The sequence below is a fragment of the Sminthopsis crassicaudata genome, chromosome 3, assembly GCF_048593235.1.
Source record: "Sminthopsis crassicaudata isolate SCR6 chromosome 3, ASM4859323v1, whole genome shotgun sequence".
Lineage (NCBI taxonomy): Eukaryota > Metazoa > Chordata > Mammalia > Dasyuromorphia > Dasyuridae > Sminthopsis > Sminthopsis crassicaudata.
In genome coordinates this window covers 415404235-415548413 of record NC_133619.1, presented here as the reverse complement: position 1 = coordinate 415548413, position 144179 = coordinate 415404235, and the positions used below count along the sequence as shown (strand labels likewise).

At 35.1% G+C, this 144179-nt stretch overlaps 1 long non-coding RNA gene across 1 annotated transcript; it reads left to right on the top strand.

The window, feature by feature from the left end:
* Window positions 1-49381: 49381 nt before the first annotated feature.
* Window positions 49382-120387, top strand: LOC141559626 (uncharacterized). The gene is made up of 5 exons (XR_012487508.1): window positions 49382-49528; window positions 66738-66801; window positions 108958-109040; window positions 111030-111081; window positions 119619-120387. It is a non-coding gene; the product is annotated as an uncharacterized LOC141559626 (long non-coding RNA).
* Window positions 120388-144179: the final 23792 nt, after the last annotated feature.

The window sequence follows — 144179 nt, the reverse complement described above, 5'->3', positions numbered from 1 at the left end:
AATGTAATCAGAATTATCTATTTTATTCCCCATGATCCTCTTTAGCTTTTGTTTGGTCATAAACTCTTGTCTTGTCCATACATTTGACAGCTACATTATGTCATTTTCCTCTAATTTATTTATTATATAACCCTTTATGTCTTAATTATTTATTCCATTTTGACCTTGTACATGATATGAAGTATTGTTCTATGACTAGTTTCTGCCAAATTCTTTTCCAGTTTTCCCAGAACTTTTTATCAAATGGTGAGTTCTTATCCCAAAAGCTTAGATTTTTGGATTTATCAAATATCAAAATATCAAATACTCGCTCTACTGACTCCCATACCTAGAAAGCTTTTTCTCCTTGCTTACTTCTTCTGATATCCCTGACTTCCTTTAAGACTCAAATCTTTCAACAAAAATCCTTTCCGAGCATATCTTTCCTCTCCCCCTACACCATCATCCCAGTGCCTTTCCTTCTGAGATTACATTTTTCTTATATGTGTATTTTATGAATACTTTATTTATTTATTTATAAATACTTTATTTAAGGCTCCCCTACCTTAGAATGTTTGCTTCTTAAGGATGGGGACTATGAGGCTTTTGCCTTTTTTTTTGTATCTATAGTGCTTAGCATATAATTCCTGCATAAAATAAGCACTTGACAAATGCCTGTTGATGTTGAGGAGGATGATGATGATAATGACATACAAAGTAAATAAAAATACAAAATATTTGAGGGGAGAGAAGCACTAGCAAGTATTGGGGATCAGGAAAGGCTTCATGTAGGTGGTGGTACTTGAGTAAAGTTTTGAAAGAAGATAGGAATTCTAAGAAATAAAGGTGAAGGAGCATATTGCAGATATTGGGAACGGACACTACAAAGATATGGAAATAAGAGTTGGAATGTTTTTGATAAAGAGCCATAAGTAGGTCAGTTAGGCTGAACTACAGAAAGAGAGCCATGTGTTATAAGCTAGATCAGCTCTTTATTTATTATGTGAATAATTTTATCTTGTCCTTTTCAGGGAACTAGTTTTGACAAAAATCAGTTAATAAATCCAGTTCTTGATTTTAAAAATAGTGGTAGGAGATATGGAAGAAGAGTAAGAAGATTCTGGGAGACTCCTTATTTTATAGAAGGCCATCAGAGTGGGGTGCGTTTGGGGTACCAGTGATACATGGGGGCTATTTCATGGTTTTTCCTGAATGTGTCCTGAACTTCATTTTGAAACCTTGCTCTCCTGCTCACAATATGTGTGACATAGGACAAGTCGCTTACCTATTTTCTCTTAGCCTGTTTCTTTATAATGAATGTAAAAATATCTGTATCATCAACTTCATAGAACTGTTGTCAGGTTTGTGAAAATAACATAGGCAAAGTGCTTTATAATACTTAAAAGTCTGAATACATGTTAACTAATACATCTATCGAAAAATGATCCAAAGTATCACTTTCAGAAAGAATACTCATATTGAGTTGGAAAATAAACAAATCAGTTGCTGAATCCTGCCATGATTAATCCTTCAGCAGAAAATGTAAATTTGCTCAGTCAACTTAGAGACCAGGTTTCTATAGAATGCAGACCTCGAAGTGCCCGTTACTGTCACCAGGTGGCAGCAGTTGCTTAATCTGCAGTCTAGCTGGAGAAGTATTCCATATGACTATTTTGTTTAATTACTTAGATTTGAGCCCTGGATGGACTTCTTAGATTATTCCCAACAAAATTTGTTGTTAAAGTAGAAAGGTAGAAAAAGAAATAGCAAATGAGGTGCTTTAGATGGCAGTTCTAGGCTTCCCTTTGAAACTACTGCTTAATTAGCTGAATCATGATTCTCCCTTCGTCAGTGACAGAGGTAGATCATGAGAAGATTTAGATAAGTTGAAAGAATAATGGAAAAAAACATCATATGTGTTCTTTCTTTTACACTAATGTTTTTCAGGGACCATGATGTCAGATCTCAGGCAGTCAACTAGGTCCTCTTTCTCAATTTAGATCATTTAAATAATGTATTTGGAACTTCTTTGCACAGGGGCAGCTAAGTGGTTGGACCTGAAATCAGGGAGACTTGAGTTCCAATGAAATCTTGTGAATTACCAGCTGTATGAGTGTGGAGAAGTCAGATTTTTTTTTTAATTTTTGCTTCAGTTTTCTCATCTATTAAACAAGGATAATAATATCACCAGCCTCTCAGGGTTGTTGTGATGATCAAATGAGACAATTACAAAGTTCTTAGCACAATGCCTGGCACATAGTAAGCATTACATAAATGTTAGAGAAATAATATTGATCTAGGGCAATGATTTTCAAACTTTTTTGATCATATACCCTGTTGCAAACATGTTTTTGAGCTGTTATTCTAACATATTGTATTTATTTATTAATTTCATAATACACAAATTATTTGCACTATAAAGAACACACATATGGAAAGATGAAGTATATATGAAGCAATATTTAATCCCAATGTCAATAAGAGATAGATCAATAAGGAGCCATGAGAGTTTACTGAGTTGAGGTATAACACGATTAGACCTGAACTTTAGGAAAATCATTTTAGCAACAGTGGAGACAATGAATTGGAATGGGAAGAGATTTGAGTCAGGAAGATGAATTACATTGCAATAATCATTGCAATAGTCTAGCTAAGAAGTGATGGGCCCTGAATTAGATTGGTAGTTATGTATATAAAGAGGTATTAGGTGAGAAATGGAGAGATAAAAATTATGAGATTTGGCAATTGATTGGATATACGGGATGAGTAATGAGGAATTTTAGAAGAGGAGTAGATCTGGGCAAGAGGTAATGTAATGATGTCTGCAATGCAGATCACAATCCATCCTTGCCTGTTCATCCTGTTTGACCCATTCTATTCTACCCAAAATGAAAAAGGAATGAGGCAGGTCTCTTACTAATTACAGGATGTAGAGCCCAGACTCAGAAAGGGATATTTGGAGACTTGTACAGAGGAGAGAGTATGAGGAGTGGGGACTGTTTGGAAATAAGGGCAGAACCATACAGTTATGATGATTTCAAGTCCCATGATTGGGGGTAGGGATGTGACTCATTTTCCCACTCTATGATTGATGATATTCACCTTTGGGTACAGCCATGGTCTACCAGGAGGTCTCAGCCCCTATTTTAGAGAACCAAGCTAGAGGATATCATAGAACTATTTAAACAGCACACAGGGACAGAATATATTTGTTTGGACAGAGTGAGCTTGAATAGAGTGACAGATTTATTTTTGTCATTGTCAAGTCTCTTCTCTCTCTGGATTTTTCCACACATTAGCTAAAGCATTTGGTGATGAGAGTTTACAAACAGAGAAAAGATAGCATTAGCTTAATAACAGCCGGCTGGCTCATCCCAAGACCATTGTTTATTTTACTGACCAAATATAGAGTAAGTAATGAGTCTCACAGTCTCCATATTTCACCTCTACTGTGTCCCGTTTACCTGGGTTAGATGAACAGGGGGTAAAATCCAAGGCTAAATGAGATATTTAAAATTTTTTAAGTATAGCTATTTGGGAGAAATGACTTCTAAATTTCCCTCAACAATTTTTTATGCTTTCCTCTTTTATCCGCTAATGGACTGCTGGGAAAAGCTATAAGGTGTCTCTTCTGTTGAGACTGTTTCAGCCCTATATTAAAATCATTTTTGAACAAAAGAGATTAAATAAGTAAATTATAGTTTTAATAGAAAATCTTTTGCTATATTTCTAATTATAGTTTCCAATAAAGAAATGCTTCCATTCATTCTGCACACCTTTAGAAGCAGTATAAACCAGGGCTTTTTTCTCTCCTTTTGTAGGATTATAAAACCATAAAAATCATTTTGTTCAAGCTACTCATTATACAGATGGGGAAAGTCCCAGAGACTCTGAGAGGGTAAGTGACTAGCCTAAAGTTACACAGACAGTAAATAATGGAGTAAAAATTCCCACCCATGTCCTCTGGCTACAAAATCCAGTGTCGGTGTCTGTATCTTTCTTCTATGCAAACTGCCCTCAGCCTCCCTCCCTCCTAAATTTCTATTTTATTACATTCAGAAGTGCTGGAGATGTTTTAAAACTTGGAGTAACAAGCTGGGTTTCTGTAATCATTTCTGCAGTACTATCTCCACAGTTTGCCTGGAAGCAAAATATTTTGTGAGAATGCCATTATTCTGATGAAGGTAGAAAAACTGCAAAACACTTAGTACCAGGGCAAGATTGAGGGAATGAAGGTGCCTAGTAGATAAAAAAAAGTTCATCTGTCTATAATGAGGACCCCTAAATCATAAAGAAAAGGTCTATAGACTGCAAAAAGTCTCTTTTTCATTTCTGCTTCCAGTAGAGAAAGATAATGATACCATTTTCCTTATTGGCCAATCTGACCCTTTTTGTGCTCGTAACTTCCTGTTAATAAAACTCAGACTGATTCTATACAACTAAAGAAATCAAAATCAGACCAAAACATTGGCTATTATTCCTCCACTCCACTCCAACCCCTGTTGAGAGCTCTTGGGAGAACACAGTGATAGCAGTATTTTTGCTGGCTGTCTCATGGTACTAGCATTGGGATTGACTCTATTATTATGCCTGTACTCATGAGGTGATGACTGATTGCTGTTGATACTTTCCAGGTGGCTCTGGAAATACATAAACAATCACTAAAAATTCCATTGTCCCCTCCTCCCACCCTCCCATGCCAAAGACACTTCTAGGGAAGATAAACTGGATAAGGGCTCTTTGTAGTTTTGCTTGGATGCACAACTTTTTATGCAAACCTTTGACTAATAGTCTTAAAATGGAGTGAAATAAGAGGCTGGAAAAAATATAGATAGCCCAGGGATACTCAGGGATAAGCAGTCCAACCAAATTATTGGGCATGGATTCAGGAGGCCGTGAAAGAGCCAAGTGGTTACAAATATGAACATCGTCCTTTCTGTTTTCACTATTCCTGTCAATGCTGCTACCATCATTCATTGAGGCTCCAATGATCAATCTCCACGATTGTTTGTACATTTGTCTCTTTTCTATTCAATCTATTACCAGGTTACTTGTTTGTTATCTAAAAGCAGCTTGGGGTTTGTAGTCAGGAAGAGCTGAATTCAAAACAGTCCCATATATCTATCTATCAGCCATGTGTCACTGGCTAAGTCTTAACCTCTGTCTCAGTTTTATTTTCTGAAAAAAAAAAAAAAAAAAAAAAAAAGGACTCGCATGTGCAATAATAATGTTTGTAATATAGCTCTTTTTATAGTGGCAAAAAAAATGGAAACTGAGTGGTTGCCTATCAGCAGGGGAATTACAGAATAAGTTATGGTACATGAATGTAATGCAATATTATTGTCCTATAAGAAATGATGAGCAGGCTGATTTCAGAAAAAGCCTGGAAAGACTTACATGAACTGATACTGAGAGAAGTGGAACCCCCAGAACATTGTCATAGCAACAAGATTATGTGATGGTCAACTGTGATGGATGTGGCTCTTTTTAATAGTGAGATGATTCAGAGTAATTCCAATAGTCTTGTGATGGAAAGAGCCAGTTGCATCCAGAGACAGGACTATGGGGACTGAATGTGGATCACAACATAGTATTTTCACCTTTTTGTTGTTATTGTTGTTTGCTTGCCTGTTTTTTCTCATTTCCTCCCCTTTTGATCTGATTTTTCTTGTGCAGCATGATAAATGTGAAACTATGCTAAGAAGATTTGCATTATGTTTAACCTATTTTGGATTACTTGCTGTCTAGGGGAGAAGGGGAGAGAGGAAGAAAAATTTGGAACACAAGATTTTGCAAGGTTGAATGCTGAAAACTACCTTTACATGTATTTTGACAAATAAAAAGCTATTATTATAAAAATGCTTTTATATGGATCCAGACTCCACCAGTTCTTTTTCAGGGGGTGGATGGCATTCTTCATCATAACTCCTCCAAAATTGTCCAGGATCATTTTATTGCTGAGAATGGCTAAGTCATTCACAGTTAAATGACAATTTGTCTTATCATGTACAGTTTTCTCTTAGTTCTACCCATTTCATTTTGCATCAGTTCATATAAGTCTTTCTAGGTTTTTCTAAGAGCATCTAACATTTTTTATAACACAATAGTATTTCATCACAATCATATGTCATAACTTCTCCAGCCATTACTCAAATTGATGGGAATCCCCTGAATTTCTAATTCGTTACCTCCAGAGAAGTGTTACTAAAAGTATAAATCTTTCTTCTTTTTGTTTTTTTAATCTCTTTTGGGATATAGACCTAGTATTGAGTATTGTTAGGTCAAAAGATATAAATGGTTTTATAGCTTTTGGGGAGTCGTTTCCAATTGCAGTACATAGTAGTTGAATCAGTTCACATCTCTACCAACAGTGCATTAGTGCTTCAGTTCTCCCACATCCTCTCAAAAATTTGTCATTTCCCTTTGCTATCCTATTAGCCAATCTAATAAGTGAAAGATAGTAAAAAATTATTTTATTTGGTTCATTTTTTTTCACTTGCTAGGGAGTATTTCCCTCCATCCTATTTTTTCTCTGTTTATTCTTTTCTCTTCCTTTTCACCCTGTCTCTCCTCAAACGTGTTTTGCTTCTGATTTCTAGCTCTCTTAGTCTTCCTTCCCTTCTAAGAGCACACCTCTCTCTGCCCCATCCTTTCTCTTATGTCCTTTCTCTCCTGTTTTCTTGTAGGATAAGATAGATTTTTATACCCAATTGAGTGTGTATGTTATTCCCTATTTGAGCCAATTCTGATGAGAAGGCTCAAGCATTCCCTGCTACCTCCTCTAATCTTCCCCTCCACAGTAAGAGCTCTTTTGTGCCTTTCATGTCAGATAATTTACCCCTCATTCGACTTCTCCTTTTCCCTTTCTCCCAATGCATTCCTCTTTCTTGCTTCTTAATTTTTTAAGATATTACCTCATCATGTTTAATTCAAACCTGTGCCCTACATATATGTTCCTTCTAACTGCAAAAATAATGAGAAAGTTCTTATGAATTAGAAGTATCTTCCCATGTAGGAATGTAAACAACTTAACCAACTTAACCCTATTAAATCCCTTGTTATTTTCCTTTCCTCTTTATCTTTTTATGCTTCCCTTGAGTCTTGTATTCGAAAGTTTAATTTCTATTCAGCTGTCTTTTTATCAAAAATGCATGAAAGTCTTCTGTTTCTTTGAATATCCATGTTTATACTGAAAGATTAGACTTAGTTTTGCTGGTTGTAATCCTAGATCCTTTGCCCTTCAAAATATCATATTCTAAGCCTTTTCATTCTTTAATGTAGAAGCAGCTAAATCTTGGGTTACCCTGATCTGACTACATGATACTTGAATTTTTTCTTTCTGGTTGCTTGTAATATTTTTTCCTTAACCTGGGAGCTCTAGATTTTGGCTGTAATATTCCTGGGATTTTTTATTTTGGCATCTCATTCAGGAAGTGATTGGTAAATTCTTTCAATTTCTATCTTACTCTCTGTTTTAGAATATAAGGGAATTTTCCTTGATAATTTTTTGAAAGATGATATCTAGTTGTGATGGAGAGAGCCATCTGCACCCAGAGAGAGGAGTGTGAAGATTGAATGTGGATCACAACATGATATTTTCACATTTATTGTTGTTTGCTTTTTGTTTTCTTTCTCATTTTTTCCCTTTTTGATCTGATTTTTCTTGTGCAGCATGATAATTGTGGAAATATGTACAAAAGAATTGTACATATTTAACATACATTGGATTACTTGCTGTCTAGGGGACGAGGTGAGGGGAAAGTAGGAAAAAATTTGGAATAGAAGGTTTTGCAAGGCTGAATGTTGAAAACTATCTGCATATATTTTGAAAACTAAGCTATTTTTTGTTTTTTAAAGAAAAATGTCTAGTTTCTTTTTTTGATAATGGTTTTCAGAAAATCTAATAATTTTAATACTATTTCTACTGGATCTGTTTTCTAGGACAGTTGTTTTTTCAATTAGATATTTCATATTATCTTCTATTTTTCATTCTTTTATTTTATTTTATTATTATATTGTTTCTTATAAAGTCATTAGCTTCCACTTGCTTGATTCTAATTTTTTAAGGAATTATTTTCTTCAATGAACTTTTGTATATCCTTTTCTATTTGCCCAATTCTACTTTTTAAGGAGTTCTTCTCTTCAGTGAATTTTCTCATTTGACCAATTCTACTTTTCAAGGCATTCTTCATCTCACTGAATTTTTGTTCTTTTTACTATTTGACCTATTATATTTTTAAAGGATATTTTCTGCAAAATTTTTTGTACCTCCTTTACCATACTATTGACTTTTTTCATTATTTTCTTGCATCACTTTTTGCATCATTTTTTTTCTCCAAGTTTTCCTCTAACTCTCTTAGTTATTCTCAAAATTCTTTTAGAGATCTTCCATGTCCTGAAACTAATTCATATTTTTTTCTTTGAGGCTTTGGATGTAGGAGTTTTGACTATGTGAACTTCTGAGTTTTGATCTTCCTTGTCACCATAACTTGCTATAGTGAGAATTGTTTTCTGTTGCTTGCGCATATTTCTAGCCTATTTCTTGACTTTTCTATTTTTTCCTTCCTTCCTTCCTTCCTTCCTTCCTTCCTTCCTTCCTTCCTTCCTTCCTTCCTTCCTTCCTTCCTTCCTTCCTTCCTTCCTTCCTTCCTTCCTTCCTTCCTTCCTTCCTTCCTTCCTTCCTTCCTTCCTTCCTTCCTTCCTTCTTTCCTTCCTTCCTTCCCTTCTTCCTTCCCTCCCTCCCTCCCTCCCTGTTTCCTTCCTTCTTTTCATTTTTCTTTCCTTCTTCTTTTTCCTTTCTCCCTTTCTCCTTTCCTTCCTTCTTTCTAATCTCCCCCTCTCCTTGAGTTACAGACAAATGATAAGACTTGGTTCCTTAGACTCTACAGCCAAGGCAGTAAAAATCACTGCGTTGACAGTAATTAGTCTGTTTCAAGTCATTATGGTCATTCTCTCAGAAAGTCAGTAGAAATTGTGGAAGACAGGGTGGAAAAAGTCAAGAAGGAAACCATAGCTTGTATTTTAAAAAAGGTATGTTCTAAATGAGCTGAGTTATTTGAGCAAAATTCCATAGTGAGAAGTAGGGTAGCTTAGTCATCCTAATGGAAGGAGGAAGAGGACTGGAGATGCAGTTGAAGGGCTCTAGGGTTTGTTTTGTACATTCTTGCTGCCAATCATATTGTGGAAAATGATTCTTTATCTGCTGTACTATGAACAGGAAGCATAAGCATAAGAAGCCCTAAGTAAGCAGAACTGGAAAAACAGCGTACACAATGACTACAACAATGTACTTGAAAGCATTAATAAAAAAGAAATGGAATGTTTTGTAATGATACGAACCAAACTTGACTATCCCAAATAGATACAATCCAATTTGATTTCTTTACAGAGGTGATATGAGTGAGAAACATTTTGCATATGCTGTTAGTGTCAGTTGATGTGTTGGTAAGTTTTGTTGGTCTGCCCTTTTTCTTTTTAGCTGTCTCTCTCTGTCTTTTCTTATTTGTTTGCAAGGCTTGGAGGGAATTTTACTTGTAAATGAGGATGATATAAAAACAAAGAATACAGATATAAAAACAAGGTGTACAGATTTTTTAAAAGAAAGAATCAATCATGTATAAGTCCCAGAGGCTCATGAGTGGGCTCTTGTTACAGACACAGCAAACTGCTTATTGAACATTGTTGAAAGGGATGTACAGGTATGAGCAGAGAAACAAAAATTCACTGCAGTGGGTTCCCTGGTTTGTGGATCGCACATCTGCTTGAAAGGCACAAAGTTGGGTCTGAGAAGGCTAGTACGTGAAGTCCAAAAAGTCTGGTTAAGGGTAAGAGGCTGCAGAATTTATGGTCTATAAAGAGGCAACTGAGATGATTGATCTAGTGGGTATCCGAGTTGAAGCTTCTCTGACAGTATAGGTGCCAGTAAAGTTCAGGAATATAAGTGATGGTGAAACTGATATGGAAAAGTGATGCCTAATGGATCTGGTATTGATTGCAATTAGGATGAGGGAGATTTTGGAATAAGACCTGACATTTATGTAGCACTTTAAGCATGTGAATTCATTTGATCCTCCTCCCAATGACCTTATAAAGAATGTCCTAAAGGTATTGTTGTTTCCCCATATAACAGCTAAGGAAACAGATTCAAAAGAGGATTGATTTCATTCCTAATTCACATAGTTAATAAACATCACTGATAGGATTTTAATCCAGTATTCTGATAATTGCAAAACTAGAATTTTTTCCCACCACATGTCAATGCTTTTCAACCAGAGTCCCCCTGAATTTTGAACTTGTTACTTTTATGCAATTGTATTGAAACAGCATTGCTCTTTTGTTCAGTTGTTTTAGGGTGCGTGATTCTTCATGACCCCATTTTTTTTTTGTTTGTTTGGTTTTTTGGCAAAGCTTCTGGAATGGTTTGCTATTTCCTACTCTAGCTCATTTTATAGATGAGGAAATTGAAACAAACAGGGTTAAGTGACTTATCCAGAGTCACACAACTAGTAAGTGTCTGAGCCCTGATTTGAACTCAAGAAGATGATCCTTCCTGATTCCAGGCCCAGCACTCTATGCACTGCATCACGAAGCTAGCATAGAAATGCAATGTTAGAGTTCAATGGGAAATTGCCTATTACTATATTTTGCTCTGCCCTTTTTAGTAATACAACTTAACCTCAGTTGTCTGTTCTAAAACTGTAGAATTTTGAGAGACTTTGAACTATAGTGGCTAGAGTTGGAATGAAGAATACCTAGGCTTAAAGCCCAAATCCGACAAATATGAGTTACTGTCTATCAAAATGTTCTCCTTGGCATTTAAAGTTATTCATAACCTAATCCCCTCCTACCTTTTCAGTCTTCTTATACATTAATCTGTTGACAAATACTCTGATACAGTGACACCGGTCTCATGGCTGTTCCAAGAACAAGACACTGTCTCTCAGATACTCAGATACTCAGATGTCCCCATGTATAGGATACTCTCTCCTCTGTTCCCACTACTGCTCTCACTGGTTTCCTTTAAGTCCCATCTAAGAACTTCTAGAGGAAGTTTTCCCTAACCCCTTTTAATTTCAGTTCTTTCCTTCTGTTAATTATTTGCTATTTGTCCTGTATATAGCTTGTTGTGTGTGTATATACATATGTATATGTATATATATATATATATATTCACATATTTATTATATTTGTCCCCTTAGATTATAAGCTCCTTAAAGACAGGGACTGTATTTGGCCTCTTTTTGTATTTCCTGGGCTTAGCATAGTTTCTGGCTTAGAGGGTTAGTAATAAATGTTTATCAAATTGAATTTGTATAATCCTGAACAAGTCATATACTTTCTTAGAGTAAGGGTTCTTAACCTGGGATCCATGAATTTGTTTTTAAAAAAAATTCATTAACTGTATTTCAATATAATTGACTTCCTTTATTATCTTATATTTACTCGCACACATGCATATATCTATACATACATGTGTGTGCATGTATGTATATATGTGTACACATATATGTGCATATGAACACATGAGTGTATATGTGTATGTCTATATGTGTGTGTGTGCGCATTTACAAACATTATCCTAAGAAGAAAAACTGTAGGCCAAAAGAATCCATGGCACAAAAATTCTTAAAGCCTTAGTTTCATGGAAGTAAAATACCTGTAATATTTGCCTCATGGGGCTATAAGAAAGTGAAATGAAGTATTTAAGCTACAGTATAAATGTCATGGATTTGGTCCATGAATGTAATGGCATATTACCATGCTACAAGAAATAGTTAAGAAAAAGTCAGATTTATAAGATGACTTATAGGCTCTGATACAGAGTGAAATGAGAACAAGGGAAACTTACAATTACTATACTAACAATGTAAAATGAAAGAAGGAACTAAAAGTGAAACAATGCTATGTAATTATAATGATCAAGTTTGCATTGAATGAAAAAAATTCGAAAAATTCCTTCTTTGTAGAAGTCTGAGAGCTAAAAAGGTGTCAAACTTACAACCTGGGCCTCCAGAGACAGCCTCCAAAACTCCTGAGTGTAACCTGAATAAGATTAAAATGTAATTGGGAAATATTTAATAAAATGAGTAAAATACAATCTAGATAAGCCAATTTGTGTTTTTTAAAGTAAATATGTAATACCAAGGGACTCCTGCTTTTTGAGTTTGACACTACTGGGCAAAATATTGTTAGACTCAATTGATATGCTGATTAATTTTGCTAATTTTCTTTTATCTCTATCTTTTTAGTTTTTTTTTTTTTTAAACAATAATACTGATGATGATGGCTTACATTTGTAAAACTCTTAAAAACTTACAAAGAACCTCTAAATATTATCTCATTTAGCAACATTGGGATGTAAGTGCTATTATTATCTCTTTTATAAATGAGAAAACTGAGGTAAGACAGAAATGACTTGATGAAGATCACACAACTAATAAGTGTCTGAGGCAGGATACAAATTGATCTTCTGGATCTCAAGTCCTGTGATGTTTTATTCACTGTACCCTCTTATTGCCTCAAGAGAAGTTAACCTATGTTGGGAAATGAAAGTAGTATAAAGAAAAAAATTAACTAGAATTAAAATTGAAAAAAAATTAAATTCAAAAAGCATTCAACCTATTATTTCAAAATCTATCTCATTTTCTAATAATAATCTGAAAATGTGGTAGTAAAAATCAGATGAGCCAATGTTAGTTTTGTGCTTTGGAAAATTTTATAATGCTATATGTCCCCAGAAAAATGGGAGATTCTTGAGGGTAAAAATTCTTTTATCTTTGTCTTTTGTGCTTCCAGAGTCTGTTCTAGTGTCTGTAGCATAACAGGTTCTTATAAAAGCTTGTAGAATATGTTAACCATTGTTCTTAACCTGTGGTCCATGAATTTGTCTTTGAACCTCCTAATAGTGATGTTACTTATTATGGGTATACTTAATACAAAGTATCCTTAACTTGTTGGTGCTACTAAGATTATTTAATTGTTTTATATAAGAATAATATCAGCTAGTCAAGTTACTTAAAAAATCTAAAGAGAGTGTATTGTTTATTGAATTTCTTTTTGCTAGTTCTCTCCCAAGTTAAACATTTCACGTAGAATCTCAGTATTTCTCAATATTTCTGAATATTGAAATTTTGAGGGAGCTCAGCTGATACAGCCCTAATTATATTAGGGAAATGGGAAAAACAAGAAGAGTAAGAAAGATATTTTTCCCTGAAAGAAAATATGTATTGCTGGGTAAAGGAAATCAGAAATTATCTCTATTTCTGTTTAAGTTAAATTGGCCTGAGAGCAGGGTGATCTAGCTCAGCAGCTGCTGTCTCTTGAACATGATAAATTAGTCCAGTTCTACATCTCAAGCAAAAAAAAATACATACATATATATATATATATATATATATATATATATATAGCTGAACATTACTTAAATCTCATTCCTCAGGGTTTATTGGTAAAATGCAAAGCATGGATGGTCCACACTGAAAAGGAAACAAGAAGACATGTGTCAGTCAGCATTGCCAGCCATTCACTTTCTTAGCTATTTATTTTGGTTCCTGAAAAAGAGAGCAATTCATGGGTGGTTCCAGGGAAACATATTTCTGTCCAGAGTTACAGGTTAGATCTGAGCCAGCAGCATTGTTTTACACTCTGGAAAGCAAAGGCAGCTGGGGTCTTTCTGAAAGATACCAACAGATTTCAAAATCTGTTGTTTTGAAACAGATTTTTTTTCTTTTTCTGTATTGTGCCTTTTACATATACCAACCAAGAATAAGCTGGATAAAGATACATCCAGAGGTTTGGAATGGAGAACTTCCTGCTTGCTACTGATAAAACATGATGTTTTAGAATGGTAAAACCCTGTATATTCCTGGTCCTCCACTGCTTCTATTATAAGAATGAATCCTGCCTTAGCCTTTTTTGTTGTGACTCTCCAGGAGGCATTATTCCAATGAGGAATAGGGAAGGTGCTTCTCTCTTATAATAGCTTGGTGACTCTTCTGTTGCTCCCCACATGTAGTATGGCCTGAAACAAATGAGTCTGTGCCAGAGCCTCTGGCTGCCTTTTTCTCTTATGACTAATTTTTACTGATCTTAGGTATTTGAATATCCCAGAATTCTAATAATACGAATGTTCCATCAGTGTAACTGAAAAGGAGCATTTTTAGAGAGGACAATCATGGACAAGAAGATTGAGTCAAGCCTGAAAATGTTATCAGCAGAGATGTTTAGAGAGTACCTTGCTGAGGTGAAATGTAAAATGCTTAGCTAACAGACTTGCAAAGTTCTTTATGTCCCAATGAAGTTTAAGTATCAGGATTTCAGTGGGATAAAATCAGTAATTTTGAGTTGATATTCAATACTTTTCTGTTAATCTGTTCTTGTGGTTTTTTTTTTTAATTTAATGTTTATTCTTTCTTTGTATGTGGAGAAATGATAATTATCTGTCCCATAGCTGAATAATACTTTATACTGAGTACCTTTTTGCTATCTCATTTTTAGGGAACCTCCTAGATTTATGAGCCATAATCTAATTGACTATAATCAAAATTTCTCCCAGTTGGAGAAGCTAATGAGTCAATAAATGGGAGAAAAAAAGAGTCTCTTCTTACAAGAGGTCAGGTTTCCAAGGACTAAACTTAGTCTAACTACATGACTATATAGGAGGCACAGAGCAGTGAAATCTAGCTGTTTCTGTCTACCTCTTCCCTTTTGGGGAAAGAAACACAGTTTGACCATGTTGTTCAAAAAGAACAGAACAGAGAAAAGAACAGAAAAGAACAGAAAGTACAGAATTCAAAGAATTTATATGTTCTTGTATAGGAACATATGATAAATAGTTTTAGAGAATTATTAGAATCTCAGAGAGATCTCTTGGAGAGTGTCAGAGGATTGTCCATGATCACACAACTATTATGTTAAAAGCAGAATTTGAACTCAGGTCTTCTAGGCTCCAAATCCAGAGAGCCTATCCATTATGCTAAGCTATCTGCCTTGACAAAATGTTATATCCTTCCCTTCTTTGCAGTTAAATATAATAAATTCTATTTATCTGAAATTCAGTAAACTCAAATTACAGATTTTTTCCCCAATGTATCTTACCTTTAAGAGAAAGGACAAGTGATTGTTAAACAAGCTATTAGTGGATATTACTGTAATTTGGTATGATGTGGGGTTGCCAAGGCCAAAAAAGAAGTCAGCTAATCAGTCAACAAGCATTTATTAAGTACTTACTATGTACCAGGCAATATGCTAAGCATTGAAGATAAAAAGGAAGTTCATATTTTATTGAAGGAGACAGTATAAAAACAACTAGGAATAATATATACAAAGTGGATCAAAGATAATCCTAGAGGATAAGGCATTAGCAGTTGGAGGAGACTTAGACAGTACTCCTTTTGCAAGTGGAATTTGAACTGAGCCCTGAAGAAAACCATAGCACCTAATAGGTAAGGGTGAGGGAAAAAAATTCCAAATGGGGGTTGGAGACAGTATGAAATCATGAAGTCATGTATATGAGGAAGAATAGAGTGGTACAGTAGATGGTAGAATATGTGGAAGAAACTAATGAACAAAGGGATTGGAAAAATAGTGACAAGCTTAGAATGTCAAAAATAGGATTTTATAGTTGATCTTGAAGATAATAGGAAGTCACTGGGGTTTATTGAGGGGTGGAAGTGACATGAGCACATAGTACAATTTAGAGAAATCATATTGTCAGTTGAACACAGGATGGTTTGAATTGGGAAGATACTTTATCTTTCTGAGCCTCAATTTTTTCATCCATAAAAGAGCTTTCCAGTTCTAAAAGTCTATGCATTACACACACACACACACACACACACACACACACACACACACACACACATTAATAAATGGAATAAACAAAAATTATAACAAATAAAACAATAGTTAGCCATCAAGTCAAGTAAAACTAATGTATCAAGGGTTTTTGAATAAAAAAGTAACTTGCTTTTTGGTAGTAGTGGCTATATTTGATTTTTTTTTTTTTGCAAGAGATATAGTAATGGGTTTTATAGTCTGAAAGGAGAATATTCTCAAGGGAGAGAGAGAATGTGATGGATTCACTTCCCAGTTGAAGTTTATAATATATGGCAGTTTTAGTGCGAGCTGGTATTTGGTCTATAAACTTTTGGAGTAGAGCAATAGGAGTCGCTTGTTTCCAAATGAAGAAGAATGTGGCCTCTCCACATCACTACCTGTTATTAGTCCTTCTGGGGATAAACAGGAAGATTAAGTGTTTTCTTGATGTTTGTATTTGCCTGTCACGGTAATGTGCACAAACTCCATTCCTAGCAACTTTGCGGAGCCCCAACAGCCCAGCTATTGTTTGTTGTATTAGCCTTTAGATTGCCAGACCTAGATTTCATTCTTCCTTTGAATGGAGCCCTAGTTATTTCCTTCTCTTGGTAAAGTGCTTTCTTCACAATTAGATACTTTACAATTGACTGCTTCACAATTAGTGGGTCTCTTACCAGTCTCTTATTTTGTGAAGATGTGATTTCCTGGCCTCTAAAGGGCCCTTTCATCTTTTCTCTTTCCCCAAAGCTTATCAAGATCAGGGGCATAGGATTGTGACCCACTGGAATGAAATTTATTTTTGAACCATGAAGCAATTTTAGCAAAGATTTTTACACTTTAGAGCAATGTTGGAAATCAAATGGAAATCTTTAAAAATCATCATATCCATTCCTCTGATTCCAAAGAGAGCTTCCCTCCCTCCTTCACTTCTTTCCATCCTTCCCTCTTTCCCTCCTTCCTTTTCTCCTTCCCTCCCTTCTTCACTTCTTTCCTTCCTTCTCTCTTTCCTTTCCTCCTTTCCTTCCTCCTTTTTCTCCCCTTCTCCTCTTCCTCTCTCTCTCTCTCTCTCTCTCTCTCTCTCTCTCTCTCTCTCTCTCTCTCTCTCTCTCTCTCTCTCATGTCTTATCATATAAGTGAGCCTGAGATCATTGAAGGCTAATGATAATAGAAACAAAAAAGTTTTAAAGGGTTCTAATAAGATGCAAAAGCTCCTTTGAATAGAGCTCAGTGACAGACTCTGTGCCTATCATCAGAGGACCAGCATAGCTGAGTTCAGAGAGGCTTATCACCAGTTTGACTATAGGTTGATGAATTTTTCATTCTCAGTATCTTCGCAAAAGCCTCTAACTAAGGAACCTCCAGAGGGGTGAGATCTGCACCTTTAGAATTAGTATCCACACTGTGAAACTGTGTATCCTTGGAGTACTGAAGTGAGTATATTTATCTGCATCTATGTTTCCTCTCTCTATTAGATCAGAAGCTCTGTGGTAAAAGAGACTAAATTTATCTAAGCTTTATATTTCTCTTAATATTAAGCACAGGGCTGTGTACATTTAATAAATCTTAGTTGAATTGAATTGAAGGGACTGTAAACCAGGAAATTTGCTTTAAAAGACTTTGTGAAGGATAAACCACTTGATTATCTTTCTAGGGGAGACAATTCTAGGCTTCACAGGGACTCAGACAAAAATTAGAAGACACAGAATAATCTATCTGTTCTATTCTTACTGACCTATGCTGGTGATCTTACTAAAGAAAGCTAAATTTCCTTGTAATCTTTGGGAGGGGGTAGTGATGGAGAGGAATGATACTATGTTATGATTTGACTTCATGTAGCCTGCATTTGCCGATTTCTTTTTCCATCTAAAGTGCCCTAGAATCTTGTAAAAGATGACAAGACATAAAGGAAGACTGATTTTGAACAGGAAGTAGAAGTGGAACAGGAAAGGAGGTGGGTCCGTGGAGAATTAAAGATAAATAATAGTATGATTGCAGTCTACTCTGGATATATATCACCTTTGCTTGCAAATGAATCCTCATGCAGTTTATGGCAGTACTAAGTGTATGGAGCAATAAATCTCTAGAGCACATCAGGTAGTAAAGTACGTGTTTTCTGTTAAGATCTGGACTCAGCTCCTTAGGCACCAAGGTAGGTGGTGTTCACTCAGCTGCTTACCATTTACAGTACCTTGTAAAACACTATCTTTAAAAACAAAAACAAAACTAACCAACTTCCTCCCCAACCCTAACATCCATTTAGCTTCCCTCATGCTGGGAGCTGCACAAAGCAGTCCTTTCATTTTCTTTCTAGCCCAGATAAGATCACAACCCCAGACTTCATTTATAGAAGAACTCTGATCTGCTGCCTTTTCTGGAAGATGATGCTGTCTGAAGGAAAGAGGAAAAAATAGTAGTCATAAAGTTGGAAAAAGGTATAGGTTGGTCGTTCTTACCATTAAAAATACTGAATTACTATGGGACTAAAAGATAAAATATGTTGATATTATACAATTATATGTATACACACATATATACACATACATGCATTTCTGAAGTTCTAAACCTTTTCTGTTAATTTTTTAAGCTGACTCGGTGTATCAAAAGCTCGATGGGGAAAGTTTCAATGAGGGAAAGGATAACATATATACAAAATAAAACCAAGTGGAATAAGCCTCACTCTGGGGACCTGACTCATCAGTGTGAAAAAACTTGTATAATCCATACATGAGGCTCATTGGACAAAGTTTCACGTAGAAAAATGGTATTTTAGTTGAATTTTGAAGGAAACAAGAGATTCTAATGAGTTCAAGAAAGGAAGGATTATGTTACAAACATATCAGACAGTCAGTACAAATGCCTTTAGGGTCAATTCAGTGCCAGATATATGATTTTGTGTATGGCATTTGGTTTGTCAGAATGTGCCATTCATTGTAGGTTTCTAGAAATTTGTATATTAAAGGAAAGCAAACTATAAAATCTTATATAATATTTTATAGTGCCAAAGCAAAGATGTTGGGATGCATCAGAGAAAAGAACATGGGTTAATCATGTAGGAATAAAGTATCACTGATGGGCAGCCCAAGTGCTCCATTGGGACCTTGCCAAATCAAGAGAACTAAAGTTAGAATTCTTTACAATTGGTTTCCTTTGTAATTCTACTGTTTTGTTTTAAACATTTAAAAATATGTTCTGAAAAAGGTTCTAGAGATTTTAGCAGGCTATACAAAAAAAAAAAAGGGACAAAGGATTATATTTTTGTATGGAAGGAAGAAAAGAAGGAAGAAAGGGAAGAAGTAGGGAGACAAGGAGGGAGAGAGGGAGGAAGGAAGGAGATAAGGAAGGAAGAGAGAAAGGAAGGGAGAAAGAAGGAAAGATAAAAAGAAGGAAGGAAGGAAGGAGGGAAAGAAGGAAAGAAGGTAGAAAGAGAGGGGGAGGGAGGGAGGAGGGAAGAAAGGAAAGGAGAGAAAGAAGGGGAAGGAAGGAGAGAAAGAAGGGGAAGGAAGGATAGAAAGAAGGGGAAGGAAGGAAGAAAGAAAGGAAAAAAGAAAGAAAGAAAGAAAAAAAGAAAGAAAGAAAGAAAGAAAGAAAGAAAGAAAGAAAGAAAGAAAGAAAGAAAGAAAGAAAGAAAGAAAGAAAGAAAGAAAGAAAAGAGAAAAAAGGAAGAAAGAAAAGAGAAAAAAGGAAGAAAGAAGAAAGAAGGAAAGAAAGAAGGAAAGAAGGGAGAAAGAAAGAAGGAAAGAAGGGAGAAAAGAAAGGAGGAAGAAGGAAAGATGAAAAGAAGGAAGGAGGGAAGGAAGGAAGAAAGGAAAGAAGGCAGACAGAGAGGGAGAGGGTGGCGGGAGGGAGGAAGGAGGAAAGGAAGGAAAGAAAGAGGGAAAGAAGTTTTCCCACTGACCATCTCTACTCACAGAGGTTGTTGTTTGCTCTTCATTCTCAAAGAGAACCATGATATCAGGGAGGTGATGCCATGACATGCAAGTGAATTGGATTTCAGGAAGAGAGATGTGTGCAAAGTCACCTGCCTCACTTTCCCCTCCAGCGCCATCTGGGTCCAGTGGCCAGATATAAAGATCAGGATGACTGGAGGTAGACCCAAAGCATTCTGATTCTCATTCATTGGCCACCAATAAGTTCCAGGCCAAACCCCATTTGGTCATTGTTTGGGTCCTGATCAACTCAGATTGAATGTAAATAGCAATTATTTCTCCTTTGGCCAGAGGGTCTTCCCCTCCCAGATTTATTAATTTAGATTTTTTAACTGGGGTTGAAAAAGGACATTCTTTGCTGCAATTGCTATCTAGCCTTAATCACTGAACGGGTGCTGCCTCAGACTGAGACCTGTTGAAGATCTTAGCTTAAAAAGGCTGAGGTCTCCCACTGCATCCAGGGTCATCCTGATCTGTCTCTCATCACTGAACTCAGATGGCTCTGGAGGGAAAAGGGAGGCAGGTGACCTTGCATAGCCCTCCCTCACTTAAATCCAACTCATTTTGGGTGTTATGGCATCACTTCCCTGACATCATGGTCCTCATCGAAAATGAAGGATAAACACCGACAGCTGTGCTAAAACATGAAGAAAGGCAAAAATAGATCCTCTTCATTGAGGACCTGTATTCTTATGGAAACTATATTCCTATAAATGGGTATATATAAGAATGCATGACAGCTAGGTGGTACAGTTGATAGAGCACTAGGCTTGGAATCAGGAAGATTCATCTTCATGAGTTCAAATCTGTCCTTATACACTTACCAGCTGTGTGACTCTGGGAAACTCCCTTAACCCTGTTTGCCTCAGTTTCCTCATCTGTAAAATGAATTGGAGAAAGGAAATGGCAAATTACTTCAGTATTTTTGCCCCCCAAGTTCCCCCAAATCTAAAATAGGATTACAGAGATTTAGACAACAACAAAACTGAGAGGAGAAAGGATTGAAATCTGGAAAAGACTTTCTGCAGGGTGTGAACTGAGTCTGAAGCCAGGGCCGTTGGAAGGGTAAGTGAGGAAGGAGAGTATTCTCAGGGATAAGGGTAGGGATATAGGGATGAATCAGTGCAAAATCATGGAGGTGGGAAATGAGCAAATAATAAATAGGTCAGTTAAAGCCCAAGTCATATAGCTAGTTATAAACTTGAACCCATACTCACATGTGCAAAAATGTTTGTGGCAGCCCTTTTTGTAATGGCAAACTGGAAACTGAGTGGATGCCCATCAGTTGGAGCATGGCTGAATAAGTTATGGTATATGAATGTTATGGAATATTATAGTTGTGTAAGAAACGATCAGGAGGATGATTTTAGATAGGCCTGGAGAGACTTACATGAACTGATGCTAAGTGAAGTGAGCAGAACCAGGAGATCATTATACACAGCAACAAGAAGACTATATGATGATCAATTCTGATGGACATGGCTCTTTTCAACAATGAGATGATTCAGACCAGTTCCAATAATTTTGTGATGAAGAAAGCCATCTATACCCAGAGAGAGGACTGTGGCAACTGAGTGTGGACCACAACACAACATTTTCACTCTTTCTGTTGATGTTTGCTTGCATTTTGTTTTTATTTATCACTTTGTTTTTCCTTCTTGATCTAATTTTTCTTGCACAGCAGGATAACTATATAAATATGTAGGCACATATTGGATTTAATACATATTTTAACATATTTAACATGTATTGGATTACCTGCCATCTAGGAGGGGGGGTGGGGGAAGGAGGGGAAAATTTGGAATACAAAGTTTTACAAGGGTCAGTGTTGAAAAATTACCCCTGCATATGTTTTGTAAATAAAAAGCTTTAATAAAAAAAGAATAAAAATATAGTTGAACCCATATCTTCCAGCACATTTTTAGTGCTCTTCCTATTATATATGATAATACATGGGCAACTCAACTTTGTGCTGGCATCACAGAAAGCAGAGGTGATAATTGACATTTCCAGAAAATGAATTGCAAATATCTTTCTTTTCTCCACAGCCCAGCTTTTAGGGTAGGCAACCACAAGTGTGATGGGCATATTTTGCACTCATTTTTTAATAACTCTTTTTGCGTTGGTTTGTGAAAAGATTCTCAGCTGAGATTCTCCCCTACCCCCACCCCCACTCCAAGCCCTTTTTGTCTGTTTAAGTGTTCATTACGAGAAGATTCCTCTTTCAGAGCTCTGAAGAAAATTCTTTCTTGGGGAAGGCTAGAGGTTAAAGAAAATGGAACTAAAATTAGATTTTTCTTCTGGCTTGGCAAGTGGGCGAGAAGCTCAAGCAATAGTCAGAAGCGAGAACTTAACAAATGATTTTAGAAATGAGCTCTTTGTAATGATTTGAGCAGGCTCCTCATGCTTGATATTTTCTAATTACTGGCTGGTTCTTGTGGGGATTCTTTAAAACTTGGATGAGTATATAAAAGTTTGGTGCACATTTGGGTTAACTGCATGCATTTTCTTGTATTGCAGTGATCTTTTGCTCCAGAGTTTATTTACTAATCACTGTTTAATAACTTCAGAAGGCCTTTATAAAGCTCAACAGTTGAGAGTTCTAATATCATCTTTAATTACTTTGCTCAGATATCTTTCATTTAAAGAAATCAAAGTATTTTTTATTCATGCTCATAATATCTTCAAGATAATTTTTTTGTATTGTATCCAACTCTTTGTGACCCCATTTGGGATATTTTTGGCAAAGATACTGGAGAGGTTTGCAATTTCCTTCTCCAGCTCAGATTTTTGCAGATGAGGAAACTATAGCAAATAGAATTAAGTGACTTGTCCAGGGACATATAGCTAGGAAGAATCTGAGTCCAGATTTGAACTCAGAAGAATTGAACTCCTTCCTTCAAGCCTGCCACCGCTTATTGTATCATCTAGCTGCCTTTTGAAGTAATAGCTAAAGCATTTATATGGCACTTTAAGGTTTGCAAAATGTTTTGTTGGATCATTACAATAACCTTGGGAAGTAGATCCATGATTATGACTTTTATGTCAGTGTAGGTTGATAATAATTGATGGGTTAAAACAAGACATTAATAACCCACACAGACACACTTTACCAAAACAAAGGTATTGGGAAACATCAGAGGAAAGAATTTGAGATAATTAAATGGCAAGAGCAAGTTATGACTGATGGGCAACCCCTGTTTTACAGATGAGGAAACTGAGACTGAAAAAGATTAAATTACTTTCCTGAACTCACGGAGCAAGTAAGTGTCTAAAGTAGGTTTTGAATGTTAGTACTCGATACTGAACCCAGCATTTTATTCACTATATCACCTGGCTGCCCTAAACATCAATAATGTTAGTAAAAATATAGTAGTTCAGGTCCCAGGAGGATGGAGGCCATCAATATATGCTATCATTCAGAAATCCTATCTGGGAAATCAGTACCTAGAAGGCTAGGGGCCCCTACCTCCAGCTCTAATCCTACCCCAATCAATAACTCTTTAAAAGGATTGGGATTGGAAGTCTTCCCAACAGACATTACCTCCCTGGTCCTGATACTGTTTTGGAAAATAAGAGAAGAGTAAAAAGACTTTTTCATGGGAGTAGCACTAGAGCTAAGCATTTAATAAGAGAAAATAACTCTTCAATAGGAGCAACTAGATGGTGTAGTGGATAGAGTGCTAGGCTCGGAATCAGGAAGATCCCTTCAGTTCAAGTCCTGCCTCAGACACTTCCTAGTTATGTGATCTTTGTCTATCACAGTTTCCTCAAACTCTAAGAAGGGAATAACAAAAGCACTTATTTCCTGGTGTTGTGAAGAAAAGAAAAATAAGATAATATTTGTAAAACGCTTGGCACAATATCTAGTACTACAAATATAGTATTATATACTATATATATATATATGTGTTATATATAATACTATATATATGGTATACATAAAAAAACCAAAATTCTTCTCTTCTCTTACCACATACACTATGAACAACAGGAATCTTAGAAAGCCTCAGCCTCAAGAATTCTCTTATTTGGGGTTGTCACTTGCAACCTGGTTGGTTTTTTTTTTGGAGATTTTTATTGGGAATATTTGGGATTGATGTTTACTCCAAAATGTCTGTTGTGTTCTCCTTTCAACAAAACATTATTGGTGACAATAGAGTGTTGGTATGTAACTACAGAGATTTCTGAAGATTTCTTGTGTTGAGACTTCCAAGCTAAGGGAAGTTAGAAAATCCCTCAAAAGATACCCTATGTGTCAATAAAACTTACATTTCATGACATTCTGTGTATTAAAGGATATTTGTGTATATCATCTATCTCTCCATATGCTTATATCTATAACTATCAATATCTAGTTATCTCTCTATATTATCTTTTTATCCTGATTATTATATTTCTTTCAAATGCTTAGTCATTTTGTGTCATATTTATTGCCATCTACATCTAATTTTACAGTTTTATAAATTAAAAGTTTTTATTTATTTATTCAATTATTCTTATGAGCTTAAGAATATCCTGACGGGCATATATAAAAAAAGCAAACAATCCCTAATTTCGAGGAATTTACATTCTAATAGGGAAGATAGCATGCACAGCGAAGTGGTGGTCAGGGAGAAATATTTTGGGATGTCATAGTGGAGCAGAGTGACACACTCTTTCCAATAGTAATGATAGTATTGATTTAATTATGGTTCCAGGCCTGGAAAGGGGGTGAGGTAGAAGAGAGAATATGGGAGCTGTAGCAATGTGACTGGTGGATGAGAAGTAAAATGAAGTGTGTATAGAGGTGGCTTAAATGTTGAAGGTCATGTCAGGTGCTCACTCATCAGGATAGTGGCCCTTGAATGGGGCAACTAGGTGACATGGCAGATAGAGTACTAGACCTGGAATAGGGAAGACTCATCTTTCTGAGTTCAAATCTGTCCTCAGACACTTAATTATGTGATCCTGGACAAATAATTTAACTCTGTTTGTCTCAGTTTCCTCATTTGTAAAATGAGCTGGAGAACAAAATGGCAAACCACTAGTATCTTTACTAAGAAAACTTCAAATGGGGTCACAAATAATTGGCTGTGACAGAAAACAATTAAACAATAAACCCTAGTTTAAATACAGCATCAATTATTCATATGTTAGATTATGTATAATCTATTACATGCTACATGCACATGTTTTATATATTGCAGGGCATATATATTATATATGCATGCATCATATATTATTTAACATATGCATATGTAAATATATATATATAATCTATTATATATACATGGTATATATATATATATATATACCATATTTATGCATATATTGTCTCCTCACATTAAAATTTGCAATATATATGTGTGTGCACACATATAATCTATCAAATGTACCATATACACATTGTATTTATGTACATATTGACTCTCCTCATTAAAATGGAAATTTAAGGTGAAGATAATTTTTTGGTTTTTCTTTGTCTCCCTAACAACCTGTCTGGCACATTATAAGCACTTAGTAAATGCTTATAAATTGATTGATTGAAGCCCTCTCAATCAGGTTGTCACGTTTCTGACAAAGATATTCTTCCCATTTTCCAGGAGATGTCAAGAGCCCATCATTCTGTTTTCCAGAGCTTTGATCTAGGAAAAAAGCAAATCTTGATCTCATAGAGTCCCTCTTGGCCTTTAAAACATAGCTCAAACACCAAATTCTGCAAAAGCCTTTCCTGATCTCCTCCCCCATCTCAAACTGCCTTGTATTTAGAATATTTTTGTATTTGTCCACATTCATTTGAATACATTTGCATTTATTCACTTTATATATGTTTATTTAGGTTTTTATATATACTTTTCTTTTTCTTTTTTTTTTTCCCGTGAGGCAATTAGGATTAAGTAACTTCCCCAGGGTCACACAAGACCTGGTTTCAAGAGCTACCTCTACTACATACTATACATATACATGTCATAAAACACTGGGCATTTACTCTCAATGCCCTCGTTGACTTAAGTGTCTGAGGTCAGATTTGAACTCAGGTCCTCCTGACTTCAGGGCCAGCACTCTATCCACTGCACCATCATCTAACTGCCTTTCTCTATATATACTTTTCTCCTCCACTAGAATGCAAGTTCTCTGAGTCTGAGCTGTTTCATTCTTTGTACTTACATCTGCTACACATAGCACAATATTGATACTGATATGATTAGTAAATAGTTGATTCATATTGCTCAGAGGAGACACTTCTCACATTTTCTTATTTCTTCTCACATTTTAACCTTCATGTAAAAGAGGAGCTGAAAACTCTGCGCTCAAACTCCCTTTTCTGGATAGAAGAGGGTCATTTTGGCAGAGTCAGGAAATAAGATTTGGGGATGAAGTAGAAGGGAGAATAGAAACTTTATGGGAGAAACACAGGTAGGATGGGAGACCTTGGCTATTCATGAAACGGAATGAGCATGTGAGCATGAGGAGAGAAAAGGCAGTAAATGAAAAGTAGATTTAGAGAGGGAGCTGGAAAGATTCCAAAGACAACTTTGTCTACTTTGAATTTTGACTAGAACCCTGATGGCAGCAAATAGGCCATACAAATTGCTGCCTTCAGTGGCTGATGAAGATATCAGGACTAGTTTGGAAGGCTCCCAACTTCAGCCTGTGCTTGCCAATCCAGGCTATTCTGGTCTAGTCTTTCCTGTTCAGTAATGTTTCCACTGCTGATTTCTGCCCCTTCTCTGATAGGAGGAGGACATAAAAATGAAAAGAAAGAAAGAGAGGGAGGTAATACTGGCCATAGGACTTGAATGTGTCTGCACTGCTAATTTTTAGTTGTGTCATCCTGCGCAATTCTCTCTTTTTATTCTATTTCAGAGATGGAATGGTCTCTTGTAAGAGCCTGTATATTGTACAGATGTAATTGTAATTGGCCCAGGGAGAAATTGATTGATTTATCCAAGGCCTTAATTATTGATAGAGCTGGCTCCTTTATGGGTGAGCCTCCTTGCTGTTTCTTACCCATGCTGCTCCAGCTTCCTATACAAGATTTTTTCACTAGTTGTCCCTGGAACACTTATCTCTGTCTCCTGACTTCTCTGGCTTCCTTGAAATCCCAGCTAAACTCCTATCTTCTGCTAGAAGATTTTCCCAATCCTTCTTCAGTGCCTTCCCTATTGTATCATGTTTATAGCTTATTTATACATAGTTGTTTACATATTGCCTTCTATTACCCTGGGTGATTTTTGAGGGTAGGAACTATTTTCTCTCACCCCCTCTTTCTTTGTATCTCCTGTACTTAGCTTAGTGCCTAACTGTAGGTGATTAAAAATGCTAATTGTCTGACTAATTGACAAACTCCAAGGACCTTAGTTTCTTTTCTAAGATGGTCTCTGAGGTACTTTCCTTTTCTAAATCTATTTTCTTCATACTTAAAATATAAATAATACTTATACTATTCACTTCCCAATATTGTTATAAAGAAATATATAAATGTATTTTTATTATTATTTCCATTCCTCCCATCTCCTCTTCTCTGCCTTTTTATTACCATAATAATTTTCATGGGATTTTTATTTGAGCCTGTATTATTTCCCCAAAATGCTAACACTCTGCCGTTTTAACTTTAATTGGTTTGTTTTAGTCAGATATCACTGCTGGGGGTGTGGGTGATAACTGGAAGTGGATGGCCTGCTATTTATTCTTGGTACTCTTGGACTGAGCTATGCCAAAGGACCTGTTGCCTATGTTGAGAGACCAGAATAGCCAGGTCATCGATAGAACAATCTCCCGGGGAAAAGAGGGCTTCTTTGATTGTATTATATTAATTGGTCAGTTAGCCACCAATCACTTAAAGGTCTATTGAGTGTAGACACTGAAGTTCGGAATACAGAAGAGGCAAAAAAAAAAAAAAAATAGTTCCTGCTTTCAAGGAGCTCACTTTCCTTTGACCTATAGCAGTTCCCCAAACCCAGTTGAACTTGAAATGGGGCTAGATCTGGTGAAGACCAAATCTTACTTTAGTTTCCAACTCAGTCTCCCTAGGGAAAGACTGAAGATTTTCATGATCTTGCTGCTTAGTGCCCTGTGCTCTTGGCCCTTGAAAAATAGCCTCAGTTGGGTCTTATGCAATGCCCCTAAACAATAATGGGCAAGGATCTGTATCCCCACTGAGGTCATTTACTTTTATAGAAGCTTATGGTTCACTTGCACGCTTTAATAACTTGGTTGATTATTTGGTTACAGTGCACCTCAGGGTATTTGAATGATAAGGCTGCCCAGGAAATGGCCAGGCTGTTATCTTCTTATTGTAGTTTCAATGGAAGAGAAAATCAGTAGAATAAGCAAGATGGTCAAGAAAACAGATTGAGTTTCATTAAAACCAGTGAAGTCTTTTTTTCGTTTGATTTCTTCCTAAACTTCCCCCCGCCCATCCTTCATGCCTTCCATGATTTTCAGAGAAGAATATTGACTTAGACCCTGTAGAAGGTCCCTGCCTATCATATCTGAGGACAGAGTATTTAAGTATGTACTATATGGGCAGATACTGTGCTGAGTGGGGGGTACAAAGCTCCCTCAAGGAACTTAACATTTTAATGGAGGAAGGCAACGTGTAAAGGGGAGCTAGAGAGCAATGGACTAGAGCACATGCTCATCAGCCAGGGAGAAGATAATAAAGAGAAAATAAAGGCATACTAAGACCCAGCAGAGCACAGTGACTCAGGGCCAGAGTCTGGAATACTGGTCTAGGTGATGGTCCCAACTGACATGTCATGGCAGGCAATGATGGTAAGGTAGGGAAAAATGTCTAAGTCTACCATTCATTTTACCTGATGACATTAATTCCTGCTTACTAAATCTGAAAATTTTACAGCATCCAGTTTCCTAAATTCTTTGATTTCAACTTATTATGTGAGGACTGCTCATTTCCAGAAGAGGGCACTGTTATCAAATCCATTCATTCACTGAGGTAAAAACAATAACAAAAAGGCTGGGTTCTGCTATGTAACTCCTTGCTGGGAAAGGGACATTATTTTTCTTGTTACTTTCCTGATTATCCTGAGTTACAAATATGAAAAGCACTGAAGTGTGACTGCTGTTATTATTTCAGAAATTATTTCACTGTGGGTAAAGCCAGGGCCCCACTAGAGAAAGTGCTCAACATCATTACATTTTCATATATCCTCCAGTCTAATTGTTCTGTCTTTTGGGAATCCTCCCTTGTTGGTGTGGGGCATCAGAATCTCAGGTGGTGGTGGTGGTCGGGAGCTGTGTGCAAGGAATCTGGGCTACAATACCATGATCTGTTAAGATACATGTGGATTTGGACAGAGCCTCAGAGGGAGGACAATAGATAAAGAGACTTTTGTCTTGTGGAATGTAATGAAACTACATTAAATAGCATTTTAAGTTTATGCTGCCCAACCTGACTGAGGAGAATACTTGGGAGGAGTCACAGATCTTGGCCTATTTTCCCTATCTAAAGTCATTACTCATTATTTTTCAGAGTTCCCTAGGGTACTTTCTTCTAAGCTCTGAAATCCTGGACTCAACTCAAATGTCATGCATACATTTCTCCCTTCCCTTCCCAGCCCCCAACCTTCTTGTAGCCACCAGACATTTAATCCTCCAGGTCCCTAGATGGAGAGTGGAGATAACCTAAATTGAGCCAAACAGTTGTGATTTAAATTTAGTTTATCTTATATATTTATTTATTATTATTTTTAAAATCTTAACATGTTTGCCCTTTTTAGGAATATAAAGAAAAGTTTGTCTTGCGATTTTTTAGGCTTTAACAATGACAGCAAGTTGTTATGAGAAGGAAAGAAGGAAGGAAGAAAGATAAAAAGGAAGGGAGTGAGGGAGGGAGGGAGGGAGGGAGGAAGGAAGGAAGGAAGGAAGGAAGGAAGGAAGGAAGGAAGGAAGGAAGGAAGGAAGGAAGGAAGGAAGGAAAAAGGAGGAAAAGAAAGAAGAGAGGGAAGGAAAGAAGAGAGGGAGAGAAGAGAGGAAGGGAAGAAGGAAATATTTATTAATTGCCTATTCCATACCAGGCATTGTGCTAAGCATTTTACAAATATTAACCCTGACTCTCACAAGAACCCTGGGAAGTATCCCCATTTTACAGTTGAGGAAACTGATGATGAATGAGATTTAATCATTAATTCAACAGGCAATTATTAAGTGCCTATTATCTTGGTCTAGTGGTTAGAGAGCTGATTTTGGTGTTAAAAAGACCTGGTTTCAAGAGATATCTCTACTACATACTATACATATACATGTCACAGAACACTGGGCATTTATTCTCTCACTGCCCTCGTTCACTGTAAGCTTTAGAATATTGTAAATCTGGATTAGAAGAAATTCTCTCCAAAATTCCCTGCAACAGTGAAATCACAGATCCAAATAACAATTTTAAAAATGTGCCAGGCACTATATGCTGAAATGAATGTTGAAAATACAGAATTAAAAATGAAACTATTTTTGCTTCCAAGGAAGAAATGACACATACAAATTGAAATATATATTTTACATGTATATGTTGTATATATATGTATGTATATGTGCATACATATACATACACCTACAATATACTAATAGGTGTACTTATACATACGTACATGCATACTGTTGCATTTCATATATATTTGTGCACTGTACCTTTGTCTGAATATATGCTATATACATGTGTGTACATGTGCACATGGATATTCAACATATAAGATATATTATGATTTTTGCATGCATATATACACACATCACATTGTATGTCTATATTGAATATAATATAGAGAGAATACTGTATATGTATGCATGCTTATATATATATACACACCTGTGAGCTGCATATTTATTTTATATTTACTCTTGGTACACTGCAATAGTTTAAACATCTCAGATTGGCTCATGTGTTGCCTTACTTGAGACAATAAAGATATTTTGCTACATAAATTATATTGGAAGAGAGTATAATATCATAGTGAATTGTCAGAATGGGTTGCTGTGCTCAAGGTACCAGCCAGGTGTTCTTCCTGCAGTCTCTCTGGCACTGATTTGAGTCTCTCCTATCTCACATATGCAGCCAGGCAAGTAAAAATACATCCAATCAGTTTCTAAATATATGATATAAAATCTGACTTAGAATATTTTAAGTGGAAAATTTATGGCTCTACCACTGACCCTGCATCTGGAATGTCCCTTCTATGTGAATACCCTGCATGTTCACCAGGGGCATGCAAGCAACATATTTAGGCCATATAGCAAAAAATACAAGAAATCTCTTATGGCTTTTCACGTGGAGCTCTCTGCTTAGCCGTCTTCTGAAATGTTTCCCAGCCACTCTCCTCTCTAGTAAGTGTAACCAGACATCCAGGGAGATTTTCACCATGTCTTCCCACAGACTATGCAGAAGGGAAAAGCAGAGAAGTCCCAAGGAGAGAGATTTCCTATTTGACCTCCTTGATAATCCTTCAGTTTTCACAAAAACTGACAATCTCTATTACTGTACAGTATGCAATAAATATTTATTGAGTGCCTACTATGTGCTTATAATCTAATGGGGGAAGACAGTACACAAAAGGGAGCTGAGTAGAATAAGCTACAGCCATTGATACTGTATGGCAAGGATCTCAGTATCTCAAACTTGCTATGTCTCACAGCTACTTATCTCTTGAATAACTGCCAAAGTCAGTTAACCCTTGCTTTTGTAGGAGGTTGACTCAGAATTTCTACCTCTCTGTATCTATGAATATGGTCTCTTTTAAGACTAAAGGAAATATGAAATCCCCTATGTGAAAGGTCTTATCTCAGTCTTTCCAGTTTCTCCCATAGGAAATTCTGGAAGCCCCTTAGCTCTCACAGCGATGAAACAATAATTGGAAGAAGGCCTACCACACCTACAGAGAAATTTCAGGGGTGAGAAGCAAGCACTAGCAGCTGGAGGGTCATATGTTTATGGCTCTTGAGCTGAGCTTTAAAGATAGTTAGGGATTCTAACAGGTAGAGGAATACTTTTCAATTGCATAGCTTCCCACATAGTTCGTTCCATTTATGGATAGGTCTACCTGTAGGGAATTTTTCTGGCCTAAACACATTACTTCTCAATGCTGGTCTCTACAGGCTAAGTACTTCTGGAGCCAGTGCTAAAAAGGTGGGCAGTATCAGTCATTGCCTGGGAGCCCACTATCTTCTTGCGGTTCTAATGTTTCTAATATCAAGGCTGCTGCCAGGCCCAAAGGGTATCGCACAGATTGATGTAGGAGTGGTCAGTTCAGGATTACACATTCCATATGAAAATAGATATTGACCTCCAGAGAAATTTGCTTTCTGGAGGAAAGGAGAGATTATTCATGAGAACATTTGATGCTGGAAAAGCTCATAAGTAGCCCTCAGGCCTGAACCATTTTCTTCTTAAATCATCATTTTTCTCAGGTCCTGTTTAGTTTGTTATAGTTTCTTGTTCTGAGAAAACATTTCCTCTGGATCCAAGAAATATTTCCAGGTATAAATATCCAATTGGAGACGAAGGACTGAGCTGAAGAGAACTGAATGGAACTAAGGGCTCCCAACATACATGGCATCAGCAATGTATCTGTGCCAGAGGCTTCACTATCATCACTTACCCCTGGATCTAGAGTTTGGAAGGGTCTCAGGAAAATCTAGTTCACACTCTCCTTTCATAGATGAGGAAATTGAGCCTGAAAGAGGTAATCAAGCAATCAATAAACATTTATTAAATACTATGTACCAAGCCTTCTGTTACGTACTGGGGATACAAAAAGAGCTGAAAAACAATCCTCATTCTCAAGGAACTTACAAACAAATATAAACAACACTATATATATATATATATATATATATATATATATATGTTAAAGGTTTCCTATAAGAAGTAGGATTTTAGTTGGAACTTAAAGGAAGTCAGAAAATCAGAAGGGGGAATTGAGAAATAAGAGCATTCCAGGCATGGGGGATTGCCAGATAAAATGCATAGAGCCAAGAGATTGAATGTCTTGTATGTGGAATAGCTAGAAAGCCAATGTTACTGGATCAAGGAGTACATTTGGGGAGTAAGATGAGAAAGGTTATAAACATTTTGTATTTGATCATGGAGATGATAGGGATAAGTGGAATGTATTGAATGGAGGAAAGGTGACACATGTGGTTTAGGAAAATCAGTGAATGAAAAATGGATTGGACTGGGGAGAGACATGAGGCAGTCAGACCCACTAGCAGGCTCCTGCAAGAATCCAAGGATGAGGTGATGACTGTTTACACTAGAGTAGTGGTAGTAGCAGGAGGAATACAGAGAGGCTTGGAGAGACTTACATCAACTGATGCTGAGTGAAATAAGCAGAACCAGAAGATCACTATACACTTCAATGCTGTATGAAGAGGTATTCTGATGGAAGTGGAAATCTTCAACATAAAGAAGATCCAACTCACTTCCAGTTGATCAGTGATGAACAGTAACAGCTACACCCAGAGAAGGAACACTGGGAAGTGAATGTAAATTGTTAGCACTACTGTCTATCTACCCAGGTTACTTACACCTTCGGAATCTAATACTTAATGTGCAACAAGAAAATGGTATTTACACACATATATTGTATTTGGGTTATATTGTAACATATGTAAAATGTATGGGATTGCCTGTCATCGGGGGGAGGGAGTAGAGGGGATAATTCAGAAAAATGAATACAAGGGATAATGTTATAAAAAAAATTACTCATGCATATATACTGTCAAAAATTATAAATAAAATTTTAAAAATTTATGATCATCATAGGAACAAATCTAAAAAAAATAGAGTAGTGGTAGTGTGTGTCAAAAGAGAGAAGGAGATATAATTGAGAGATATGGTAAAGGTGAAACCAACAAGCCTTGACAACAGATTTCATAGGGGGATGAAAGAAAGTTAAAAATTTAGGATAACTTCCAGGTTGTACCTCTCCTGGATCACTGCCTTGTCATGATGAAGTGGCTTGTACAGTTCAATGAAACTCTGAGTTATCTCATGCAGGGTTACCCAAGACAGACAGGTCTTATAGGAAAGTTCTGACATAAGATGATCGGCTGGAGAAGGAAATGGCAATCCAGTATCTTTGCCAAGAAAGTCTCATGGACGATATTAAAATGATAAATGACATGACACTGAAGATGAACCCTTCAGATCAGAATGTGTCCAATACACTATTGGGATAGAGCCGAGGAGAACTCTAAGTAGTTCCATTACTAATGAAGTAACTGGGCCAAAGCCAAAAGGAAGCTCAGCTGTGAGAAGTGTCTGGTGACCAAAAAATGTCTGATACTGTAAAGAGCAGTACTGCATAGGAAATTGCAACATAAGACCTATGAATCAAGGTAAGCTGGATATGATCAAATAAGAAATAGAAAGCATAAACAATGACATTTTGGGCATCAGCAAACTTAAATGAAGGGGAACACATTTATATAATTTAGGTGATCATTACATATACTACTGTGGGCAAAAATTCCTTAAAAGAAATAGACTAGCCCTCATAGTCAATCAAAGAGTGAGAAAAGTATAACTGGGGTATAATCTCAAAAGTGATGAATGATATCCACTCAAATGCAAGGCAAACTATTCAACAACACTGTAATGCTCCAACCAATGATGGTGGAGAAGCCAATATGTCAGCAAATTTGGAAAATACAATAGTGGTCACTGAATTAGAAAAGATCAATTTGTGTTTCAACCCTAAAGAAGGACAATGTCAAAAAATGTTCAAGTTATCAAACAATTGCACTCATTTCATATGCCAGCAAGGTTAAAATTCTTCAAGCTAGGCTTCAGTAATATGTGAATTTCCAGAAAAACAGGCTGGTTTTTGAAGATGCAGAGGAACTAGAGACCAAAGAGCCAACATTCATTGTATTACCTAGAAAGAAAGGAAGTTCCAGAAAAGCATCGACTTCTGCTTCAGGTACTACACTAAAGCTTTTGGCAATGTGAACCTCAACAAATGTGGCAAGTCCTTAAAGAGAAGGGAATGTCAGATCATCTTATTTGTCTCTGAGGACCCTGCAAACAAGCCAAGAAGCAATAGCTAATTCTGAACATGGAATAATTGAGTGATTTAGTATTGCAAAAGGAATTATGACAAGGATGATCATTGTCCTTTTTTTTAAACATACACAAATATGTGAAAATATACATCATGTGAAATGTCAGGTTGATGAATCAAAAGCCAGAACTAAGGTTGCCAAGAGAAATATCAATAATCCCAGATGTACAGAAAGTATTACTATGATGGCAGAAAGTGAAGAAGAATTAAAAAGTCTTTTGACAAAGGAAAAAGAGGAGAATGTAAAAGCTGCCTTTAAGCTTAACATAAAAAACCCTGAGCAACCTAAGATCTTGGCAACTGCTCCCATCACTTCCAGGCAAATAGAGGAAGAAGAAATAAAAGTGTCAGATTTTATATTCATGGGTTCAAAGATCACTGCAGATGGCAAGTACGAGCTGAAATTAAAACATACTTTCTCCTTGGAAGGAAAGCTGTGGCAAACCTGGATAGCATACTAAAAAACAGAGACATCATCTTGCTAAAAAAGGTTTGCATATTCAAGGCTATGGTTTTACCAATAACAATATATGACTGTGAGAATTGGACTATAAGGAAAGAATCAATGCTTTAGAACTCTGGTACTGGAGAAAATTTTTGAGAGTCCCCTGGATAGCAAGAGATTAAATCAGTTAATACTTAAAGAAATTAATTCAGGCTATTCACTGGAAAATAAAATATTGAAGTTGAAGCTTAAATGCTTTGGCCACATAATAAGAAGGCAGGACTCATTGGAAAAGATGCTGATAATGGGAAAGATTGAAGGCAAAAAGAAAAAGGTATAGCAAAGGATGAGAGAATGAGACTGGTAGATTGTGCCATGAAAGTAAAGAATATGAGCTTGGACAGACTTGAGGAGATAGCAGAGGATACAAAGACCTGGATGCTTTGGTTTAGAGGCTCACAAAGAGTTGGACAAGACCAAATGACTAAACAACAACAAAAACAACAACCTAGGTTGTAAGACTGAGGGACTGGAAGGACAGTGTTACCCTCTTCAGGAATAGGGAGTTTAGGAGGTGACTTAGGGTTTAGTCGGAGAAATAATGAATTCTGTTTGCAACATGTTTAGATGAAGATGTCTAGTGGACATCCAGGCTGAGATGTCTGAGAGTTGCAGATTCAGATTGAGATTCATCAGAGAGATAGTAATTAGATCCATCAGAACTGACAAGGTCACCAAATGAAGTGGTATAGAGGGACATAGACAACCTATTCAAAAAAGAGAAACCCAACTCAAGCTTTTTGAAAATGGTTCACACAAATTAAAACTAGTTAAAACTGATCCAAAATGGTTTAATTTGGTCTAAATTGGTGGAAACCAGTAATTAAGACACTTGTCCTTCATGTACATAGACATTTTTGCATAGGACCGAAATGCTTAGGTAATTAGATAAGTAGACACTTAGGCACTTTGGTATTTAGGTTCAGAAACACTTTGGTGCTTAGGCAATCAAATAATTAAGTGTTCCATATTTAGATAATTAGTTACTTGGGCATTTTAGTACATAAATATACAAGCAAGAAATCTGGTGGTACTTAGGCACTTAATTAATTAGGGATATTGGCATCTAGATGTATAGGAATAATCTGATTTAGTCAACTGATAAATTATCAAAGTTCAGTTCAATCCCATTTAAACTGGTTGAAACAAATCAAAACTAGTTCAGTTCCCTCAAAAGTGGTGGAAATGAGTTCAAAACAATTGAAATCAGCCCTGTTAGAAATTGGTCCAAACCCTTTGGAGCTAGTTCAAACCAGTTCAAATTGGTCAAATAAAAATAAATAAATAAATAAATGAAATTAAGTAAATAAATGAATGAATGAATCAATGAATGAATAAATAAACAAACAAACAAACAAACACACAAACAGATAGATGTACTTAGGTATTTAATTAGATAATTAGGTGCTTAGGTACTTTGGTACTCAGGTTCACAGGCATTTAGGTACTCAGGTAATTAAGGAAATAGAAAGGTATTTAAGACAAATACTTAAATAAATCTGGTTTCAACCATTCTAGACAAGATCAATCTGACTCCAGTTGAAAAATCTGCTTGAACGTGTTCAATCCAGTTCAAAATGGTCTAAACTAAATAATTAGGTATGGAACTACTAATCCATTATTTATATACTTAGGTACTTAATTAAGTACTTTTGTAGTCCTCTTCACAGATAATTAGATACATAGAAATTTTAGTTTTTAGTGCCTAGGTCCTTGGGTAATTGGACAACATGCTAGGTAATTAGGTACATAGTTAATACTTAGATATTTATGTATATTCAGATATTTAGATACATGTACTTAGGTACATAGATTATATATAAAATAATGTAATTTAATTTAATCTTAGTACCTTAGGTAATCAGTTAATTAGGTACTTAGACACAAAAGTAATGGGATGCATAAGTAATCTGTTAATTATATAATTAGGTGAAGGAATACTTTACATCACACAGGTAAGACATATCCTGCCCCTCCATTTCTCCCACAGAAAGAGACAAAAGATGATTCCTTTATCTTACACTAAAGTGTTTCCCTTTAACTCCTTTTAGGCTCTAAGCATACATTCTGGATTGATTTTCCTCTACCCCAGCCTGCTTCCTTTTATTCTAATTCCCAGTACAGTTGTTTAAGCAACTTGGATTCTTAATATAAATATATTGTACATTGTAATAAATACATAAATACATTGGTACTTACCTGAATAGATCCTTAGGTACAGAGGTAATGGGGACTTAAATAATCAGTTAATTAGGTACTAAGGTAGGGAGTAGAGAAGAGGACCCCAGGACAGAAACCTGAGGGACACATGTTTAGAGGATTGTCAGACTGGTAGAAAAACCAAGAGAGAGTGCTGCCTGAAAACCTAAAGAAAAGAGAGTAGCAAGAGGCTGTAGTGAGTGTCAAATAGAATGAAGAGTGAGAAAACCATTGGATTTGGCGATTTAGAGATTATTGGTGATTTTGGAAAGAGACATTTCAGTGAAATGATGAGGTCAGAAGCCAGATTGTAAGAGATTAGTGAAGAAAATAATAGGAGAGAAGGTGAAGGTACCTATTGTAACTGACCTTTTCAAGGAGCCACAGAGTACAGAAGACATATCAGATGATAACAGAGATGGAAGGACCAAGTGAGGGTTTTTTTCAGGATGAAGGAGACTTGGGGCATGTTTGCTGGCAGTAAGGAATGTAAGGAGGAGGTTGAAAATAAATAATAATGTGAGGATGACAGAGAGAAGACAATATTTTGGAGAAGATAGGATGGGGTGGAATTACTTGAACAGGTAAAAGGGTGAGACTTGGGGAGGAGTAGGATTATTTCATCCTGTGAGGGAGGGGTAAAGGAGTAGAAGTCATCTGAGAGTGAGGGGATGAGAATACCGGGAGGAGAGGTGGCTATATTTTTCCTAAAATATGAGACAAGGATCTCAACTGATGGGATAAATTAGGGGAAACCTGGAAGGTTTGAGAAAAGGTGAAAAGATTTGGGAGAGCTGTTGGGGATAGTGAGTTGATAAGGAAGGTAGAGTACTACTGCCTAACAGCAGTGAGGGCCCAATTGAGAGTGTGCAACATGAATTTATAGTGGACCCAGTCAGAACTGTTGTATGTTTTTCTCCATATTTGTTCAGTAGTTTGTGTGAAGGAATAAAGGCAGCAAATAAAGGGACAGATCTAAAACTGAAGTTTGATAGAGCATAATTAAAAATGTGATAAGAGGGCTAGGGGATTCAAGAACAGAGAACAGTGTAGAATTGAATTGGTTCATCTAAAGATCAAGGTGTTGGGGGGAAGAATGGGGTATTGCAGGGGAGATGGCTCAAGAGAGAGATGAACAGTCAAAGTCCTGGAGTCATAATATAAATGAAGATTAGAGTTTTGTAAGGAAAAGCAAAGTGAAAGGTGAAAAACCAATACAATACGGTCACTTAAGGGATTCCAGAATTCTTGAACATGGATGTTTTGGGGTATTGGCAAGATGAAAAATATGACTGCCTTTGTGTATGACTGACAGGAAATGGAGGAATAGCTCATGGGTTCTATGTAGATTGAGTAATTAAGTGGCTAGAGAGTTTGAGATTATGTTGAAGTTCTTTAGTATGAGGGCAGGATTTAGGAAGGAGAAAAAAATTGTGAGTCATATACCAAATTCATTGAGGAAGAAAGAGGATGTGACCTGGGGATAGGGTTCCATGTCTTTCTTTAATGCCTTTGCTTTTGCCTCCTCATCCTCCTAGTTATTAGCCCCTTTGTCCTTTATTTAGTTATTTGTTTACATGTAATTTCCCATAGAACATAAGCTTTTTGAACACAGATACTTTTTTTATTTGCATCTTTTTATTTCCAATGCCCAGCTTATTATAAATGCTTAATTAATGTGCCTAGAGTTGAAATGAATTTTTTAACAGATTACAAAGGAATGCTATTTATTATGTGAATAAACAAGGAGTTGGCAAGGAAAGAGGTTTAACAATTAACAAGGGAAAAGACAAGTTCCCTAATGGAACTCACAATTAAGCAGAAGGAAGACACCATTAAAGGGAATATGCCATGGGGAGAATATGCCATTGACTGGCAAACTAAATCTATAGAGAAATTTAGAAGATTAATTCCAAAAGGCCTTAACTAGGAAGGGAGATTATATCATTGATTGTTGGCTAACCCTAAAAGAGATTTAGCACTCTAAAATATAGTTAGCTATAACAAGGAGAAAGATACTATGAGGAAATGGGTGAGAGGGGGGGTGGGGGAGAGGAGAGAAAGGGGTGAGAAGAAAGACATTATGAGTCAGGATGCCATGATGGGCTAAACCTAAAAGGCTGGCCCAAATTGAATTTTAAACTTTAGTTTGACTACAAACCACTTGTACTATTTGCCTAGGTATAAAAGAGAAGTTTCATGTATTCTTTCACTAATATTTGGCTAATGGAAGATAGCAATGCACCCAAAAGACCTTTGTTCAATACAATTAATGTGAGGTGTCCTCAATGTCGATCTTTGTTGACTGTCTCCTATCATGGCTAAATAAATCTTTTTGTTATTACTAAATGAAGTCTTTTTGTTGTTGTTGTTGTTCCAATGGCTAGATTTAAACTCGAATCTTTTTTTTTTTTTTTAACTCGAATCTTGATTCCATATCCAGCACTCTATCTACCTTGATGCTTGCTACCCAGGGACTGCTCTTTAGGTTCAGCTCAAAACAAATGGAATCAGGTTGTAATCAAATGCAAAATACAGTATCCTATATAAATATTTCCATGAACCATGGAAGAAAGTCTCATGACTTCACTTTATGTATTCTCTTATACAAATGTGAGAACCACTGTGTTATAGTAGAGAGTTAGCTTTGGAATCAGAAAGACCTGGATATGAATTCTGTCTCTGATGGGTAGCTAGATGAGAGTTCTGGGCTTAGAGCTAGGAAGACTCATCTTCATCTTTAAACAGATTGAGTTCAAAGCTGTTCTCGGATACTTATTAGCTATGTAACCTTGGACAAGTCACTTCACCCTGTTTGCCCCAGTTTCCTCACCAGTCAAATGAGTCGGAGAAGGAAATAGCAAACGATTCTAGCATCTTTGCTAAGAAAACCCCAAAGAGTCTGAAATGAGTGAACAACAACAAAATTGATACATACAGGACTGGATATTTGACCCTATGCAAAGCATTCAACATCCCACATTACTCTCTAAAACTATATTTGACCTAGATTTCCAAATTTGGAATGGTTTGCAGATAGTTTTATATGCATAAGGAAAGAATGATGATGTAACATTCTGTGTAAGAGATATAATTTTAATTTGATGCCCTCTTGGAAATAAGGAAGATAATAAGGAAGAAGCATATGGATACAACTCTTTTGCTTCCCTTTGGGCAGAAATTATAGTGTTGCTCAGAGAAGAGTGAGCCAGATTCCAGAGCTATTTACCCATAGTACCCAATGAGCTACATTTGTATACTTGTAGACAATCTACATGAGTACACATACATTAAACATAGAACAGTTGTTAAGCTGCATTGGTAGACATCCAGATCTCTTTTTCTCTCTCTCTCATTATCTACTGATCTATTAATCCATCCCTGTCTCTATCTTTTTCTCTATCATTTATTTATCTAGCTAGTTAGATGTATATATATAGACATATATACAAATACATTTACATACATAAATATATTTATTTGTTTATAAATATCCAGGAATGTTCTGGCACATGTTTAACAATCAATTCTTAAAAAATAAAAATGAAAAAAAAAGAAAATGCATACATTATGCTTTTAAATTTAATCTGCATAATCAACATTTTCTCTATAATTATAGAGTATTATCAACAAAACAATAAATCAATATGTAGAATTTGCTGATTGCCAAAGTGTAAATGCTCACAATGAAAATTTAATAATAAGCTAATAAGTCAATTTGAAATGACTCTAGAATATCCATTTATGTATACATACAAATAAATATAACATGAGTATGCACATGTGCATATACATAATGTGTATAATATATGTATGTATTTACATATATATGTTCAGGGGATGGGGTAGAATACATCTGTATATCTACAGCTAGTTTTCCCCTCAAAGTACAGCTTTTGTTTCTTTTACTCACAAATACATGTTCACTATCTTCTTATATTCTCCCCTTCAAGTACTCTATGGTCCATCCTATTAGCTGTCCCTAATCTCATCCTGTCTTTAACTTTTTTCTTTAGTTTACTATGAATCCAATTATTATCAAAAAACACAAATATTTTGATACAAAGCACAAAAATGATGATGGTACAGGGAATTTCTAATATATAAAATCTGTTTTAAGTGTATATTAAATTTAACGTGATAGTATAAAATTGCATTGTTTGGAACTCATTCTGAATTTTTGCTCTATTTTCTTTTGTTTATTTAAAAATTTAATTAACACCTTATTATTTGAGGGAAAGAAGGATCAAATTTATCACTGCTCACATTAACTCATTCCTTCCCTTCCTTGTAACAAATAAGTAATTTGAGCAAAACAAATCAACACATTGGCCAAATCTGAAGATGTGTCCTATTTAGCACCTCTACCCCATTACTCCCTCTGCCAAGAATTGGGAGACATGTTTCACCATTAATCAATCAGTCAGCTAGTCAAAAAACATTAAGTGTTTGCTCTGACACTGTGCTAAGCACTGGGGATGCAAAGAAAGGTAAAAGATAATTCCTGCTTTCCAGGAGCTCACAGTATAATGGTAGAGATAATATACAAACTTTATACAAACAAATTATATACAGAATAAAGTTGAAATAATTAACCAGAGAAGGCTCTAGAACTAAAGAGGACTGGTATTTTACCTTTCTTTAGAAGGTGGGGTTTTAACTGAGATTTGAAAGAAATAGGTCCTGATTAGTCACTATGTTGATTAGAATGTTACCTTCTCCTTAAAGCATCTAGGTGGTACAGTGAATAGAGTCCAAGGCCTGGAGTTAGGAAGACCTGAGTTCAAAAGTAGTCTCATCTACTTACTATGTGCTGCTGGCAAGTTCCTTGACCTCTGTTAGCCTCGGTTTCTTTAACTGTAAAATGGGCATAATGTTAACAACTTAGGGTTGTTGTGAGGCTCAAATAAGATAATATTTGTAAAGCACTTAGTATAGTGCCTGGCACATAGTAAGTAATATATAAGTGAAAACTATTATTATCATAATTATCCTTGCCTATTTCTATATATTTATGTAGGTTGTTCCCCAAACTTAAAATTGACTTCTCCCCTTATCATCTTATTGAAATCCTTCTCTGTTTTCAAGTCAAACTAGTATCACTTTTCAAAAAATCCATCTCTGATTTTCCTAGATGAAAGTGATTTTTTTTCCTCATCCATATTTTTATCACATTTCTCAACTTCTCTTTTGCACTTGTCACAGTTGACCTCATACTGTACTTCTTTATAGACATGAAAGAGTAACTTGCTTAGAATCAGGAAACCTGGCTTTGGATCCTGCTTCTGATACTTCCCAACTGTGTGATCATGGGTACATTGCTTAACCTTCCTATGGTTTAGATTCCTCATCTGCAAAATTGGGATAATAATATCATACTTTGAAATTTTCTTGTAAACCCTTAAGTACCAATCAATCTTAATATTATTATTATTGACTATTGAGAGCAGCCATTTTTCAGGTTTTTAATCCTAGTATATAGCTTAGGCACTTAAACACAGTAGATGTTTAATAAATATTTACTGAATTGATTAGGTTCAAATATATCTATCTATTCTTTGGTGGCTTAATTCTGTGCAGATTTGCATCTCTCCCTGTACTCTTTTCCCCAAAAAATAATCTTCAGAGAATAACTTCTTTAAAACCCATTTGGTGCTACTGCATCTGTCATGATATATGTATCTTCTGTGATTTTTTTTTGTCTGTATAATGAGATTCTGGAATCAAATAGAAAGAAGAAAACAGTCTAGATGACTCTTGGGAAATTATAAAGTTATTTTAATGACCCCACACTTCTCTGTGAAACAAAGGCCTTTATTGGGTTTTTTCCACACACAAAAAACAAGTCTTCTTCCAAGAATGCTACAGAACTGCAAGCTATGAAGCAATGCAATTTCCAAAACAATGGAGGATCAGCCCAGGGGACAAGGAAGAAGTGTAAATATTGTTAATGATAAAGTTACATCACTTTACAAATAAGGAATTATGAAGGAGGAGTGTAGAGGGTATTATCAGAAAAGTGTAAGAAAACAAGATAAACTGGTGACATGCTGAAGAATAACTGATCAACCTGATTGACACATTGTTATCACCCATCTGTTGGGAGACCTTGAGAAGGTCTCCTTAGTACCTTGGGCAAAATCCTCATGGTCAGTTTATGGGATGATGAGGAGCCGGATATTCAGGTGGGGATAAGTGACGATCTGCATTGTTAGAAGTAATGTCTACATAAATGATGATCTATTTGAATATTGGTAATGGGAAGGTGGGGGACTGTGACAGACATCAACAAAGTACTTTCAAGTGCCCAGGTTTCTTTCAGAGCCTTTTACTAAGCTGATTTGATAAACTGTTATTATTTTAATGCTTATATAACATATTGGGGAGAAAGAGATTAGTGTTCTGGAATCTAGAAATGGATATATATACTGTCATACAAAATTCTGACAAAGTTCATGATTCCCTCAAAAGGTTAAAAAACTTCTTGGTACCACCATCTATATCCAATGATCAATCACCAATGAATAGTTTCTATCTAATGGCTTCCCTGGGCAAATTCAGTGGATGGAGGATTGGTTATGGAAAGGGAGACATCTCTGTGAGTTGAAATCTGGTCTTAGTGTGATCCTAAGCAAGTCACTTAACTCCATTTGCCTCAGTTTCTTCATCTGTCAAATGAGTTGGAGAAAGAAACCGCAAATCCCTTTAGTATTTTGCTGAGAAAACCCCAAATGGGGTCATAAAGAGGCAGGTAAGACTGAAAATGACACAATAAAAATGACTTCCTTACATTTTTTCTAGAAGCGAATCAGACAAACCTAGAATGGTTCCACTACACCACATAACTGTAAAATGAGAATGAAAATATCACATATCCCCCAGGCTTCTTGTCAGGATCAAATGAAATATAAAGTGATCAACATAGTTCCTGGTACATAATAGGAACTTAACAAATACTGTTTTCCTTCTCTTTAACCTTTTCTTCTTGGGTGCTCTTTTGTTGGTCAGTCATTTCAGTTGTCTTTGACCCTTTGTGACCCCATTCGGGATTTTCTTGGTGAAGATATTGGAATGATTTGCCATTTCCTTCTCTAAGGAAAGGTTGGCCACTTTACTCTTTGTTTTTCCCCTTCATGGTTGGCATCTGTTGAGAAACAATGATGTGAGGGGAGTGGTCTAGGGCTTTTTCCCCTCAGTGTTCAGGTGGTCCTCTGGATACTGGGCTAGATCTTGGTCTGTCTAAGCATTTATGTTTTTCAATTCTAGGTGAAGGTATTGGAGACTCTGGGTTTGAAAGTTTTAAAAAAAGATCAGGAGAACAGAATCCTAGCATCGATGCCTTAAGAATAGGGGAGTGATTTTTGGGACCCTGACAAATTTTAGTGAGATGATGCAGACATGGTGCATCTGGATGTGAATTTGCTGGGACCAGTTGTTAGGTAGGAACTGAGCTGAGTGTGAATCCACTCTTCCCAAAGATCAGATGGGAAAGAAGATAATGGGCCCCTAAGGTATTCGGAGGAAATGTATATAATTATTATTGCATCTTTGAGATAAAGGCACCTTTGCAAAAATTGATATTAAGTTTTAATAGAACTGCTACTAACTCATACCTAACAGTGCGGCAGATAATAGCCAGTGGATGCTTGAGCTGATGTTAGTAGAGAAGAGATATCTCAAACCCTCCTTGTGGGAATCCTTCCTGCCTATTAGAGAATACTAATTACATAGGTATATGCTGCTTTAGGGCCACTAGGTAGATTGTAGACTGCGTGCTGGACCTGGAGTCAAAAGACTCATTTTGAATTCAAACCTGACCTCAGACACTTACTAGCTGTATGACCTTGGGCTAATCACTTGAGCCAAGTCACTTAACCCTTTTTGCCTCAGTTGCCTCAACTGTAAAATAATCTAGAGAAGGAATTAGCAAACCACTTTAGTATCTTTGCCAAGGAAACCCCAAATGGGGTTGGATCTGACAATGACTGAACAACAGTAATAATCTACAAATCCTAATCTCTTTTCTGACCTCCCGTCTCACATCTCCAACTATCCAACTATCTATTGGACATTGCAGACTGGATGCCTATATATATATATATATATATATATATATATATATATATATATACATATATACCTGTCACCTTCTTTTACTCAGTAAACTCCAGTGTCTCCTCATCATCTCCAAGATCAAACATAAAGCCCTCTATTTCCCTTTCGGAGTTCTTTATAATCTGGCTCTTTCCTGCATTGCTAGTCTGCTTCCACCTTATTCCCTGCCAGAATGCTGCAGTTCATCTCACATAACATGTTATCTCCTAATTCCCAGCATGTTCAGTGGTTGACCCCAACGTCTAGGATGTTCTCCCTCTATGGCTCTGAAGTCTAGCTTCCCTTAGCTTCTTCAAGTCTAGTTAAAGTCCCAGCTTTTGAAAGTACCCTTTCCTAGGCCCCTTAATCATAGTCCCTTCTTTCTGGGAGGGAAATTAGTCTGTTTTCTATTTTGTTTGTAATAATTGTTTACATATCTCCCCCATTTGAGTTCCTCAAGAACATAGAATGTAGTTTAGCTTTCTTTGTATAGTCCTAGTGTCTGGAACATAGCAGGCATTTAATAAATGTTTATTGGTTGTTTAATAAAACAAATAGAATACTTGCAGAGGGGCTTGAAACTCACTATTCTCCTCTACCCTGGAAGATTAGTCTTCCCTCTAGAAATAGGATCAATTGAAACCCATAAGCTCAAGGTCATACATAATATAAGTATAGGTTTATATTTTACATAGGCAAAGGAGGCAATTCTGTCAGAATGACTGGCTCACACTTCCCATAGGGAAGGTTACTGGATTGTTGATTTCAGATATAGGAACATAGTTGTTAGCAGTTGTCTCCCCACTAGATTCTTGAGAGCAAGAACTGTCTTTTATCTTCTTTATATACCCACCACTTAACACATAGTAGGTATTTAACTATTATGAGTTGACTAATTGGCTGACTTAAGTCAGGATCTTGGTCACTCCTGGTTTAGGATTTACTATAATCTGGAACTCAGGATGGTTGATGTTTTTTTCACTGGATGAAGGAGACTTTAATATTATGTGGCCATAGCCAATATGTCACAGACATATCTGGGGAATTAATTATAAGCCCCAGGCAATGAGTGGTGTTTCCATACCCTTGCCCCCTTTTCATGTGTCCCTGTGTCCCTTTCACTCTGAACTTGATTACTACTTTTTCTTTATGGGTCATGTATCACCTCACTTGCTCATCCCACCATTCCAGAAAGCCCTGCAGGAGACATTGCACTGGCAGGAGATGCTGCAGAATGAGGGAACATTACAGATGTGGATCATTAATCCCAGATAGAGGGGGGAAAATCTTAAAACTTTAGTGTTAGAAGTCACTGTCAACTAGGAATCAGTCAGAAGTAATGGATCTCCAAGAATTATAAGGTGTCAGGGGCGGGGGGGGAGGGGGGAAAGGATATAGATTAAAGGGAAGCAATGTGGTACAATGAAAGGGTCCCTTAGACTGGAGTTGGGTCTACTTGGTTAAATCCTGGCTTTGTCTCTCACTACCAAAGTGAAAAAGTCTCAGCTTCTTTGGGAGTCAGTTTTTTCATCTGTAAAATAAGAGGCTTGAATCAAATTATCTCTAATATTCCTTTACATTTTATATCTATGATCCTGTGTGAGAACTCATTCCCTCAGAAACTCTTCAGGGTTCTTAGACCAAGAATAGCTTGAGAGCTCCTTTAGCATTCTGGGCCACTTGGGATTATGTCAGTCCAAATTGGAACCAGGGCCAGGCATCTGTCTGGGGAGAGCATGATGAAGAGTTGACTAGAACATCTGCTTGCTGAAATTTACCTTACAACCAGATAGTGGTTTGGGGAGCCCCCTTATAACTTCAAAGAACTTAGAAAACAGCCCCCCAAGCAGTAAACAAATATTTATTGATACTCCAGCCAAAATAATTGCCTGGTCCTGCCTTGGAGGTTGCTGAATCCCTCTTCCAATCAGTCAGTTCAAAATTTAATCCAGTTAATCCCTCTGAGGACTGGCATCGTTTCCAAAGGAGACCTTTTTCTTCACTATGATGATGTGAGAGGAAATGTTGGAATTCCTGAGTGGCCCGTCTGTGTTTACTGCTGCAATATTAGAAATAGGTAATGAAAATGGAGGCTGTTTGTTTCTTTTTGCAAAGGATAGATGAGCAACAACTGTAGTTACTCAGATTGGGAAAAAATGAAAAGAGGGATCAGTCTCTTAGCTTCAGGGTACAACTGTCTGTCTGCTGGGACCAGGAACCTGGAGAAGGATTTCACTGTAATTCATGTCCAGAAAAGTTAGTTGATGATTGTAAGAATTAAGTGCACTGCCTTCGTATCATCTAAAGAAAAGCACTTATTATCAAGAGAGCCTTGTGTATAGAGAAAGCCTTTGACAAAGTGGCTTTCGTTGTTCCCAGTCACCTCTAGGATAAAAAAATAAACTACTGTGGCATTAAAGCTTTTTATATTCTGGTTCTAGGCCAGGAGTTCTTAATCATATTTATGTCATGGACCCTTCTGGCAGTCTGGTGAAGCCTATGAACCCCTTCTTTAAATAATAGTTATAAATGCATAAAATATGATGCATAGGATTACTGTCCTGCCTGTTCAGTTATATCCAATTTTTGTGGGGACATTTAGTTTTTTGGCAAAAAAAAATACTACAGTGGTTTGCTATTTCCTTCCCCACTCATTTTTACATATGAGGAACCAAGAGACAAATAGGGTAAAATGATTTGCCCAGACTTCTATAGCTACTAAGTATATGAGGCCAGATTTGAACTTATGAAGATCAGGCTTCCTGATTTCCAGCCCAGTGTACTATGTAACAGCCCTGCATACTATTACAAAGAAAGGCAATTAATTTGAAATCAAGATATATTTTTCCCCATCCAAGTTCATGAATCCTGGGTTAAGAACCCCTATTCTATATTACCGTTTCAGATATTATCTTTTTTAACAGTATTTTATTTTTAAATAGTATATGAGTATAGTAAAAATAGTTTTCTACATTCATTTTTGTAAGACTTTTGTTCTGATTTTTTTTCCTTCCTTTTCTTCCATTCTCCTTCCCAAGACAGCAAGCAATCTGATATTGCAATTCCATATTTGTCATGTTGTGCAAGAAAATCAGAACAAAATGGAAAAAAATATGAGAAGGAAAAACAAACAACAAGAAAGATGAAAATATTATGATTTGGTCTACATTCAGTCTCCATAGTCTTTCTTGAATGTGGATAACCTTTTCTAACCCGAGTCTATTGGAATTGTCTTGATCACTGCATTGTTGAAAAAGGCAAGTCCATCATAGTTGATCATCACTTAATCTTGTTGTTACTGTGTACAGTGATCTCTTGGTTCTACTTACTTCACGCAGCATCCGTTAAGTCAACTATATGTTATACATTTAGTCAATATTTGTTCAGTACCTATTATATACTATATACACTTTGTTCAGCAATAGGGATATAAAGAAAGGCAAAACATAGTCCTTATCTTCAAGAACTTCACAATTTAGTGGGGGACATAATATGAAAATAACTGTATGGAAACAAGCTATGTATAAGATAAATTGTTCAGTGGTTTCAGTTCTCTGTCTGATTCTTTGTGGCCCCATGGATCTCTGGCACCTGGTGTGTTCTTGGCAAAGATACTGGAATGGTTTGCCATCTCTTTCTCTAGTAGTCAACAAAAGTTATGTCATGCAGCTAGTAATTTTCTCTGAATTTGCATTTGAACTGAAATCTTCCTGATTCTAAGCCTAGTTGCTCCACCCATTGTTCCACTTAACTGTCTTACATAGGATAAATAGGAAATAACTAAGAGAGAGGAGGTACAAGAAATTAGGGGAGCCAAGAGAATTAGATGAAGAGAAAGAAGATTTCAGACATGGAAGACAGCCAGAGAAAATGCTCAGAACTGAAAGAACTGTTATTTGGGGAACAGTAATGCTGCCAATGCTAATGAATTGAAGAATGTTGAATTAGGCCGGGTAAGAAGAGTGGAAAGATAGGGGAAGGGTATCTAAATTCTGAGGGATTTTGAATGGTTGTATTTTTTGTATTTTGTATTTGATCCTGGAGGTGATAGGGAGCCTCTGCAGTTTACTGGAGGAGGGAGTTGAACATTGTCAGAAGAAGAATTTAGGAAAATCATTTTGATAGCTGAATGGAACATAGACTTGAGTGGGAAGAGACTGTGGGAGGCAGACCAACAAGTTGTCTATTACAATAATATAGATTTGAAGAGATGAAGACCAGGGTGATGGCAATAGCAGAATCAGAGGAGAGAAGGAGAGATGTTGCGAAAGTGAAATCAGTAAGATTTGCTGACAGATTGGATATGGGTGATGAAAAATAGTAGGGAGTTGAAGATTGATTCATAGCTTACAAGCTGTGGGCTGTATGTGGTAATACCTTGGACAGTAATAGGGAATGTCAGGAGACAATTTTTAAATTCAGGGGAGATGATGAGATCACTAAGAACTGCACAAGTAGAAAAGAAGAGGGCCTAGGATAGAACTTTATGCCATACCCATACCCATAGTTAGTGGTTAGTTAGATAAAAGGATAATCAGGAAAAGTGGTGTTTAAAAGCTTAGAAGAGGAGAAGGTGTTAAAAGCTTCAGAGAGGTTAAAACAGGTGAAGATTGACAAAAGTTCTTTGGATTTGGCAATTAAGAGATCATTTGAGCACCAGCCCTTGAGAAAGGAGGATCTGAGTTTAAATTTGCCCTCAAACACTTAATACCTGTGTGACACTGGGCAACTCACTTAACACCATCTCCTCAAAGGAAAAAAATTACTTGTAACTTTGGAGAGAGTTGTTTCAATGAATGATGAAATTACAAGCTGGAAGCCAATTGAAGAGAGTTAAAAAGAGAGTGAGACAACATAGTATTTTCACCTGTTTTGTGGTTTGCTTGCTTTTTTTTCTTCTTTTTCCCCTTTTTATCTGATTTTTCTTGTATTGCATAATGATTGTGAAAATATGTATAGAAGAATTTCACATGTTTAACATATATTTGATTTACTTGCTGTCTAGGGGAAGGGATAGATGAAAAGGAGGGAGAAGGTTTTGCAAGGTTGAATGTTAAAAACCATCTTTGCATATATTTGAAAACAAAAAGCTAATTTTAAAAAAAAGAGAAAAGGAAAGAAACTGAAATTTTCTTTTTTTATTCTTATTTTTAATAATAGCTTTTTATTGTTAAAATATATGCAAAGATAGTTTTCAAGAAAGTATTTTCTTATAGGTTACCAGGGATCTTCTCATTGCCAAATAATATGGTAATTTTCCAGGACCCATCCTGCTCAACTTTTCTATAGCATTTACTATGCTCTGTTTCTTGAAACTTTGTCTTTATCTTGGTTCTTCCTCAGTTTTCTCATCTGTGAAATGAGCAGAACAAGGAATGGCAAACTATTCCAGTATCTCTGCCAAGAAAACTCCAAATGGGTCACAAAGAGTTGGACAGAACTGAAATAATTGAACAATAACAAGGGATCTATTAGGTCATATTATCTCACTTGATTCTCATAACAATTTTAAGAGATAGGTACTTTTATTCTCATTTTACTGAGGAGGAAAGGAGGTAACCAAAGTTAAGTGACTTGCACAGGATCCCACAGCTAGTATATAAGACCGAATTTCAATTCAAATCTTCTTGGTTCCAGTGTGTGTGTGTGTGTTTGTGTGACTATAGATATAGCTATATCTGCTAGAATTTCCAACTCCAATTCTGTCCATCATGTTCTATCCATTGTGTCACACAACTGTCTAGAACTTGATTTAAGATACACACATATGTGTGTATGTGTGTATATGTAGATGTATACATATATATTGTTCTGATAGAATTTCCAACATTTCCAAGTTCCTTTTGTCATCAAAAATGATTTACTCTAAAGGCAGATTCTATCCTATGATTGTGCATATATGATTTAAATAAACTAAGATCCTTCCTAAAACCTAGGAATTTAGCAAATTATCTTCCTTGATGGATTTAAAAGTCAGTGAAAAGTCTAAGGAGTTCCTTGACCCTTTTAGGTCATGACAAGTCACACTTTAAGTTTAACCTGCATCATTAACATTTTCTCCATTACTTTCTTAAGTCTGGACAGGCAATAAAACAATAAATCAAATCCTGATTTGTGGCACACTAAAATTAAACAATTGTCTTTCCTTAGCTGGTAGAAGTTGGCTCCAGAATTTTCCTTCATGGGAACAGCCCTTGGAAACATGGACCCCTTATCAGAATGATGGTTTTATTGTGGACATTCAGAAGTAGGTTGGAACCATCTCCTACTGGTTTAGGAAAGCCAATTGTTAAATGTTCAATGCATGCATTTATGTCTTGAAAGTTGCAAATGTTTCAAATGAAGGTTTGATTTAGATTTAAGAAAATGATGAATAAAATATTGATAATAAAGATTAAACTTTTAAAAGTGTAGTATATACATTTTCCCCATTAAGTATTTGCCATCACCCCTCTGTCTACATTCCAAATGAAAGGAAATGCTAGTTTTGCTAACATTAGTGCAAAGATTTTTCCCCAACCTCAGTTCACAGAGGCTAAGAAATTTATCTATGGATGTCGTAAGGATTTATGAACTCCAAATTATGTTCCCTTGATTTAGTTCTAGAAATATGTGAGGCAGATGTGGTAAAGAAGGCTGTGTTCACTATAAGCTATATGCTTCCTAAGGGTTTGAGTAACATTGAGTGACAGAAGCTGAGAAGATTTTTTCCCTGCCCTGAGAGTTGATCTTTCTGAAAAATAGGGTTAAGGAGTGTCTTGCATTTTAATTCTGGCTATGGAACCATATATTCTATTTTTGCTAATTCAGCTCTCTAAGTGGAGAGGGACAAGTCATTCTTTCCAAATCCATTGATTAAAGCTGGGTCACATGAGTGGACCATAATGATATGACATTCTCTCACAAACTGCACCCTGGACCAGTTACAGTAATGTGACTGTGCTGTAGCTTCTATATATCATTATGACATCAGTGGTTTTATGAGTTCTGATGGTGTACATCCTTTATTGAAACAAATGGAAGGAATTACACAGAAGAGAGGCAAGCCAAAGCTTGCTAGATTTGTGCAAGCATGTGTAGCCAGGGCACAGATTTCACAGAGTATAAATTCTCCATCACAAATGAATTTCTGAGAGTAGAATGTGGTGATGGGATAGGCATCAGCTTTCCAAATGATGAAAAATGAGTTAATATTAAAGCATGATAAGAAAAGGAAATTATATATTTAACAAAGACCTACTATGTGCCAGGCACTGTGAGAAGCCCTGGGTTTGCCAAGATGAAATAAAACAGTATCTGCCCTTAAGGAACTTTGATTCTACCAGAGCTAAAAGATTAAATAAATGCAAAATAATTTGAGGAAATTTCCTTGATAACTAAAGAAATTGGTAAAGACTTTTCTATACCAGGATTCTTGAGATCTGTGAATTTTAAATACAAACAGACACAAATTATACATGCATACATACATACACACACACACACACACACACACACACACACAAAATTGGTTTCCTTTGAAATCTTTTGTATTTTATTGTATGTATCCAAAACATTATTATGAAAAGGGACCCTTGGGCTTCCTCAGACTGCCAAAGGAATCTATATTATAAAGATCCATCTATATCTGTATCTATCTGATATATCTATGATATAAAGATATAAATCTCCATTTTTAGTGTATTTCTTTACAGAAACAGGTTGTTCTAGGTGATTTCTGAAGTACTGCTATGTCACTCTGAAACTCTTTGATTCTATGTAGTTAGCAAGTAATTGATGCTTTATAGTTATTTTTGCAATTTTATATTTGGTCCTTTGAGTATGGCAGAATTAGATGGGTTTGTAGTCAAGAGGGTACAACTCCTAGTTCATCTGTTCCCTACCTATATGAGCTTCCTTTCATTTCTCTGGATTTCAAATTCCTTATTTGGTCACTGAAAGAGTTAGATTAGATCATTTCTGAGAGTATTTCCAGTTCTTGATCCTAGGACTTAAAAAAAGAAGTCTCAGGGTCATTTACTTGCAGTAGGACTGCACATGTTGTGAACCCAAAGACACATGGAGGCATTTATTGCCTTTGCATTTGTACTGAGAGGCATTCTTGGCTCTCAGCTGGAGGTTGGCACCTGGCATACAGCTGTGCTGATGGATTCTATACCTGTACATGATACTTCATATCATTGCAAGCCCAGAGCTAGCAGCCCAAGTAACTATGCATGTGCAAGCAAGTGCTAGTGCTTTTCAATCCTGAAAAGTTTTCAGTCCCTCTGCCTAGGTATTGACAATAACTATTTGAACCCTACCTCTCTCTCTCTCTACCTTCCTCTTTTTGTTCTACTCTAGGCTTTAATCTAAGGAGATGACTGATCCAGCCATAAATTGTAATTTTCTTCCTTCATGTATGTTCTCATCCCAGAATCCCCAATCCCTTTCTTAACCTCAGAATGATACTGAAAGGATTATTCACCTATAGAATAAAGTCTATTTACTGAAGCAATCTTGAAAGTAAAAAATAGAGTCTCAAATAAAGCCTAATGTAGATTGAATAAGCCACAACTTCTCTTTCAGGCTTCCCTGCTTATTTGTTTGTTTAAACATATGTTTTATTAAGGCTTTTTTTCTTTCAGTTTTTACATCATTGTCATTCACAAAGATATCCCACCCTCATACCTCCTGTCCTCCAATAGAACTCTCAAGTATAACTGAGAAATATAATTAAGCACAATAGCCATACCTAACAATATATGCCTAATTCCACATCCAATCAAGGAACATTTATTAAACACCTACTGTGTACCAGGTGTTGTGCTAAGCACTGGAAATACAAATATGAAAAAAGAAAGACAATACCTGTCTTCAAAGAGCATACAACCTAATGGGGGAAGACAGTACATAAAAGTTGTGGGGAAAGAGGATTTCTCTGGAAAGAAGATTGGTGGGGAAGCCAGTGAAGTCGGAATAAGTGCATAGGATAGGAAATGAAGAGATATTTACGATCTATCAGCTCTTTGTCAAGAACAGGCAGGTGTACTTCATTATCAGTTTCCTGCTTCCAGTTCTCTCCGATTACAAAGCATTGATATTAATATTTTTGTATGTATGAAGTGTTTCCCTCTGTCACTGACTTTCTTGAGATAGTTAGTTCTGCTATATAAAGGGCAAATGAAAACTTCCTTGTTTTTATTTTCTAGCTTAAGAACTGAACTCTTCTGTTTCAAAAACACCCATTTGGAAAATTGGGACATGAATGCATTATTATTTCATAAACTTCCTAAAAGGCAAAACTGAAAAAGGATCTGGAGACCAACCATTCTGGAGAGCAAGTTGAAATTAGGCCCAAAGGGGAACTAAACTGTCCACTACTAAACTGTCCAAAGAGATCATAAAAAAGGAAAAAGGATCTATATGTACAAAAATATTGATAGCAGCCCTTTTTGTGGTGGGAAAGAATTAGAAGTTGAGGGGATGCCCATCAACTGGGGAAATAGCTGAACAAGTTGTGGTATATAAGCATAATGAAATACTATTTTGTTATAAGATAAGTAGGTGAATTTCAGAATGAACTGATGCTGGGTGAAGTGAGGAGAAACATGTACATAGTTAGAGCACATTGTATGATGAATTGTTTGATAGACTTAGCTCTTCACAGCAATACAATGATTCCAAAAGACTTGTGATGGAAAGCACATCTACAGCCAGAGAAAGAACTGATGGAGCTTGAATGTAGGTCAAAGCATGCTATTTTCATTTTTGGGGGGTTTCTTTTTATGTTTTTTCCCTTTTGCTCTTTTTTTTCTTTCACATGACTAATGTATAAATATATTTTACATATTGGATTGCTTGCTGTCTTGGGGAGGGATGAACCGAGAAGGGAGGAAGAAAAATTTGGAACTCAAAATCTTTCAATAAATGAATCTCTCCTTTTTGTCATTTAAAATAGAAATCACTCCAAAATTTTTTTGTTCTATATTTTAAAGCAATGTTTGGAGAGAGTAAAAATAGCCAATCCTAAATGGAAAAGTAACAAGCACTGGGGACTCAGATATCCATCCTAGTTGCTGAAAGTGAATATAGCTGCCTAGAATCAGATAGTAGCCACCATAGATTGCTGTAGCATCTCAATGCTTGTTCTAGTTTACTGTTCTAATCATCATTCCATTTCCTTCTTCACTGTTCTTCCTACTCTCATCTTGAGCTGCTTCTTTGCAAGTTTTCAGGGGCTTTCTGGATAGGAGGAAGACAATATCTCTATGAAGCCGAAATGTCCCAGAAACCCACAGAGCTATGTTCTGAACACTCTGCCTACAGAGGTAGATAAGTGCTTATTGTTGTTGTTCAGTCCTTCAGTCATGTCTGACTCTTCAGATGATCCCATAGAACACAGCATTCTACCCTTTCCACCTAAGGGACTCATTTTTCAATGTCATTTAACGCTTTTTAGAGGGTTTATTTGACAAAATTACTGAAATGGTTTAACCATTTCCTTCTCCAATAGATCATCTTTTGGCAGAACTCTCCACTATCATCTGTCTGTCTTGGGTGATCCTATATATCATAGCTCACAGTTTCATTGAGTTATGCAACCTCTCTGCCATGACTAGGCAGTGATCCAGGAGGGGAAGAACATAACGAATAAATACATAGGAGCTTTAGAAGTTTTGTATGAAAATGAAGTAAGCAGAACAAGGAAAACAATAAATACAATGACTGTAACAATGTCCACATCAGAAAGAACAACTCTCTGCCCTCCCAATAAAAAACAAACAAACTGAACAGTATGTAATAATGATAACTAAGACTGACCTTTGAGAAGAATTGAGAAAAAGTACCTTCTCCTGTTCTTTTCAGACATGGGTGATGATGGATATGGAGCACTGCATTGGTTGTCAAATTCAATTAATGTGTTGATTAGGTTTGCTGGACTGTTTTTTCTCTCTTTTTAAAAATTCTTTGTTACAAGGGATAACTCTCAGGGGAGAGAATAAAGTTATATTTGGAATATATATGTATATATATACTGACAATTGCCCTTTTTGACAGCTAAGCTCTTGTATTCCTTATATCAATGGATTTTTTTTTTTTTTTTTTGGTCCAAGAGAAAATGCTGAGAAAACCAATGGTCTGTCCCCCTTTGGGAGAGCTGCTGTTCCAGGCACTATAAAGCTTTCCTACAGGTTAAGGTCACTTTTTTTTTCTGAAAATAGAAGAAAAGAGAAAGGGAAGAAAGGGCGAGTCAGATAGTGAGATGACAGAAAAACAAAGGCAGATAAACAGCCAGGAAAATAGAAAAAAAACATATAGACCTCTAGAGAAATAAGAGGGAAAGATGGAAGACTCAGTAAGTTCTGAGGTGAGTGTTAGTTTGGGTAAACTTTTGGCAGATCTTGTAGTTTACTTAGTTTCAGGACTTCCAATAGTTATACTGTAATATATTTTTTTGAAAAGCTAAGTAGTTTTGCAGGATACCAAATAAATCTACACAAATCACCAGCATTTCCATATGTTAGCAAGAGCAACAAAGAGAAATTCCATTTAAAATAATTATATATAATATAAAATTTGGGGGAGTTTACCTGCTAAGATATAGTCAGGAACTATATGAACACTATTACTAAACACTTTCCACATAAATAAAATCAGATGTAGGCGACTGGAAGAATATCAAGTACTCATGAGTAGGCTAAGCTATTATATTAAAAATTACAATTCTATCTAAATTAATCTACTTATTCAGAGCCATACTAATCAAACTGCCAAGAAATTATTATATAGAGCAAGAAAAAAATATTACAAAGTTCATCTGGAAGAGCAAAAGGTCAAGAATTTCAAGGGAATTAATGAAAAAATGCAAATGAAGGTGGCCTAGCTGAATCAAACCTAAAACTATATTTTAAAGCAGCAGTCATCAAAACCATTTGGCTAAGAAACATAGAATTGTAAACTGAGTGAATGTTCATTAGTTGGAGAATGGCTGAATAAGTTATGGTATATGAATGTTTTGATCAATGAAATAAATAGGTTAGGTTCATAAGATAAGTTTGAAATGGGTTTTGTACAAACAAAACCAATGCAGACAAGATTAGAAGAGAAGAAGAAAGCTGGGAAAAATTTTGCATCCAAAGATTCTGATAAAGGGCTCATTTCTAAAATATATAGAGAATTGACTCAAATTTATAAGAATACAAGCCGTTCTCCAATTGATAAATAGTCAGAGCATATGAACTGACAATTTTCAGATGAAGAAATTAAAACCATTTCTAGTTGTATGAAAAATGCTCTAAATCACTATTGATCAGCAAAATGAAAATTAAGACAAATCTGAGGTACCACTAAACACTTAGATTAGTTAAGATGTGGGAAAATGGGGACAATAATATACTGTCCAATCCTTTTGGAGAGCAATATGGAACTATGCCCAAAGGGCTATCAAACTCTATCTTCTCTTTGATCCAGCAATATCTCTTACTGGTCTCATATTCCAAAGAGATCATTTTAAAAAAAGGAAAAGGACCCACATGTGCAAAAATGTTTGTGGCAGCCCTTTTTGTAGTGGCAAGGGAACTGGAAACTGAGTGGATGCCCATCAGTTGGTGAATGGTTGAATAAATATGGTATATAAATGTTATGGAATAGTATTGTTCTATAAAGAAATGACCAGCAGGATGATTTCAGAGAGGCCTGGAGAGACTTACATGAACTGATGCTGAGTGGAATGAGCAGAACCCAAGGAATCATTATACATGGCAACAACAAGATTATATGATGATCAATTCTGATGGATATGGTTCTCTTCAACAATAAGATGATTCAGGCCAGTTCTAATGGTCTTCTGATGAAGAGAGCCTTCCACACCCAGAGAGAGGACTTTGGGAACTGATTGTAGATTACAACAAAGCATTTTTACTCTTTTTATTGTTGTTGGCTTGCATTTTGTTTTCTTTCTCATTGATAATTACAGAAATATATATAAAAGAATTTCACATATTTAACACATATTTTGCTTTCTGAGGGAGAGGGTGGGAGGAAGGGAGGGAAAAAATTTGGAACATAAGGTTTTGCAAGGGTGAATGTTGAAAGTTATCTATGCATATGTTTTGAAAATAAAAAGCAAAAAAAGAAAACTTAAGTAGTTGGTTATTTATTACTTATAGCTCTTCAGCAACTTTTTATTTTCAAAATTTCACAGTCAGCTTTATACAGGATAATTATAGATCACAATAGTGTTATCCAAGGAGGTGAATAAAATCCAACTAATAGCTTAATTTAGCCATTAACATCTACCAAAAAATCAATATATCAAAAAGTTTAGGGGAGAAAAATGTAGGTTGCATAAAAGCAAAAAATATAAATAAAATTTTACTTAAAAAACAAATAAGGATTTGAGATACTCATTATAATCTGATTATAATTTAGTCAATATATCTTAAATATTGTTGCCTGAGTCTCAGAAATAAATTGACTTGGCCCATGATTATATGATTGATAAGATTTGAACTTGTTTTCTTGATTCTAAATCCATCTGCCACGGAATGTTGCCGGTGCTAAGAACACAACAGACTAAAGAACAAAACAGGGCTTATGCTAGCATTAATTAGTATGGTGAGAACTGAATACAAAAGTTCTGAGGGGATGGAATATAGGTGGATAATTTTATTCATAACTGGTGATTTGCATTAGAGATCAGCCAGTTGTACTGCTTTGTGTTAAGAGCCCAAATTAGTCAACCGAGTTGCAAAAATCTGTCAGACTTGTATTTGTGTGTCCTCTGGGCCAAACTAACTTTTTCCTTTTTTGATTGGCCGTTAAGAGATAGAGTCCATAATTATTCAGGCTTGCAATTTTGAATTTCGAACTGATGCTACAGAAATTGGAGGTCTGTAAAGAAAACACTCATTAATCTGGCTCTCTTTGTTAAAATGTTTGAGTCAATTGTGGAGCAGCAAAACTCTGACTAGGATGGGTTGGCTAGAACTTTGTCCCTGGGTGCTGCCATTTAAAGGTCAGTAACAGCACTTGTTTTCCTATGGCACAAAAACAATTGAATTTATCACCTTGTTAATAAGAATAATTAATAAAAATGTACTTGCACATAGTTCCTCCATAGTGACCTTTTGGTGTCCTAATCTCTCCAAAAAGTGTTGCCTCATCTCTGGCATCAAATAACCCCAGGATACACAATTACCAATTATGGCTCTAGGAAGCATACTGAGTAGGTAGAACTTTCAGATAAGGTGACTGTGGCTAGTAATGCACCCAAAACAAAAAGGAAAAATTGATGCTAAGATCCAGTAAGTCAAATCCCAAATTCTTTTTTATTCACGGAAAGTGGCATGGTTTGGGAATAGACAACTGGTCTTGTCGTCAGGAAAACATGGATTCAAGCCCGGCCTCTGTCATATATTATCTTCATGATCCTACAGAGATCGTTTAACATTTCTAAAATCTAGGTAACTCTCTAAGGTTGTATTGCAGTCGTGATGACCTATACTTCTGATGAGGTAATAGGGAACCTCAAAATGATGAGGTAACTTGAACCAAATCATGAGATAAATACCTAATAATGAGGTCTATACCTCAATAGGATTAAGTGAGGTCTAGTGGCAGGATTCGGGGTACAAGGAGTCACATGGAGCTCCCCTGCAACCCCCTTAGGATTCGGCGCAAGGATACAAAGTTAAATCAGGTCTAGTGTCGGCGAGAGTCCCCTGTAAATGAATTTACAGGCCTGAAAACCTAGATGGGTAAAAGATGTTTATTGCAGGGTTTGGAAGCAAAGTTAAGGTCTGGTTAGCAAAAGGCATTAGATAGAGGAAGATATACACTGAAAGCGGCGGGGACAGAGAATCTCTGATGCAAGCATCTTGGCTGGCATCTTTCAAATCTCTGAACCAAAGATGGTTCTAGCTTTGCTCTTTTTATCTGCTTGAAGAAGTAATGGGCGGAGCTCAGGTTAATTCCTAGAAGGCCAGATCTTTGGCGGGCTTTATCCAAGCCAGCTAGATCCAGTGGGGGGCTGGGTACAAGCCCAGACTGGTTTGACCAGATCTTGTATCAAAGGTCCAAGTCCCAAAGGAAGTTGGAGATCAAACAAGGAATACCAAAGGGCTACCGCCCTCAACACTTCTAGGGAGAATTTTTTTCATCTTGGAATCCCTATACTAATGAAATCATGGATCCAATCTCTATCCCTTCAAGAGGAACATATTTCTAGAACTGGAAAGTCCTAGTCCAATCCCCTCATTTTGTAGTCGAGGAAGCTGGGCACCAGGATTGTTAAATAATAATAACAATAACTACAATGACAAATAGCTAGAAATTGCATAATACTTTGGGTTTCACAAAATAATTTAAATATATTATCTAATTTAATCCTCTTAACAACCTGGGAGGTAGTGTTATTTTATATTTTGAGGCTAAGATCTCACCAAAATCACACAGATAGTACTTATCAAAGGTGGGAATTTGAACCCAGAACCAGTTTACTTTTCCTTATATCTCACTACTTTCTATATGGGAATTGAATTTCCTCAATTCTCTACTTTAGATTGTATATGGACGATGGGTTGAGAAACAAAGTGACTAATGATCTATCATTGTATGACTTTAACCTTTGTGATCACTACAAACTGGGTTAACTTTTCAGTTGCCTTTTTAGCAACTTTCTGTTTACAAAAACATCAGTTCGGGATATTGTTTTGGAATTTTGTTCCTAAAACAGTACTTTGTTTAGCATCTTAGGGAGTCATGGGGTCTGGGAAGAACAAAATTGCAACCACTTTTCATCTGGGAGCATGACCAAAAAAATGAAGAGGATATTATTTATCTTGTTAATAAACATGATTATTCTTAGAGCATTATGGAGTTTGATAGGAAAGAATAATTAACTTTAAAAAGTAAACTAGAAAAAACCCTAAAATTATAATTAAAGAATGAGGATGAGAATAGTATCAGGCATCTCAGCAGAATATCTGAACAGTGCAAAAGAAAGCAGAATGAATCATTTCTACAACAATAATGGTATTTACTCCATGGTACAATAGCATCCTAGAAGCCTAATTGCAAGCAGACTGGGGTTTCGAAAATATAGTTAGAATATAAAAAAATCCAGGAAGAAGAGATAAGATCTGAATTTAAACGAACACGCTTAATGCTACTGTATGGTTCCATTTTCAGATATCAGGATTTAATATAATAAGAAAAGGCAGAGAAAATGAAAATTGGGAAGACCACTGAATAGGAATTTTAAGAAGGGGATTTGCAGCACAGTATTTGAAACCTCCTGATTTTGATTATTCTTTAATATGAGATAAAGTAAGAATGAGGTGAATCAAAGGTAAATCATAATTATAAGTTTCTGCATAATCCATACAAAATATTAAAGATTAGATTATAAAACTTTGTTAGTAGCTGCATACAAACTTTTACTATTTGTAGTTGCCAACTGCCATCCACATTAAGTATTGTAAAAAGTAGATAAAAATGACTTTAGCAAGGAAAAAAAAATCATAGAAGTATTTAATAAGATATATGGATTTTAAAGTCTTGTCCTCCATTCCAGACTATAATTTAAACTAAGAAACCATGGCAGAAAATTTATTCCCAAAATGGAAATAAATGTAAATATGAATCCTACTTAGAATTGAAAAAAAGTTAGAAAAGTAATAAGGAGAGGGAAAGGAAGGGGCTGAGCAGGTATGTTGTTTTCATGCTTCAGGGACCTTGGATTTTGTGAGTGTGTTTGTGCCACTGAGGCAGATAGTAGCCTCTCTACAATTTAAATCATAGGGTAGCATTGGAAGGGACCTCAAGGGGCATTAATACAATTACATGATTTGACAGATAAAGAAGTTCAGGGGGATTTAGTGATTTGCCTGAAGTCACATAGGTAAAGTAAAAAGTAATGGAGACAATATTTAAATCATTTCCTGACTCTAAATTAAAGGTGTTTTCTGTGCTTTGAGACAAAGACAGAGACAGAGTCAGAGAGAGAGACAGAGAGGCAGAGAGAGATGAATATTGTTTGTATTTAGGAAGAAGCGGTTGTAGGATGCAGCACATAGAGGAAGACCTGAATTCAAATCTGGCTTCAGATATTTCCTAGTTGTGTGACTCTGGATAAGTCACTTTGAGTGTAACTGGAAACTGGAGACTTCCCAAGAAAACCATTTTGAAAAGAACTCCCAAACTTAAACCTCTCACTTGATCATTCCAAACCCAATTTCAAGGGTCTGTTAATCATTAAGACTCTGGAAAGGAGAACAAAGACCTGCTCCTCTAGTAGAAATATCTGATCTCCTGGACCTCTACTTAACTTCTTAGAAGAAGCTAACTAATTAATGAACTGAAGACATTCTAAGGGATCTATAAACTGAGTAATCTCTTTTTGTTGAGAAAACCAAGGTAAACTGAGTCTTCTTGGTTATCCTAGTTTAATGGATTACTTACCTCTAAATAAATCTCTTTGTGAGGGGATTGTATGGTTTCTTATAAAATCATTAACTAAGGTAGATTGAGATTTAATTTATCTGGGAAATGAAATAGAGTAAACAGTTGTAAAATTGACCATCATAAAATCAAGTCAAAATTTAATGAATTTATGTTACTTCCAAGCATTGTTCTTGTGGTGACGACTATATAACTCATTTTAATCTTTGTGGAAATTAACCTCTCTAGACTGGTCTGGAGTCCAGTCTGGAGATGTTTGCTTCTTGCAAGTTGCTAAGAATAAATATTTCTATTCTTCATTTGAGATATCTCTGAGTATTTGTAAATTGGATTCGTAATTGGATTTGTACCACACAGCTTAATCCTATTTGCTTCAGTTTCCTCATCTGTAAAATGGATTGGAGAAGGAATTGCCTAACTACTCTAGTGTCTTTGCCAAAATAAGGGCATGAAAAGTTAGACACAGCTGAAAAACTATTCAACAATAATATTTTGAACATTTATTAGCTGCGTGATATTAGGAAAATCATTTATCTTCTCAGCCTCAGCTTTTTCACCTGTACAATGGAACTAATAATAGCACTTATCTTGCAGATTTGTTATGAAGATCAAATGAGATAACTTATGTACATCTTTCTGTACACATCTGTCAATATGATCTTCCTAAAGTGCATGTATGACCACATCACTCACCTACTTAAGTAAACATCAGTAGCTCCTAATCACTTCTAGGATAAAATCCTCTTTTTGGTGTTCAAAGTCTTTTATGAACTAACTGGTCCCACCACTGTCCAGTCTTTCATGTTTCATCACATCCCATACTCTAAGATCCAGTGACCCAGTCTTCCTTCCTTTCACAGGACACTCTATTTCCCAACTCCAGATATTTTATCTTCTTATTTGCCATGCCTGGAATATTTTGCCCTCTTTGCTTCTTTTTCCTGGCTTCCCTGGCTTTTTAAAAACTACTTGAAAGCTGAAATCCTGCCTTCTACAGGAAGTCTTTCTTGATCCTCTTGCTGCCAGTGCCTTCTCTCTTTTAATTAATTTTTCTTGTATATAGCTTGTTTCTAGAGAATGGCTTCTTCCTGTTTAGAATGTAAAGGCCAGGGACTCCCTTTTTTGGTTTTATCTCCAGCACTTGGCACAGTGTCTGGCACATAGTCGGTACTTAATGAATGTTTATTGACCAACTGGCAATGCTTTGCAAACCTTAAAGCACTATCTAAATAAATATAATTACATATAATTATTTGATGCATGCAAATTTCTAAATAGAATTTAGAGATTCTAGCAGTAGAATCTTTGAGTAAAATATATATGTGAATTTTGGAAGAAAACATAAAGGCTGACAGATGCTTAGGATTTGTTTTGTGTGAGAATTTTTTTGGAGGGCAGAGGAAGGTGGGGTTTTCCAAGCTGTAATTTCTTCAAGGTAGAGAGATTTTTTAGATGGAAGCTTTCACAGGGGCAGATTGGCAACTCATCCATGACGTATTAGAGAATTGACTATGTCACTAAAAGGTTATGTGACTTGCGTGGAGTCATATAGCCAACATATAACTGAGACTGGACTTCAACCCATATGATTCAGATTGGGCATCTAATATAGCATTGTCTGCAAGACTCTTGAGTGCTAAAGAAACTAGATTAAGGTATAATTGGAAAATATCTAATAATTAGAAAAAGTAAAAAATAAGCAAAAATATAATTTTGTTTTTTAGTCATGTCTGACTTTTTATAACCCCACTTGGGATTCTCTTGACAACAATACTGGAGTGGTTTGCCCTTTCTTTCTGTAGCTCATTTTACTGACAGGGAACTGAAGCAAACAAAGTTATGACTTGCTCAGGATCACACAGCTAGTAAATGTTTGAGGTTAGATTTGAACTTCTGATTCCAGGCCCTATCCACTATGTCACTTACCTGTCCTTAAAAAAAATACATAGAACATAGATAATGTTAACATGTAGTTTTCAAAGTCAAGCTGTATGTAGCCTGCAGGTGTCCTTATGTATCACTTAATGGCCTCTTTTCTATCTGACCATGACATCATTGTCGTCCTATAACACATGGACTCTCTCCTTCTCTGGGTGACGTTTTTCCATGATTAAGGTTTTTTAGGAGCTGGAAGTGAGACTCAATTATTAAAATGTAAATCTTTACAATCACCTAAAGATGGGGGGCGGAGGAAGCAGAAAGGTAGAATTTATAAAACTAAGCTCTCAAGTAAGAAAACAAAATTAAGGAAGTTTCCATTTGTCCTTTCTATGTAAGAATCAAAGATTTGAGAAAATGATAAATCAAGTAGATAGAAGAGAAATAAATATGATTCCAAGGGCAATTTTTCTCTCAACAGAATAATTGTTTAAGGGCTTTATGATATTTGTTGATAGACATCCTAGTCTATCTAAAGTAAAGAATCCAAAGTCAAGAAAACATATTTTAGCTTTCTCTATGTAGATCAATCAACTCTAGCATAAAAATAAAAAGATCAGCTCATGCATCAGAGTTCTCTGCCTAAGCCAGAGCATTGTTGCTGTTCAGTCATGTTTGATTCTTTGTGACCTCATTTGGGGCTTTTTGGCAAAGATACTGGAGTGATTTCCCATTTTCTTCTCCAGCTCATTTTTCAGGTGAGGAAACTGAAGCAAACAGAGATTAAGTGACTTAAGCAGAATCACACAGCTAATAAGTGTTTGAGGCTAGATTTGAGCTGTGGCCTTTCTGACACCAAGCCCTGCATTCTACCTATTGTGCCACCTCGCTGTCGTATTCAGAGAATACAGAATGAAAAACATCATTCTTTTTTTTTTTTTTTTTTTAAAGGCAATTATTAGTAGAAGGTCTTGGGTGTTAAGCAGCAGAAGAAAATTTTGACACTCAAAAGTACTATTGATTTACAATTCAATTAAAATGAAAATAAAATAGCTAATTGGTAAAGATTTTAATTTCTGGGACATCAAGGTATCCATGATAAACTTTGAGACAAAAAGACAAAGCAATAACAGACAAATGGGCAAGTAATAGACTGAAACTACTAAATATTTATAGCAATATGATGTTTATATTCAAAGAATGGAAATGCTATAAGATATAAAACTCCTGTTATTGCCTTGAACATCAGAAAGGACTGCCACTACTTCCAATAGAAATTGTATTGTGAGTTAGCATTAGTGTTTTATTAAACAAGAAATAATGCTTTTGGGTCTTTCTGTCAAAAAAAGAGAGAGTATTTATCTTACCTTTTATGAAGAAAAAAAGAACCAAAGAAGTTCTGGGCTTGAAACTCCTTAGAAGTCACCTTTTTCCATCCATACCTGGACAAGAATTCCCTCAGCAACATATTCAACAAGTGGTCTTGTGGCTTTTGCTTGAAAATCCTCAGGGAAGTGAATGTTCTACCTCCTAACCCTATCCAGTCCAGTCTGAATAACTCTAATTGGTTAGGATATATTTCCCTAATAATAAGTCAAAATTTTCTTCTGCCTAATTCTCTCAATTCTTCCTTCTGGAGTTGACAAAGTATAGGAGGGCACTTCAGATATCTGAAAGCTACCCTATTCCCTCAGTCTTCTTTTTTTCCAAATTAAATATATCCAATCCTATTTGCCATATTGTTAATATTTGATATCAATAAATAATTTGTCTTCATTTTTATTAGCTTCAAATTCTAATTTGAAAATAATAAATCTTAGGCATGGCTTTTTTCAACAGCAAGGTGATTCTGGACAGTTCCAATGGTCTTGGGATGGAGAGAGCCATCTGCACCCAGAGAGAGGTTTGTGGATTACAACATAGTATTTTCAGGATTTTTTGTTGTTATTTACTTTCATTTTTTTTTTCTTTCTCATTTTTTTCCTTTTTGATCTGATTTTCCTTGATAACTGCACAGCATGATAACTGGAAATATGTAGAGAAGATTTGTACATGTTTAACATATATTGGATTACTTGCTGTCTAGGGGAGGAGGTGAAAGGGAAGAAAGGGAGAAAAAAATTTGGAATATAAGGTTTTGTGAGGGTGAATGTTGAAAATTATGTTTTGAAAATAAAAAGCTTTTTAAAAATTAATTTTATAATTATAACTTTTTTTGACAGTACATATGCATAGGTAATTTTTTTTTTTACAACATTATCCCTTGTACTCCCTTCTGTTCCAAATTTTTCCCCTCCTTCCCTCCACCCCCACCCCTAGATGGCAGGCATTCCCATACATATTAAATATCTTATAATATATCCTAGGTACAATATATATGTGCAGAACCGAATTTTTTTGTTGTTGTTGTTGCAAAGGAAGAATTGTATTCATAAGGTAAAAATAATCTGGGAAGAAAAACAAAAAAAATGCTAACAGTTTACACTCATTTCCCAGTGTTCCTTTTCTGGGTGTAGCTGATTCTGTCCATCATTGATCAATTGGAATTGGATTAGCTCTTCTCAATCTTGAAGATATCCACTTCCATCAGAATGCATCCTCATACAGTATCATTGTTGAAGTGTATAATGATCTTCTGGTTCTGCTCATTTTACTCAGCATCAGTTGATGTAAGTCTCTCCAAGCCTCTCTGTATTCCTCTTGTTGGTCATTTCTTACAGAACAATAATATTCCATAACATTCATATACCATAATTTACCCAACCATTCTCCAATTGATGGACATCCATTCATTTTCCAGTTTCTAGCCACTACAAAAAGGGCTGCCACAAACATTTTGGCACATACAGGTCCCTTTCCCTTCGAAAATAAAAAGCTTTAAAAAAAAGAGAAAATAATATATCTTCTCTGATAATAAAATACCTTTAATCATAATAGAATCCAACGGCATCTCTTACTCTTTTCTTTACTTGGTAGCTAGCTACATGAGTAGCAAAACAGATAAGAAGACAACTGTTCAATGAGCAAGGTGAACCATTCTTGTTCTACCATTCTTGTTAGTCCTTTGACACTAGAATGAACTTTTAGCTGTAAGAGTTCCCAAGAATGAGTGAGGGGCCACTACTGTGCAAATCCAGGCTGGAAACCTAAAATGATTTTCAAGGCTTTATCACATAGTATGATATTACTATACTAATATTTATTGTGACTACCAACATCACATGCAAAAAAAAGTTTTCCTATGATTGATAATATGAATTAAATATTATGGATTTTGGATCTTCTTCATCTGGAGATAAAAGCAAACACACTTCACACTGTGGAGTCAGTTACATACAGTAGATGGCACTCCTCATCTTTCTTTTGATGACACTGACAGGCCTAAATCACAAAATAAAGGTTTCTTGCTTTTAAGTAACAGATTTTCTCCAAATTTCATCAATATGTTTTAATAGATTCCTTAATTTCCTTTTCTTTTTTCTCTTCCTTCTTTTAAAAAAAATCTTATTTAATAATTTATTTTTCCAATGACATGTAAAAACAATTTTAACATTTTTTTCCCACTAAATTTTGAGTTCCAAATTCTCTCCCTCTTTTAATTTCTGATTCTTTGTCACCACTAAAAGAGCTGCTATAAACATTTTTGTACATACAGAGGTTCTTTCCTTTTTTCTTTTTGATCTCTTTGGGATGCAGATCTACTACTGGTCAAAGGGTATATATGATTTAATATGCCCTTTGGGCATAGTTCCAAATTGCTCTCCAATGTGGTTGAATCTGTATAGTACATCAGTACTTTGATTTTTCCACATCCTTCCAACATTTGCATTTTCTTTTTTTTTCAATAGCCAATTTTACAGGAGTGAGGTAGCAGCTTAGTGTTGTTTTTAACTTGCATTTCTTTCATCAATAGTGATTTAAAGCATTTTTTAATATGTCTATAGATAACTTTAATTATTTTGTTGGAAAACTGCCTGTTCATATCCTTTGACTATTTATTGGAGAATGATTTTTATTTCTATAAATTTAACTCAGTTTTCTGTGTGTTTGAGAAATGAAATCTTTGTCAGGGAAACTTACTAGAAAAAATTTTTTTCACAGTAATTAATGCCAACTATGTGTTTCCCTCTATTCTATTTTCCCCATTTGTTCCACTTGCTTTCCTTTTACCCTATATCAAAAGCTTTTTTGCCTCTGATTCCCTCAAACTGCCCTACCTTCTATCAATTCCACTTCTCCTCCCCCTTCTCTTATCTTCATCCCTTACTACTTTCCTGTATGGTAAGATAGATTTCTATACTCAACTGAGTGTGTATATTATTCCCCCTTTGCACCAATTCTTGTGAGAGTAAGATTTATGTGCTCCCTTCCTTGCTTTCCTTATTTCTGCTCCCATCTTTGCTTTCTTTATTTCTCCCTCCCCTGGAAAATCTCTTTCAGACTTCTTTTAAGTCAGATTTATCTCATTCTACCTCTCTCTTTCCCGCTATTACACTGCATTCTTCTTTCTTATTCCTTAATTTAATTTTTTTTTACATAATGCCATTACATTCAACTCATACCTCTGCTTTCTATCTATATACTCTTTTTAACTGTCCTATTAATGAAAAAGTTTTAAATATCAATTCCCATTTGGGAATATAAACAGTTTAACCTTATCAAATCCCTTATGATTTCTTTTTCCTATTTACCTTTTAAGGCTTATTTTGGATCTTGTATTTGAAAGTCAAATTTTCTATTCCTCTATGGTCTTTTTATCAGGATCTCTTGAAAGTTCTCTGTTTCATTGTACCCTTTTCACCATAATAACTTCCTATGGTCAGAATCTTTTTTCTGTTTGCTCATTTTCCAGTTTATTTCTTGACTTTTAACTCTATGCCTCCAAGTGGAAGAGATAGTGTGCCAAAATTGAGGGTTTTTTGTGCAGCTGTTTTCTGAGATAATTTTGGCGACCTGTAAGTTTTTGGCTCTTTCAAGGTGATATGATTTCTCCTGGATTGTGCACTGGTTTTTGAGCAACCATAAGCACTCTTTTCAACCTTGGAATTGAACAGGATTCCTGCTCCCTTGCAGCTGCAACCTCTGCTGTGCTAGTACTCTTCTTTGCACTGAGATTAAAACCCAGAACTTGACCCAGATCCAAGTAAAAACAGTGCAACAGAGTCCTGCCCCGGATGCCAGAAAAGGGGCAGGACTCTGTTGCACTGTTTTTACTTGGATATAATTTCCTTCTGACCCATTGTCTCATTCCATTTTTGGTGGGTTCTGCTGCTCTATAATTTGTTTAGGGAAGAGATCAAATAAGTCTTTCCTTCCTTCTTTCCTTCCTTTCATTCTTTCTTCTTCCATCCTTCCTTCCCTTCTTCCTCCTTTCCTTCCTTCTCTCCTTTACTTCCTTCCTTTCTTCCTTCCTTTCTTCTTTCCTTCCTTTCTTTCTTCCTTCCTTTCATCCTTCCTTTCATCCTTCCTTACTCCCACCCTTTCTTCTTCCCTTCCTCCCTTCCTTCTTTCCTTCCTTCCTTCCTTTCATCCTTCCTTACTCCCTCCCTCCCTCTTTTTCTACCTCCCTTCTTCCCATCCATCCTTCTTTCCTCTCTCCCTCCCTTTCTCCCTTTCTTCCTTGCATCCTTCCCTCCTTCCTTGCTTCTTTCCTTTCTTTCTTCCTTCTTTCCCTCCTTCTCTCCTTCTTTCCTTTCTTTCCTTGTTTTTCTTTCTTTTTCTCTTGTAAAAAAAAAAAAAAAGAATAATCCTTCTGAAAGACTCAATAAGACCTATGCCAGATAAGCTATTTACAAAACTGAAAATTCCTATATAATGATCAAGGTAGATGTTACTCAGTATTCCAGAAAAATCTCTCAGGCCATGCCCAAATGAGTACTAGTGTTTCCAGATGCAGCATTATTTATCTCAGAATGTTTTCTCCTTCCATCTTTAAATACTTCAAATATGCATTATTTTGTTTGTATGTGTGTCCCTGCTGTGATTCATACCATTATGTTCTTTAGAACTTAATGCATTGTCTGCAAGAGTAGCTGAAGATCAATCATCTGTAGTTAACTTGGTGATGAGTCTTTCTGAACTTAGCTGAGCTAGTCCTTAGAAACCACATGCATAGTCTGTCTTCCATATTGTTTATGTCATGCAACAGAATTGATTTAAAATATTTTGGGATCATATTATATAATACCACATTTAAAGAAGTCAGATCCTAGTCAGGAAAATGACTTCTTGAGAATGATATATATACCAGCAGTATTGTTTTGGGTTTTACCTCCTTGAAGTTCTAGATTGTTGTATAAACTCATGTTTTCCTTAATTCTCAAGGTAACTATACTATTTTACGTTCTTTGTTGTTGTTGTTTCCATAGTTTAAATTATAAAAGTTATAGTTACTCTTCTTATAAAAATGCAAACATTTTCATGAAAATAATACTGTGGATTTTGAGGAGAATTGTTTACTTTTCCCCCACAATTTTGCTTTTTATTGACTTTAATTTTCCAATCCTTGTCATTTGCTTTATACTTTTAAAATGTGTCTTCTAAGGAACTGAAGAAGTAAAGTGCATTTCTGTGTAATAGCTATCTTATAATGTTTTATCACTTTTTGGTTGTTGTTTTGAAGGGAAAACATCAGGGATATGTTAATTCTCTGGTTACAGATGTATTTAAAAGCTTTGGAACATTGGGGAATAGGTTTTATATAGATATGTGTGTATATGTGTGTATGTGTATATGTATATATATATATGTATATATATATATACATATATACACACATATCTATATCTACATTTATATCTACATACTGATAAGGAAAGTATTCCTTAAATCATTTATTTAAGAATTTTGAAGCTTGTCTTTAAATAGCCAAGACAGAACTTGAAACTCATGGGTGAAGATAAACCTATTTCTTTCACATATCACACAATAGAAATGTGAAAAACTGAGATAAATTTAGCCTACAAAATAGTCCTCGCTCCTATTTTAACTGTACATGTCTTGTGCAACATCACTGCTCAGGGCATACAAAAATGTGGAGGAGGAAGAATTCCTGGGCTACTTGTCCAACTTGTCTAATAACTGTGGGTGTGTTAGGTTGCTGAGAAAAAGCCCAGTACCCACCAAAATGATATAATTAGGTGATCTTGTTCCTCAGGGAGAGAGACTAGATTTTCCCCTGAAGCCATCTGGAGATCAATTTATGCCCTAAAGCATAAGGGATTGGTAGCACATATAATTTTTTTCCCCACTCTAAGGTAGCCATATAATTTTCACACTAAGATAGTCACATAATTAGCTATATTGATAGCCACATTTTTTTTTCTTTGTAGCTCCTTCTCTTATTTATGTAAAATAGTGACAGTAGTTCTTCCTTAAATTCCTGAAAGATTAGATTATTCTTTTAGATAGCTTTATGCCTGTGGATGAAATTCCACAATCTCTGATAGTAGAATATGGACAAAATATGGATTCTATTTCTTTTTCTCTAGATGTACTGACTTGGATATTCTGCCTGATGAAATTCAGAATTGTGTATATATATATATATATATATATATATATATACACACACATATATATATATACACATATATATATACACACATATATATACACATATATATATATACACATATATATATACATATACCATGCTGCCTCAATATTATACATATATTTATTTATACATGGGTATAGGTATATATGTGTCTAACCCACATAGTTATAAACATATATATGTATAGAATAAAGGCAAAATAATAAAATATATATGGAATAAAATATTGAAACAATGTTATATCATGCATTTAGACACACTCGAGTATGTTTGTACACATGATTCTTCTTTTTAACAATTTCACATTTAGAAAAAATAAAATCAATACATCAAAGACTTAGACCTACAGATAATGAATACACACACACACACACACACATACATTAATGTGTATTTTTCTTAAAGCATTGTGATATACTGCATTATATACTATCATATAGCCTGCTGGATTTGAAGTCTGAAAGACTTCTCTTCAAAGTTTGAAATTTGACACTTAATAATTATAGACAAGATGCTTAATCTCTCTGAACCCCAGATTCCTTACCTGGAAAATGAAAGGTTCTCCCAGATCTAAATCTAAAGAATTATTTATCTTTGTGGTCATACTGTCCTTTGAGACATACCTCATCTCTGTTCCCAATGGATCATTATTTGCTGAGATAGCGTCTTGTCCCTGTGTCACTGGCTTTCCTCAGCAATCTTTTTGCATTTTTCTCAGTCTATCTTATTCTTGCCAAGAAGACTTTAAATTCATTTGAATCCTATTCCTCAGAGAAAGGTTTAGTAACTAATTTCCTTTGAGAAGGTAATGATCTCTTTGGAGACCTGGAAATGTTATAGTTTTGGGCAACTCACAGGAGGAAAGAACTTCATCTCTTTCTTCTTGTTTGATTTACTTAGCATTTTATCCTCCCTCAAAGAATCTACAATATAGTGCTATCTCCCCATATTATCTCATCATTACATTCATTGTAAGAGGCATTGGACATAGAATGCTGGGCCTGAAGTCAACAATATCACACACACATACAAGATGTGTGTAGTCTTGGACAAGTTATTTAACCTGTTTGTCTCAGTTTCCTCAACTGTAAAAGGGGAATAATAATAGCATATACCTCCGAAGTTGTTGCAATAATATGTGTAAAGGACTTAGCACAACGACTGGCACATAGTAAGTGCTACATAAATTCTAGCTATCAATGGTCTTCTGTGAAAGTCTGCTACTATCACTGAGTGCCAGTTCTCTAACAAATGAGTAGCTATGATGTTATTTCACCATAGCAGATAAGTATACGTTCCTTCAATATGTATTATGCAATATATTTAAAAGGTCAATATTCACTTTTAACACACAACAGTGCTATGATTGGCTTGAATTGGGAAAAATGTTGAAAATTATCTCTTAGACTTTGAAAAAAAATCTACCATGTAACCCACAAATATAGGTTTTATTCATACAAACTTTTAAGCAATATAATTTCAGAGTGATGTAAGCAATTTTCATCTTGAAATATCCATCCTCTATTTCATTGCTGTGTTGCTCATTCAGATAAAATAGCCTTAGCTCAATTTAATATTTTAATAATTATTCCAGAGACACTCCACAAATGAACCCACATTCCAAACAACATTAGATTCACATGAAATACTGGATTTAATACAGGATAATTTAGATAAGTTATTTCATTTAGCTAGAGCATGTGTCCAATCTCAGTTGGGGATTTCTTAGTTTCCCTTAACTTATTCTCAATAGTTGGTAAGCCAGTAGCCTTGATGACACTCCTGGGCTAGATGACATTATGGCCATCTCTCCAGCCTAATCAGAACCTATATCTTATGCTGAAATCATTCTGTCCTACAAGAAATGGAGACCTTGGAATTTCAGTTTGTTCTTGAAGCAGGAAACCTTGTGGAGAATGTAATCCTTTCTTTAGACTTTAGCCTATTACAGAAAGAAATGAAATTTTATAAAAATATACATATATTAAATTTACATAATAGTTTTCAGTTTACAAAATAAATGACTTAATCAAGAGGTCAATGTGTATATATGTACATGTTTGTATGTATGTATTTGTGCATATAAATGCATACATATATACATGTATATATACATGTACATATATTCAGAGAAAGAGAGAGAAAGAGAAAGAGAGATCCTGCTTATTAATGTGATGAAGCTTCATCTTGAAAGTTTCTTTTTTGTTTTTTTCTTCATTATATCCTGTTGGGATAATCCTTTCTGTCTCAACTGTCTGCTATTGTTAGCTAAAATGTGTGGGTTTAAGCTTTGTCTTGAGGCTCATACTAGTCTATTTTGGCAGTGAAGGCATGGGATTCTAGTGACATATTGAAAATCTTTTCCTCTCCTCTGCTTTAAGCAAATATTTTACCAATAAGAGGTAGAGGAGAGTAGAGGGAAAGGAATTATATGAGTAAATTGTTTCAAACAGTTCTTGTTACTAAAATGAACCAAGGGGGATCTTTTAGTACATTAGCATAGCTGAGCACAGCAAAAAGATCATGGGATTGGAGATGAGACTTGAATTCTAGTCCTGGCTCTGCTGATAACTTGGATGAGTCATTCTACTTCCAGCAGGCCTTTCTTATCTGAAAAATGTGGGGATTTGGGGCTAAATACTTGGCCAAGTCCTTTCTACCTCTAACATTTCTATACTCATTCTTATTCAGTGATGTAATAAATGTACCCCCTCAGAAACATTCCTTCCTAAGTGGGGACTATTTGCTAAGGCCTAAACTCTCCATTTATTTCCTGCTTCAGACTTGGTAAAGGGTGCAGGGAACTGTTTATTGATCTTTGAATCTCCAGCACTGAGCATATAACAGACAATTGCTTAACACTTACTGTAATGAATTGATAAGAAAAAAAAAAAAAAAAAAAAAAAAGAGAGAGAGGAAAGAAGGGAGATGAGAAGAAGTGTAAAGTTCAGCGATATATTCATATGGACTGACTCCCCATTGAGAAGGTAAAAAAATAAGGCAGCCCTAAGAAAGAGGGTATCCTGGTTCTCTCCTCCAGGTCTCACTGCCTCCTTATTGGTATCCTTAGCAGAAATGCGAGCGTTTCTCAAAACTGAAGGAACAATTCTCACTCTCAGATCGCAGACTGAGAAACAGCTCAGAAAACCAAGCTTCTCTGCCATGTACGTGATAAGGCACTTAAATGCCACCGTGATAAACACAAGATAAATAATAGTAGCATGAGCTGGGGAGCCCCCAAATGTCAGCTTGGCACTGCAGAGATATTTTAGATGATCTGGGGGGAAAAGTTCACACCTTTTATTTGTATTTTATTCTTTAAAAGAATATAAAGTCCCAGACTGCTAGGAAACATTTCTACTCTTGTTGTGAAGTGTCATGCTATCTCACTCCAGCAGTCACAGCACCAACATCAGTCCAGATAAACACTCATCTAGGATTTCATCTGTCTTTGTACATCTGTGCTTAAGGTAATATCTCCCCATTGACATAGTCACTGTAACAGAGCACAGTGGCAGTCCTGGGAGAAGCAAGGCTAAGAGACTCTCTGGCTCCATGCTATCCTTCTTCTAATGGCACTGAGACCCATTACCTCTCTCAGCACCCTTTAGCAGAATTACCGACTCAAAGCAAGCCTTTCCCTCCTCATCAGGCACTCAGACCTGAAAGCCCAGGTAATTTATGGCCATTTGGAACGTCCTGCCCATCCTTTCTTTTGGCTACGAGGTCAGGCTCTTATCTAGAGAAAGGCACTGCAGCAGTTGCTGAGCCTACTGGGGTACATTATTGAATTTGTGCTATTATTTCTCCATTTAGAATCTGTGCCTGGAAACTTGGATATTGCCTAGGGCTTTGGAGAGGGGAGTGAGTGATCAAATGTGGAAGACTTTTCTGATCCCTGAGAGTGATCATATGACCCACTTGACTATGTACCAATAATGCAAGAAAAATGGTTAGCCCACTCTCTGGTATATTGAACAGTGCATCAGTGGCTGGGTCATGGAGACGGTAAATGACCTGGGCCCCAGATGAAGGGGAAATATGTAAAAGAGTGTACAATTTCAACAATTCAGTTCAATTCAACAAGCATTTTTAAGCATGAATAAGGTCTGTATTCCTGATTTTTGGGGAAAAGGATATACACACTACATACTTTTCTCTCCTCCCAGAGCTTGGAGTCAATTGAAAATAAATGACAAGACATAAATTGACAGAATGCAAGGCACATTGCAATGAGCGTCACTGAGAGATCCAGAGAAAGGACACAAGAAAATCTAAGAAATAGAAAAACTGTCTATTGTATCAGTAAAGTGGATTGAGGATTCAAGTTCTTACTGCTTCAATTCTTCAGTTCCTCAGGCAGGAAACTGATTATTGTAGCTGGTCTAGAAATTGTGTGATTCTTTCTTTCTTTTCTTTTTTTTTTCTTTCTTCTTTCTTTTTTTTTTCCTGAGGCAATTGGGGTTAAGTGACTAGCCCTGGGTCACACAGCTAGGTCGAGTTAAGTGTCTGAGATCAAATTTGAACTCAGGTCCTGACTTCAGGATTGGTGTTCTATCCACGGTGCTACCTAGCTGCCCCTGAAATTGTGTGATTCTTAGAGAAAATGAAAGGATAGTCTGTTTGATGCATGGCCTCCACTTACCTGAATGCTCAACCACAGTGGGTACATGGCTCAAGACTTCAAAACCAGGTAGAGACTCAAAGCTGTGTCACATGAGATGCATCTGGAGGAGCTTGAGATATTTAGGGTAAAATTGAAAAGATTCAAGGTGATCTTGATTGTTTTCTTCAAATATTAAGGGAATTTCACTTGAAAGGAGGGGGGTCAGAAAAAGAATAAATATTTATATAATATACATTATGTACCAGGCACTTTGCTAAATGCTTTTTGCAAATATTATCTCATTTAATCCTCACAACAATCCTGAGAAGGAGATGCTATTATTATCTCCATTTTACAGTTTAGGAAACTGAAGCAAACAAACAGAGGTTAATAATAAATAATAAAGATTAATAATAAATATACCTATATTATACAGCTAGCAACTAAGTCTAAATTTAAATTTACATCTTGCTCTCCATTGACTTTGTCACCTGCTTCTTCTCAAGAGGCAAAAGTTAGAAGATGAGGGAGAAGATTTGTTCTGTTTGGCCCTGGGAAGTAAAAGTCAGAGTCAATGAGTAGAAATTATAAGGAAGCATATTTTAGCTTCCATAAGGAAGAACTTCCTAAAGAACTGAGCTGGCAAAATAAAGAATGGATTGCTTTGAAAGGCAGTAGGTTCCTTTCCATAAGAAAAGGTCTTCAAGAAGAAATTGGCTAATGACTTGTCTAGGACATTGTGGATGTGATTTATGTTTGGACAGATTTGGAATATATGTCCCCGATATCCCTTCCAACTTTGATATTCTTTTGTTCTACAATCATTGTTGATCTTTGAATGTTCCTTCATGAATAATATGAATGACATCATGTGAACATAGTGATGGAGCTGTATGTATATCCACCCAGTAAAACATAAACTCTTCCAGGGTAGGCCTGCCTAGTTTTTGTCTAGTACACCATCTTATCTCTAATAAGTAGTTCATAAATGTTAGGATGAATTGCTGAATTTGCACTGATAATGCACTGGAAATAGCAGCATTCCTATTAATTTTTTCCAACAACCCAATAGTAGAGGAACAAAAGAATTGATGAAACTAAAGTTAGTCTGATTAAACACAAGCAAGAAGACATAATCCTTCACAAAGAATTCATTCTATTTGCAGAAATTTCTGATTCAGGAGGGTATAGTTCCTTTAAGTTTTATGACTGTGTGACTCTAGACATGTCACAACTCTATTTGCCTCAGTTTCTTGTGTGTAAAATGAGCTAAAGAAGAAAATAGCAAACCATACTATTATCTTTGCCAAGAAAACACCTAATGGGGTCAAGAAGAGTTTTGAACATGACTGAAAAATTGCTGAACAACAGTTAAATGTGCTAAAGTAAAATTTATCAAATCCCTAAACTTAATGACAAAATTTTGTTTCTTTAAGCTTTTGGAAAGAATTTTCCCTACTACTTTGTGCAGAATATTAATAGTTGGACAGAGTTTTCTCTTGAAATCTCAGGTATGAGTAGATATAATAGAAAAGTGCCTTGAATGATTTGGCAGTCCCAATTTAATGAGACTGGTGCCTATTTAAAAGTCAGAACCTGTATAGACAGCCAGTTTCATTTAGCTTACTGTCATTCATGCTGTCAGAATTATTCTTCCTTTTAAAAAAATTTAATTGGATGAGCTTGCTGAAGAATCATAACTAGATGTGGAAATATCCAAAGTTATTGGCCCAGATAAATCAACATCATAGAAACTGAAGAGAAATATCAGAACACAGGTTCAGTTTTATTCACTGAATAGACTGTGTTGTCTCTGTGTAATCTGGAAAAACAAAACAAAAAGCCCAAACTAAAGAACAAAAACAACCTAAAATTCTACTACAAGAAAATAATTTAATTTGGAATCATAGGATCATTGAATGTTAAAAGTAAAAAGGAAGTTAGAGCTCATATAATCTAAATCCCTCATATCACAGATAAGAAAATTTAAAAAATTTCCCCAGGTCACATCAGTGGCAGAGTTAGGAATTATTTTAATCATCATCATTTTCAATTACTTTTGTTATTATAGTTGAAAATTATGTAGCACTTTAAGTTTTGATAAGTGCCTTATATGTATTCTCTAATTTGATCTTTACAGAAACAGTATGAGGTAAGTACTTTTGCTATGAGTATGTCCATTTTACAGTTGAGAAAACTAAGTAGTCATATTTATTAAGAGTGAAATATCACCTTATTAATATGCTTCTTTGCTCTTATATTTGTGTAAGTATTGAATCTTTGTAATAATATCATGATACAGGTGATAAGTTTAAAATTCAATAATCTAGTAATTGCATATTCTAAAATTCTTCTTAATATTAGATCTATCCTTTTGTCATAGCCTTATTCATATCTATACATGCCAATTTAATTCCACAAAAGTTTTATAAGTTTTCTAGTCAAAGATTGTAATGCCAAAGAAACTGAGGCAAGACAGAGATTGGGTTTTAATATTTTAATAGTGGAGAATTTGGACTATTGCCTGAAAAGGACCTATGTCCAGTCCCTAGCCTGCTGAATGGAACTCTTGTCTCAAAGCATCCAGTACACAGCAAGTAATTCCAGGGATTTTTATAGGGCTCCAGCTATTGGGGAAACAAAGGCAAGAACGGGAGCAGGAAGGACATAACCTTTTAATTCTGACAGGTTGGGGTCAGGAAGGTGGTCAAGCAGGAGACAGGAAGTCTGGGCCAAAAAGATAGTGAGTACCCTCCAGGCATTTGAGATAAGCCATCTGGAGTTTTATGACTCTTCAGAATGTGACAGAGGCCAGAACTTCGAGGCCCCAATTCTCTCAATCCCAATGGGGCAAGGAAGGGGGGTGGCCATCAGGGAAACAGGCAGAACAATTCAGGGAAACTGAGGTATTACAAGATGATTAATGACAAGTGAAATCCTGCAGCTATTTCTTATATTACTTAATAATTAATCAGTTATTTAAAAAATTCTTTGAACTATTGTATCAAAGAGACAATTTCTATTGTCAAAAAAAAAAAAAAAAATAGAGTGTACTATGTGCCAGACACCATGCTAAAAGCAGGAAAAATAAAAAGAACCAAAAAAAATATCCAAAACCAAAATCCAGTCCTTGTTCTCAAGGAGCTCACATTCTAATGGAGAAAATAAAGAAACAAACTATATACAAGATAAGTAGGAAATAATTAACAGATAGAAGGAACTCAAATTAAGAGGTAAGGAAAGGTTTCCTGCAGAAGATTATATTTTATTTAGGACTTGAAGGAGCAAAGAAGAAAAGGAAGAGAATTCCCGGCTTGGGGACAAACAGAGAAGATGACCAGAGCTATGATGAGATGAGTGTCTTGTTTGTGGAACAATAAAGAGAACAGTGCCACTGGATCGAAGATTAAGGTGAGAAGTAAGTAAGGTGCAAAAAAACTTGAAAGGAGGACATTAAATTGTGAAAGGCTTTGAATGCCAAACAAAAGGTTTTATATTTGATCTTGGAGGTAACAGGAAGTCACTGGAATTTGTGGAGTAGGGAGAGGATAGTGTCATCTCTGAACTTTTAGAAAATCTCTTTAATAGTTAAATGGATAATGGATTGAAATAGGGAGAGACTTGAGGGAGGCAGACTCCCCAGCAGGGTATTATAGTAATCCAAGCATAAAGTGATGAGGACCTGAATTATAGGGTGGCAATCAGAGGATATCATCCAGGAGTGAGGGGTGGGGAGGGAAGGAGGTGTGGGACACATGTGATAAATATTATGAAGATGAACTTGACAGTTCCTGGCAGCAAATTGACTGTGGGAGGTAGGTGAGAGTGGTGGGAGCTGGGATTTACACCTAGCTTGGGAACCTGAAAGTCTAGGAGGCTGGTATTGCCTTCAACAGAAATAGAGAAGTTCTCAACAGGTTTGAGAAAGACCTTGCCTTCTTCACTTGTGCATTAAAAGGAATGAGGTAAGCCATTCTCCAATTGATAAGTGGTCAAAGGACATGAATGGACAATTTTCAAATGAAGAAATTCAAACTATTTCTACTCATATGAAAAGGTGTTCGAAATCATTGTTGATCAGAGAAATGCAAATTAAGACAATGTTGAGATACCACTACACACCTGTCAGATTGGCTAGAATGATAGGAAAAAAATAATGATGAATGTTGGAGGGGATGTGGGAAGATTGGGATTCTAATACATTGTTGGTACAGTTGTGAAGAGATCCAACCATTCTGGAAAGCAGTTTGGAACTATTCTCCAAAAGTTATCAAAGTGTGCATACCTTTTGATCCATCAGTGTTACTACTGGGCTTATATCACAAAGAAATACTAAAGAAGGGAAAGGCACCTATATGTGCCAAAATGTTTGTGGCAGCTCTTTTCGTAGTGGCTAGAAACTAGAAAAGTGAATGGATGCCCATCAATTAGAGGTTGGCTGAGTAAATTATGGTATATCAATGTTATAGAATATTGTTTTTCTACAACAAATGACCAGCAGGATGAATACAGAGAGGCCTGGAGAGACTTACATGAACTGATGCTGAGTGAAATGAGCAGAGCCAGGAGATCATTATGCACTTCAACAACAATACTATATGAGGATCAACTCTGATGGACGTGGCTCTCTTCAGCAATGAAAGGATCCAATTCAGTTCCAATTGATCAGTAATGAACAGAAGCAGCTATACCCAGTGAAAGAACACTAGGAAACAAATATGGGCTGCTTGCATTTTTGTTTTTCTTCCCAGGTTATTTTTACCTTTCTAAATCCTATTTTTCTTGTGTAATAAGAGAACTGTGTAAATACATTCACATATATATTATTTAAGATATACTTTAACATATTTAACATGTATGAGACTGCCTACCATTTAGAGGAGGGGATGGAGGGAGGGAAGGGAAAAGTTGATACAGAAGTGTTTACAAGAGTCAATGTTGAAAATTTATCTGTCAATAAAAAGCTATAATTTAAAAAAAAAAAGAAAGAAAGGAATGAAGTGATTTCTAAATGAGCACATTGATTTCTTTACTGAGTTTAAGATGTTTACTGGATATACAGTTTGAGGTGACTGACTGAAAGGCAATTGGAGACTGGAGACTGGAGGTCAGTAGAGAAGTTGAGACAAAATAGGCAGACTTGAAAATCATCAGCATAGAGAAGGTAATTAAATCCATGGGAACTGATGGATCACCAAGTAAAGTAGTAAAGAAAAGAGGATCCAAAGCAGATCTGTGAGATATCGATATTCAGAGAGCATATTTTTGCATGGCATGTAAATATCAGAGGCAGAATTCAAACTCAAGTCTCTTCTAAGCTCAAGTTTAGCATTTTTTTCACTATGTCACACCTCCATCTTTCGTAGAGGAGTCACCTAATGTATTAGAGTCTCTCTTTTGTTGTCTCAGCATCTAAAAGTTCCCGAGTAACACTCAGGCTAATGATCCTTCTTTCATCTGCTCTAGAATCCTAGAGTTCCTAGATAATCTACAACATCATTTTTTTTTCTACTGGTTTTCTTAATGGAGAATCTTTGTCTAATGATCCACATAATTTTTTTTAAAATATGGCCAATGTGGGAATTAGTCTTGCTTTACTATGAAGAGTTGTTACTGTGTTATTTGTGTTTTTCTTTTTTTCCCCATGGAGGAGAGAAGGGGTTGTTGTTCAGTCATTTCAGTCATGTTCAACTCTTTGTGACCCCACCTGGAGTTTTCTTGACAAAGGTATTGAAGTGGTTTGCCATTTCCTTCTCTGGCTCATTTTACAGATGAGGAACTAAGGCAAATAGGATTAAGTGACTTGCCCAGGGTCACATAGTTAGTAAATGTTTGAAGCCAGATTTGAACTCAGAAACATGAATCTTTCTGCCTCCAGAGCTGGTACTTTATTGTGCCACCTACCATTAGGCGACAGGTAGGGTGGTTAGGAATAGAATATCAGAGAGAGGAAAAAAGAGAAAGAGAGAGAAATGAAAAGAGTCATTGAGACATCATTTTTTAAAAATGCACAGAAGGAAATGGAAAGTAGGTCAGAAAAAAATCACAGACAAACAGGACAGCTTTGAAAGCTGCGGATTGAATTTATTGTACAATTAAAAACAAAAGCAAGCTGTATATAGTAGCTATCAGAAAGTTAATATACAATTTTCTTTTTCTGTTCTACTGTATATATGGAAATTATGGAAATGCACCTTTATTTTTAAAGTTCAGAATAAAAATATATTTCAAAAAAATATCTTGGTTATGTTTCCACACACTTTCTTTTTTACTTCTCTGCACATCAGAATCTGATTGATGTTTAGGTTTTTACCCTAGTATCCCCTCAAAAAACAAAAATACGGATCCAGCTTCTACTGGCTTGTGAGATTTGGTTGTTAGGTATTCAGTAGATGCAGTTATACCTTGAAAATTGGCAAATTTTACCAATCAGGGCTTAATTTGTAGCTTTGTTAATTGTCTAGACTTATGAAGTGATGAAAGAAATGTTAAAAATGCAAGTTTAATTTTAAAATATATCATACCCATAAAATATGGGTACATTTTTTTTCAGAGAGCTACTTATATAGGAAATACCCTTGACTGCCATGCAATCATTCAGGCAAGAAAACACTGAATGTGGACAGGTTTCATTTAATCTGACAGAAACTTCAATTCTCTCATGCAAACCCATTAATAGTCATGCCAATTCTACCTCCCTTGACAGTAGATCTCTGTCTTCCTCAGGGACCTAAACTTTGTTCTTGATTTATAATACTCACCCTGAATCTACCTCCCCACCCATACCTTGAGAATCTACATATATGCATACACATACACACAGAGAAAATAGTAGAGGGAGAAGGGGTTTTACCATTCCTTCCCCCCCCTAGAATGTATCTGGATATACCCACTACATTCTTTTTCCATTACCTAATATAACTTCCTTTCTACCAGTAAAATAATTTTCAATCCTAGGATTATAGGTTCAGAAATAGAGAATACCTTTGAGGCTATCTACTCCAGGCCCTTCATTTTCACAGAAGAAGAAACAATGTCTGAGAGGTTGATTGATTTGTCTATAAGTTATACAACCATAAGTATCAATGGCAAGATTTGAATTCAAGTCTTTATGATTCCAAGTTCAGTCTGCCATCTACTATGTCACATTTCCTCTCTTGTCACAGTCCCTAGAAGTTAATTGACATTGTCTCTGGTTGGACTGGCAATAATTCTAGGTATCCCTCTGGGATTCATACCTGCCTTAAGGTTTACACTTATTGTTATGACTTAGCTCATCAGTGAACCTTAAGTAACTTCCTTGGTTCTGATAAAGATTCAGCCCCTGATTAATACCCTATTAGCTAAAACAGCCTAGGTCCAAAATGAAAATCAGTGATCCCAGACAAGCTCCAACTAATATAACTCAATTTGTCCAGATTTCTCTTCTAGTACAATAGGTTGGATTAATATCATGAGGGTTTCCGATGATTAACAGCCTATATCAGTGTTTTGCCTCATCCAATAACTCTGGGAACTTCTAAAGATTGCTTCAGTTCAGTGCTTGCTAACAAACCAAAACTGCTATTAAATTCAGAAACATAGAGCACTTATTCCAGATAGATATGAATAGCAAAGCCACAGGAAGTGACCATAGCTCACATTCTCAGGAAATATATTGTCTTAGCTCCCTGAATAGTTTCGGTCTTCATTCCCTCCAAAGTTGCCAGTGGGGAAGGCTTGGCTAAGTTTTTCTGAAGCAAGAGTGGAGAGGATTGGTTATGGTGATGGAAACATTAACCAAACAGAATCTGTATCCCTTATAGCCTTTATTATTCTGCCACAACTAGATAAGATATTTCTTTCTCTGCTCTGTTTTAGGGTTGCTCAACAGTCCAAAACAGCCAAAACCCTTATTTGCCACTTCTACATTTCTGGTTTGTGCCATTGAGCTCCTTTACCTGCTCATGGCATTCATCTCATTCTAAACCCCAATATTGTTTAAGCATCTACTATGTGTCAGACACCATGCTATGAGCTGGAGATACAGGTACAAGTGAGGAAGACATTTCCTGTCCTCAGGAAGTTTACATTCTAATAGGGAAAAATAACATATGTAGGTGAGAAGTGTCTAGAAAGTAGTGGTTTGAACCCAAAAGTCACAGGGACAGTTATTGGAGCCCCTGGGCAAATGATTAATGCATTCTTTCTGGGAATGGTAGTATTGATTTGATTATATTGTCCTTAAAGCTAAGATTGAGGAGTGAGGAGAGTATGACAGCAGCATAACATGGAGATAATTAAGAAGTAATATGGTGGGCCTGATATTTTGCTTTCTGAAAAAAGATTCTTACATTGTTTTTAATTTAAGCATGTTTAAGGTCCCCAAGTAGATTTATAAGCTAACACATTGCCTCTGCTCAAATACCTTGCCATATACTAAATTACTGGCTCCCAAAATCGTTTGTTACATGAATTCCTTTTGACAACAGTAATAAAAAGTGATGTGAACCCTCTAGGCCATTCAATAAACTACTCACAATATTCTTTTAGACTTATTCATTAAGTGCTTATAATAATTACCAAAATAATTTTTGCCTTAAAAGCTCCAAATTTAAATTTATATTATATAATTATAAAATATAAAATTTTATTTTTGCCTATCATCATGAAAACTCTAAATAGAAAAAAATCATAAAGCTTTATAAAATAATTAGAAATTATATGGGAAAGATTCTGTAAGAATTCAAAAAGTAATCCAGCCAGACTTCACATGATTATTATTATTTCTAGTACTTAATAATAAAATTGTTTATTTTATTATTTTATTGAATATAAATCTTATTTAATGAAATAAATTATAACTTAGAAAATGATTAGCATACCATAATAATCATATATATATATATATATACATATATATATATATTTAATTCCAATTTTTAAAAAATGTGAACAAAATTTACAATATTTGGGTCCAAATAAGATAATCTTAAATCTGGCACCATATCCATTTTATTTCTGCATTTTGATTTAAATAAAAATAATATGAAAATAATTTCTCACAGAATACATGGTAGAAAATGGTAAGAAAATGTTATAAGCTGTCCCACTAAGACATGGAAATTACTTTTTTACCTAACCAACTGATGAAAATGAATTACAATATAAATATTAACTTTTTCTATTAGCTGACAAGCACCTTATTAAATAATATGTGTATTTTAAAGTTCCATTGTACATATTACTTAATTTCATGTTTAACAATAAGTTGTTTCACAAATTAACAATTAATTGTTTAACAATTGAATTGACCTTTGTAAGGAAAAAAACCTCTTCAGATATGATTTTCTCTTCTACCAGTGGCATACCAGTTTCACTCTCATGGAAACCATGCTGAATTCCTTCAAACCAAAAAAAAAAAAAAAAAAAAAAAAAAGTATTGTAAACCTCCAGAGTCATCCCTAAGCTAACCAGAATTAAAGGGACAGAAATATCTACTAGTTCATTAGAAAATCCACTAGATGGAAGAATAGTAACATAAGTAGAAGATCTGTTTAACTCACAAAACAGCCTTAATATTACAATGAATAATAATATAAGGTTTGTTTCAGCAGAATATTTGTGATGGTTCATGATGGTAACATACATGTCCAATGACTATAGTTTTCAATTAGTTTGATATTTGGGCAAGATTCCAAACTTTTCTAACATCTATGTGATGATTATGCAGATATGATTATAGGTTAACCAAGGGAATGAGAAAGCTATTCTGGTGTTGTGTACAAAACACAAATGAGGGTATGCAAATATATCTGACTTTCCACTGGAAAAATTTAGTGTTCAAGTATATAAAGAACCTTTGTGGTTTTTTATTTGTTTTGTTTTATTTTTTGTGAATCAGTTGGAATTTAGTGACTTGCCCAGGTTCACACAGCTAGTAAGTATTAAACGTCTGAGACCAGATTGAAAGAACCCTTATGGAAGATTGGAAGTAATTTGATGGTAGATTGAAAAACTTCAAGGACATTTTGAACTTTTATGATCAGGTTAGTAGTTGTCCTTTGTGCTAGAAGAGGACCAGTATGACATCACTATGTTGGGGTCAAGATATAGTGTGCCCAACTATGGTTGATCAGACCAATACCAGCTCAGAAGGCTCTACCACAGAGCAGGCACAAATAGCCCATATGAACATTTGGAGTTGAAATGTCTCTCAATTTGTGTATCTCACATTTCTTTTGAGCTATTGAAACTCTGCTTTGCTCATAGAGCACAACACTTTCTTTGATGAGGTCACGCCATGCTGGGTGGCCCAGTGCCATGACTCCCATGTCTCACAATCACCAAAGTTCTTCAGAGAGACCTTGAAAGAATCCTTGCACTGCTTTTTCTCACCTTCATGTGAACAATTGCCATGTGTGACTTTCTTGTAAAATAATCAAGCTTATGTTTGACATTGAACAAAGTGGCCAGATCATCAGAGTTGCGCTCTCTGTAGTAGTTAGAATGCTTTCCAGTTCAGTGTGAGAAAGGACCACAATGTCTAGTATCTTATCTTGCCAGGTGATCTTCAAATCTTAAGACAATTCAAATGAAGTGATTCAGTTTCCTGGAGGAGAGCTGGTACTCTGTTCAAGTTTCTCAAGCATACAACAATGAGGTCAGCACAATGGCATGTAGACCTTCAGTTTGGTAGGCAGTCTAATATCCCTTCTCCCCACACTTTCCTTCAGAGGCTCCCAAACAGAGCTAGTTCTTGCACTGTGAGCATTACCATCCTCATTTATGTGTATATCCTTAGAAAGTAAAACTGACAAGGTAAATGAATTTATCCATAGCCTTCAAATTTTGTCCATTTGCTGTAACTGTCAGCTCCATGCATAGAGGTACAGTTTGTTGTGTGCATGATCACAATGGTTTCAGATCATTGTTGAAACAGACTATAATATTTCAAGCATGTACATGCTTGTTGTCACAGAGGAAAAATATATCTGTAAAATAACTGGACAATTATTTACTGCTTAAGGCATGATCAAGGTTTTTGTGCATGAACTTCTTGGATCAATCTTCCCTAACTGGGAACCACTGGGCTTAATAAATATTGAGGTCCCTGCTGGTTTCTTGATAAATAGTGCTGAATAATCTACTAACCCGAATGATAGAACTAGGACTACAAGGAATCTTTAAAAATAATTATTGATGTAGCTTTAGTGAAATTCATATTGGCACATCAGTTATGATGGTACATATTCATTTGTTTCCCATGCTAAAATATGTGTGAAATAGGGAAAGTAAGAGTACCTTTATTAGATTAACAGAGGAGAAAAGAACTACATCCAATGCTCTAGATAAAGTGATTAAAAACCAAACAAACCCAAACCACAGTTACATCTTTTCCTTTTTCCTCAGAAGGATTCACTATAGAAAAAAGTAGCTAGGCTTAGTAGAAAGAAAACTGAATGATCCCCACAAGATGTCAGTGGAAGTTTTAGTTTGAGCTACACAGATATTTTTTTCATCTGAGACAAAATCAGCTGATGTGAAGAGAGTGCCAACTCCTAGGGTTGTTGTACCAGGAATGGAGACCATCCAGGCAGAGATAGAACCCTAGAAATAGCAGCACTGCTGCATAGTGATGAGGGCATGGAACTTCTGGGGGAGGTACTTGGTCATTTGGTGGTGAAAGGTGGCAGAAGATTTTAGTCTTTTGTCATTTTTGGCTCTCTCATCCTACCTCCTCTTTTTCCTCTTCCTTCTTTTTCTCTCAACCCCCATTCTTCTCTTCCAGAGAAGGCTGGGAAGAAACACCTCTTAGCTCAAAAAGGAAGTAGGGAGGAAGGCACTTGGTTTGCTTATCACAATAGCGCTATCTCTGTTCTCAAGAAGAAAGCTATCCTTAAAGGGCTCTAAAAATTCTGATGGGAATGAGGGAGTGACAAATGGGACAGCTTTAGAACTAAGCTAGTGAGAGTATTACATACTTAAAAAAAAAAATTCCGAAGGACAAAAAAGAGTTCAGAGACCAGGAGATCAGCATAATTAGGAATTAATAAACAAAAAGAGTAGGGTCAAAAACTGAGAAAGTACTCAAGCAGAGAAGGGCAGAAAGACATAGTAGTAAAGGCTGATATTTTGTAGCACTTTAAAGTTTGCAAAATGTTCAATCTACATTATCTCATTGAAGCCTTACAAGAACCCTGTGAGGTAGGTACTAAAGGAATTGAACTGCTTTTGTACTCACTTTACATCTTTAATTTTTAAGTTTTTTTCCAAAGTAAAAAAACCAAATAAAATGGGCATTTCCATGTATATAAAAGATACAAAAATACTGTGTATAAAAATGTGAATCTATATATTCTAAAATATATAATACATTCAGCAGATTTCAGCAACCATACAAACTGAATGGAATTGAAATTCATTGTTTTGTATAGAATGTTTTTTTCTTTCTGTTTTTCTTTGCATATAGAAACACATATTTTTATTGGTGTTTTGTCAAATTTAGAATAACCCAAAATTAAATATTTAAACATGTACATATATGCATATACATATATCTGTGTATACATGTATGAGAGTGTGTGTGTGTGTGTGTATTCTGATGGACTGAAGGAACCGTTAGTGGAATTATATGTATAAGAGATTGTTTAAGTGACCACTGACGTTTAAGCAGAAAACAAGCAGAAGACAAAATGATTTATGATCAAATCTAGACATAGCTGCCCTACTTAGTCAAAGGGAAGAAGATATTGGTCTCTATTTTAAGGATCATAATTACTTATACTTGTATTTTAGTTTATTACCTCTTTAGTATCTTTGCACAACACTTTATTGCCTGTGGGTATTTTCATGTCCATTCTCTCATTTGAGCCTTACAACAATCCTGTGGGGCAGACATAGTAGGTGATATTATCCTAATTTTTAGCAGATAAGGAAACAGAGCCTCTACTAACATATGGTATTAAGTGTTATTTGATGTATTTTGATAACATGACCCATCTTTTGTCCTTGCCCTTTTCTTTCTTGTGGTCTTAAAATACATATCTCTGTTGCCTGTACGTGATTTTTTTTTTAATCCCAGTAATAAAATTTCTGTCACTAAAATATATTATGAGATTGTATTTTCATTGCCAAAATAGTCATTATCATAATGCTCTGATTTTGAGAAAACCCAAACTAGAATTCATAAAACTATTAATTATTGAGTAATTCTTCATATTTCAAGAGGATTCTTCAGTTTACATGAGGATTAATTGTATGTTTCCCTTAAAATTGAAAAGTTGTTAATCTTTTTAGGATCAAAGAGTTCTTTGGTGGTCTAATGATACCTATAGATTCCTCTAAATAGTGTTTTTAAATACATAAAATAAAATACATAGAATTACAAAAGAAGTTAATTACATTGAATTAAAAATATTAAAAATTAGTCACATACCCCAGGTTAACTTCTTTAACTTGAAAGCTTCCTTAATGCTCTTAGGATTTGTCTTTTGGATGATGTTATTTGCACAAGGTTTTTCTGGAAAAAAACTAACAACAACAAAAATCCCATTACATAAAGAACCACATAGCTACATCATACTAGAGATGAAGATTATAAAAAAGGGTAAGAAGAAGAAAGTTAACACCATTACCTCCCAAATTTGTGAGTGAATGGAAAGCACTTATTAAGCATTTACTATGTGTCAAGCACTGTGCAAAGGAGATAGTCCTAGAGAAGTTGTTCCATAATGGCAGAGAGAGGGTACATAGAAAAGTGGTGGTTAAGGAAGGGTATGTGGGCATAAGAAGTCACTGGGATGGTGAGTAGAGTTTGGTGAAACATTTAACACAGGGAGAAGAATCAATACACCTTTTTTAGATGCCACGATAATGATAAGTTTATTATACTTGTCTGGGCAAAAAAGATGGTATAGGGGAAGCAGCAGAACAGATAGCAAAAAGATGGAATGGACACATGCATATTTATGATAAGATTATGCATAGGTGACAGGTGATGGTAACTTAGGTTAAAATAGAATTTTTCAAATATGTATTATTTCAAAAATAGATCACAAAATCACAGGTACAAAATCTAAAAGGAGCTATAACTTCAATTTTTAAAAATGAAGAGAAGGAGGTATATATATCTACTTTTAAATTGAATTCCTCAGTGTAGTTGGCTATACTTTATATCTCTGATTTTTTTTTTTAAAGAAAAAGCCTACCGAATGAATTACTTTTGTTTTGGTACCACAGAAATTTCCATATCAGAATAGAAAAATGATCTGTCTGGTTCAATATCCATTCAACTACTTTCAATGCTGGATAAGTCATTGGAGAAACCAAATTACTTTAGGGCAGCCTATTGTCCTGTTGAATAGCTACCTCACATTCTAGAATGGAGCATGCAGAATGCAGATGATTTCTTATATAGAAGTTGCTTGTGTTAATCTTCTTTATTACTGATAGAAAAGAAGAATGTACTAGGAAACTGACATTGGTACCATGAGAGAAGATTTCTTGTTCCATCTGCAGAGGATCAGCATATATGTTGAAGTTCCAAGGCTATAATTTTTCCTTAGCTGTCATTGTTATTCTTATAGCAATCCCTTTTTGAATTTTACTAAACCTTTTGCATCAGAAAACTTCCCATAGCAGTGAAAGCTAAAGATGTATCATATGTAACATTCATAGAGTTGAGTTCCATCAAGTTATGGGAAGAATATTTGTCTTTACATTTGGGAGGATAGTTTTTAGCCAGGGGCTTTGGAAAGGTCACTTTGAGATTGCTGTAAAGGTAAGATGAATCTTGGGTAACTTATTTTGTATACTGTTTTACTACTAATGAAAGCCATTTTGGTTCAATGCAGTTAAATCAATTGGATCGTAGAATTATGAATTGTGAGTTGGAAAAGGACATTCTCATTCAGTCCAGCACTCTCATCTAGTAGATGAGAAAATAGATTTTTTTGTTTGTTTGTTTGTTTACTTCTAAGTCAGGCAAAGGAAAGGCAGAGTGACAGGGACAGTTCTGGTGCAACTATCTTTTATTGATATTATTAATCTATGTACATTGTCTAATAGATTGCTTCAGATTATGGTGTAATGAAATGAATCCTGAATTAGAACTCAGAGACCTAACTTCTGGGCCTGATCCTGACCCTTTCACTAAGGAGATATGTAATGCTGAGCAAAATGCTTAATGTTTTGGGTTTTGATTTCCCTTTCTATTAAATGGAGATAATATCTCTCCTACTTACCTCAGAAAACTCTTGAAAGTATTCAGTAAAATAGGTGATTGGAGAAGCATTTTGCAAATTATTAAGTTTTGTATCACCATAGCTTATTATTATTATTATTATTATTATTGTCATCTATACTAGTTCTATACACTTTTATATGCTGTACATTGCTGTTTGTCCTTTTTTTCTCAAAGAGGACCTTATCATCAGGAAGGTGTTATCATAACTTTCCAGTGAATTGTATTTAAGTGAGGATGGGCTATGCAAAGTCACCAGCCTTACTCACTCCTCCAGAGCCATCTGGGTCCAATGGCAAGTTATGATCAGTATGACTGGAGATAGCCCTGAATGCAGTGGGAGGACTTGGCCTTTTTAAGCTAAGGTCTTTTCCAAGTTTCAGTTTATCTGAGGCAATGACAATTCAGTGATTTAGGCTAGTCAAAAATGGGGCAAAGAATGATCTCTTTTACTAGTCAAAAAAAATCAATCTGGGAAAACATAAAATCAGGATATATATAGATCAGGATGACTAGAGATAGTCCTCATGCTATACATTACTTACTATAGCAATGTATGGGAGGGGTTATGAAAAAAACAGTTTTTAAATGAATCATCATCTCAAAGAACCCTGGATTTGGATTCAAATTTTGATTAAAATGTCATCTCTCGGGGGCAGCTAGGTGGCGTAGTGGATAGAACACCAGCTCTGAAGTCAGGAGGACCTGAGTTCAAATTTGTCCTCAAACACTTAACACTTCCTAGCTGTGTGATCCTGGGCAAGTCACTTAACCCCAATTGCCTCAGCAAAAAAAAAAAAAAAAAAAAATAATAATAATAATAATAATAATAATAATGTCATTTCTCATTTTGGCCATGTAACTAGGTAAATAGCTTATCTTATCTCAAACTTTCAATTCCTTACCTGTAAAATGGGGATATTATTATTTGCTTGATTGACTCATGTAGTTGTTCTGAGGGTAAAATGGAACAATGTATATATAGCCAGTGAAAATATTTTATAAATCTGTAACTGCTCTATAAATTAAAACTATTGCTATTATTTTAAGTTGGTATTTTATTGGTATGTTGATATATTATTATTGGTATAACATGTTCTGTTTTGAAATTTTGCTTTATCTTTTTAGCATGGATATATATTTTTCTTACTTTGTAACTTTTTCAGTTTAAAGTATACTTAGAAGGGGAATGTCATAGCAATAAAATATAGTTGTTTAGTCGATTCCAACCTTTTGTGACCCTGTTTTGGGGTTTTCTTGGCAAAGAAACTGGAGTATTTTGCCACTTTCTTTTTTCAGCTCATTTTACAGATGAGGAACTGAGGCAAACAGGGTAAAGTGATTGCCTAGGCTCACATGGATGGTGAACTTGAACTCATGAAGATAAGTTTTCCTGGTTTTTAATCTAGTGCTCTATTCACTGCACCACTTAGCTGCCCCGGTTTCATGTGAGTCATAGTTTAATCCTTTACTTTCTCAAATAGTTTAATATTTGTCTTTAAATGGATCACTTTACAAACTAGCATGCATCTTAAATGATTTCCGGACCAATTGATATTGGTAAAGAAGAGAGAAGGGAGCAAGGATTTTGTGGGAAATATGATGAGTTCATGTAGAACTAAACATGGAACATTGAAAGAAAAGAGACCACAGGAAGCTGGAAATATAGGACGAGAGTCTAGAAAATATACAAATTTGGAAGCCATAAACATATTGGTGATGGTTGAAGCCAGGGAAGTAAAAAAGATCGCTAGAAGACAGCTCTGTTAAAAAAAATTCTAAAGAAATATTTTTAAGCTTGCCTAAACCCCAATTCCAAACCAGTGCTAGTGTCATGCTTTTCCTTATGTAGATTTCATTTTCAAAAGATGAGTTCTTATCTCAAAAAGCAGATCCTACTATTTTTCATATGGCCTGTAGGTGGTGATAGTGCGCCATGTTTAAGGATGCAAGGAAGTAAGCCCTTCAATGTAGAGGGTTTAATTAAAATTAGATTAGCAAAATAAAGACAATGCTTTGCTAGTGAAGAGAAGGCTAGTCTTGCAATCAGAAAAGACCTGGATTCAAGTCTAATGATTGCATGATAATTATTATTAAAAATGTCTTCATTAAAATAACATTTATTTATACAATATATTACAATATACAATATATTAGAATTTATATAACTAAATTAGTGGATCAGATAATTCTGTTGACATTTTTAAAAAAGATTAAATGCCTAGATACAAATCGGTGCCTTTCTCACTAACTTTTCATCAGACTATGACACTGAATCCTAGATTGAAGTCAAAGAGACTTTCCTGTGGTTTGTATTGAAACTTTACTTGACATCAAAATACCCTGGGATGCTTATCTCTGAACAGCTGATTTCTCTGTGTCTCCTTCAAAGTCTATTCATTCTCTGTGGCTTGAGTTGGTCCCTGGGAAGGGCTTATTTCTTTTTCAATTTATCTTATTTCAGAGAATCTGCTTCTTTTATATATGGTAGGAGGGAGAATGGAAGAGTTGTGAAGGGCATCTTGTTACAGAGAGTACAAAATTTCCTATGATTTTCTTTTCAATCAACTGACTCATGTTTCTTTTCAATAAGAAAAGAATAACTCATATTTCTAAGACATCCTAAGATTTTGCAGAACACTTCATTCACAAAACTGCAAAGGTATTTAAAGGTACAATATTATTTCTATTTTTTTCACATGAAAAAATTGAAACTCAGCAAGTTCAAGTGACTTTCCTTGTTAGAAAGTCATCAAACAGAATTAAGAAGAATTGGAATACCAAGGTCTAGTACACGGAAACATGGTAACAAGACAGCTTTATTGAGGAGACATTTTCCTTCTACCCAGGACTGTGACTTAGATCTGAGTATAAGCAAAGCAGCAGAGCCCTGCCTCAGTGCTAGCAAAGAGACACACCCCTGAAATCTTCTGACCACTTGTTTGAGCCCCCTTCCTATCTGGGGTTGAAAGCTCTGAGAGTAGCAGCAGCAGCTGCTGATTCAGTGACTCCCAAGTTCTGTTCTTTGATTACTGAGACTCTGGGTCAGCTGGTGGGGTCTGAATTGGACTGCACTTCTCTCTCACCCAGATGCAATAGATCTGTTACTAACTTTCTCAGTTGTTTTTGGCTGGAAAATTTTTTCATCCCATCCTTTTGTGGTTTCTGCTGCTCCAGGATTCTTTTTGCATTATTTAAGGGTATTCAAAAGAATTTTGGGGAGAGCTCAAGAGAGTTGCTGTCTTTACTCTGCTCCTTGGCTCTGCTCTCTCAAAGCTGTTCTTAAAAAATATTATTAGTAGTATATACAAAAATCTTTTGGTTCTGTTCATTTTGTTCTTCATTATTTCATGCAAGTCCATCTATGTTTTTCTAAGATCACCAAGCCCATCATTTCTTTTGCTTTTTTAAATTTCAAAATAAAGTAGAAAAAGAAAACAAAAACATTGCCATGTGTATAGAAGAACATAAGAGAACTCAAAACATGAGACAATAAATTTTCATTTCAATAAAGTCTACATAATAAATACATTTTATTCATAGCTGTCCATCTTTTCCTTGCTTCATTGTAGGTTTTCTTATTTCTGCTACATACTTTTTTGCTTTATTCTTTTTCCTTCTTTCCCCCTTCCTGCCCCCAAGAAAATATTTATATATACATACATATACATGGATATCTATGATCACACACTCATATATACTTGTACATTCATTTCCATCTATGTAAGGCTGTACTAACTTGTTTATCCTGTTTCAGAGCTCATTTCTCATCGCACAGTGATATTCCATCATGATCATACAGCGCAACTTGTTCAGCTGTTCCCAAATGAAAGGTTTTCCTATAATTTCCAGTTCTTTGCCACCACAAAGAAAGATGCTTTAAATATTTTAGAATATATAGAAACAGACCCAGTAATGGTATTGCTGGGTCAAAGATATAGGCGATTTAATAACTTTTTTTTCTAATGCTCTCTTTCTATGAATGGTGCTTCTATTTTCTCACACAGGCTTGAAACATTACCTTCATACTAGATTCTTTCTTCTCCCTTAATATCACATTCAATGAGATGCTGGTTCATTGGTTGGTTGTTGACCTATGTTCTTGAAGAGGTCCAAAATGATATCACTATATTAGAGTCCAATTCCAATGTGTCTGACAGTGGCTGATCAGACCAATCTAAGATTGAAATGCTCTGCTACAGGTCAGACACAAATAGTCCATATGAACATTTAGGGGTAGAATCTCTAACTTTGTTCATCTCATGTTTCTTCTGAGCTAATTCAATTCTGCTTTGTAACACCTTTTCTGATGAGGGCATGCCATTCTGGGTGGTCCTGTGCCAGTGTCTCCCATGATATACAATCGATTATGAAATTCTTAAGGGAGTGTCTTTGTATTGCTATTTCTGATCACCTTGTGAGTACTTGCATTCTGTGAGTTCGCCATTATAGTCTCTTTGGCATTTGAACAATGTGGCCAGCCCAACAGAGTTGTATTCTTTTCTATAGAGTTTGAATGTTTGACATTCTTTGAATCTTGAATCCAGAGAAGGCAGTATGATGTAATGTAAAGTGACTATATTTGGAAGTCAGAGGATCTGTCTTCAAATCCTACCTCTGACACTACCTAAAGAGAATTGGAGAAGGTACTCAACTCGTCCTTGTTTCTTTATCTCTAGGATGTGAGGATGGGAATTAAATAGCTCTTTTAAGTTTAAATCTTTGTTCTTTTCCTTATCATTCTTTCTATCACTACTTATTCATGCCCTGGATTCAAATTCTACTTTGGAAACTTAAAACTTTGCTTTATCTATAAAGGAACAACTCAAAAATCATTCCTAAAAATGATCTATCCTGATCTAAATTGCTATTATGTTGGTCTTATCCAGAAATTGTTCTTGCTATTCAGTTATTCAGTTGTGTTTGACTGTCCATGAGGTTTTCTTGACCAAGATACTGGAGTGGTTTACCATTTTTTTTCTCCTGTGGGTTTAACAAAGGTTAAAAGACTTGCCCAAAGGATTTGAATAAACACTTTTCACATGAAGAAATTAAAGCTATTTCTAGTTATATGAAAAAATTCTCTAAATCACTATTGATTAGATAAATATAAATTAAGACAATTCTGAGTTACCACTTCACACCTCTCAAATTGGCTCCAATGAATGGAAAAGAAAATGATAAATGTTGGAGGGGATGTGGGAAAACTGGAACACTAATACTTTGTTGGTTGAGTTGTGAAATGATCCAACCATTCTGGAGAGCAATTTGGAACTATGCCCAAAGTTTTATAAAACTGTGTATATCCTTTGATCCAACAGCCTCACCACTGGATCTGTATCCAAGAGATCATAAAAAAGAGAAAAGGACCCACATGTGTAAAAATGTTTGTAGCAGCATTGTAATAGCAAGGACCTGGAAAATGAGTGGATATCCATCAGTTGGGGAATGGCTGAATAAGTTACAATATATGTAATGGAATACTATTGTTCTATAAGAAATGATGAGCAGGCTGATTTCAGAAACTGAACTGATACTGACTGAGATAAACAGAACTAGGAGAATATAGTATATAGAAAAGATTATGTGTTAATCAACTATGACGGACTTGGCTCTTTTCAACAACACAATGATTCAAGACAATTCCAATAAATTTAGGATGGAAAGTGTTATCTGTATTCAGAGAGAGAATTTTGGAGACTGAATATGAATCAAAGCATAGTATTTTCACATTTTTGTTGCTGTTGTTACTGGTCCCACTATGATTTCATGCCTGATTCAGGATCTTATGCACTTAATAGGCTTCCGTTAAATTGAACTGAATTTATTTCATCTGAATCCCTTACTTAATTCCTGACTTACTACCTTAGTTCCTCAAGTATGTGGGTATTACTTTGGCTCTCATCTACTTACAATCCTTTCAGGATATCTGAAAAACACTTTACATAGTTGGTCTTCATTACCTGTAGTTGGATTCCCCCAATTCTCTGCTCTTCTTAAGTGTTGCCTATACAGGTACTTTCTAATGAAGATTGCCTGCCTCCAGTGGGACCTTTGCCTGAGCCACCTCCAGTTACCTATTTTTGAACAGAGATTTAAACATTATCCTTTCTAAACTAAGCAAAAGTTTGATAGCACTTGGGTGAAAAAAATAATTTGACTGCTAGATGAAATTTGGATTTATTTTCATTTATTATACAGTACAAATAAAAGTGCAAATCACTTTTTCTATCCCTGATTAGGTTTGATTCCTTGAGTTTCTAGCTCATATAAATATTGCTCATATAATTATTTTCTGAAATTGGTAACCATCCTCCTACGTGAGGTCATAATTATGATAAATTCTGGACATGCTACTATGGATTGCATAGATCCACAGTAGCAAAAAAAGATGCACAGTTCCCTCTCCAATTTTGTTAACTAATTTTCTTTTCCATGATTTCTCTTTGTCAACTGCCCATTGCCCTCAGCTAATATATCTTTTCTCTGAAGTAGAATTTGTAAATGCTCGATTACCCATCATTTTGTTAGCTATTGTCTCATAGAACCAAGGATAAGTATAATAAGTTTTCAAAATTATTTTTAGCTTTGTGATGCAGGGATATCAATGAATCATATTTTTATCCCCCCCAAAAAATAAACTGCCTCATTCAACTAAGTATTTGTGTCTAAGTAAAACTTTAATTTTACACACAATATATGTATATATATATATACATGTATATATGTATACATATATATGTATACATACATATATATGTATAAAATTATTAATTTATCTATTATTTTATTGTAATATATATAAATATACATGTGGTACATATGTAAATCTCTGTATGTACATACATATGTGTTTATATATGGTATATGTAAATGGCATTATAAAACTTCCTGCTGTGAAAGATCTTGGTGTCCTAAGAATTTGTTTTGAATTCTATCTAGTTGAGGACACCCAGAAGGTCCACATCAGAACTGAGAAATGGAAGTATGCACAGCATCATTTTAGATATATGTATACATACTCATATTTACATGTATATCTGTGTTAAATGGTGATGCATTCTCTAGTGGGGAGTGGGGAGGGAGAGATATAGCTTGGAACTTAAAATGTAACAAAAACAAATTAAATTAAGTTTTTGTAAAAGCTTGATTTAATTATTTTAGAATGGATCTATATTCAGATTAGTTAGATCTGTCCCTTTTCTCCAGAAGAAGAGAGTTAACTACTAGAGGAACTGATCAATACTCATGATAGTAATAGCTACCATTTATATAGCACTCCCAGATATTTAACCAGACATTGTACTAGGTATTTTACAATTATATCTCATTTTATTCTCACAACAACTCTAAGAGGTAATGCTATTATAACCCCATTTTACAGGGAAGGAAACAGAGGAAACAAAAGTTAAGTGACTTGTCCAGATTCACACAGCAAGGATCTTTTTGAGACTAGCTTTGAATTTAGATCTTCTTGACTCTAGGCCTGGTATTTTAGCTGCTTCTTAATCCAAAGACATTTTACCAATATCTATCCTTATGTGACTCTCTTAATATTATCATATTTATAAGGCATTCCAATTCCTTTTGCCTATCTCAGAATAAAAATATACTTTCCCTAATGGTGTTAGACAATACTATGGACTACTCAATGGCTAGGCTATGTCTGCAAGAGAGCGCACTACTTCCTGGAAGTGAATTTTCTCCTTTATTTACCTGATCAGATGAAAATAAGAACTTTGTTTTCTTATATCTTCTTGAATGAGTATGTCCATCACATTCGTTTATATACCTCACACAGGGATATGGTTTGAGCTGCTTGAAACATATAACCAAGTAGGAAACCCAGAGAAAATGAAGAGTAAAGAACAATATTAAGAAATTGTATAACTTGAAAAGAGAATGGGTTGTTCATATAGCAAAAGAAATAGATGACAAGTAGATAGCTACCATAGGTACATTTGTGATATAGTGGGATATTGAGGAAGGTCTGTTGAATGTTGGATGGATCTTTGTGAACCTTTAGGAAAAGATGCACAAGATTTATTTAGGAATGAATTTTCAGTTTGCAATCTGCTTTAGATTAGTTGACATAATGGACAGAGTGTTAGATCAGGAGTCACCTGAGTTCAAATTTGACCTCATACTTACTAGTTTTGTGGGAATTTAGGCAAACCACTTAATCTCTGTCTGCCCTCAGTTTCTTCATTGGCAAAATGGGAATAATAATGATATCTACTTCCTTGGGTGGTAGTGAAGCTAGAATAAGATAAATATTTTACAAACCTTAAAGTGGTAAAGAAATGCTAGCTATTTATTGTTATCACCAAAATGAAACCCTGAACTGATGATGTGATAGGTCTGAGTATATTATGTAGACTGATTTCTATTTGAAATTCTGCACCTCACCAGCATTGATTCCATTCTTTCCTCCAAATTTATTTCCCTTCTCAATCTCCTTCAGAAATTGGAAAGTGAATGTTCTCTGCCATCTCATCACACACCCGTGAGAATGCTTTCTCTAGGGATATGAGCTCTATGTTAAAAAATCAGCTTTGGGCTTCTAGCCAGAAGTGTACTAGTAAATAAATATATGACCATAAGTTTAATCTTCATCATTACCATTTTCTCAATCACTTTCTTAAGTCTAGACAATCAAAACAAATCTATTGCTGATTTTTGGCATTTGCAGATTTCTGAGGTATAAATAGACAAAACATTTAATAACCAGAGCAGATTCAACTGGCTCCAGCATGCCCCTGATTTTAACCTACATCTGTGGGATATCATTAACATTCAGATTACCTCTTTGATGTGTTTTGAATCTGAGTTCTAGAGAAGCAAAGAGTTAAGGAGATCCAATCCACAAAGAGATGCCATGGAGAACACAAACATATTATGTGAGATCCTGGCTGAAGGTCAATAGCTAAGACCATGGAGAAAGAGGAGGAAGGAGCATCTAGTGTAAGTTCCAAGAAGCTTATCTGGCTGGCCCTTTGTTCTCACATTTTCCTCCCAACTAAACTATGACCATCAAAATAGATTAACAGCTTGGCAATGTGGCAACGCTGACCTTTTGTAAATATAGACAATTCTCACTTTGTGTAAGTGGATCATTCTACAGAGATCTATGTAAAATAATTTTTACATAATGCAAATTTAATTGTATCCAACCACTTCATTTAGCCTATATATAACAAAGGCATACACAAAATAATACCTTTACCCAACCCCACCATGTACTAAATTGCAGACATATTAAATACTTCATCATCATAATAAATTGAAATTATGAAATGAAAAGTAAACGTGATGGTAAAGTATGCACAGTGGTGTAAAGTAAAATAAGTGTAGTACAGGTGTGTAGTGTGTAGTACAGAGCCCTTTTCCCACCACACTCCCCTTTACCTAGCCTTTATCACAGTGATTGGTTGCACAACTTTTTTTTATGAAGCTATTGAAAGCTTGTTTAGATGGTGGCTATTATTTTCCTCCTGTATCTGATGATAGCAAGTGATATTATCCTTAACTAATCTTTGATTTAGAACTTTGAATTCTTTTTAAAACAATTTAATATAAACCTAAATTTACATAATAGGAATGTATGTTAAGCAAGAACTGTCTGTACTTTTCTTCTTCTCTTAACCCAAATTCAAAGAAACCTTTCAGAGCTTCTCTCTATCATGCAGTTGCTGAAAGCCTTCAGTAGTGTCTATGCCTCAGTGGATAATAGATTTAATCACTTTGACTAACTTGACAGTAACTAATGTATTTGCCTGGTTTCCATTTTTGAAAGCAGTGACTGAAGGAATCAATTCTTTTGATCTTTAAAACTTTTTTTTTTTGTTTAAATATAAACATTTAGGAAAAACAATCAAATAAATTATAAAAATATATCTAAACCAGTGATAGTGTTGTTCTAGGAATCAAAATTAAGTTGAAGGATATCTAAAGAAGATTTTTAAAACTGTTAAAATCTCATCTATTGGGGCAAGAACTCACCATTTGATATAAAGAATGATAACATAAACCAGAGGAGCAAGAAAGACGTTACCCACCTGATTTATGGATGGGAACAGTTCATGACTAAACAGAGAAGTTCATGGGAAGTGAAAATATCAATTTTGACTGAATAAAATTAAAAAATCAAGAGCCTTAAGCCTATACCATTTAAGGTTCAGCTGAAAGACTTTGGAATTCTCAAAAGGGGAAATCATGAGTGACATGATAACTGTTTTCAACTATTTGAAAGATGATTATATGGAAGAGGTATTTGATTTGTTCTATTTGACCCTGGAGGGAAAATCTAGGAGTAATAGAGAGAAGTCAAAAAGACTTGATGTAAAACTTCTTTACAAACAATCAACACTATTCAAAAGGAGAATGGACCGCTACAAAAAGTTATGGGTTGCCCTTCATCAGAGATCTATAAACAGAGGCTGTGTGATTATTTGCTGATAATGCATAATTAAAATTGAGGGTGTGAAGAGGAGAATGTGTTGGTTATATGACAAAGTGAATTGAGAGCTGGCTCTGAATCTAGAAAACAGGAGAAGGAAAGAAGGAAAGAAATAGTATTTAAAGTACTCACTACCTGCCAGGCACTGTAATAACATTATAATAAAATATTTTATTTATAACATGATAATATTACTTCATTTAATCCTTTGCAGTCAGTAAACATTTATTAAGCACCTACTATGTATCAGGTGCTGTGCTAAGCACTAGAAGATATAAATACCAAAAAAAAAGAGAGAAAAAAGAATCCTTGTCCTCAAGGAGGTTACAATGTAATAGAAGACAACACACAAAAGAAAGATAAAAAATGTAGATGAAGGCACTCCATGGGAAATGGTAGAAAAGTCTCAAAGCAATGGAGCGGGTGAGAAATTGTTGAGGTTGGGAAGGAACCTCAAAAGTTTGGAGTCACAGATAGGTATAGAGAGGTTTCTCAAAAGAATTTGCAGGCTTAAATCCATTTTCAAGTCAAGTAGGCAAAGTTTATTGTAATTGTAACACTAATTAGAGCTGTCTACATTCCAAGAGAATATAGCAAAGAAGTAGAAGCAAAGAGACACTTTTTATCTAGTTCTTCATGTAATAGATATGCTAATTTTGTGGTCTAGGGATTTACCCCTAGGAGTGTCTCAAGAATTTGGTTATCACTGGCCAACAGAGAATACTGTCTGTAGAATTATTCTAAGGCCAGAAGACTTGAAATCATTGACAGATTGTTAGTCTCAGGATCATTATCTTCCCTAAAGTCTAAAGGAAGAAATATTATATTCCTAGGCCAGAGGACTTTTATAATGATTGACAGAACAATAGCATTCTTAGATCAGAGGGTTTTAGGAGCATAGATTCCAAAGCCAGAAGATTTAGAATCACTGACTTATTGTTAGAATAGAAGCCCCCTAAGATCAGGGGACCTTAAAATTGCTGTCTCCCCTAGAACCTATATTACATCAAAATGAGATGTCTGAACTGAGCTGTCTTCTTAAATAGGGGTTTGGAGTGGTCCCAGAAGATAGTTGCTATTATTATCCTCATTTTATATTTGAGGAAACTGAGGTAGATAGGAGTTGTGCAACTTGCCCAGGATCACTCAGTTAGTTAGTGTCTGAAGCTGGATTTGAACTTGAGTCTCACTTAAGTTATATGCTCGATCCAGTACCATTACTCAGCTGCCTCCAACCTGGATTCCAGTTCTAACTTTGATCCATAAATCAATACTCTAGGCAACTCTGCAAGTCTGTAAACTACAAAAAGATACTGGTCTCTCTTAGTGGAGGAAGTTTCCACCTGGGAGTCCCTTATTCTAATAAAATGACAGGTCCAGCCCCCATCTCTACATGTTGATTATAATAGTTGGATATTGATGTCCTTTTCTGGTAAAGTTCAGAGTAGGAATAAAGCTGATTGAGTGTCCATACCAAGTCTGGAACTTATAAAGAGGTAGTGAGGCAACAAGTTGCCTAAAGAGGGGTGAATTCAATAAAATGAAGCTTTTTGTCAATCAGAAAGGGGATCAAGCTCATGAATGGCCACTGTTCTTCCAGTCTGGTGACATGCTCTTAAAAACACACACACATACACACTCGCATGCAGGCTAATTTCATAATATACTGGTAATATCTTCAAGCTCTATTTTGTACTATGACTTTTTTTGCTCTTGAATACATATCATGTTTCCTACATCCTTTAAAAATGCATTTATTAAGATAGGACATATGATCTTCAGAGAGAGAGAGAGAATAACATTTTGGGACCATAATTTCTAAGCTGCAATATATTACTTCAGTTTTTTCTGGAGTAGTCTTCTCCATTTTCCAATTACCATTTGAGGATCATTACTAAAGTATGTTTCCTGCATTACTTATAGTTATCAAAATTAACTATTGGTCTTTCTCAGAAATGAAATTATCTTTTTTCAGTTTCCATTTAATCATAGCACTGAATACATATACCTTGGCAAGTCATTAATTACCTTGGTTTGCACAGAAGAATGGCTGATGGGGAAAACACCATGGAAAGAAAGAGTAGTATGGGCAGTACTGATCTCATTTGGAAAGGGAAGAAAAAACAGCAGGTGTTCTCAAGGTTAAGCAGTGGGGATGATTGAATTAAAAAGACACTTCTAACCTACAATGAAGAATGTCCTATGGGATCATTCTAATTGGCCACTAACTCTATAGGCTGCCAACCCATTCCATTATTTCACTCTTAACCCTACCATATGCCTTCCCAATGACTTTGAAACACAGGTGCCAGAGGACTTACTCCAGGTCTCAAGAGCCATTGAAAATAGAATAGTAAACAAAGAGGAACAATAATATTTACCACTGGAAACTAAGGGAACTGAGAGTCAGATCTCTTTGGCTTTGTTTTTGGATTCTAAACATAATTAACTATGAAGAAAAAAGCTACTTTACCCCATATCTTTAGTTAATCTCCTATAACATGGGGATAACCATTTTAATTTACAACATATAGTTATTATAAGAATTAATGTTTATAAAGTTTAGAAGTTCATACTATGATTATTAAAATTTGAACTAAATGATAGGGTATTTAAATAACATGAGCATATATTCATATTTATTGAATACACATGTGTGTGTATGTGTGTGTTGGGTTGAGAAAAGAGACATAAAAATGGAAAAGCAGCACTGTGTGTTTGTTGTTCTATTACATACCTGTGGCTATTGTTCACTAATACAATCTTCATACAAATATTGTATGACCTAGAAATTCCTTGCCTATAATTGCAGAGTTTGATTCATAAGGGAAAATGACTCTTAGAATATAATAAGCACTCAGGTGCATGGTCTCCAAATGTCTGCTGCCATGGCAACCAGTTTCCAATAAGAAAACCAGAAGCACTTTCCATCTATATGGGAGTTGCTTTCCTGCAATGTAAAAAAGGGATTCCTTGATTTTTAGAACTCACTTTAATGACCCAGAAACCTATGGTGAATCATAAGAATAATCTTTTTGAATGAGTATTACTTGGGCTGTTCCTAAATTCTTTGTGAGTCAGATGGCCTGGGTATTTAGATGCACTAGTTTAGTTCCTTGAACTTTGAAGAAGAGCTAGAATGAGAAATACTAGTACTCAAAGAAGATTCATACAGTAACCTTTTCAGCCAGCACATACTTAAACTGCAGATGATCCCACACAAGAACCATGAAAAACATAAGTATGAGTGTCCAGAGCCTGCACGACCGACAACTTCTGACCTTCCTCTACCCTCTTGGAGGAGGATGTAAGCAGGGGAATGTCAGGCAAAGGGGGGGTATTCGGTCCTGGGAATAGGGTGCATATCGGTGCTAGGATAATGTTGATGGCAGCACAGAGCTTGGCAAAGCAGCAGGAATAGCTAGCTGCATAGAGAATTGTGAGATGTGAACAAGATTGGAGTGCTAAAGAGATAATTTAGATAGATAGATAGATAGATAGATAGATAGATAGATAGATAGATAGATAGATAGATAGATACATGGATGGATGGATGAATGGATGGATGGATAGATAGATAGGTTGGTAGGTAAGTAGGTAGGTAGGTAGGTAGGTAAGTAGAATGAGCATTTATGAAGTATTTACTATCTGCCAAGCATTGTCCTAAGTTCTAGAATACAAATATAAGCAAGCAAGAGAGTTGCTACCTTTAAGAAGCTTACATTTTAATGAGCTAAAACAAAACATAGAGGGATGCTGGAAGTGGTAATAGATATATTGAGGAAACAGACATGAAGTAACATGAAGCCAAAAGCTTACCTCAGACAGAATATAGGATAGAGTCCAAGGTTCTGAGGTTAAGGCATAAGGATGATGGCTGGAGAAAAAACAAGATGGTGAGGATCAAAATGTGCCTTCCTGAATGTTGACACTCAGGCAAATCCACAGTCACCCCATTCTAGTTACAGTACTGTTTTGAAGCCATTAAAAATGCCAGCATCATGTTGAAGGCAGAAAGGAAAGAGACTAAACTTTAGGCCGTGTTCATAAAATGAGATAGTCCAGGTTGTAAAAGGGACAGTCCATGTCTGAAGCTGACACAATGGCTCATGTGCTCTATGGAGTTGTTTTTGTTGAGTTTGTTTATGTAGGTTGAAAAACATATATAATATTGGCTATTCTAACCTTCACCATTTGGAAAAACAGGTAAACTCCAGGGTTCTTAAGTACCATAAAAGTGGAAGAAAGGGGCGTTTAGCTTCTTGTAAATGGCTTCAGCCCCTGCTGATGTTATTCCCTCAGTTGTAAGGGATATGTCTCCTGCCCCCAAGTTCTATTAATCACTAACAGATTAGCATTTGGACAGAAATATTTACTTCAAGAAGATACTATTATAGATATCTAAACTTACTTCCCCAACATATGGAGGGCATAATCCTTTCACCCTTATACTACCTCAGTATTTATTTTGGTTCCTAGTTCTAAGTCCAAAACCCCCTCAGATTCAAGTCCTAATCACTCTAATTTCTTTGAAGCTGGACTGATTAGTTACATCATTCCAACTATCATTTTAGCTTAAGGTAGCCATCATTCAAATTCCTGGTTCCCCCCCAAGAATCAGTTCTGATGCCTTGAAACAGAGAAAGACAATCTTCTGAAGGTGGAGATAAAAGAGAGGGATCAGGGGAAGAAAAGCCCTCTTCCTCTCAGCAGTTCAATTCATGACCACCTTGATTCAGTACTTGGGGGCTTCACTCTGGGTGAACTGGATCATCCTTTGGTCATAGCTGATGAGATTGTTGGAAAAAAAAGGGATGAAAGAGCTCAGCCAAAGCAGCCATTGACTCACTCTTGCCAGTCACAGGAGGTTATCCCCACCCACTGGGTAAAACACACAGGCTTCTCTCTCACCTCAACTCAGCATTGGAAGCCCAGCCTGAGTTATACACTCATTATACTAAAAACTAGTAGTCCTTATCCTAATAACACAGTGATTAAAATGTTGGAGCTTCTGTATGAGGAAGGGAAAAAAAATCAACCCACAGGACTCTTTAGTTTGGATAAAGAGTTAAAAAAAAAAAAAGGATAATGGAAAATCTAAATCATGAAATATATGAGTAGTGTAAATAAGAAAATTAAAAGAAATATTCTTTGACACACATTCTTGAAGTATACCTATGGAAATACTATGTTGTAGGACCGGTAGTAAAGTTCCAGCACTGTGACCTAAAAGGTTACAGAGGCAGAAAATATAAATATAGTGAGGAAGCCTGACCTTAGGCTTACTTTCCTAAATCCAGTGGTTGACAAGGAGAGCAAAAGTCATTTTGGCCAAGTCCAAGCCTAAATTAGGGGCAATGGATCTTTTGTGGGTAGCCTCAAAGGGAGGGAAATTAAGACTTAGTTGCAACTGGTTATTCCAGGCTCTTCAGACCCCACTTGCCTGCCCTCCATTAACTTGACAGTCCTTCACAGGTCAGGTTGCTGCCAGGCATTTGTTGGCTCAGATGTTTTAAATATATATAAAATAAGTGTAATTGTTCAAGTAAGAAAGAATAAGAGCTCATTACCCCTTCTCTCCCTCTTTTTAACTGTTTTTTTTAACCTCATTAAAAGCAGTTCTTGTTCTTCATTGCAGCTTTCTTCCCATCCCCAAATAGGGTGGTCTGTGGTTTCCCACCTCACCAAAGCAGTTTTGTAAGACAAACAGGTTGGAACTAAAGAGCTTCTTTGAACATTGTGATACTAACCTTTACTTTTCGGAAGGGTCACTTTTCACACAGCCAGGTATCTTGAAAGCCTAGGAGACTGCACAGCAGCACAGTGCAGTGAAATGAGAACTGAACCAGGAGCCAAGAGGTCTGAGTCCTGATGTTAGCTGTCACTTCTTTGTTGCATTACACTTGTTGGGTCACCATCCCTCCTTCCTGGCTGGCAAAATGAAGGTGGAGATCCAGGTGACCATCGGGCTTCCTGAAATTCAATCAATCAATCAACAAGTATTTAAGGGCCTACTGTGTGACAGTCAGTGCAAAACACTGAGAACTAACATCAAAAGGAAAGCAGAACTTCCCTCAAGGAGTTTACATTTTTACAGAAGATATATGCATATAACAAATAAATTTTCACCTTTGTTGTTGTTGTTTGTTTACTTGTTTTTTTTTTCTTTCTTATGTTTTTTCCCTTTTTTTGATCTGACTTTTTCTTGTGCAGCATGACAAATATGGAAATATATTTAGAAGAATGGCACATATTTATCCTATATCAGATTATTTGCTGCCTTGGAGAGAGGAAAGGTAAGGAAAGGAGGGAGAAAAATTTAAAACACAAAAGTTTTGCAAAGGTGAATGTTGAAAACTATTTTTGTATATGTTTGGGAAAAAACCTATTAAAAAAAGAACTCTTGGCTGGAGCATTGGGACAAATATAATAACATGAATTTCAGTAGAGATAATTGTAATGTCTTGCTTTGGCTGTAAAACATTACCTTCACAAATACAAGAAGAGGAGGCCATGGTTAAAAAAGCATTGTTCTGAAAAGATTTTTATGGATTGCAACCCCATATGAATCAATACCAGAATGTAGCTATATGAGTGAAGACAATTAATACATATACTAATACATCTCGGCAATTTCCCCCTTTATAGATCAAGTTTTAACGCAGGAGTGGTATCTTTTGGTTGGAAGATCACTTGACTTTCCTTTATCTCCTCTCCCTATGGTCTAACGCAGCTCCTTCTTAACTAAAGAATCTTTAATGCATTTTCCCTCTCTATACTCTCTGATTCAGGCCCACTGGCCTTTTTGCTATTAATTTTTCATGACAGCCCCATCTCACATCTTTCTACTGACTTTTTGCATACCTGTTACTCTTTCTTTCCTGACCTTTGCCTCAAATAATCCTAGGATTCCTCTAAAACTCAACTCAAGCACCATGGACTTTGGGAAGCCTTTCCCCAAGGCAGTTCTTAGTACCTTCCCTAGCTCTACCTTCTATCAACTCTGTACTTATTTTATATGTACCAACAGATATAATAATATCTCAACCATTAAACCACAAGTTTCTTGAGGACTAGAACCAGTTTTTCTTTTTCTTTGATTTTTTTGTGCTTAGGAGATAAGTGCTTAATAAAGGCTTTTTGATTACTTATTCTTAAATTCTAATTTTTAATTGATTAGAGTTTCATAGAACTTTGTGATTTAGAGAAAGGAGGCACTATAACACTCATTTATTTTAGATTCATAATTTTACAGAAAAGGAGATTGAGATCCAGAGGAGGAACTGCTTTGCTTTAAGTCATTTTGGTAATAAGTGTTTTTCAGTTGTCTGACTCTTTGTGACCTGATTTGATCTACCATTTTTTTTTTCTCCAACTCATTTTACAGTTGAAGAAACTGAAGCAGTTAATTTTCTTGTCCAGCTAGTGAGTATCTGAAATCAGATTTAAATTTAGGAGAATGAGTCTTTCTGATTCCAGGTCCAGAACTTTGTGCATTAAGGTATCAGCTAGTGACAGAGCAGGAATTCTAGCCCAGATTCTATGCCTCCAAGTCCAGCATTCTTTAAACTATATTGTTTGTGTATAAGAGTTTTCTTTGATCACTTAAATATCACCTCTTCTATCATATCCTCCACACTAATTTGTGATTAAAAGGGGGTGGGATGTTGGGGGGAAAAGATATTCTTGATTAAGATTTCCTGACATTCTGATTTTCTCATTCTTTCTTTCCCTCCTAAATTCTAAAAGTAAGGCTATTTTTCCTTTCTCTTGCACGTAAAGACAATGGGGGTGGGGGATGGGAAACTCTTACAGGACCTCAGATAACTATTTGCTTAAAAAATAAATAAATAAATAATTTCATATTTCCTTGCCTTTAATTTCCTGCTGCTACTAAGAAAACTAACTAAGCCCAGGTGGACTTGGAAGGATGCCAAGAAAAACCCATCCAACCTTAAAGTTGTAAATACAATGTTGACCCTGTTTATGTTTAGTTCTTAGAACTGGACCTCTTGTTATCCTTCCTATTTACCAGCTGCTCTTTCTTTGAATTTTATGTTGTTGCATCAAATTCTCTTGGTACCCAGTGGTATTCACTTATACTTGACATTTGTCTTCCACAAGTGCCTGCCAGAAAGGTAGCACGGTATAATGGGAAAAGCCCTGAACATGGAATTGGCAGACCTTCCTCCTCAGTCTTTGCTCTACCAATTCCTGACAAGAGGAAGTCACTAAATTTCTCTGTCATTTTGCTCATCTCTAAATACCTACCCTTTCTCTTTCAGAGGACTGTTGGGAAGAAGGAACTTTGGAAAACTCTTTTGTAAATGACTGAAGGTGAGATAATATTAATAAGGGTGAAATGTTAGTTGAGCAAATCAAATCATTTCCTCCACAGTTCTAAGGGAATAATAAAGATTTTTTGACACCTTAACTAGGTGAAAGCAATTAACTATTTGTAAATACAAGCTTTGGTTTCTTTTTTGAAAAACATGGCTATTTTAAACTTAAATGAGAAATAAGAAAAGAAAAAAAATATATTGTCATGTGCATAGTAGAACATGAGAGAATCAAAATATAAATAAAATATAAAGCTATGAATTTCCATGTCAAGAAAATATTCTGAACTGTTCAACTTTTATTTGCTTCCTTAGAGGTTTTTTTTTCTTGTTCTCTGCTATGTACTTTTTACTTTATTCTTTCTTCTCCTTCCTTCCCATGATCCCCAAGAAGGCTACTATTAAGGATATGCACTCTCACACACCCACACACATATGTATACATGAACACATATGCACATATATATAAATTGAGATTAAATTCATATACACATATACATTCATATGCATCTGTGTAAGACTATGTGATACTAGTTTGTCCTATTTCTCTGAAAGGGGATAACATTTTCCTTTATAAGTCCAAATCTTTTCATATTTTTTAACTCCACCAACTCAGCATTTCCTACACCGCAATATTCTATCTAGTTATTTTAAAAGTCTAAAACAATATTAATATTGCTGACAGAGTATAGTTTCTCTGGTTTTCTCTTTGAGGCTTTTGTTTCAATCAATTGATTTCTAATTGATTTTGGGATAAGTGTGACAGGTCCTTGGAACTGGAGAGGCATTGTTATTGTTCAGTTATTAAGTTGTATCTAACTCTCAGACATCAATATTATTCATAGAGTTTTCTTGACAAAGATACTAGAGTTATTTGCCATTTTCTTCTTCAGTGGATTAAAGCAAAAAGAGATTGATTTGTTTAGGTCACATAACTAGTAAGGCTGAATTTGAACTCATCTTCCTGACTTCAGGCCCAGTTTTCTATCCACTGAGCCATATAGCTGTCACTGAAGTGACATTACATAGGAATTGACTCCATAGGGGAAATTAGGCTTTCTATCAAGTTGAGAACTGATGTCTTTGGAGTAAGTTTAGTATTCTAGTAAAACCCCTAAAAGGAGCTGCTCTAGGCTAGCCCAGTCCACCATTCATGCCATTCCTCCCATTCTTCCCATTCTTTTGATCAGAGCATCAAATTTTCCATGGGATTCTTAGTGATGTTCCCAGGTCACCTGATTGCCAGTGTTTGTATTGGGAGACAAGGAGACAAATTTTTTTTTTTTTTTAATTTTAGAAATTAATTAATTAATTGAATTTGGCCTTTAGAGCCACCTTTTTATATGAACCCCACACATGCATTGTCTCTATAGTTCATTTTGAGTGTATGAAGTAGTGGTAGATTGGAAGAACTGGAGATGGGTGGGTAGCAGGAAAGGCTGAATTTGGAATTTCATCAATATTGAGATTCTGGGGAGGAATTTACTCTACCAATGAAGACTAGCTTCTCTTCAGCTTAAAGTTTTTAAGATCTGTCTAGATCACTGATAGGTTAAATAACTTGTCCAGGATTGCACTGCCATGTGTGAAAGAAGTGAGACTTGAATCCAAGTCTTTTGGATTTGGGGACCACTATCCACTATCTATCCACCACAACATGCCTCCTGTTAAATAGTTTAAAATTGTTAGATAATTTCAGAAATTGAACCAGCTGTTCTCCCATTAACAAGTCTATACATGGTATCTTTTAATAACTATACTAAAAGGAACATATTGGTAGAGCAAGAAGAAAACCTTAGCTGTTGTGTCATCCTTGTTGGCACCATATACCTCTGGGCCTGGTGTCAGGAAAACCTGCATTCAAATCCAGCCCCATACATGTCCCAGCTGTGTGATTTCCCCCCCCCCCCAAAAAAAAAGTCACTTCTCCTCTATTTGCCTCAATTTCTTCATCTATAAAATGGGGATAATAATAACATCTACCTCCCAAGACTGTTGTGAGCATCAAATGAGATATTTGTAAAGCACTTATTTTTCTTCCTTCTAAGCAGCATTTAATCTAAAACACCCTAGAGAGAGTCTTTGAATACCATCTTAGTAAAAAGCAATTTAGTGAAATAATGAAAACAATGATTTGTACCACTGAACTCACTTGTTTTTTATACCCCTTTCGGAATTCTAATGTTGGGAGGGAGGAAGAAGATTTGGAACTCAATATTTAAAAAGAAAAAAAAAAAGTTTAAATAAATAAATAATGCATTAATTAAAAAAAAAAAAGATTTGATTGATTTAGGGGACTGAAGGCTCAGATTGTTGAAGTAATTTCCTTCTCTCTTGAGAGAAGACTGTACAAATAAGCTACAAGGAGCTCCAGGTACTCTCCTTGATGCTTGGCTGGTGGAAAATGGTTGGGCAACTCTGACAAAGTTGCGGTACTCAGCTATGTGTACTTGAGGTATCCTCAATGCATTTCCTTATTGTATACTTTTCTCATGATATAGGTGAGTAAATCTTTTGTCAACTGCTGAATAACTTATTTTTATATCAATTTATTCCACTATTGAGGGCTGACTTCATCCAGACTCAACCCAGAATACCTGGGATGCTTCAATCCAAGGTCACAAAGTGAATAAGAATTCATACAAGAACTGAACACTAAATACCAATTTCCACTGTTCTCCATTGTCTTTGAAAAAAAAATTTTGTAAGGAGGATCATAGAAATCACAGGCAATACTAAGGAAGTTCTCAAAAGACAGAAGGAAGAAACTTATCATGTAGCAACAGGGTCTCCCTCAGCTTTTTGGGATTTCAGCCATTTGACCTTCAGTGCCCAAAGATCTTTTAGGGATTTTCTTACGTTCATTTGGATCACCATTTAAACATTTGTTTTCTCGCCAAGAGTTAGTTTTCTTAAAACCATTACATTAGTCAATATTTGTTTGTGTACTGATGACTTATTGTTGGTTCAGCTCTTGATTTGTTTTCAGTTTGAATTTGTTTACCAGTCCTAACTGGAGTTATTTCCTTTATATATTGCCTTATTTATATTGTAGACTTCTAACTGAGGCCTATGTAATCATCAGCCTCTATTGTTTTCCTTCTCCAACAAATTCTTCATATAACTGCCAAAAAAAAAAAAAAAACAAAACTTAATGAACAAGCAGAACTATTTATTTGCCCTGTTGAATAAATATAACAGGGCGAAACAATACAACAAGAAAAACATCAATGGTTCCCTCATTCTCCTGAGATAAAATATACCTCCTTGTCCTGGTATCATTTAAGAATAACCTCATAGCTAAAGAAAAAGAAAAAAGAAAAAAAACCCTCACTACAGGTAGGTAAGTACCTTTCTAATGCTGCTGCCTTAATGCAGTCTCATTTTGAATTCTCCTACTCTATGAATTTGTTTTGCTTCTATTTTATTTTTCATGAAATTCATCTGGGCTCATACAGACTGAGTTTCATTTCAAGGGTTGACCCATTAAAGTAAATTTTTTATTTTGAGCTGAACATTTATCAAAACAGAGCTTATTCTGGGGATATCTCCCACTACAGCTTAGGCTCAGTTTTTGTGTGTATTCTCAAATATGAATAAAAGAGATTCCCTAGGTCCTATACAAATACTCAAGGTAGTAAATGCTTATATGGCAGTCTAGTCATTTCACCCTACAGAAAATAAAGATGATAAAAAGAATTCTTAGGATCTTATAAACATATATATAGAACACACTGAACACAATAATTCCAGTAAGTCTCTTTTTAACCCACAGAGACTCTCTCTAGTTTTTCCTTGAAGAGAAACAAAATGTGGGACTTCTGAACAAGCAATAACCTTTCCATTGGGTCTGAACTATCTAAATAATTCACTGAATTAGCAAAGGTGCTAAGGGCAAGAACTTTGACTTTCTTAACCCATAGTTCCCCTTCATTACTCTTCAAGGTTTGGGTACCACCAGGATGATTATCTTTTTGTGTGTGTGAGTTATGCATGTCCAAAAAAATCTTTTCTTTCTTTCTAAAATCTGATCCCCAGATTCTTGAATTAGAAAATTCTCAAATTTGAGGTTACCCCCAAGGCTATTGTCAAAGCTGATACAACACAGGAAATCTCCATTCACTGGCTAGAAGTCTATATCCCAATACTGCTTAGAGAATCAAAAACCCCTCTTCTTTATGCAGGAATGATTTTAGGGAAAATGGTCATCACTATACTCTTAGGCCATATGTAATAATAACAGCTAGCATTTTTATAGCATTTACTATGTGCTATGTACTATTATGAATACTTTCCAAATATTATTCCATTTAATTTTCATATTAACCCTGGAAGGCAAGTGTTATTATTATCCCTATTTTATTAATTTGGGAACTGAGGCTGAGCTATTACGTGATTTTCCATGGTCACACAGCTAATAAGTGTCTGAAATTGGAGTTGAATTCAGGTCTACCTGACTTCAGATCCAGTAATCTTTCTATTGCTCTTTCATCTGCCCTTTTCAATAAAGGGAGATAACACATACTGGACCTGGTGTATAGAAAATAACTATATATATTTTCTACATATTTATGGTATATATGTGTATGTTATCTATGGAATACATATGTATATGTCTACATATATGTGTATATGTGGTATAAACACACACACACACACACTCCAAAAGGATTTTGATTTGGAAAGTTACCAACTGATGAGTGAACCATAAAGGGATATTTTGTCTAGATGTCTAGATGATGGAATTGAATAGATTATGGAATCAGAATTGAAAGGGGAGGGACATACATGTGCGATGCCATGGTGACTAATGAGAAAATGGCAGGGGAATGAATTCTGTAAAAATACGCATTCCTAATTTCTAACTGAAAAGCCTTTTAATTCTTCAGCCTCCAGCTCATGTGTGTCGACCTCCCCATTTCCTGATCTAACTAATTAAAAGTAATCTCCCACTCCTTAAATTTTCTTACAGTATTTTGGATCTCTCTTGCCCCTATTACAACCAGTCTTGTATAATACATATTTATATACATGCTATACTTCCTCTCTTTATCCCACTATTAGCTTGCTCCTTAAGAGGACTGTGTAATTTTTCTGACCTTTATAACAACATCTTCTTTCCTGGAGAGAGCATTTAAATTTTTGTTAAATTTGAATTCACTAGCATTGTGCATATGCTGATAGTACCATTTAAAATTCAAGGATCAGAGGAGGGTACTCTTGCTCCTGTGATTATATGACTCTTCTAGAGTGTCTAGGGCCAAGAGATTCAGCACCCTAGGGCCAACCTGGTTGAAAGCCTCTCCAAATTGGGCTAGGCTTATTCCTAGATGACAGACATCTATACTATTGCTAAATTCATAATGGATGCCCTTCTAGCTTGATACTTGATAGGACCTGCCAGGGCTTGAGTTCTACTGACCAAGCTTTTTTGAAAATCCATCTCATGCAATGAAGAAAAGGAATAAAGCTTTAACATAAATGGATGCTTGATAAATTCTCTTAAACAAATCTTAACACTGTGCCAGAAACATAGAAATTCAAGCCAGAAAGGTCCTGAGAGGTATTTTAATCCAACTCATCACATAACAGAGGAATCTTGTTTTAGCATTTTTGATAGTCAGCCTCTACTTGCTTGCTTCCAATAATATGGAGGGAGCTACCTAAAAGGAGCCTATTTTATTTTGGGGCAGGAGAATCAGAGATCCTGAGTTAGAATTCTAGCTTTGTCAATTCTATGACCTTGGACAAGTTTCTGATGCTCCTATTCTTTGTACTTATTAGTACTTAGCACTTGTATTTTTGTCAATAAGGGAAATCGTCATGTTGGAAATCCTTCTATCAACATAAATGGACAACCCCTTTAGGACTTGTCCGTAAGTCTTAGGAAACTGCTTAATGATTAGTAAGGTCAAATGTCTATCCAAGGGTTATAAAGTTTGTCAGAGGCAAAATCTGAATCCAGGTCTTCCTGGTTCTAAGCCTAAAATTCTCTTATTAGATTGTCTTATTAAAGAGTAAAGAAATAGCTGGTCCTTATGCCCTTCCATATACAGTTTTCATGTTTTAAAAAGTTGTCTCTCACTGCCTCACTTTTCCTAAAGTTTTCACCATGAACTGTGACTCCTAAAACCCTTTCTATTATCTTAGTTCATTAACCCTATTCTGGTTTTACTCCCCTCCCATTGTAGATTTGATCCTAGTGCTAAAGAGATCAGTAACAGATTGTCCTCTACCTTCTTCTTTCCTACTCTTGAATTAATAAAAGCAGACTGTGTCCACTGAAAATTCACTTTCTCTAAACTCTACCAGGCCCCCACTACTTTTGTTCTTTCCTTTCACATTTTTTCTTCCTTTTCCTTCACAAGTCCTGATCTTCACTCTAACCTTCCTGTTTCTCAGCAGATAATTTTGCCTACTCTTTTACAGAGAATGAGCTCTCTCATCTCCCTTTCTTCATACCCTAAAATTATTCATCTAGATCTCTTCTTTCCTCCTTTGCTAAAGTCTTAGAGGATGAAATGGTCCTTCTCTAGTTATACTACTGATCTTATCTCCTCACATCTTTTTCAGGAGATGTTCCATGGCTCATACATTTTTTATCACTCTTTAACCTCTCCCTATCTATTGACCAACTAACTCTTTTGCCTACTAACTTGATTTTCTCCATCTTTTAAAAAAATATTCATTTAATTATGCCACTTCCTCAAGCTATTGTCTTATATCATTCTTCACATTCACTGCTAAAATTCTAGCAGATAGAGCTAGATAGTACCAGCCTCAGAGTTAGGAAGACCTGAATTCAAATTTGGCCTTAGACACTAACTAGTTATGTGACTAAGCAAGTCACCTAACTTTGATTGCCTCAAAAAAAGAAAATAAAATCCTAGTAATTTAAACTTCCTGCTTCAAAGTCCTTATCAACTACTGACTCAGCAATCTCTTGCTTCTTACTTCATAATTCTATTTAAATTACTTTTTTCAAAAACCACTTATTAATTGCTAAATCTGATTATTTTTTCTTAGTGTTTCATTGTCCGCCATTGAACACCCTCTTCTTTTTCCCAATGCCAATGTTCTTTCCTACTTATCTTCTAACTTTTTTGACTGCTCCTTATTGATATTATTTATTGATTATTCATGTTTTAAAAAGAAAGACTATGTATCTTTTTATCTTTGTATCAACTCATAGAAATTATCTTCTTTTATTAAGGTTACACAACCCAGTTCCTTTTGCTGTTCCTGGAGCCTTTGTTTTTCGAATACTGTTTGTCAAATTCAATTTCAACAAACATATACTAAGCATTACTATGTACTTTGCATTGTGATAGGTGTTTAGAATGCAAAGATAAAAACTAAATGATATGTATCCTCAAGGAACTTAATAATCTAGAGAGAGGATGGAGAAAGGGTGAATATCCAAATGTACATATGTATATAGTTTAAAGAAAAAGAGAAGACTAATAATTAAGGGGGATCAGGAAAGATTTTTAATAGGATAGCATTTGAATTGTTTTAAAGGAAGTTAGTGATTGACCAGGTTGGAATTTATAATTTCCAAACACAAGGGACCACCTTTACCAAAGCACAAAGGCAGATCATGGAATACTGAATTTGGGCAACAGCAAGAACTAATGAAAAAAAGACTAATGTAAAAATGCATATGACAGCAAATAATGTAAAATAAACAGAAAATGGTAGGCTAGAGTTAGACTGTGAAGAACTTTAAATACCAAGCTGAAAAATTTGTCTTTTACAGAGATACTAAAAGTTGTTAAGTTGAAAAATGACATGATAATATAAGCTTTAAGAAAATAATTTTGGCAGTGTGGATGATACAGTTGATAGGGCACAGAGTAGAAGCCACAGGTCCAAGTGAGGATTGTTGTGACAGTTCAGTCCATGGGTAATGAAGGCTTCAACAAGAGTGGTGTCAGTGTTAGTGAAGAGAAGGGGACAGTTATGAAAAACTGTGGAGGTAATTAGGTTTAGATGTATAGACCTGGGAGTCATCTGCATTAAGATAACTAAAGCTTTTGGAGTTATTAAGGCAACTAAGAAAATATAGTAAAAATATGATCTAAATCCAACTTAGGGTGTTGAACTAAATATAATATTCAGATGTGATGTAAGCAGGGTAGAATATGATGTCATACTGATTAGTGTCATAACATAAAAGTCATAGCAGAGATTACATAGAATAGCAGTGCTCCTTTTTTTTGAGAACAAAAACTCCTTTCTCCAGTGTCATGACTAGGACTTATCCAATTAGTGTCTGCCAATTAAGAATAAGAAATTATACAATGTGCCCTCAAGGAACTTACATTTTATTTGGAGGATACCACATGTATACCACTAAGCATAATACAGGAAAAAAATTGCTTTAGGAAAAGCTAAGTAGAGAAAATGCATGTAGTATACCTAGGTGTGACCTAATTTTCAAGAAAGCCTCCAACACAGAGGAATTTAAACCAAATGTGCAAGAATTATACCCACCAGATTCCCTTAAGTTGATCTATAATATTTTCCTTTTAGGGTGGAGATGGAGGAAGATGTGAAATACTTGGACGCCAAATATTTCTGCAGGTTCTTTAATTTAATAAATTTTAATAAAGTCCTAAATATTAAAAAAACCTATACAATGGCAAAAACTGTCATAAATCAGTAATATTTTATAATAAAATGTAAGTTATTAATAGTAACCTCTTTATAAATTTTGAAATTAGTACAATATATTTGCACAGCATTGGTGGTTGTGTTGTTCAGTTTTCTTGGAAAAGATATTGGCATAGTTTGACATTTTCTTTCCCAGAATATTTTACAGAGAAGTAAACAAGGCAAACAAGTTTATGACTTTCCTAGGGTCACATAGCTACTAAGAGTCTGATTCCAGATTTGAACCCAGGAAGATGAGTTTTTCTTATTCCAGGCTCATCACTCTGTCCACTATACCACCTGCATTTTTTGATTTTTTAAATTAATTCATTCATATTTCCTTGCTAAAACTTCACCATCTTCAGGGCTCGTTGGCCAACAGAAACCAATGATTTTATCCAGCTGCCTCATTTTGTAGATGAGGAAGCAGATGCTACAAAGTTAAATGATATGCCATTATGTTTCCATTATTGCATTTAAGAATAATCAATCACATCTCATAGAATTGGCATGTTCAAATCAAAGTTCTAGGCAGTTCCTTTAATTGTCAGATTTGTTCCTTCCTCTAATTTTTATACCAAGATGTTACTCTATAGTTCTTCCTGTTAAACAGTTCAACAAAAAGTCAATAAATATTGAGTGGTAATCAGATTGCTTTTGTGTACCTTACTTACTTTATTTGACTGCATTACCTATTTCCTTTAAGTTCAGCTTCCTAACTACATGGGAAGCCAACAATTTATATTAATCATGGAGCTTGAGAGCTGAGGGAATTTACTCAGAGATCACCATGAGTCAACTAAGTAAGGGTCAGAAGAAAGAAGTTAGTAGAGATCCAGGACTGGAAGCATTGTACTTTGATGTTCAGAAAAATATTTTATTCAAACTACCTGCCATAATTCCTAGGAAACATTCCTACTCCACCCTCCCCAATTTCTCCTTTCCCATTCTTTCATTTTCTTTCAGATATTTTTATTAGCATTTGTTGTTGCTGCTGAAATTAGTATCTGTGGCCACAGGGTAGAGTAGGGGCATGGATAATAGTGTGTGCTGCCATCAGGATACCATGTGTGTATGTATGGCCAAAGGAGAATGGTGTAAACCTCAAAAAAAGAAGTTAGAGCTACTTAATCCAACTACAACTATGGCAGATAAGTGGAGTTCAAGAATAATTATGAAAGTACTATATTAATTTTGTTTGGAAATTGGAGTTTCGGGAGTACTTTATGCCCAAATTCAGATAGTTACTTTTTTAGCCAGAATGAATGTCAGCATTGACATCAATATACTTTGACCAAGTTATATAATTGAACTAATTCCATAAGGTTGCCTCAAGTTGTGCTGTGGAGACATCCCAATGATAGCCAGAATGCTGTAAAGCATTCTGAATTTGATAAAATTTGGGAGTTAAAAAAAGAGATAGTTCTTCAGTCAAAGTCCTTAACTTGTGCCCATGATAAAATAATTTGAATTTTTTTGCCTCAGATTTCAAGTCATTCCATTTCAAAAAATTTTAAGGCAAAAGTAGTAAGACAGAGGGCTAAATTTAGAATCACAGGACCTTAGAGAGTATCTGTTCTAAGCTTTTTATTTTGCAGGGAAGGGAAACTGAGGCCTTAAGAGATTAAGTGGCTCAGGATTTGAGTGGCAGGATTTGAGAGGCAGGATTTGAATCCAGGACTTCTGAGTCTGGAGTCAGCACTCTTTCCCCTGCACCATGTTGCCTCCTGACTTTGGGCAAATCATTCAATATTTCTTGGTCTTAGATTTCTCATCTGAATTATAAAGTAAGAAGGTCAGAGTATGTATTCTTGAAAATCTTTTGTATTGCTAATTCTTATAAATGTGTGCTTGAGCCATATAACTAGTTACATGTTATAATAGGAAGAATATTTTATTGTTATTTAGTTGTTTCAGTTGTGTCCAACTTTGTGATCTTATTTGGGTTTGAGTTTTTTTGGTAGAGATATTGGACTGGATTACCTTTTCCTCCTGTTCATTTTTACCCATGAGGAAAATGCGGCAAACAAGGTTAAATGATTTGTCCAGGCTCACACAGCTAGTAAATGTCTGAAGCCAGATTTGACTCAGAAAGATGGATCTTCCTAGAAGAGTTATTAGTATACTAGAAAATAACAAGAAGAGAAATTTAAATGAAAACAATTCATCTCACACCCAATCAATTTGGCAAAGATGAAAATGGTAGATGCTGTAGGCACTGTGGGAAGGCAGTACATTAATGCAGTGTTGGTGGAGCTATGAACTATTTCAATCACTTTAGAAAATTTTTTGAAATTACATGAAAAAAATAACTAAATCATACTTTTATGATTTAATGATAGGTTTGTATACCATATGTTGTTAAAGACAGGAAGAAAGGTTAAATATATACAGAAACATTTTTAGAAGAACTCTTTGTAGCAACAAAGAACTAAAAATAAAGTAATTATTTTGAAAATAGGAAATTAATGTACAAATTGTTTTATGTGAATATAAGGAGATGTTATTATGCAGTAAGAAATTACAAATATAAAGAATTCAGAGCAGTTTAGGAAAACTTGTATAAACTGATATAGAGTGAAATAATTAGTAACAGGAAAACAAATATATCTGAATACCACGTAAAAGAAAATGATATTGAATGTCTTCAAAATGGACTAATATAACAGCTAGTCATGGAGTAAACTTCAAAGACCTGTATATTTCAGATTTCTAAAGCTAAAGCTGATGTTTATTTCTTACTTCTTATAAGAGAGGTGGTTAGCTAAAAGTAAAGAAAGAGGCAACCACTTTTAGAAATGATCAGTGTTCTGATGTATTTTGCTAACTAGATTTACTTGCTAAAAAAGATTTTTTTGATTGGGGCTAGGGAAGAGTCAATGGAAAGTTGTGTAGTCATATGTTTAAAAAATACAAGTGAGTTGATAAAAATTTTTTCTTTTTTAGGAGTACTGGATTAGAAATATAAAGATTTATATTTTTGTAAGTTTATTTATTTTTAATAAATATTGCTTTGTGAATCATGTTGGGAGAGAAAAATCAGAGCAAAAGGGAAAAACAATGGGAGAGATTAAAAAACAGAAAAAAAGAAGTGAACATATATATTGAGTGCATAATTTGTCATTTATTAGGTTAATTGGACAGATAATTTCATTTTTTTAAAAGCCTCATATTACAGCTCTGTAAAATAAAGGCAATAGTTGTACTTTTACCTTATGAGGTTATTGTCAGGAAAATGTTTTGTAAGAATTAAAGAGCTATCTTTGTGGTCATTTCAGTTGTGTCTGATTCTCTGTGACCCCATTTTGGGGTTTTCTTGCCAAAGATACTGGAATGATTTGCCATTTCCTTCTCCAACTCAATTTACAAATTGAAACTGAGGAAACTGAGGTCAACAGTTAGTAAGTGTCCAAAGCTAGTTTAAACAAATGGGTATCTACATTTCATTTATTCACTCATGAAAAAGAAATAACTGGCCTGTTCTTTGTCTGCATATTTAGCCTACAGTCACATAAATGCGCATCATTAGCTCAGGACTACCCAAAAAAGGTTGTGACTGTTCCCATGAAAAAATATGTGAAAATTTTTGACATAGATTTTGAGTAGGAAGACAAATTAAACACCATCCAACCATTTTACAAATGAGGAAACAGAAATTAAAAGATTTACCCAATGTCAAACAAGTTGTGGGGTTTTTTTTTTTGTTGCTTGTTTGTTTGTTTTTTTGATAGAAAGGATTTGAATTCAGATCCTCTGACTCCAAATTCAGAGATCTTTTATCTATACCACACTTGAAAAACAACAAAGATACATTTTTGACTAATGTTGGGTCAGCAGCATAGTATAATGAAAATGAGAGGACCCAACAAATTATGGAAACAAATATGCTTCACCTTACCATAATAGCAATAATGATAATACTGGAATGCCACACTTCAATTCCCAGAGTACTTGTCTGGGAAGATCATCAAACATTTTATGAACTTTAATTAAACCTCAGAGAAATACCACAAGGCAGGTCAGTATATTCACTTATTAGACTGATGCCTAAAACCTAGGGAGGCTAAGTAATAAACTTGTCATCGCCATTGAGAGCCGGTATTCCAGTCTGTCAAGTCATGTAGTGACTAATCCAGTCTAAGGTTTGCCAGCCCTCACACCCTGACAATCAGTTGAATATTGTTTGGTTGGTTCAGCTCCAGTGATGTCAGTCAGAGTCACCCAGCATTTGACCAAGGCTAGTTCTGCTTCTTTTGGTCTTTTTTTTTGAACTAGTGGAAACAAAAGAATATCTCCAAGAAATAGAGATCATTGTGTCCCTGCCAAGGAATTTTTTTAATCTGAGCCAAACTTGTCATGCATCACATGGGAATATGGGTAACATTTCTCAAAAGAGCAAAATTGACCCCTTAACATATTTCTTATTTCCTCTGTTCTTTGGTTTGAGTCTCTTTTACTTGAATTCACATCAGCAATTTATTATAAGCTGGGAATTGTTACAAAAGATATTTTTGCAGTTTACTAATTCTCAAAAAAGACAACTATTTCCTTGAAAAAAAAAAGGTACATATTTTAGTACAGCAAGCAAATATAAATGTGACAATACTGTTGAGAAAATAAAAGATCAAACAAAAAGGTTCTAAAAGATGTCAGATAACTTGACTTTTTTTTTTTTTTATAAGAGGATAGGAACTACCATAATCTAGCATGCTTATCCTTTCCCCTGTTTCTGCCACTAAGTAAGGTATGTTCTAAGCTAAAAACAAGATGGATTTTTGTGGACTAAATCTCAAATATTAGTAATTAACCCAGATATCAATAATCTCTCTTAATAAATCATTTTTTATCTATCATCTAAAATGCACTTAAACCTTTTCTTATCCTATATATGTAAATCTATATATATTCCAGTTAATGTCACATCATGGGAGGAGTCTCATAAAATTTATTATCTTTGGGGTAAAGTTGTCTTTTTATTTTTCCATAAAAGAACTTTGTAAATTACCAAGTGCCATAAAAATATAAGGCATAATTGCAATATTTCCCTTTAGTAGGTTTCAAATGGTCCCATCTGTTCTGGAATTTCACAGTTTATCAAGCAACTCCATATTGTTTTATCTATGCTCTTCATGATTTTAGGAACTTTAATTTTATCACCTTCTCCCTTGATTCTCATCTTCTACCCCCTGTTTTTTTTTATTCAATTCTCATACAGAATTATTTCTCTCCCTTTCTCCCTTAAAATATTTGAATTCCCTTTCCTTGGATCTTTTTGCATTTCTATTAAATCTTTCTTGAGACATGAAAATCAGAGGTTAACACGTCAGTCCAAAATGTGGTAATGTACTATGGCAGACTAATGTTTTCTATTTTAATTGAAATGCTTTGCTGATGATGTCCAGACTATATATGCATTGTACTAGGTATTAAAAAAGGAAATATACAAAGATATACAAAACACAATCCCTACTCCCAAGGAAATTGTAGAGGCATCTAGTGGGGGAAATAAAACACATACAAAAAAACTATAAAAAAGAATAAATCTTTCTGAATGCAATAGAGAAGTACAAATAAAAATTTACAATAGTTCAGAGGAAACCCCTCCCATCTGATAGAAAAGTGAAAAGAAGAAATGGAGTCTGAGTTGAAGAAGGAGTAGAATTTCAACTTGCAAAGCTGATAGAAAGAGTGTTACTGACCTAGATTATAGTCTGAGCAAAGATGCAGAGGTGGAAAAGTGCATACTATAATCTAGCTAGTATAAAGGGTAGGTGAAGGGAATCAGTGTAAGAAGAATTACAAGATAAAAAATGTAAGTAAAAAAGGAAATGCAGTATAGTAGACAGATTGTTGAGGGTCTTAAATGACAGGCTAAGCAATGTGGACTTTGTTTTCTGAGGAATTTAATGAGGTAATGATTTTAGGGTACAGTATACACTGACTCCTAGTTCCTTTTCAAGATTTTAAATGGAATTGGAGAATTCATCATCTTCATTCTTCAGTCATGTCTAACTCGTTGTGTCCCCATTTGGAGTTTTCTTGGCAAAGATACTGGAGGGGGTTGACATTTCCTCCTCTGGCTTACTTTAAAGATGAGGAAACTTTAACAAACAGGGTGATGTGAATTGTTTGAGGCTGGTGTTGAATTAAAAAAGATGAGTCTTCCTGACTGCAGACTGGAATTCTATCCACTGCACCACCTAGATGCACTTCTCGGACATATACAAGTATAGTTTATATAATTTTTCTTAAAATGCATGATTACACTCATGCTGAAGCCATATGCATTCTCTGCCCTCACCTCCTCACCTTAAAATGTTATTGCTTTAAAGATACATTTATTAAGTCCTTGTTGTATGTAAGGTACTATGCTAGATGATAACAATGTAGAGGTGAATAAGACAGTTCATATTTTTTTAATTAAAGCCTTTTATTTTTCAAGACATATGCGTGGACAATTCTTCAACATTAGTTCTTGCAAAACCCTGTGTTCCAATTTTCCATCCCTTCCCCCATGCCTTCCCCTGAATGGCAAGTAATCCATTATATGTGAAACATGGTAGAAATACATGTTAAATCCAATATGTGCATGCATATTTATACAATTATTGTGCTGCACAAGAAAAAAGACGCAAAACAAAATGCAAGCAAACAACAGAGAGAGTGAAAATGCTACATTGTGGTCCACATTCAGTTCTCACAGGCCTCTCTCTGGGTGTAGATGGCTCTCTTCACCATTGAACAATTAGAACTGATTTGTCTCATCTCATTGTTGAAAAGAGCCACGATCATCAGAATTGATCATTGTATAATCTTATTGCGGTGTATAATGATCTCCTGGCTCTGCTCACTTTACTTAGCAATAGTTCATGTAAGTCTCTCCAGGTCTTTCTGAAATCCTCCTGTTGGTCATTTCTTACAGAACAATAATATTCCACAACATTCATATATCATACCATAACAGCCATTCTCCAATTGATGGGCATTCACTTAGTTTCCAGTTTCTGGCCACCACAAAGAGGGCTGCCACAAACATTCTTGCACATACAGGCCCCTTTCCCTTCTTTAAAATCTCTTTGGGATATAAGCCCAGTAGTAACACTGCTGGGTCAAAGGGGATGCACAGTTCAATAGTTTTTTGAGCATAACTCCAGATTTTGAGCAAGTTTCCTAATATGTGTTTGCCTCAATTTCCTTAACTGTACATTATGGAAAGTCTCCATTGGGAGCCAGGATGGTGGAGTAAGGGCAGAAGCTACTGGAGCTCTCCCAGTTTCCCCAAAAACCACATGAAACCCTGCCTCTGAACAGAGTCTGATAGAATGAAACCTCTCTCCAGCTCAAGATAAACTGAAAAACTTCAAGAAAGGTCAGTCTCACTGGGGTAAAAAGGGTGTTCAGCACAGGTCAGACAGACTTTGGGAAAGCCAGTGAGAGGTCTTAATCACAGCAAATCAGCAACTCAGATTCTCAGTCCATGATCCTCAGAGGAGCATAGCATGGGGGCAGCTTCCAGTCCCAGCTCAGAAGGCAAACTCTGGGAAACCAGGCAAAGCTACTCCTGCAGACACAAAGGGGGGGAGGGAGGCTGTGCTCAAAGCCAAGGCTCAGAGCTGCACAGGAAGCTTGGGACAGCACCTCCTTTATCCCATAATCAACCATTAAAGTTAAAAAAAAAAAAAAATAAGTAAATACCAAAAGAAAATGAGCAAGAAACAGAAAAGAGCCTTGACCATAGAAAGCTCCTATGATGACAGGGCAGACCAAAGCACAAACTCAGACAAGGACAGAATGTGCATAGAAGAAATCTCAAAGAATAAGATAAATGGATCTCAAGCCCAAAGAGGCTTCTTGGAAGTGCTCATAAAAGGCTTTAAAAGACAAATAAGAGAGGTAAGAAAAAATGAGAAAAGAAATGAGAAGTATGCATGAGTCAGCAGTTTGGAAAAGGAGGGAAAACACTATCTGAAGAAACAACTCCTTAAATAGTAGAATAAACCAAATGGAAAAAAAGGGTACAAAGGATAATTGAAGAAAAGTACACATGGAAGCTAATGACTTTGTGAGGCAGCAAGAATCAAACAAACTACAAAGAATTTTTAAAATAGAAGAAAATGTGAAGTCACACATTGACAAAAAAGCTGACCTGGAAAATAGATCCAGAAGAGACAATTTAAAATGTATTGGCTTACCTGAAGGCCATAACCAAAAAAAGAACTTGAATAGCATTCTACAAGAGGCCATTAAGAAAAACTGCCTGATATTCTTGAAACAGAAGAGGAAAATAATGATTGAAAGAATCCATCAATCATTTCTGGAAAGAGATCCCACAAGGAAAACTCCAAGGAATATTGTTGCAAAACTCCAAAACTATAATCTCAAGGGAAAAATACTGCAAACTACCAGACAAAAGCAATTCAAATATCAAGGAGCAACAGTTGGTTTTACCAGGATCTGGCAGCTTCTATAATACAGGATCAGAGGGCCTGGAATACTATTCCAGAAGGCAAAAAACCTGGGCTTACAACAAAGAATTAACTATATAGTGAGATTCAACATCATCTTTCAGGGGAGGAGATGGAGCTTCAATAAAGTAAGAGACTTTCCATCATTTCTATTGAAAAAAAAAAAAAAACTAAATAGAAAATTTAATCTACAAACACAGGACTCAAGAGAACCATAGAAGGTAAATGGGGAAAATGTATATTTAAAGGTTAAACTGTTTACATTCCTAGATGGGAAAACAATATCTGTAACTCTTCGAGAACCGTAGCTAACTCTGCAGCAGACAAAGGGGGGGGCATCATATGGACAGGGGTATGGTTGTGAATGGACTCTGATATAATGACATCAAAGAAAAAGACTTAAGTGATGAAAAAAGCTCTGTACTGGAAAAAGATGAAAGGGAAGGTAAAATGGGACAATTACTTCACACCAAGAGGTTCAAAAGACCTATTACAATGAAGGGAAAAAAGGAAAAGGGATCAGTATTGTCTGAAGTTTGATCTTATCTATTTGAGCTTTGAGAAAGAATGACTTAATCAGTAATTTGGGCTGGAACAGAATTTATTATGCTTCAGCTGAAGTTAAAAAAAAAAGTCAGGGTAGTAATTCTGATCTCAGATAAAGCAAAAGTAAAAATAGATATTAAAAGAGATAAGGAGGAAAAGTACATCTTGATAAAGGATACATTAAATAATTCCTAGAAAAGATTATAAGCCCATTTCAGGAAGAAACAGACAGCAAAACTGTTCTAGTGGGTGACTTCAACCTTCCCCTCTCAGAATCAAACAAATCTAACCACAAAATAAACAAGAAAAAACTAGGGAGGATAATAAGATCCAAGAAATCCAAGATATGATAGATCTCTAGAGAAAATTGAATAGTGACAGAAAGGAATATATCTTTTTCTCAGCAGTACATGGCACATGCACAAAAATTAACTATACTAGGTCATAAAAACCTCACAATTAAATACAAAAAGAAAGAAATAGTAAATGTTTCCTTTTCAGACCACAATGCAATAAAAATTACATTCAATAAAGTGCCAGGGAAAGAATAGACTAAAAACCAATTTGAAATTAAATAATTTAATTCTAAATTATTATGACCTACTCTGTGAGTAGGTCAAACAATAAACCATAGAAACAATACATAATTTCATCCAAGAAAATGATAATAATTAGATAATATATCAAAACCTATGGGATACAGCCAAAGCAGTCCTTGGGGAAATTTTAGATCTCTAAATAGCTACATAAATAAAATAGAGAATAAGGAAAACAATAAATTAGGCATGCAACTAAAAAAGCTAGGAAAAAAACCCCAAATTAACCCCTCTCAATTAAATACCAAATTAAAAATTTTGAAACTCAAAGGAGATATTAATAAAATATAGACTAAGAAAAACCGAACTAATAAACAATACTAAGAGTTGGTTTTATGAAAAAACTAACAAAATACATAAACCTTTGGTTAATTTGATCAGAAAAAGAAAGGAAACAAATTAAATCACCAACATCAAAAATGAAAGGGGTGAACTCACCACTAATGAAAAAGACATTAAAATAATAATTAAGAGCTATTTTGCCCAACTCTATGGCAGCAAGTCTGACACTCTAATCAAAATGGATGAATATTTATAAAAATATAAACTCCCTAGTTTAACAGAAGAGGAAATAAAATACTTAAATAGTCCCATTAAAAAAAAAAAAAAAGAAATTGAACAAGTCATTAATGAACTTCCTAAGAAAAAAAATCTCCAGGGCCAAATGCATTCACAATTGAATTCTACCAAACATTTAAAGAACAATTGATTCCAATACTATGTAAACTACTTACAAAAATAGGTAAAAGGTGTCCTGCCAAATTCCTTCTATGAAGCAAATATGTCACTAATACCTATACCAGGATAGGCCAAAACAGAGAAAGAAAAATTACACACCAATTTCTCTAATAAATATTGGTGTAATTTTTTTTTCCCTGAGGCAATTGGAGTCAAGTTACACAGCTAGGAAGTGTTAAGAGTCTGAAGTCAAATTTGAACTCAGGTCCTCCTAACTTTTGGACTGGTGCTCTATGCACTGTGCCACCTAGCTGTCCCAAATGCAAAAGTTTTAAATAAAATATTAGCAGATTGCAGCAACTTATCAGCAGGATAATACATTATGACCAAGTAGGATTTATACCAGGATGAAGGGCTGGTTCAATATCAAAAAAACGATTATCATAATCAACCATATCAATAACAAAGCCAACAGAAATCATATGATAATCTCAATAAATGCAGAAAAAACTTTGGCAAAATATAGCACCCATTCCTATTAAATCACTAGAGAGCATAGGGATAAAAGGAGCTTTCCTTAAAATAATAAGCAGTATCTATCTAAAACATGCACCATGCATTATTTGTAATGGAGAGAAGGTGTACACATTCCCAATAAGAACAGGGGTGAAACAAGGATGCCCATTATCACTACTATTATTTAATATTGTTCTAAAATGTTGCCTTTAGCAATAAGTAAAGAAAAAGAAATTAAAGGAATTAGGATAGGCAATGAGGAAATAAAACTATCACTTTTTGCAGATATGATGATATGCTTAGAGAATCTTAGAAAATCATCTAAAAACCTACTGGAAACAATTCACAGCTTTAGCAAAGTTGCAGGATATAAAATAAACCCACACAAATCACCAACAGTTCTTTATATTACTGACAGAGCCTATCAGCAAGAGATAGAAAAAGAAATTCCATTTAAAATTATTGTAGACAAAATAAAATACTAGAGGGTCTACCTGTCAAGGCAAATCAAAGAACTGTATGAACACAATTATAAAACTCTTCTCACAGAAATAAAATCTAATCTAAACAATTGGAAAAGTATCAATTGACCATGGCTAACTGAGCTAATATAATAAAAATCACAATTCTGCCTAAATTGGTCTGCTTGTTCAGTGCTATACCAATCAAAGTGCCAAAACATTATTTTATAAAACTAGAACAAATACTAACAAAATTCATCTGGAAGAATAAAAGGTAAAAAATATCAAGTGGATTAATGAAAAAAATACAAAGGATGGTAGTTAAGCAGTACCAAACTTAAAACAGATATTATAAAGCAATAATATTCAAAACCAAACTTAATGGCTAAGAAATAGAGTGGTAGATCAATGGAATAGCTTAGATATATACAACACAATAATCAAGGCCTATAGCAATCTAGTGTTTGATAAATCCCCAAACTCCAGCCTCTGGAATAAGAACTCAACTATTTAGCAAAAATTGCTGGGAAAACTGGAAAATAATATGGTCAGAAAATCAGCATGGACCTACATCTCACACCCCATACCAAAATAAGGTCAAAATGCATATATGATTTGGGCATATATTATGTCCAACATTATGAAAGGCAAAATGGACAACTTTGATTACATTAAATTAAATTTAAAAGGTTTTGCACAAACAAAACTAACAGAAAAAAAAGATTAAAAGGAAAGTACAAAGTTGGGAAAAAGCCTAACAGTATATAAATGGCCAAAGAATACGAAGAGAAATTTTCAGATGATGAAATTGAAACTATTTATACTCATATGAAAAGGTGTTCCAAATTATTATTGATCAAAGAAATGCAAATTAAGACAACTCTGAGGTACTACTACACATCTCTCAGATTGGCTATGATGATAGGAAAAGATAATGATAAATGTTGGAAAGGATGTGTGAAAACTGGGACTCTGATGCATTGTTGGTGGAGTAGTGAAAGAATCCAACCATTCTGGAGAGCAATTTGAAACTATACTCAAAAAAGTTATCAAACAGTATATAGCCTTTGATCCAGCAGTATTACTACAGGACTTATATCCCAAAGAGACATTAAAGAAGGGAAAGGGACCTGTATGTGCAAAAATGTTTGTGGCGGCCCTTTTCATAGTGGCTAGAAACTGGAAATTAAATGTATGTCCATCAATTGGAGAATGGCTGAGTAAATTGTAGTATATGACTGTTATGGAATATTACTGTTCTGTAAGAAATGATCAGCAGAAAGATTTCAGAAAGGCCTGGACAGACTTACATGAACTGCTGCTGAGTGAAATGAGTAGAACCAGGAAATCATTATACACTTCAACAACAATACTATATGACGATCAATTCTGATGGAAGTGGCTATCTTTGACAATGAGAGGATCCAAATCAGTTCCAATTGATCAGTAATGAACAGAACCAGTTATGACCAGTGAAAGAACACTGGGAAATGAGTGTGGACCACAACATAACATTTACACTCTTTCTGTTATTGTTTGCTTGCATTTTTGTTTGTCTTCTTAGATTATATCTTCTTTCTAAATTTTTCTTGTGCAGCAAGATAACTGTATAAATATATATACATATATTGTATTTAAAATATACATTAACATATTTAACATATATGGGACTACATGGCCTCTAGGGGAGAAGGTGGGGGGAAGAAGGAGAAAAGTTGGAATAGAAGTTTTTTCAAGGATCAATGCTGAAAAATTACCCATGCATATGCTTTGCATATAAAAAGCTATAATTAAAAAAAAAAAAAGGAAAGAAAGAAAGAAAGACTTGGTTCTCAGTGGTTCATTGATCCAAAATAATCCCAATAAACTTTGGACAGAAAATGCCATCTGCATCCAGAAAAAGAACTAAGGTAAGGAGATTGAATGTATATCAACGCATACTATGTTTACTTCTTTTTTCTGTTTTTTTTTCTTATCTCTCCCATGGTTTTTCCCTTTTGCTCTTATTTTTCTCTCCCAATATAATTCATAAAGTATTGTGTATTAAAAATAAATAAACTGACAACAATAAAAATAACTGTACATTAGGGATAATAATAGAACTCATTATCTTTCTTTTGCATTCCTCCCCTTTGTAATTTCTCAATTATTGTAGAAGGCAACATTATCCTCTCAGTCCCACAGATTTCCAAACTAAGAGTTATCCTGGATTCCTCAGTATCTTTCTCTCTAAGATCAATTTGTTGTCAAGGTTAGTTGTGATATTATTATTATTATCTAGACCCAGAAGTCATAGGGCATATACAGTCCTTTGAAAGAATATAGCAATTCATTCTTATCATAGAACTAGTTATCAGAAGTAAGTATGAAACACTAAGTCAAAATCTCTCTTTTTCAGTACAAAAACTGAAACATGGAATCCAAAATGAACTGGGATGTGAAAGAACTGATTTTTAGTCCATCTGGTAGAGAGGATCTCTGACATCAGATTGCATGTAATCCATAATGCAGTAGGAGTGTTGTGCATGTACCTATTATTTCCAAGTCTCCTTCAGCAAAGAACCATTGCTCTCTATTGCCATGACACAGGAATACATATTTCTGTCTCTATCTCTCTTTCTGCCTGCCTGCCTGTCTGTCTGTCTCTTTCACACACACACATATACACACTTAGATGGAGCATAGCTTAACAGACTGTGCAAATGACTGATCACCAATGTGGAAGTCATTCTGAATTTTTGTACCATACACTTGTTATAGAAAAGATCAAAATAAATATCAAATTAGAAGAAAAAATAAATCTAAAAGAATATGATACGTATTTACATCAGTTCCAACCTGACCTTTTCAAATGAACTATTGGTACTGAAAAATGAGAACTAGATAAAGGAACATAATGTCTAATTAATTGTATTACTACTATGATTTATAGAAATTTTATCAAAGCAGAGTAATTGCCAATAGATGACCCAAAAAGCTAATATTCTTAATCAGGAAAAAAATATTTCTGTGCCAAGAAGAGAGATGTAGTTGTCAAGGTGAGCACACATATAATAATAATTAAGGAGGAAAATGATTAAAGATTAAAAATTGTCTTATATACCTGCAAAACACAATAAAGGGGAACATGAATTTGAAGAACGTTTGATGTGAGACAAATGAATCCAGTGCATTCTAAAACTATTTAAAAATAAAATTAGGAAAACAGACTAGAGCTGCTAGCATTTGTTTCTTTAAATTTTATTGATACCTTTTGCTTTTACACTATGTTCATTTCCAAACATAATCCTTATCCACCCTCATGAAAAAAGCCATTCCTTATAACAAAGAAAAAAAATATTTAGGGTAAAAAGCAGTGTAGCAAAATCAGAAAACAAACTAAGTCTCTCTGTCAGCATTTCTAGAACAAATTATTTTGTTTATTGGTAAGAATGGAAAATGCTATTTGAACATTAACATATGGCATTCAAATACAGCTCTCAAATAAGCATAAAAAGGTAAATATGAATGAGAGATCATAAGGGATTTTAAAAAGGTTAAACTGTTTGACCTTATCTATGGGAATGATACATATGACCCTCAGAACTTTTATCATCATCAAGTGTCTGAGATAACATCAAATTAGTCAATGGTCCTGGGTATGATTGTATTATGTTTGGATGATCATCTCAAAAGAAAAATGGAATAATGGGAGAGAGGAATGCATTGAAAGGATGGGGAAAATTATCTCACATATAAATGGTACATTCAAAGGAGAGTTTATATAATAGAGGGAGCAGTGGGGAGGAATGGGCAATTCTTGACTCTCATCTGAATGGATTCAAGGAGGGAAGAAAACATAAATTTACATTTAGGTAATTCATCTTATCAAGAAGGGAAGATATTAAGAAGGAAAGGGCCCCCAACCAAAAATTAAACTCGAAATACAAAAATTAAAAGGAGAAATCAATAAAATTGAAAGTAAAAAAACTATTGAATTAATAAATAAAACCAAGAGTTGGTTTTATGAAAAAGCCAATAAAATAGATAAACCTTTGGTAAATTTGATCAAAAAAAAGAAAGAGGAAAATCAAATTGATAGTCTTACAAATGAAAAGGGGGATCTTTCCACCAATGAAGAGGAAATTAGAGAAATAATAAGGAGTTACTTTGCCCAACTTTATGCCAATAAATTTGATAACTTAAGTGAAATGGATGACTTCCTCCAAAAATATAGGCTCCCTAGATTAACAGAGGAGGAGATAAATTGCTTAAATAGTCCCATTTCAGAAAAAGAAATAGAACAAGCTATTAATCAACTCCCCAGGAAAAAATCCCCAGGGCCAGATGGATTCACATGTGAATTCTACCAAACATTTAAAGAACAATTAGCCCCAATGTTATATAAATTATTTGAAAAAATAGGGGATGAAGGAGTCCTACCAAATTCCTTTTATGACACAGACATGGTACTGATACCTAAACCTGGTAGATCGAAAACTGAGAAAGAAAACTATAGACCAATCTCCTTAATGAATATTGATGCTAAAATCTTAAATAAGATATTAGCAAAAAGACTTCAGAAAATCATCTCCAAGATAATACACTATGATCAAGTAGGATTTATTCCAGGAATGCAGGGCTGGTTTAATATTAGGAAAACTATTAATATAATTGACCATATTAATAATCAAATTAATAAGAACCATATGATCATCTCAATAGATGCAGAAAAAGCATTTGACAAAATCCAACATCCATTCCTACTAAAAACTCTTGAGAGTATAGGAATAAATGGATTATTCCTTAGAATAATCAGGAGTATATATTTAAGACCGTCAGTAAGCATAATATGCAATAGAAATAAACTGCAACCTTTCCCAGTAAGATCAGGAGTGAAACAAGGTTGCCCACTATCACCATTACTATTCAATATAGTACTAGAAACGCTAGCCTCGGCAATAAGAGCCGAGAAAGAGATTCAAGGAATTAGAGTAGGAAATGAGGAAATTAAACTATCACTTTTTGCAGATGACATGATGGTATACTTAGAGAACCCCAAAGACTCTGCTAAAAAGCTACTAGAAATAATTCAAAATTTCAGCAAAGTGGCAGGATACAAAATAAATCCACATAAATCCTCGGCATTTTTATATATCACTAACAAAATGCAACAGCAAGAGATACAAAGAGAAATTCCATTCCAAACAAATGTTGAGAGTATAAAATATTTGGGAATCCATCTACCAAAGAAAAGTCAGGAATTATATGAGAAAAATTACAAAACACTTGCCACAAAAATAAAATCAGATTTAAATAATTGGAAAGACATTCAGTGCTCTTGGATAGGCCGAGCGAATATAATAAAGATGACAATACTCCCCAAACTAATCTATTTATTTAGTGCTATACCAATCAGACTCCCAAGAAACTATTTTAATGACCTAGAAAAAATAACAACAAAATTCATATGGAAGAATAAAAGGTCAAGAATTGCAAGGGAACTAATGAAAAAAAACTCAGAGGAAGGTGGTCTAAGTGTACCTGATCTAAAGCTATATTATATAGCAGCAGTCACCAAAACCATTTGGTATTGGCTATGAAATAGACCGGTAGATCAGTGGAACAGATTAGATACAAAGGACAAAAAAGGGTACATCTATAGCAATCTAATCTTTGACAAACCCAAAGATTCCAACATTAGGGATAAAAATTCATTATTCGGAAAAAACTGTTGGGAAAACTGGAAATTAGTATGGCAGAAATTAGATATGGATCCACACTTAACACCATATACCAAGATAAGATCAAAATGGGTCCATGATTTAGGCATAAAGAGGGAGATAATAAATAGATTAGAGGAACAGAGGATAATCTACCTCTCAGACTTGTGGAGGAGGAAGGAATTTATGACCAGAGGAGAACTAGAGATCATTATTGATCACAAAATAGAAGATTTTGATTACATCAAACTAAAAAGTTTCTGTACAAATAATACTAATGCAAACAAGATTAGAAGGGAAGTAACAAATTGGGAAAATATTTTTAAAAACAAAGGTTCTGACAAAGGTCTCATTTCCAAAATATATAGAGAACTGACCATAATTTATAAGAAACCGAACCATTCTCCAATTGATAAATGGTCAAAGGATATGAACAGACAATTCTCAGAGGAAGAAATTGAAACTATATCCACTCACATGAAAGAGTGTTCCAAATCACTACTGATCAGAGAAATGCAAATTAAGACCACTCTGAGATACCACTACACACCTGTCAGATTGGCTAAGATGACAGGAACAAATAATGACAAATGTTGGAGGGGATGTGGGGAAATTGGGACACTAATACATTGCTGGTGGAGTTGTGAAAGAATCCAGCCATTCTGGAGAGCAATCTGGAATTATGCCCAAAAAGTTATCAAACTGTGCATACCCTTTGACCCAGCAGCGCTACTCCTGGGATTATATCCCAAAGAAATACTAAAGAGCGGAAAGAGACATATATGTGCCAAAATGTTTGTGGCAGCTCTTTTTGTTGTAGCTAGAAACTGGAAGATGAATGGATGTCCATCAGTTGGAGAATGGTTGGGTAAATTGTGGTATATGAAAGTTATGGAATATTATTGCTCGGTAAGAAATGACCAGCAGGAGGAATACAGAGAGGGTTGGAGAGACTTAAATCAACTGATGCTGAGTGAAATGAGCAGAACCAGAAGATCACTGTATACTTCAACAACAATACTGTATGAGGATGTATTCTGATGGAAGTGGAAATCTTCAACATAAAGAAGATCCAACTCACTTCCAGTTGATCAATGATGGACAGAGGTAGATACACCCAGAGAAGAAACACTGGGAGGGGAATGTAAATTGTTAGCACTAATATCTGTCTGCCCAGGTTGCATGTACCTTCGGATTCTAATGTTTATTGTGCAACAAGAAAATGATACTCACACACATGTATTGTACTTAGACTATATTGTAACACATGTAAAATGTATGGTATTGCCTGTCGTCGGGGGGAGGGAATAGAGGGAGGGGGGGTAATTTGGAAAAATGAATACAAGGGATAATATTATAAAATATATATATATATATATAATTTAAAAAAAAAAATTAAAAAAAAAAAAAAAAAAAAAAAGAAGGAAAGGGGAGGGGGCAAATAAGGAGAAAGACCTAAGAAGGCAGTGGTCAGAACTAAGGAAGGGGAAGGGTAAAAAGAGAAAGATAAGTAAAATAAAATAGAAAGGAAAGAAATATACATTTAGCAATCATAACTATGAATGTAAATGGGAAGAATTCACTTTTAAAATGAAAGTAAATTTTAAAGTAGAATAAAAATCAGAATCCAACAATATGTTATTTACAAGAAACACACTTGAAACAGAAAGATACACATAGAGTTACAACAAAGAGGCAGAGTAGAATCTATTATTGCTTCAGCTAAAACAAAAAAAGGCAGGATAGCAATCATGATCTCAGACAAAGCAAAAGCAAAAATAGTACTATTTAAAAGCGATAAATAAGAAAACTATGTTTTACCAAAAGATACCATAGACAATGAATTAATATCAATACTAAACATAGAGGTAATCAAATAACATAGCATGTAAATTCTTAAGGGAAAAGTTAATTTTAATGAAATCATGAATATTCATAAAAATATAAATTGCCCAGATGAACAGAACAGGAAATAGAATACTTAAATAACACTTTTAATTTTTAATTGAAATTTTTTATTTTCAAAACATGTGCAAGGATAATTTTTCAATACTGACCCTTGCAAAACCCTGTGTTCCAACTTTTCTCCAGTTTCCCCCTCCCCCCTCCCCTAGATTGCAAATAATCTAATATATGTTAAACATGGTAAAAAAAAATGTTAAATCCAACATAGGCATACATTAAATAACACTATTTTAGAAAAAAAAAATTGAACAGGTCATAAATGAATACCCTAAGAAAAAAAAGTTGAATTTAAAAGCAAATTTTACCATAAATTTTAAAAATAATTAGCTTAAAAACTACATAAAGTGTTTGAAAAAAATAGGTAAAGAAGAAATCCTATCAAATTTCTTCTATAGAAGAAAATCTTAAAAGGGGCTAACTATTTACTTCAGGGTTTAAAAGGCAGAGAAAAAGATACAACTTTTATTTTAACACTAACATAAGCCAAAAAAGACATTCCCTAATTCATTAATTTTAAAAGGATATGAGCAAACAAGTCTCAAGATTAATGCAAAGCTATTAACCTTATAAAAATTATCCAAATAAATAAGAGAAATACAAATCAATACAATCCCGAGGTATCACTTTACATCCAGTGAATTGGTAAAAATGACAAAAAGATGGAAATGATATTGGAGGTGTATGGTTTTAATGTCTAAACCAGGGAAAGTAAAAACAGAAAAGGGAAACTGTAATATCATATATATAGATATATATATATACATATATATATGTATAGTGGGTACATATATACATATATTAAGTTTGCCTAATGAATATTGATACAAAAATGTGAAATAAAATACTAGCAAGGAGAATTCAATAATATATTACAAAGATGATACATTATGTCTAGACTAGGTTTATACCAGGAATGCAGGGTGATTCAGTATTAGGAAAACTATTAGTATAATTTACCACATTGACAACAAAAAACAACAAAAATTGTAATTATTTCAATAAATGCAAAAAAAGCTTTTGACAAAAAGCAATATCCATTCTTGATAAAAAAAAAAAAAAGTTAGAAAGTAAAGGAATAAATTGAGCTTTTCCTATTAGAAATAATCTACATCTTTAGCAAAGTTGCAGGATACAAAATAAATCCACAAAAAATCATCAGCATTCTCATATGTCACTAACAAAGTCCAACAGTTAGAGTTATAGAGAGAAATTCCATTTAAAGTAACTTCTGATAGTATAAAATATTTAGGAATCTATCTGCCAAGGGAAAATCAGAAACTATTTGAGCAAAACTACAAAACACTTTCCACACAAATTAAGTCCGATCTAACCAATTGGAAAAATATTAAATGCTCTTGGATAGGGTGAACAAATATAATATAATAAAGATGACAATACTACCTAAACTAATCTGTTTATTTAGTGCTATACCAGAGTCCCAAAAAACTATTTTAATGACCTAGAAAAAATAACAAAGTTCATGTGGAAAAACAAAAGGTAGAGAATTTCAAGGGAATTAATAAAAAAAAAAAAAAATCAAATGAAGGTGGCCTAGCTGTACCAGATCTAAAATTATATTATAAAGCAGCAGTTACCAAAACCATTTGGTATTGGCTAAGAAATAGACTAGTTGATCAGTGGAATAGTTAGGTCCAAAGGACAAAATAATCAATAACTTTAATAATCTAGTGTTTGACAAACCCAAGGACCCCAGCCTTTGGGATAAGAATTCAATGTTTGACAAAAATTGCTGGGAAAATTGGAAATTAATATGGCAGAAACTAGGCATTGATCCACACTTAACACTGCACACCAAGGTCAGGTCAAAATGGGTTCATGACCTAGAAATAAAGAATGAGATTATAAATAAATTAGAGGAACATAGGATAGTTTACTTCTCAGACCTGTGGAAGAGGAATGAATTCATGTCCAAAGAAGAACTAGAGATCATGATTGATCACAAAATAGAAAGCTTTGATTATATCAAATTGAAAAGTTTTTGTACAAACAAAATCAATGCAGATAAGATTAGAAGGGAAACAATAAACTGGGAAAACATTTTTATAGTCAAAGGTTCAGATAAAGGCCTCATTTCCAAAATATATAGAGAATTGACTCTATAAAAAATCAAGCCAATCTCCAATTGATAAATGGTCAAAGGATATGAACAGACAATTCTCGGATAAAGAAATTGAAACTATTTCTAGTCATATGAAAAGATGCTCCAAATCATTATTAATCAGAGAAATGCAAATTAAGACAACTCTGAGATACCACTATACACCTGTCAGATTGGCTAGAATGACAGGGAAAGGTACTGCAGAATGTTGGAGGTGATGTGGGAAAACAGGGACACTGATACATTGTTGGTGGAGTTGTGAATACATCCAGCCATTATGGAGAGCAATTTGGAACTATGCTCAAAAAGTTATCAAACTGTGCATACCCTTTGACCCAGCAGTGTTGCTACTGGTTTTATATCCCAAAGAGATCTTAAAGAAGGGAAAGGGACCTGTATGTGCAAGAATGTTTGTGGCAACCCTCTTTGTGGTGGCCAGAAACTGGAAACTATGTGGATCCCCATCAATTGGAGATTGGCTGAATAAATTGTGGTATATGAATATTATGGAATGTTCTGTAAGAAATGACCATCAGGATGATTTCAAAAAGACCTGGAGAGACTTACATGAACTGATGCTGAGTGAAATGAGTAGGACCAGGAGATCATTATATACTTCAATAACAATACTGTATGATGATCAATTCTGATGGACGTGGCCTTCTCCAACAATGAAATGAACCAGAACCAGCTATACCCAGCGAAAGAACTCTGGGAGATGACTATGAACCACTACATAGAATTTCCAATCCCTCTAATTTTGTCCGCCTGCATTTTGGATTTCCTTCACAGGCTAATTGTACACTATTTCAAAGTCTGATTCTTTTTATAAGCAAAACAACTGTTTGGTCATGTATACATACATTGTATTTAATTTATACTTTAACATATGTAACATGTATTGGTCAACCTGCCATCTGGGGGAGGGGGAAGGAGGGGAAAAATTGGAACAAAAGGTTTGGCAATTGTCAATGTTGTAAAATTACCCATGCATATTAAAAAAATAAAAATAAATTGAGCTTTTCTTAAAATGAATTGATGAGAGAAATATAGTAGGATTGCCTAGTGTGGATGCAGTTGAGGTTATGTAACAAAAATATGGAACTGGACCCTCTCTATCTTCAGTCAGCAGCATGCATGTGAGAGCAAAAGTAGCAAATGGTGGAAATGTTAATTGTCCCTTCACAAAGACTATTTCATCAGTGCCCTTCTTTTCCTCTATTCACAAAAGTATTACAATCATTCAGACTCTTACATCCTATTCCCTTAACTGTTGCAATAGCCTCCTAATTGGTTTATTTCCCCTGAAATTTATTCTACACATAGTTACCAAAATAATTTTCCCAAATCACATATCTTAATATATTATTCCTCTGCTTAAAAATCTGAAGTGCTTTCTTATTACCTGTAAGATAAATTACAAAATTATAGAAGCTCTTAAAGAGGAACTGGGTGGCACCATAGTGCATAGAGTACAGAGCTTTTAATGAAGAAGACATCTTCTAGAGTTCAAATCTGACTTCAGACACTTACTAGCTATATAACCTTAAGCAAGTCACTTTATTCCTTTTTTGTCTCAATTCCTCAATTTCTAAATATCAAATGGGCTGGAGAGGGAAATGGCCAACCATTCTACTGTCTATCAAGGAAATTTCAAAAGGAGATACAAAGAGTTGACATGACAGAACAGCAACAAAACCCAGCATTTAAAATCCTCCCTATTTTTGGCTAGAATTTTTCCAGGCTTATCACATATTATTTCCCTTCACAAATTCTCCATTGCAATTAAATTGACCTTATTAACTTCCTTCACCCCTCTTATCTCCTTTCCTTTCCTTTCCCCCTCCTTTCTCCTTCCTTCCCTCTTACTTTTCCCTTTTCACATTATCCTGTCCTATCCTGTCCGGGTCTAATTTATACTTTCTCCTCTCCTTTCCTCCCTTCGTTTTATAGTATCTTACATATTGCAGATGTTTGATAATTGTTGGGTGAGTGGAATACGTATAGATTAGAGCAAGGTGACCCTCTGACAGAGCACTCCTTTTTCAGAAACTCATTTAATCAATACACATTTATTAAATAATTAGGACTTGCTGGGTACTGTGCTAAGCTGAGCACATAAGCTTGATAGGAAAATGTAATATCTATACATACAAAATAGAAGATAGGAAGGAAAGGTATTAGCAGCTGAAAGGACTGGAGAATGCATACTGCAGGAAGTGATCTTTGAGTTAGCTCAGCCAGAGCTTCTACCAGATTAAGGTCTTGAGGGACAAAATTCCAGGCTTAGGGGCACAAACAGTAAAAAGATAGGGAGGTGGGATATTGAATGCCATTTGTGAAGAAGACCAAGGGGGAAAATATAGCTGAATTATAGAGCACATAAAATGAAGTGATACATTAAAATATTAGGGATAATAGAAAGGACTACATTGTGAAGAACTTTCTATATGAGTTTATTTTTAATTTTAGAGGAAATAAAAAACCATTGGAGCTTGATTATAACTGTAGAGGGGTAGTAAAAAAAGGTGGTAAGGGTGACATGGGCAGACTTCTGATTTAGAAAGCTGATTTTGGTGGCTAAGAGGAGGACATTTTTCCTAGTCATCTTGAACGGACAGATCTCAAGATTCTTTCCAAGGATTTGTTTTTTTTCCTTAATACTCTAACTATCCATTCATAACTTACAAAAGAAAGTACTATTTCAGAGAAAGAGCTTCTGATCTGTGGTGATTTCTTGACTTCTGTTTGTCTCTTGTCTAGGTGGATGTGTTTCTAACTACCATAAATTTCCTCTTATCTCTAGGAGCCTTTACTACAAACTAGTAAATAATACAAACTATAACACTATTAATATTTCTCAGTGCAGAGAAGTGCCTACTTATTCTTAATATTTCTTTTTTTTTTAGTTTCTTTGCTTTAAAACTTGTTTTATTTTAAAATTAAATTCCAAAAAATGGGCATTTTAAAAGAACCAATAAGGAATTATATGTGAAACTGCAAATATCAATTATGTATAATTTGTTTTCTTTTAAAATAACCTCAGCTATAATGTTCCAAGTTGTCCTGCTTGTTTATAATTCTTTCTGACATGACGTCTTCTGGGCATTAAAAAAATTTGCTTCATTGATCCTCTTTTCTATATTTTATTAGGTGAAATATTGGACTATCTTATCCTTCAAATTCATACCTTACCATTAAAAAATAAACAAATATACATAGTAGTTTCTCTTCCTTTTCTACAAGTAACTTTCCCAAGAGTCTCAAGGCTTTCTTCTATTTAGAATTTACTCCCAAAATGATTATCTTCAATAGCTTGTAAGGGGATACTAATCTGGGGACTATTTTTAGTTCCAAGTTTCTAGAATGTTTCTTGATTATTTATTGAATAGA